Source organism: Xiphophorus hellerii, chromosome 20 (genome assembly GCF_003331165.1).
Source record: "Xiphophorus hellerii strain 12219 chromosome 20, Xiphophorus_hellerii-4.1, whole genome shotgun sequence".
In the NCBI taxonomy this organism is placed as follows: domain Eukaryota; kingdom Metazoa; phylum Chordata; class Actinopteri; order Cyprinodontiformes; family Poeciliidae; genus Xiphophorus; species Xiphophorus hellerii.
The window spans coordinates 26,370,659-26,512,400 of record NC_045691.1 but is presented as its reverse complement, the minus strand read 5'-3'; the positions used below and the strand labels follow the sequence as shown (position 1 = coordinate 26,512,400).

The window sequence follows — 141,742 nt, the reverse complement described above, 5'->3', positions numbered from 1 at the left end:
GTGACTCCTGAAATTGACAGCTGACATGCAAAGCAAGCACTTTCTGTGTCACTAAGCTCCACCTGCCTGGGCTTTGCTCACTGCTGAGGTAGACACAGCCACAAAGACTGCCTGCTGTTTTTTTTTGTTGTTGTTTTTTTTCACTGAACACAGGCTCGGTCGACCACAGGCAAGCTACGCTGAATGAGGTGAGAGACTGTGAGCAGATCATTTGGTATATTTAGTGAAAACTGGCAGCTATGAGAAGAAATTGAACTCGCTTCAGGGGCAGATTCACAGACACATGCTGTAAACTGAAAGCAAGCACAAACAAAGTGGAGGGGAAAAAAACACACTAAAGATTGAATCACAATGGTAAAGGATGACAAATGTCAAATGGTTAGGCATATAGTGACATTTTTACAGCAAAATCAGGCAACTATGTTGCCTTCAGTTGTTATAAAAATGCTGTATATATCAAATATTACTTAAAAGAAATTTGATTTCGCAATATGCCACCTTAAAATTGGGGCTCTGTCTCTTTAAGAAGCTCCTGCTCTTTCCGACACTCTGCCTTGTCATCACAACAACGCTTCTCCAGTGTTTACAAACGTTCTTAGGAGCGTAGGACCAGGCGGTAGTTCATATTTTCACCTCAGGAAACTCGCAGTTCTGGGACTCGACTGGAGACAGCAGATCCCAGAAGGAGATGTGTGGGAATGGGCGGTGCTTGGTGAGAGCAAGCATTTAGGCACGGCCGAATGGTTGGTTCAGGAATTCCTCAAACATGTGTGAAACAATCAAGGCAACAACCCAGGTACGTTTTTGATAAGGGAATAACATCATAACATGACATAAAGATCAAAAAAGTCAATTTTACACAATACTGACCCTTTAAACTTAATAATGGACAGACTGAGGAATCCGTGTTTGATGAGCTCTAGATCCTATGTAGTCAGCAGAGCCACAGATAATGTATCTAGCTTTAATATTTTAAATGGAATTTTTAAAAATGCATAACTATGTATTTTTTTTTATTGGAGTGGCACAATCCCACTAAACAAAATAGGGAAATTCCAACCTATAGTTTGATTACTGCTATGTCTGTTTCTTATTTTATGCCATTATATTCTAAAATGAATCAATTGAAAAATTATATGCCCATCAGTGAGCATCAGTGGTGGATGGAGTAACCAAAACTTGTACTACATCAACATATGCTTACTCAAGTAAAAGCTAAAATCAGCTGAGTAAGAAACCACTCAAATAAGAGTAAAAAAACATTTGGCAAAAGGCAACTCAAAATATCAATCATTTAATATTTTAAAATTACATTATCAGACAGACCAAATATAAAGTTACATGGACATTTTAGTATTGTAAAGATCAAAATGAAAATAATTAAGAACATAATTACAAAATAAAATCAGGCAAAAGAAACTTTTTTCCTGCGTATGGTGAAGTTTTTGGTTAAAACAAGCCAATTCTTCATTCAGTGACATTACGCACAGTATCCAGAAATTTTACTCAAGTAAAAATTCTTGAGAAATAAGTTACTCAAGTAAAAGTAAAAAGTACAACATTGTACTCCTAAAAGTACATTTCTTTCAAAAAGTTACTCAAGTAAATGTGACTGAATAAATGTAAATAGTTACTACTCAACTCTGCTGGGCAGGAGATACTTTTTAACCTCCGTTTCACAGCAAAAGCGAAACAAAGGTTCACCAAGTAAGTCGAATCATTACTCGACTTGCTTCCCGATGGTGACTTTTGTAAATGGAAATATCAGCGATGAAGTTCTACATACTAAAAACAACTATTGACTCTAAAAACAAAACAGATCATCTTTGACATCATGTCTGTCTCAGTCTAGACAGACCTTGCTAAAGTACCCAGAAGCCAATCTGCAGGTATATATTTGCGTTTGAATGTTTTGTACGAAGAGGCCCGTGACCCGGCAGATCCTAAACATGCTGCTCGGTGTGGAGTTTGTTCATCAAACGCCCCAGTTGCTCGTTTCTAAAGTGCCTGTCACGAAACCATGGGCTGTGGAGCCTCCAGGCACTAACCCAAGATCTGACAGAAAGAGATAGTCAGGTGGGCTATTTGTGATCTGGGGGGAGGAGAAAGCTGTAGATAAAACACACTTTACTTTAGAGATAAAACCAGAAAGGAGAGTCTCCCCCCCTCTATCCAGCCTCATCACCAACTAGATAAACCAATCACACAGGATCCATCTTTAAAACCTTTCGGTTTCCTCCAAACGTTAGCATTTATGAACCTGCAGAAGGGGAAAGGAAACGGTAAAAACCTTTTCCTTCACCACCTACCACTGTCATTCCTCCGCCATCTCTCTCTTGTTTCCTCTTCTGTGTTATTATCTCTGAGATCATTATCAGGCTGTGCGATGGGGTGGAGGGCGCCCTCCCACATGGCTCTGGTGAATGATTGGTAACAGCAGCGCACGGGAGGAGAGAGCAGTCAAGCAAAGACAAGAGGCCCAATAAAGTCCATCTAAATATAGAGAGGCACCAGGGCCTTTTTTCCCTTGTCCTTATAAAGAGCTGCTGGTGAATCCGGGTGGACTTTCCTGTTAGCTCTGCGTCGAGAGCTGATGACTCCCCCTCTTCCCCCCAAGGATTGGGAACTGCATGGAGACACACAGTGTCTTTTTTACAACTAGGCAGAGGGGCTCAGCCAGGTCTCCCTGTGGAAGATGGTAAATCATGCCTGGTGGAACATACTAAAATAGGAGAGGTCTGAGGAGATGTTCATAAAGAAATGATGGGAGAAACGAGTCGGGGAGGGGGGAGGTGGATGTTCCCGTGCAGAAGATTAGAACAAGTGGGTGCAGAAAGAAAAGAAAAAAAAACTTCAGGCTGAAAATATCTCAGAGGATGGATTTTATATTGCAGTTTAGATCAACACAATCCCCCGTGCCTGATCCAAATAATGCCCCAATTTGGCTCTGAGTCATGGCCATGTTTTCTAGAACTGCTCCCAAGACCCAGATCAGAATATGGTGGGAATTTGAGTGCTTTTTATAAGCGGGCTGGTGCAAACGAACCAGAACAAGGGTTTGTTGCAAGGAGGTTTGTCTTCGGGGAAGCAAAAGTGACTACGAGAAAAACCATTAGTCAGTTACTGAAACTGTGACGTTGATGGATAAAATGCATTTCTTAAAAAGAAAAGAAAAAAAAAAGGAAAATCCAAAAAGTGTGATTTGGGTTTTTATTTCAGCCCATCTGAGTTCATATTTTGTAGAATCATCTTTTGCTGTAGTTATAGCAGAAAGTGTTTTTACACCAAAGTGTTTTCCAAATTCGTTTTGAATCGAGCTTCAATAAACATCTATTTACCACAAACTCTTATTGGATGTAGGCTTTGGCTCACTAACACATCGGGACGCTTTGATCTAGTTGGGTTGGATATTTCAGGTTTTTTGTCCTACTGGAAGGTGAACAGCCACTTTTTTGTAACTTTTTTTCCCCAGGATTGTCCTGCATTTAGCGTCATCCACCTTTTCCGACCACCTTCTCTAAATGTGTGACATACCTATTATCAGCATCATTTATTGTACTGGTGTTGATATGAATGTTGACTTGAACCTTGCAAGACTAGAAAACTAAAAAGTAGAAATTTGGAATTTGAAATGCAGATTGGTATTTAAGTGTGCCACATTTAAACACTAAATTTACAACAAACAAGTTAACAAGTTTAATATCTTATATGTCCCTAAATGAGGCAGCAACTAATTCTGTTAGTAAATAGGTTAATAAAACCTCTTATTTTTGTACAAACTATTTTAAACTATTCCTTTTCTATCTGTAATGGTGTTGAGTTTAAATTATTTAATGTTATTCAATTTGTTTTTATCATGCTTGCTTTTTGCTCTTTGGAACCCTCTGGTGGTGTGGGGGGCCCTAAGCAACCGCTTAACTCGCAGCACCCTGGGCCGGCTCTCTTTTTTTTCCTCATTAAAACAACCTTTTTCATTTAAACATATTTATTGTCGCTGACTTTTACATTTTGCAGATCGCACATATGCTGGACATGTCCTGTTCAAACTTTTACCTTCAGAGGGCCCATAAAAAGCACCGTGTTGCAAAAACCAGCCAACACAGAGACATTATCTGTGGCATGGTGAACACTTCCTTCCTACATCTTGACTCAAGCAGCAGCTTTCCACTTAGGTTCACTAACAGTGACATACTTTTAGTGCTGCACGACAGAAAAAAAAAAAACTGTAATTGTGCACATTTTTGGCACGGCTGTGACGCTCGCCGCCACATGTGTGAATCAGAGAGGGGATCATTTTCACAGCTGTCCTCGTGTATATCAGCAGTGACAGCGAAGGTTCAGAAGTCAAAGGAGGAGACAAAAGCGTTTGCTCTGTTCCTCCAAATGCCCCCGTTCACCTGTTGCTCCCGCTCCGCCCGCCGCTGCGTTTGACCACACACCAGGACACAAGGTAAAACTACTACTATAGCCAATAAAAACTAAGCTAAAATTAATCAGTATTTAACTAATAAAAACTAGCAAACACACTCTTAAAAACTGATTAAAAGTAACTGAATTAGACAAACGAAAAGTCACAACGAAATGAAACTACACTATCATGAAAAACTGAAAACTATAACCCTACCATGACACTTTCTGAATAAAGTCGCTTTACAGTGTAAAGCGACTTTATTTTTTTAAATACATACTATGCATTTTTAGGCTGAAACTGTTCAATAATGAGTATTTTCACAGTACAGACAAATATGTTAACGGTTCTGTCCGGAGGAATGGTCCAGAACGCCCGCAAACTATCATGAGAAGCTTGTGGAAGAAAACTCTAAAGCTTTGACCCAATTCATACATTGTAAAAGATTAAATACTGGCTGACTGTAAATGTTTGAAATTCAAGGAAAGTTACAAACAAAAATACTGTGAAACATTTTCTCGCTAAGTTTTCTGACATTTAGGAAATTGAAATAGTTTGGACTATTCTGACCTAAAACAACAGAAAAAATTGTTGGTCTGATTTAACTTTGCACAGTGAGTAAAAAAAAAATATTTGTGTTTTCGACTAAGTGAATCTCTTCCTGTTGCAGTCTGAGAGTAGTCAGAATTTGTGCCAGTGGGTTATAGAAGATGGCTAAACAGGAGCAATGCGTGTGTGTGTGTGAGGGAGTGTGTCAGTTTGTGGTCATGAAACCCCCGCAGAGAGAGGAAGCTCAGCTGTCAGTGGTCGTCAGGCGCTTGTAGGGGGGGGCCTCCTCCTCCGCCCCCTGTCTCAGTTTGTGCGCCGCCCCTGCTGCAGTTAACCTCAACCCCCTTCGCCCCTCTTTCTCTTTCCTTTCCACCCCTTCCTCTGGTTCCCTGTCCAGCAGCAGCAGCAGCTTGGCCCTGTCTGAGGCAGAGGAGCTCCTCGTCACGGCAGGCGTGTTGGCCGGAGATAAGACGAGATGCCGCGGCACCAGCAACCTTTCAGAGCACGGCGAACGAGTGTCGAGACACTCGGACGCTAAAAGGCCAGCCTGTTTTCGTTCTGTGCGCGGCTCACAACGCGCTGAATGGCACCGAAGGAACAGGCTCTCGGCGTGTTCTGTGGGGGTGAAGATGTTGCCATGAAAGCGGCTGCCAGGGCAGACGTGTGGGGAGGATGTGAGGTTGGAGGCGTCGGTGACTCCTGCAGCTCTGAGACGTGCGGGGGCGTGACGTGTCATTGTTCTGCTCCTGGATGTTGGCTCGTCTGGGGGATCGCGTTACAGAGCCGGAGGCTCGACTTGGTCCAGAAGAAAAAAAATAACAATAAAAAAGATGAATGTAAAAACAAAGTTGATCCCAATTGGGTGTGCGCCAGTTGCACGGATTTCTTTAATTTTGGGAGATCGGTGGATCAGCCGATACCTGCATGCGAAGCCGATCTTATCCTCCGATCTTATCAACCTTGGTAAAGGTCTAAAATTCAACCACTGTCCTCTTCTGCTCTCCCGTTAGAGAGGTTTGATTGATAGACCGACCCACCAGGTTATGTCTGCAAGTTTGCAGTTAACACTAGTGACCCCACTGTTGCCAACTCAGTGACTTTCTTGGTATATTTAGCCACCTTTCGGACAATAAAAAAACTGGCATTGGGCAAAATAAGACTCAGCAGGTCAGGCTTTGTAAAGATCAACAATCGGCCACAGAACTGCAGTTGGTGCAGTCAAAGTCCTAAAAGTTTGAAGTTGTTGGGGGTTTTTTCCCGGCACCAAATCAAAACATAAATACACACATCTTGGAAAATGACTCCAATTAACTTTTTCACACTTTGTGCGTTACCAGGAATTTCAAAGTCCCAACCTCCAGCTCAGAGATATTTGTTTTTATATAAACCCGGCTACGTGTGCACAAGACCTCAATCTGTAGGCTACAACCAGCTCACCATGCTCTTAAAGCAGAGAGGATCTAAAGTTTACCATTTGCACCTTGACAAAGATGTTCAGACTGACATTCGCTGGGAAGACATACAGCGTGGATAGCGTGAAACGTTCAGGAGGTTTGTGATTTAAGTCCATGCGAGCCGGTGAAAGCAGTTAAACCCGCACTGCTGGCTCCAGGGTGTGATAAAGCCAGGAGTATCTCTGGATCAGAGTGAGTTTTAAAGGTTCTGGCAGACATTAAACCGACAGCAGGCCTGCAACTTCTCAGCCACCGTTCGACGACCCGGCGGGCCGCTCAAAGAGCCTCCGGGTCCAGCTGGCATTCCGACCGAGGCCGGCGATCACGAGACGAGCCGGAGGAGACACAGTCTCTCTCAGAGGGAGCCCGAGTGAGGGACGTTAGCCGGTGGGACAGTAAAAGCTGGACAGCTGTAAAAGGGTGGAGGGAGTGAAGGAAGTCAGTTCACTGGGCTTAGTGAACGTCGGCCCGTATTTGATTTCAGTCCACGCTCGGGGCAAGAAAGCCTTGCGAATGTTCTCAAATGTTCTCTTGTTACGCTGCAGCCGCAAAACAAATCCAATCAGAAGTTTCTGACCGAACGGTTCAGGTGGGAGAATCTGTTGACAACCGTCGGTCTCAGGAGCCACAAATCCGGCATCCGAGGAACGTCGTGGTGGAAGAAAGCTGTAACGTAAATTGTGGTAAGCCATGTGGAGCAGGGGCCTCATAATGATTATGAATGCACTCCAAGGGCCAATTGTGGTAAAAATGTATCAATAACACTATCTATTAAACTGCTAAAATATAAATAAATCAATAAACAGGTGTCTCTTTAACTTCTTAAAGTCAAATAACATTGGAAATTTTTCACATTGTTGTAATTAGGCAAAATAAAGATAAAAAGCGCTTTGATTTAATTAATAAAATAATATTTAAGTACACAACTTTTTCCTTTTTTTTAAGGCTCTATTTACGTCTCTCTAGAGCTCCGTTGTCAAACTGAAGGTCCAGGGGCCAAGACCGGCCCGCCATAGCTTTTTTATGTGACCCACCAGACTCCAGACAGACACATAAATAGAACATTCAAGAAAGCAGATATGTGTATTATTTTATCAAATCAAAGCAGGTTTTTTCCATATTCTTACCTCCATGTGAAAATGTTATTTAACTTGAGGATGGACTCATCGAGTACAGAGGCGCCTATTTTGGCTTTTTGAAAAAGCCAAAAGCCACCTCAAACTTAAGAACCGTTTTGTGAAACTAAAGAAGTTATTTCAAATTTTGCAGTTTCCAACAGAAATTTCCAATGTGATATTTCAAAGAGCGCTTGGAAAAACACTGCCTGGTGAGAGCATTTGATGTCCACTTAGCTAAACTTTACAGTAGAATGAAAAACGCAACTTATAGGACTTGAATATATTGGCACACCAATCACTTCTTTATGACTTTGACATTGAGGTATATTAATCCCTTTTTGCTAAAAGGGTGTTTTTGTGTTTTATGCCACTATCACGTTTGACCATTATTTTGTAAATTTAGTCTATCTGGCCTTGATCATATCATATCCATCTCCTTCCTCAGGCTTGAAGATTGAGTTGGGTTTTTTTTAGATTTGTCCCTCGTGTGCAAAGATTCTCCTGGATCCTGCATTCGGTTCAACGTTTTGCACCAAAGGGACTCGCTTCAGAGAAGGTCAAACTGTTGAACTAATTCCCCGTCATGGTAAAAGATCTGCCTGTCTTTACACATTCAACACTTTGCCTGTTTTCTTTTTAAACAGCAGAAGGCACTCCTCGCTATGCGTGAAGACACTCATCCCACGGAGACAAAAGGAAGTGTTTGGGTAGATAGACGATAGAAATCTAGCTGTTTCAGGCTCCGTAGAGTGGCCAGTTTTTCTCGCTGAACCCGCCTGATTCTTCCGAACCGACTGAGGGTTTTGGTATCTTTTCATTTAGTCAAACAGGTTTCTGTTCACAGATCTTTTTCCCTCTCTTCATCCTCATCCACATTTTTCAGGAGTGTGGCATTGCTAATAAACTGCTTTTAGCTCGTGTCGCTTTGAGTTCTTGTTCTTCATTGCTCGCAGCTGATATAATTTGATTTACCTCCTCATGTAGACCATTTTAATCACACTTCTTAAACTTTTTCATGTGTGGTTACAGTACAACACTTCTGTGATACTTCAGGAAGAAACTTGTGGATTAGATTAAAACAGGATTATGTTATAAAGCAAGATTCCTATCCTAGATTATCTCACAAGCACCTGTTCTGGCACACCTGCAGATCTACCAAGAAATGGCCGCCGGCCGTAGTAACACTGGAGGTGCTGCAGCTTACAGTGCAGGCAGGACAATTCTTAGCTGTACTCGGCACATCCTACCAAGTACTTGTGGTCTAATTTCTAGTGCAAATATCTTAGTATGCTTGAAATAAGTCAAAATCAACTTAAAGGTAACTTTTCAACGTGATAGAGGAGCTTAAGTTTTCAGTCAACAATTTCTTAAAGGGACAGTATTATGTGTTTTCCAAGCACACAGTGCCATTTTATTGCACAGTCAAGTAATTATGCTACTTCCAGTTGTTAAAAAATACTTTACACCCTGAAATTGAGAGATTGCCTCTTTAAAAACTCCTGCTCATTCTGAAAACTTTCCCTTCAGGAAGTCATCCCAACATTGCTCCTGTAGTAACCCTTAGCCAGATTTGCAGTGAGAAGTAGCTCAGCAAATGAGCAGTTCCATCAGGTGATTGCTAATTGCTGCTGGCTAGTCTGAAGGGACTGAGTGGGGAAGGCAGGAGACATGGGTGCTTTCTGTGGTTGGAAGCTCGAAACTTGGAAACTGCAGGAAGAGAAGCTTCTTCCTTTTGCACATCTGGATGTTGTGTCCACAGGAAATTAAAGGATTTCTCAAACATGCATGAAAGAATCAAGGCAACACTTCAGGTATGTTTTTGATGAGGGAAAAACATTATATCATGATGTAAAGCTCAAAAAAGAAAGTTTTTCGTAATACTGCCAGTTGGATATTAATTAAAATGTACTAGTTATAAGTGAAATAATCTGCCAGTGGAACAACACATTTTTTGCCATATCGTAAGTTAAAATGTTTTGCTCTACTTGCAGATTATTTCTCATGTAGCTAGCACTTTTTCATCAATATTTAGGAATTAGTGACTTAAAAAAAAGCTCCTATTTCTTGCTAAAATGTTGCTTTTAAGTTGGCTTTGTCCTACATCAAGTGTACTAAGACATTTGCTCTAGAAACTAGAACAAAAATACTTTGCAAGATTTTGTGTTTTTGCAGTGTGGCCTTTCTAAAAAAAAATTGCAAGAAGAAATCTTGAAAGAAAGCAAGGAAGATTTTGCTCTGCAAATTGTCACAGCACTGCAAACATGTGGAAGAACATGCTGTGGTCAGACAAAATGACAACAACAAAAAGCTTTAGGCCAACACACACGCGCAACACTTCACAGAGAGCTCCGTCAAAATAGCACGATCCAGCCCTGTTGTCAAGTATCTTTCTGTGAACAAAATGACGCAGTTTTCATTGAACATCTATGTCAATGAGAAGTGATTTTGGTCCTAGTACGTGGGAACCTTAACACTGACGTATCACAAAACTAGCTTATTTGACCTTCATTGTGATATTTTAGCGGTAATAGTCAAGGAAGCATGTTTTCTTTTCGGTATTGCAGACATAAAGAACCTCAGTAATAACATCTTTTACCCCACATACTCCTAGACATACAAAAAAGTTTTTTTCCCCCCTCATGAAATCTGTCGATAGACAGGAATATTTATATCTAATTTTCATTTGTTGCATGAGAACTTTTAAACCCATTGGGAAAAATATAAGACTTAAAAATATCTCTAAAAGTGATCAACTCTACCAACCTTGAATTGTTGGGATTAAGACATTTGCGTCTTCTCCTAGAGTTGAGGATCACCTCTCTTGGCATCTCAATGGGAGCTCCCGTCTGTAAAACACAAAGAAAACCAACATCAAAATCATCATGTTCTTCTCAGCTTGAACGATAAAATGTCTTCTTAAATTGGCTTCAAAAGTCAAACAACGCCCCTTAAGTACTTTGTGGAGTTACCCTTATGGTGCATTCACACCAAATGCGTTTTGAGCGTCTGGTTTACATTCAGTCTATGTGGAGCGTCGGATGCGTTTGACGCGTTGAGCGCGTCCAACGCTCAAAACGGTTCAAATCTCACCGCGCTAGACGCTCGAAACGCACCGCACCGGCCCTCGACGCCTCCACTTACGTAGACCAGACGCGCCTGACGCTCAAAATGTGTTTGGTGTGAACGCAGCATCACGTCATCTGCTTGGTAGTAAGAACTTGACTTTCTTCTTCTTGAAGTAGATGTCGCTTTCCACTGACCTGCAGGTTTTAGCCGATAAGTAATGTCCGCCCATTGACTGGTGTTGTGCAAAAGGAAAGAGGATGTCCCATGAGGCCGCGCGCTCTTCCCGCGTGTAATAATCATTATCGAGTTAAACTTAAAATTGTAATTTGTTTCTGACATTTAATATTCTCTAGATAGATAGGCATATGTATATGTTTATGTATAAATAGAATGAATTAGTCCATCACTAACCACACTCCATGCTAATAGGTGGCGGTAATGCTACTAAAGGTTTTTTGCCAACCGCCAATAAAAAGCAACAAGACATTTAATATCTTAAATGTCTATGATACTGATAAGTTTAAATACCTCTTTCTCAAACTGTCACATAAAATATTAAGTTTTTGCAAGAAAGATATTTTGTGAAATAATTACTTACCTTTTTCTGTTAAATAAATGTAAATAAAATCCCTTAGTTTATCACCAAAACATTTGTTAAATTTTTAAATAATTATTTCAGTACACCCTACTGAAATAATCACTTATACGATATTCTGAGATTTTATTAAGTTCATCTAACTTATAAACGCAACATTTACTAAGCCTCTGAATGAGTTTGTAGAGTGTAGACGGAAATAAATACAGGGACATTTTAGATGAACATTTGTTCAAGGCTGCAAAAGATTTGATACTGAGATTGATGTTTACTTTCCAGCAAGAAGACAACACCAAATATTACAGACCTGCAGCTGTGACCACAGGAAAAAGGTGGTTCAAAGGAGTATTTATTCTGGTGGGATTCGTGTAAATGAATGTCACACTTAGGATTTTTACATGTAAACTATTTTGAAAACCACATATCCCTTTTTCTTTCAGTTTACAGTAAAGGCTTTTTTTTTTTTTTTACTTTTAGTTCAAGGGGTACAAATACTTTCTCAAAGGATTGCATAAACAAATTTGCAGAGACGACTTTACCAGGAAGAATCCCTCCCTTAGATGAAGTCATCCTCAGAAACACCTTTTGTCTCGTGTTCTTGTCACTCTCTGCATTTATTTATGTCTGACTCTCTCCAGACCCTTCATTTTATCCGAAACGCTGGACGTGCTTCAAAAACGGCCACGTGAGTCAGAAGGTGACGGCTTTCTGGAGTCTGGTCGCCTTCCAGTGAGAGGCCGGGTATATTTAGCCTGTGGCTGGAGCTTATCTGAGGCAGCAGCAGCAGCAACACTCCCCAGGCCCGGGCAGGCCCACTGCGGGGCTGAGTCACACCGGGGTGGGGGGCGGGATCTGCAGACGGGACAAGTCAGGTGAAACGGGCTTGGTCTGAACTTTACAGGGGTTGGATTTGCATTAGGCCTGTCACGATAGCAAATTTTGCTGAGCGATTAATTGTCTCAAAAATTATTGCGATAAACGATAATATTGTTTGAAGATCTTTTTACACTGAAAATGATGTAATAATGCATGCTATTTCCTGCCAAAGATAGATACAGTTTATTTTCAAAAGAACACATAGAGAAGATGGGCACATCGACTACCTGATGCAATATTTCACACTACACGATTTTTTGCTCCTATTTTTCCCCTTACAACAATCTTAAAACGTTGGTCTTTCTAAGATTGTGTTGTGTGTTACGGTAGATCGTCGTTGCCGCTCCGATCTAAATCAGGGGTTTCCCGACTGGGAGCTTAACGCAGCCTGTTGAATGTGACAGGCAGCCAATCAGAAAGCGCGGATTCTCCTCCCAAACAGCTGACACGGCGCAACCCGAAGTCCAGCGGACATTGGAGATGATATGTGGAAACAACATTAATGTTTATTCAACATGCAAAGAATATAGAAATGACAAGAGGAGGAGTTGGAGCGAAATTGCTACCGCAGTTGATAAACCCGGTAACTTTTCAGCTGTTCTTCGTTAACGTGGCGTAAATAGGTTCTAATGATTTTCATTCAGTCAGGACTTTACGCTGACACTAGCCACATGCATTGCAGGTAGATTGTAGTAAAGCATTAATTAATGCCTGGTTTTAAAATTAGTTCACTGAACTTGTAGCCATTATTTTGTGCCCATTGTTGGACACCACACGGCAGGAACGAACCCGATCGAACCGTTATACCAAGGATTTCTGTCGGCTAATGTGTGGTCTGTCAGGTTTTGAAAATGGGCCGACAATCGGCCGACAGTTCTAAGATCGTATAGTGCGCGCTGGGCTTTACACTAAGGAAATGAGGAAGGGAGGAGTCAGTGGAGAGCACCGGAGTTGAGCTTTTTTTCCATTCAGTCTCATTAGCTGAAAGAGAAAAAGGTCGGAAGAGACGATAGTGCCGATAATTAAAATGACGTCGATAGCTTTAATTTATCGTATGATTAATCGATTTATTGTTTATCGCGACAGGCCTACGTCTATAATAAATGTTTGAAACTGATGAGAACTGATTTCCGGTACATGTAACAGAGTAACTTTAACACTTCCTATCAAAAGATAACACAACCCGTCAGGATACCACCGAAATCTTAATAAGGTTGGGTCGGAGAGTGTATCGAAGTTTAGATACATGTAGCAAACTTCTATAACGGCTGTTTTACGACCGTTATAGCTACAAACCGTAATTATGAAACAAAATCACTCTTTTTCCCTCGAACGTCTAAACACGTCTAGCAAGTAATTACGAAATCAGCACCGAATGAACTTGTAAATTTACATTTTAGCGGGGACAGTTTCCACCAGCTTCACACTACTAACATGTAAACAAGAACAGCTTTAGCGAGCGAAGAACGACCGCCATCTTTTTCCCCAAACTCTGTCTGAGGCGCAAGGGGGAAAGGGGCGGGGCTCCTCACTCTAGGTCTCCTGGTGAAACGCTGTCTATAATTTGGCTCTAACAAAACTGGAAACATCAGTCTGAGACCTGAAAGAGCGTAGGGACACCCTAGAGCAAGGCATGGAAGGAGCAGAGAGTAGAAACGGTAGAAAGGTACTCAACTTTTTCTACTACTTTTACACGACTTCACAGGCCCTCGCATACAGGTGCTGGTGCGAGGGCCTTCACAGGCCAGGGCCTTCACATGCCTTCGCATCCAGGTGGCGGTGCGAGGGCCTTCACAGGCCAGGTCATTCAAGGATCGCTGGCCTTCACAGGCCCTCGCGTCCACGTGGCGGTGCGAGGGCCTTCACAGGTCATTCAAGGATCCCTGGCCTTCACAGGCCCTCGCGTCCACGTTCGGTGCGAGGGCCTTCACAGGCCAGGTCCTTGAAGGATCCCTGGCCTTCACAGGCCCTCGCGTCCACGTTCGGTGCGAGGGCCTTCACAGGCCAGGTCCTTGAAGGATCCCTGGCCTTCACAGGCCCTCGCGTCCACGTTCGGTGCGAGGGCCTTCACAGGCCAGGTCCTTGAAGGATCCCTGGCCTTCACAGGCCCTCGCGTCCACGTTCGGTGCGAGGGCCTTCACAGGCCAGGTCCTTGAAGGATCCCAGGCCTTCACAGGCCTTACCACATTACCACGTGGTCGTCTTATTCAAGCACTTCTGAAGGAACAGCCTGCGATGTCATCGATGACATCACGTTCGTTTTGTCGGTCTGACGTCATCAGTGACAGTCAGGGACGGACGTGATGTCATCGATGACATCGCAGGCTGTTACCTCAGAAAAAATATTTTTTATACCTATGTTACATGTCTCAGCTGTATTGAAAGAGTTGTAACAATTGATGTTTGTTTTGTTTTGTCTCTTCTTCTCCTTTCTTCCGAGTGGGAAGCCTGTAAACAAGAACAGCTTTAGCGAACGAAGAACGACCGCCGTTTTCTTCCCCAAACTCTGTCTGTTTTATTACAAATTGTCAAAATCATGAAATCATGCAATCATACATTGAACATTCCTTTGTGCATTCATGTCCATGTGTCCTTCCGTTGCTCCAAAACAACCATATTCCATCTACTTCAATAAACAACATCAGCCCCCACCAGCTGTGACAGCATCCATGGGCCAAATCAAAACAATTCAACAATCGATTTAAATCTTACAGATTTACATAAAAAGAAAACTATTCCTCAAGTTCAGTGAAATTGTAAGGCTACTAATTTCTTTGAATTGTAATAACTCTGAAAAATGTAATCATATTATTAGTTCTATAATTTAATATGGGCATATTTAGAGGACTAGATCTAGCTTAAGCTATTACAGTAGAATCAATTACAGGGTAGTAGGGGAAAAGTGGTAACGTCTATATAGGCCTGTCACGATAGCAAATTTTGCTGAGCGATTAATTGTCTCAAAAATTATTGCGATAAACGATAATATTGTTTGAAGACCTTTTTACACTGAAAATGATGTAATAATGCATGCTATTTCCTGCCAAAGATAGATACAGTTTATTTTCAAAAGAACACTAAACACTTGAACTGATAAAAAAATAAACAAAACACCCAAAAACAAAAATAAAATGGATTCTCAGTCTCCATTAACAAAAAACTCACTTGGAAAAAAAAAACTAAACAACATAAAGTAAAAGTGGAAATAAATACTACATTCAACCAAAAGAGTGCAGATTATGAAGTCTGTATATTATGTTGCCCTTCAGTAATAATTAGATTTAAATAGAGAAGATGGGCACATCGACTACCTGATGCAATAATTCACACTACACGGTTTTTTGCTCCTATTTTTCCCCTTACGACAATCTTAAAACGTTGGTCTTTCTAAGATTGTGTTGTGTGTTACCGTAGATCCTCGTTGCCGCTCCGATCTAAATCAGGGATTTTCCCCGACTGGGCGCTTTAACTCAGCCTGTTGAATGTGACAGGCAGCCAATCAGAAAGCGCGGATTCTCCTCCGTGTTTTCTGAGGGGAAATTACGTCCCAAACAGCTGACACGGCGCAACCCGAAGTCCAGCGGACATTGGAGATGATATGTGGAAACAACATTAATGTTTATTCAACATGTAAAGAATATAGAAATGACAAGAGGAGGAGTTGGAGCGAAATTGCTACCGCAGTTGATAAACCCGGTAACTTTTCAGCTGTTCTTCGTTAACGTGGCGTAAATAGGTTCTAATGATTTTCATTCAGTCAGGACTTTACGCTGACACTAGCCACATGCATTGCAGGTAGATTGTAGTAAAGCATTAATTAATGCCTGGTTTTAAAATTAGTTCACTGAACTTGTAGCCATTATTTTGTGCCCATTGTTGGACACCACACGGCAGGAACGAACCCGATCGAACCGTTATACCAAGGATTTCTGTCGGCTAATGTGTGGTCTGTCAGGGTTTGAAAATGGGCCGACAATGGCTGGCAGCTCTAAGATCGTATAGTGCGCGCTGGGCTTTACACTAAGGAAATGAGGAAGGGAGGAGTCAGTGGAGAGCACCGGAGTTGAGCCCTTTTTCATTCAGTCTCATTAGCTGAAAGAGAAAAAGTTCGGAAGAGACGATAATGCCGATAATTAAAATGACGTCGATAGCTTTAATTTATCGTAGATTAATCGATTTATCGTTTATCGCGACAGGCCTAATTTGCATAAAGTAATTGATTATTTGTGCTCAACGAAAATGCCCTTTTTGTTTGACCTGAACTTTAGGAAAAAGAGGAGTATTGTGTTTAATATTAAATATTTACTCTGTGTTTAACATAAGTAGATACGCTAGTTCTATAACCTGAGATGGTGTGTTGTTTTTAACCTAGAAACCTTTGTAAAGTTAGCGTTGCTGGAGTTGCTACTATAAACGGTTCAGCGAGGCTGAAACGGTTAATCGGATAAATTGCGATTAATTCGGCATTGAAATACTCATCAACTAATTCTGTAAATGATTAATCGTTATCTAGAGGATGCAGACAAAAAAAGGCCATTTGTTGAAAAACATAGAGCAATAACTAAGCCAAAACTGTAGAAATATATATGTATATATATTTCATTTAGGATAAAAAAAACCCCTCCTAAAACGGTTTAGCTTAAGCTTCACCCACTTCTGTAAAAAAAACAACAAAAAAACAACTTTTATTAAGCTCCTTTTAATCCCAAAAAATAATCAACAGATTAGCGCTATACTGTGTCGATGTTAGGTCGAGCATGTTAGCATTTATTTTTAAATGTTTATTACTCTATTTTAAAAATAAAATTATACTTGTATATAAGTGCATTTGAAAAGATTTTTTAAAAATTATTTCTCATATCAGAAGAGAATAAGTTAATGTGGTGAAATAAAAAGAAAACCGCAGAATGTGTCAATTTTTTATCCAATTAATCGTTTGTTGCCGCCGTGGTTTACGTCAAATCAAGACACAGAACTTCTCCAGTTTGTTTCTCACCTCACAAATATCATAACGCATGTGGAAAGAACAGTCTCTTTTTTTTTTGATGCAAGTGTTTGACATCATGGAAACTAGAGGTTATCTCCAGCAGGTTGCTGTGATTAAACTGAAGCTGCCGGCTGATAAGGAGCGATGATGATGTTTCTGAGGAAGCACCGGACGTCAGAGTTACACGACAGAGCGAGATGTGTGCAGGGAGTGAGACTCGGCCGTGCCTACTTTGTATGTGCATGTTAAAGTGAAGATGAGGTGGGAGGAGAGGAAAGGAGGGAGAGAGGCTTTATGATGACCCAGCATTTAACACGGTCTGCTGGGCCTGCGTGTGACCTCGTTCGTCAAGTTGACACCCGGTTCTGTTTCTGCCCTGTGATTCACCAGAAGGGGGAAAAAAAACAACAAAAACAGCGAGAACGGAGGAACTAGAGGGTGAGGCAGGGGTGCAGATGTGCAGTAAGAAAAAAAGAAAAAGCCACAAATGAGAAGTGGGGAAAAAGTAAACAAATGTGTGTGAAAGACAAGAGAGAGAGAGGGAGAGCAAACGGAAAGCACGGGGCGAGATAGCGAGAGATAAACAGTGACAACGTGAGGAGGACGAGAGGAGGACCAGAGCCGCCTCGCTTCACTGACGTCCAGTAAACACCAGCAAGCAGCAGCAGCAGCAACGGAGACATCCATTCTGCTGAGCACCAGTGTTTGGAAAAACTGTGACATGATTCAGCGATATTTAAAATGCAGCTTGTCTTTTGGTGTTGGCATCCTGCAGCCTGTCCTCCTAACACATGTCATGGTTTCCATCAAAACCATTGTTGTGTTGTATTTTTTTCCCCCCCTTAAGTTAGTAGAGAACATGTCTTCTTCCAAACACAAACGCACCGAATCATGTCGACATCAAAACACTTTGAATATTAGAGGCGCAGCGTCACTTTTACATGTTACCTCGCATGACACTCATCATGAGGGTCTTGCGGAAATATTCAAACCCCTTGATCTATTTCTCATTTTTGTCACGCTTTGCCGCAAGCTTCCGTGTATTTCATTTTTTCATTTCAAAGTAGTGCATAACGACGAATTGGAATGGAGAATATTATGGACTTAAGACTTTTGAACGATAAAAAATCTAAAAAAAAGAAGCCGCAGTACTCGAAGCGGCGGTCCTGGGTTCGATTCCCGTTCTGAGACCATTCGCTTCCTATCTTCCTCTTCTCTCTCCAACCTATTTCCTCTCCATCTACTGTTCAATCACTGCAAAAACACAACATCTTGCCAAGTATTTTTTTTTGGGGGGGGTTGAGTTTGTAGTGCAAATATCTTAAGCTTACTAAAAATAAGACAAAACTAGCTTACAAGTAACTTCACAGCATAATATAAGAGCTTATTTCAAGTCAATAATTCCTTCATATTGTTGAAAAACCACTTGTTCCACTGGCAGATTATTTCACTTGTAACATTTTTCCCACGTCATAAGTGAATACAAATGCACATTTGAGATTTTCATTCAGAAAACATACAATTTTCCTTCCACCACACACACACTTTGTGTTGCTCTGTCAATTAAATACTTTGACAAAATATGAAAAAACTGGCAGGGTATGAATACTCTCGCAAGATGCTGTAGCAAAGCTGCCTTCATTAGCTGGACATCCTCAAAGGGAAATGTTTAGAAATCCCACTAAGTCCTCTTTTGTTTACTTAAATGTTGCTCGGCTCTTGCATGGAGTGATGTCATTTGATCCCAAAGCCAGTGTAGTCAAATATCACTAATTTACATTCATATTCAGCCCCCCTTTTTTTGCATGATGAAATATAATCCAAAGGCAATTATTGCGTCCTGGTTTGAGGAACGTGGGAAGTACAGCGATCCTCCCAGACACTACAGCCATCCTACTGCTCCGACTGGTTGTGATGTATTTGGGATTTTCTCGTTTTCAACCTTCCCACACTTCAAACGACTAAAGCCATTCAATGTTTCCTCGGAAAGCCTCATACTGTAGTCTGATTAAATCATTTCTGGGACGCACGTTCAGACATGTTCCTTTGCATGTATCCCCACCTTAAGAGAAAAATGACAAGAAATTGATTCCTTAAAACTCGATGCTTAAAGTGAAAATAAAAACAGATTCTGGTTTAAAACAACCTTGTGAACTCAAGCTCCCACTAAGGACGGGGCTTAAGCCTTAAGGGCAACATGTCTGTGTAACAAGTGGAACAATCTTAAGAGTAAATAAGCTGTTAATGAAGTTCAATCAAAAGCAAACGCATTTTAGAAAAACCTCTATTCAGTTTAAAGCTGTGTTGTAAATCATTACCAAGTAGACGAATTAAAGCTAAAGAGAGGACAAGATAATGGATGGGCTTTTTGTCTCCACTAACCTTGTCTCTGTTGTGTTCTGCGGGCTCAGAGGAGGACTCTGAAGTGACACGTTTTGTGAAGCAGCTGATGTAAGCACAAACATGTAAAAGCGCTGCTGGGAAAAACTGAGCCAGCTTAGCTTGTTTGGCAATGTGGGGGGGAAAAAAGAATGAAAGAAAAGACTTTTACATGAAGCTCCGGGCAACATGGCTTTAAATGGATAGCTTGTGGTTTTTGAAGTAGAGTTCAGTTCTTATCTGGAATAAATAGCTTTCCACATTTCCAAACTAGCTGCTCCTGGGGTCAAGAAGCTAACGGCTAGCTCGAGAAAAGGAGATCCAAGGCTATGGCCTGGCTGAACAACGTGTCACAATATGCTTAATATCAGTCAATAGATAATTATTTTCTGTTTGAAATATATCTACAAAACTGCCAAATTAATAACATAGTCCGTTCAGTCCACACCGTTTTTTTTTAATTTAATTTTTATTTTTAAGCAGGCGAGGCAGGTGGCAAAGCATAGAGCTGCTGCGGTGCGCATTAACAAGGTTGTTGCTAGGGAACCAAAGCAAACGGTTGATCCAACTAGCCTAGTTTTATCGGACATTTTCAATCCTGTTTATCACATTGTTTATGATTTATTGCCCAATCCTACCAAAGATATAAAAACGTCATGGCGGTTTTACCCAAAGGCTATTTTACAACCACCTTTACCATTTCTGACTTGGGCCATTATTTCTAAAGACATTATTTACCCCTTCTTGAATACTCAGAACAGAATATAAAAAAGTTTTCCCACGAGGTAGAAATGTAAAGAAGGGTAAATTTTAAAATAAAATTGATTTTCTTTTTTCTTTTTTTTTAATCACCTGTAATACTACCCTTCAGTGTCGGCGACCAACTAATCTGGGTTTAGAGTCTAAAAAGATTATTTATCCCCTTAACAACTTTGCTACTAGCGCTCTCCTTATTCCTTCAAAACAGAAACGTCTCAGTAAACTAGCAAGACCACGTCATGTGCCGGCCCAAGGGAACACCCAGCCTCCCTGGCAGGTGGTGGTGGTGGTGTTGTGGCTTGATAAAAAAAGGGTCTGGGCCCCCTCCCCCTGGCTGATGTGCTGCTCCTGACAGCCTTGATAACAAACACGTATAACTGCACCCTATAACCTCTGAGTTGCTGCACACCGACAGCATGCTGCGTGACAAATTCAGCTGTTATGAAATATTTGCCACCACTAAAGACACCAGCAGTTAGTGTAGAAGCTAAAAGTTATTGTAAACTTTATTAAAACTCCAGAAGATCAGCTTGCATAATGTGTAAAGCAGCAGACTGCAAGCTAGCTTAGCCTGACTAGTCAACCAGCAAATTACTTATGGTTCTGTTGCTCTAAAAAAGGTGTATATTTTTCTGTAAATATTGTTGAGCCGCACTATTTTTTTTTAAACTTATTTACATAGTCTCTATGTGACTTTTGTTTCCTTTATCATGAAAAAAAAAAGAACACACCAGAGGGCATCTTGAGTAGAAATTTTTATTCTTTATGGCTTGTTTGAAAGGATTGTAAAGAACAATCTTACTGGAAAATTAAAAAATAAGAAGAATTTCCAATGAACCCAGTCAAAGATCCACTGGTAATATGATGAAAAGAATGACGACACTTTGTGGATCTGCAGCAAACGACTGCGAGTTAAATGACGTCAGCGTCACAACTACAATCACAATAGCAAACTTTAAAATAAAATAAAGGAAAACGTTTTTTTTTTGTTTTTTTTTTTAAACTTAGTACCTCTTATAAATACCTATGTATAAATATTGAAAAATGCAGGTGACGACATCTGAATGTGCTGTACATGGAGCAACAGTCCAACCATCTCAGTACAGAAACAGAAATAAAAACACTGGTGTTTTTGCTCAGTGTCAGCGACCTCATCGATACACACAGCTCCTCACCCCCGATACTGTTTATGATTATCTACATCAAATCGAAGTTAGCTCAGTTACAAAAGGGGCTCTCTGTCCTTAAACTTGGTTTAGAGTGGAGAGGCACAGGAAAAAATTATCTGGAGATTCTCTTTGTTTTATATCCATTTATTAAGGCCCCTTGAAATCAAGCATTGGGGAGTAAAAAAAAAAAAAGCTGTGCAGTCGCTTCTCTGAGTTGAAATCTCTCCTGGTGTTCCTGCGTTGTGGAAGTCTGTTGGTGAGGCAGAGCTCTGCTGCGTTTCTCTATCGCCGTCATAGAAAAAAACAAAAAACAAATAAAAAAGACTAACATGAACGTCCCCTCAGCATCTTCAAAATGTCTGCCGTGTCCAGCCAAGACGCTCTGGACTTTGAGAAAAATAAAAAAATAAATAAAAAAACCAATATCTAGCAAGGACATGCATGACCTCTGCTGATTGAGCTACAAAACGACGCCAACATGGATAATAATGGCAAACGAATAGTGACAAAGACATTAATAATACAATAATAGAGAACAATAAAATAATATTAATTATAATAATAATAATGATAAAAAATTGAAGTGTCATGTTCTGGAAGCCCTTGGAAGCAACCACATACTGTATGCTGGTTCGGCTTCCCCTCCTGTACTCCCAGCAGTCCTCCCTCCCCTTGTACCAATGAGCAAGCAGCCCATCTTAGTCGTATAGTGCAATAATCCCGACATTGTTTTTCCTGAAACCTGCTGCTGACGACAGCGGTGGTACCCTAAAGGGGTCAGCTCTTCTGTCCTCTTCCACTTCCTGTCACCCTGCCGTCCCCCGTCGCCTCTGACTTCACTGCATCCTCTCTGGCTGGATGTGCTGCTGCGGGGCGTAGTGCAGGAAGGTCGGGGCCTGGGCGGTGGCGGAGGGCAAGGTGGGGTGCACGGTGGCTGTTGCCGTGGTGGCGGCGGCGGACGGGCCGGCGGACGCTGTGGGGCTGGTGGCGTAACCGTAGCCCAGGAAGCCGGCTGGAGAAGCGGCGTAAGGGTACTGCTGGTCGAAGGCGGCGTGGGCGTACTGGGCGTAGGCTGAGCTGTAGTCCAGGTAGGGGCTGGTGCCGACCGAGGCAGCCGACACCTGAGTGGGCAGCAGCAGGCTGGGCTGCACGAACGCTTGGGGGTAGATGTACGGCTGGGCCAACCTGCACAGAGACACGCAGAAAGGGGGGTTAGGGCCAGGCTACGAGAATTTTTGTTCCACTATGAGAATATTAGCAGAAAAAAAAAGAAAAAAGAAAAGAATTTCACAAAAAAACATCGTAAAATTGTGCGAAAAAGATTGTTTAAATGAGAAAAGAAAAGCTTACTTATCCAATTAGCTCAGTTTGTGCATTTCTTGGAAACAGTCCAATTAAAGCCAAGGAAGTCTTTGATTATTTCAAAGACTTCCTCCGGATAATAATTAGACTCTGACGTGTTAAAAGATGATGTTATACCAAAGCATAACTTCACGAGGTGTCCAACATTCCTCATTTTAATTTTTAGGACTTTATTCTGGTAATTAAAAAAATAAAATAAAATTCTTAGCCTGGCTTTAATATTTCGTTGTAGAGTTGACCTGAATTCAAAGTGCAAATAAACAGAAGAATCCAAACATGACTGTCAAAGAAGATCGTCACCCTGCATGTGCTGACATTCAACGATGGAAACACAAAGGGTGGATTGGTGGGAAAAACATATATAATTTTCCAAAACATAAATCTTCAAAAACCAAATATTTGATTAATCGATTTTTTTAAAAAAAAGAAAAAAAAAAGTATTGCCCAGCCCTAGAAACAATTAAACAAAGAGGTTAGCATCAAAGGTGACTCAATTCTCTGTGTAAACCAATGAGTTAAAAAAACAAACAACAACCACCAAACCTGTTGGGTCGGACCTCCTGCGCTGTACGAAAGGGACAAGCAGGGGGGTGGGGGGGTAAATGACAGAGGCAGCCGTTACTGGCAGCTTTTCAAGCTCAGGCATCAGCAATGTTTTAACAGCTGCTGCTCTTCACCCTCTGAACACACACACACACACACACACAGAAACGGGAGGGGGGAAAAAGAAGAAAAAAAAAAAGGGGAAGTGCTTTAAGGGAGGGCAGAAGTGACTCTTTCAGTTCTCAATCAGTTTGTAACTCTGCCTCACACACACACACAGTCTCACAGTCTCACAGGTGGTGGTGGTGGCTGGGGAGCTGATCAGGACCGGTGGCTGCTGGGTGGGAGTGGTTGGTGGATGAACAGCGTTTATCCACAGAAGAAAGAGAAATGTTTTTCAGGTGAGATTAAAATATAAAAAGCGTTCCCCACTCCTACTCCCCCCTAACAAAGCAGGTAGGGTTGACCAACGCTGCATATCAAGGAGTTGACGGATCTGGCTCTAGAGACATCTTGAACCCTTGACATTACAGACTTGGAGCAAAAACAACACGGAGAGCTAAGGTGGCAAAAAAAACCAAACAAAAAAATGTCACCCTTCAGTTGCATACAAGGAACCATCAAAGTCAACTCGGCTTCACCGTTTTGCCGCTGCAAACAGGTCCCATTAGATAAATATTGCTTATGAAAGTCACCTACGAAATCAAAGCATGCATGTACAGCGCCTTGTGAAGTTATGCTGCTTGGTGTTTCTCCACGTCGTCGCATTACGGCCAGCAACTTCAACGTATTATTGGAATTTTAGGTGGTAGACCAACACAAAGTAGTGATAATAATGATAATCAGAGAAACAGCCAGGAGGCATAAACAGCCATAATGACTCTGGAGGAGTTTCAGAGATGTATCCATTTTTGTATATGATTATAAACCAAAATGTCCATTTGTAGTCTGCCTGGGACACAGTAAGTACATACAATGTGGTGTTCTGCTCAAATGAGAAAAAAAAAACTCTTTAGAATTTATAAAATTTCTAAACCAGTCCTAGTTATTAGTTTGACACAAATAATGTGTCGACTAGGGCTGGGTGACAAATATAGAAAATATAGGAAATATAGTTCAGAGTGATGTCATCACATCCAATACCTAAGCTTGTTGGTCAAGCATGTTTTACAGCTATTTATTTGCATTTAGGTCAACTCACACATGGGGATGATTGAAAATGAAAAATGATAAATAATAATAATCTACTAAAATTTTTTTGTCATTCTTTTTTTTTTTTTTTTTAGGAAAAAAAGGCAAGAAATAAAATTGGATTTGATATGAAAGTAATCAGATTTAATTTTTACACCACATTGCCCAGCCCTGATAAGCCATATATCATTTTCTCACCACTTCAGAATGCGTCATCAGTTTGGTCCATCACATAAAACCCACTGAAGCCTGTGGCTGTAATCCAACAAGTTGTGAAAAATGCAGAGTACAAAACTCCCAAGGCACTGGATAAGGATGTACTCGCTTTACATACTTCCTGCGCACACAAACGCGCTCCGTTACCTCTGCTCACACACCAGTTACCACTGCAAACCCCCAAACCATGCCATAATAGGGAAAGAGTCACACCGCAGTCAGCATAAGCTCTTCAGTTCATATCACACAAACAGGAGAGGGAAAAAAAAAAAAAGATAAGACACTCCAGTCCATCACAGCACACTGCACTGCACTCTCAAGCCGTCACTGGCACCTTGTAGAGAGGCTGGCTGAGGGGAGGCAGGAGAGTGTGGGCAGATATTTTCCCAAACTGAGGGCATCACCTGATCCTGAACTGGTGCACTTGGTCAGCTGGCAGCAGAGGGCAACCGTGGCATAAAAATGAAATTAAAGTGATTAATTTGCACACAAATAAAAAAAAAAAGAGGCTTGGGGTCAACGTGAATCCTCGTGCAACTGAAAGGAGAGTTAGACCTTAAATGCCCATATAAAAATCTACAAAAGCAAAAAAATAAAAACGAGAAACAAGGATGTGTTAAACAGTGCATGAACATTTGAATTGTGTACTAAACAAAAGTAAATGAGAAGTGAAGGGAACATACAGGCAATGGACAATAGGGGCTTCAGAGGAAGTAAAAATCCCACCACTGGGGAGCTTCATCCACACTTCAGCCTTGGGAGACGACTGAACGTCATTGGCTGCGGGGCATGAAAGCCCTCGCGCCAACTCTAAACGACCTCAACCTTGCGTAAGACAGGATGATGGTGGACCGCTGCTCTGGTGCAGGAATAAAAGACGAGAAGAAAAAGCAGGGATTGGATCACAGCGAGTCCAGGGGGCAGCAGAGATGCCAAGCATGCTGCGTAAACAAGTAAAAAATAAAAACAAAAACGATGGGAGAGAGGCCATAGATGACAGCCGGAATATTGTTGGTAAGCTGGATTTCTGCTGACGGCTGGTCATAGCGGGGCGCTGAGTGGCAGGCCGGGACACCGGAGAGACGGGCTCGCCAGAAAACGCTGGCTGGCAAAGAGCGAGCCAGTCTACAGGCTGGAGCGTTCGTCAATGAGGGGAGAAACATAATGAGGTGCTGGGGGGAAAAAAAGGAAAATGCCTAAGAGACGTCGCACCAAGCAGCTAAATATCTCACGGATGGTCTCCAGCGCATGACTCGATGCGACGTGAAGTGTGAAACCAGGCAAGACTGAACTGGGTTGGTGTGGATGAGGTAAAGCCCACCTCTTAAAACGTCTCCCCCCGGAAGAACTGCAACGGTTCTTTGAATGGGGAGCGGCAGGGGGGGACAAAGGTGTTTTATTTGACACCTGTAGAGGCGAGTTACCATGGAAGCGCCTCATTAAACATTAAGTCAGAGGATCTTCTTCTCTCCCCCCCCCCTTTGATTCTACTTCTCAATCCCCCTCCAAGTCTCACAGAGGTGTCGGTTTTCAGAGACTCCATCGGATTCAGAAATGGAGGGAGGACTCTAATGGAAGAAGAAAAACAAAGAAAAAAAGTGGCAAGAATCCAACAGGATGGAGGGAAGGAGTCGATTCGTGACGAGAGATGAGTCGTCTACAAAGGCCGCAGCTCCGGTGACCCCGTCGGCCCACCCCTCCCTTACAGTCCACACCTTATCCACAGTAGTCTCTACATGCAGCATCAGCGCACAGCTCAAAATCCTGCTCAACACCCCGTCTTCCTCTCGCCATATGTCCACAAGCGTCGTGGGGTCGGGGGAGGGGGAGGTAGGAAAGAAAAGCCCCCCCCCCCCCCCTTGTGCAATCTGCATCCTTAGCAACGTCTCCGTGTCCAACACTCGAGCCGTGCAGAGGAACCTCGGGAGGACAGGTGTTGGGCGAGCCTTGGAACGTCTCAGGGGCGGTGGTCACAGGAGATTATGGAGGGTGGAGTTACTGAGGGTGGAGGGGAGCAGCACCTGTTGGTCACACGCCTCAGACAGAAGTCGAGCAAAACACAGGAAACATTCAGAGTTTGTCCAACCCTCTCTGGACCGGCGGGACGTTGACATGGACGGGACTTTCCTTTGTCCTCCCCCCTGAGGTTTTGGAACCTGATGGGACGTGTTCCTAGTGGGACTCCAGCTAATTTAAGCAGAGACAAAATCCTGCCAAGTTTTTTTTTTTCTCTTTTTTTCTAATTTTACTTATTTGTGGAATTCTATGAACATCTCATCCTTTTAAAGCTCTTCATCAGACGTTACTACAACCATCTCAATACAAACCAAAAAGTTTAATTTCACTGTATTCAGAAAAGGGGAGTTTAAAAATTATATAGGCTGGTTTCACATAGAAAATTGTTTATTTTAGCTAACTTTGCTAATTATAGGCTGCAGCAACAACCAAAACGAGATTTTCTCAAAAATTCTGGTTATTACCCTCTACAATAAATAAAATTAATAACTTATTGAAAGGAAGAGTTACTATCCCACACCCTCCACAAGAAGGGTAACCCGCAAAAAGGTTTTTGGTAAAGAAGCTGGTTATTGGAGGTGCTATACAAGTCCTGATCCAGCCATGTTGGTGGGAAGCAGAGAGGAAGGAGCAAAAGGGAAAATCAGAACCTGTCAGCAGTTCTGTGGAGATTCCTCGTATTAAGTCACTTTCTGAAGTGGAGAAAAAGAACCGGACTGTGACTCGGTGGTCCAAAGTCGGTTTTTCAGAGTAGATTTTACACTTCATTTGGAAACCAACTCCTCAGAGTTAGAACAAGTTGTTTTTCAGCAGTATTCTAATTTTCATTCGCTGCAAGCTGCGATCATCGAGATGAACAGAAATAAACACCTTAAATAGATCCCTCTGTTATAAATCTATATAAACTGTGTCCATTTTTCAACAAAACTACTGAAATAAGTAACATTTTTAAGGTTTCCCACTGTGTATTACAAGTCTGGCTTTACTTGTGCCCACAACAGGCTTAGCATTATTTATTTATTTTAGTTGGGTTTTTTTATTATTATTGCCTTTTTTAAAGACTTTATAGTAGGTGTTTAGGTTTCAATCTTCCAGTCTTCCAATAACGCAGAAGAAGGGGAGGGGAGGCCGCCATGTTAACTCAAAAACATGGCGGCCAGCTGGATGACTGTCCGAGCACCTCGAGCACCGGGCGTAGCAAGTTTTCTGGGGGAAACCCTGCATTATGATAAGATTACATTTTTTTAAGATGACGTTTTTCATTATGTTAGTTTGAAACTAAATTGCTAAATTTAAAATCAATTTACTCTACAACCAGAAAAATAAAAAAACAACATTTAAACTTGATACTGATAAGTAACTTATGCTCTTACTGTTTAACTTTATTTGCTAGCAGATTAAGCGACTTGGAATTTCACGCAACCACAACGACAAAGGCCAAACAACTCACTCCGATTAACTTCCTGAACTCCTGCTCTTCTAACAGAAAAGGAGGCTGTGCATGTAAAATCCAAACAGGCCTTGGGCTGCAGCTTGGAGCTTGATATCTGAGAGCTGCAGGGGGAGTCAGAAGAGTCATAACAGTGAAATGGTCGTTAGCTGCTCGGCCGACCGTGGCTTCCAGACTCTGTGGATTTTCCCGCCCCCCATTTTCCACAACGCTGATAGAACTCCCCCGTCGGTGACGGAGCTTGCTCGGGCCGGACCACGAGTCAGGAGGCCCCTTACGGAGGTTAACGAGTGAGTCACACGTTCACCTCTGGATCGCGCGTCCATTACCACGGAGATCTCTACGGCCTCCTCGCCCCAGACGGGACTCGATGTATGCTAATGGAGGGGCAGCTGGAGTTGCGTGTAGACACTGGAACTGGCGTGTGCTTTCCAGAGGCTGCGTTTTGTCAAAGAAATAGCAGCCCGGTGGCATAATAGCAGAGAGCATAACAAGCGCCCACTCCCTGCTCACTTACCCATACTGCCTCTGGATGAGTGCCGGGTGGATGGGCTGCACTCCGATGGATATGCCTGGAAGAGAGAGAGGGAGAAGAGAGGAGGATGGCTGTCAGACACACATCTGCATTTACAGAGGAGGAGCAGAGAACAATGCACAGAGGGCACTGAGACACAGAGGCACGGCCTGTTTCCAGCCTACCATGGAAGAAATATTTCAAATGTTCCAGAAAGCAAGCAAAGAAAACATATACGCCGTTTCAGAGCTGCGTGGCATTTGTCGCTTAAATCCGAGGTATGCGAGTTCCTAGATGGAGCTGCAGGCTGTGATCATGTGACCCGGCAAATTAAAAACAGCAACAGTTTGTCTGTTAGCCTGCAAAACAGCCAGTTTTTTAACAATTAGGCGTCCAGCAGCCCTGTCAGACGCTTTCTCTCCATTATACCTGCTGCTAGGGACGATGGGCATTTATCATAATGTCTATCATTTATCGGCAGAAATTTCGTACAAGATTTTTGATTTACAATAGTCACAATAAATTCTGTCTGTTTTGTTTTTCTCCAATGTTTGTTCAATGATGGAGCATCAATAAATATGAATAAATGAAGTTACTGTTTGCGTTTTAGAGATGCAAATCGCACTTTTGGATGTGATCGATGTCCCATAGAAATGGTGTGTTTTTCCAAGAGCGGTGTTTGTGTTTGTGGGGCTATCGATGCTGTGCTGTCACACCCATGTAGTTACCTAAAAAAGTAGCAACAAATAGTTCCTATTGTTACTTTGATTATCATCACAATGCTACCACAAAATACCGTGATAAAACTTTATGTCCCCCATTATGTCACCCACCCCTACCTGCTGCACTGATGGGATAAAACAAGGGTTTTCAGGTTTCATCAACAAATTTAAGGCTTTTTAAAAGTGAAACTTAAGACCTGCATCATGACAGAAATGTACAAAAGAATTTGTTTTGCGCAGAATGCCCACATCATCGTTTGGGTTGACGACAGAAGTGAGTTGGCGGCGACGATGAACTTCATCCAGCCCACCGGCGATAAATTTACACTTACTCATGATGGATGCAATAAAGCTAGCTCTCTAGCTAGCTATCAAGAGTGTGTCGGAAGCTAATTAGCGATAGCCGCATGGAATAAAAATGTCTGGGTGCGACTCAAACCTTGATAATGATATGATTTGCCTGAGAAAAGCGGCGTGGGAAAAACAAACCAGAAAATAAAAGAATAAATAGTCCTGCCACGACAAAATTTAAAACCTGTGATTAACATATTTAACGCCAACTTACTTTTTAAAATAAATTTAAGACATTTTAAGGCCTTACTTGTAGATACATAAATGTAACACTTTTTAAGGATGCATAGACACCCCGTAAAATGTCACATTGCAATAAATCATTAAAATGATTTTAAAAATTCAGTATTTCATTAAAAATTACATAAAATGTTAAAACCATTAATTTGATGTTATTGTGGTGAAATCAAATGTATTGCAGGTATTCCAGTATTTATTGACTCATTTCATTTTCCTGTGCTGCAGAACATTGTCACTTATTCTATCCATCAGTCTCAGTGTGTAGAGCTAACACTGCTAAACATGCAGATTAACGCACAGATTAGCCAATCAAATGCTAGGCTCTACTTAACAAACCACAGTGACTGTTCAGATTCAAGCTCTGTAGCACAGGACATATTTCATAATTAAATACCAGCATAATTACACATCATTTCAACCAAATGAATTTACATTTTTATGAATAATTACACATTTAATAATTTTATTGTGAATTAAAACATATGTGTTTTATCTACACAGTTATCTGTTCTACTTACTACAGTCATTATACATTTAAAAAAATGTAAAAACATAGATATTTACTGCAAAATTGTTGAATTGTGGAACTGTTAGACCTCAACACTCATCACTGTCTGCAAAGACGCAGTACTCCCCACCCCTATACTTTCTAGCTAGCCTGAGCTCTGCGCAGCCCCTCTGTATCTCACCTGTCTGCAGGCTGCGGGGCTTGGCGCCCAGGTACGCCAGGTTGACGTTGGCCTTTCTACCGTCTATGATGGGGTTGGGATCCTTGCAGGCTCTCTCTGCGGCTCCTCGGTCAGTCATCGTCACCTGGCAACCACAGACGCAACTGATAATCAATCATGGTTTAGCGTCGTAGAAAAAAACAAAACATGTGCAACAGGATTTCAACTGGTCCACTTTAAGAAAGACCAGTTAAAAAACCCCCTGATGTTTGCTTGTTCAGAAATCGGGCTAACTGCTCCGGTACCAGCAGCCTTTAGCTTGACAACCGGTGTAGAAAATTGCATTGGGTGGCTCTTCTTGAGTTTCTATACTAAAACTGGTTATTTGTGGCTGGATATGCGTCAAAAAAAGACACACTTTGTCAAAAATACAGCAGTTTCTTTCAGCCAGCTGACAGACTGTGCTTTTTCTGCCATCTCAGATTGAATTTAAATCATAGGAAAGATGTGGTTCGGATTTTAGTACTTTTGAAATGGCAACTTATTAGAAACCCCAGTGCACCCTGATCTTCTCACTTAGTTTGGGCCCGTTCATATGAAGAAAAACAGGAAACTACCCCTGAGGCAACAAATAAATAAATAAAAAATGCCCACAGCAGCAGTAGCCAGCCTATGACTGCCACTCAGACATGGGCAGAGCTGCTGAAATATGGATCTGGCCAACAAGGAGCTTATCCAATTAGGAACAAAATAAGGAGATTGGTATTAGCCCACCCCACCCCTTCCCCCCGGCTCCCTCCTGGCATTAGATGAGCCCTTCTGCCTCGATTGCCACATCCCTGCCAGTTCTCCGTCTCCTCCGCACATGATCCGACCCGATCCGAGAACACGGAGCTGAATAGTTTCGGAGGACACTCTGCATCTTTTACGGTGAGGCTTATTGGGAACAAAGCCCACTGCGGCGCCTGTGTTGTGAATACACAGGAAGGAAACAGGCTGTGTTTACAGTGACGCGCCTTGCTGCGGGGTTAGGGTGGTGCTGGGAGGTGGGGGTCCGCTAATCCACCTCTGAAGTGTGTTTAAGACAAAAAAAAAAAAAAAGAAAAGAAAAAAAAGTGCACTTAGCTTCAGGCTCCTTCTTGTTTCAAGCCAGACAGAAAAAAAAAAGCAAAAACAAAACAAAAAGGAGCAAAAACCGGTGAGGTTAAAATCCCTGGAAGCAACCCGCACCGTTTGACGAAGAGCCCGTTTAACCTGAAACGCCGGCCCACCGACAGAAAGCCGGTCGGTACCTGCTCGACTCACCGGACAGCATCCCCCTCCGACTTTCATCAGCTTACGTGTAAACAAGGAACAATTGTCTTCCAATTCCCCTTTAGAGGTACACGGAACCGTTTTCCACTCCTTCTTTGGCCCGATCAGACAGCCGAGCTGAAGCGTCTCTGCTAAGTTCTGGTAAATATTTGCATTTTTTTTTTTCCTCCCCAACTGCTGCTTCTGTTCTTTATGGTTTCATCTCCCGGGGACCAGATAAATCACCTATTAACGCAGATAAAAACCCGGTATTGCAAAGAATCTTGGATCATTTCGAGTTTTTTTTTTGTGTTGTTTTTAAAAAGAAGAAGTTGTTGAAGTTATGGAATTATAAACAAGAGTCATTTTCCCACAGTACTCCAAGAACTGGGATAACAAGGAGCAGCTAAAAATGCTAGGATGATTTCATTGGTCCAGAGAGACTAGATCAAAGAAAATGTAATCAGTTTCTAAAACTGGAACATGAAAAGTTGACATGAAAGCTGGGTAACGAAGTATGGATTTCCACAGCAGGATTTCACTGAAAAAAGAAGAAAAACAAAAAGAAGAACCCAAAACAAAAATGGTTCCCGTTTGTCAGCATTTGGCTGGATGGCATCACAAAGATCACACATCAGCCTGATCAGGTTGCATTAGTAACCATTGGCAGCCACTTTTATTAGATATTGACATAGCGATCCCGTCGAGTCCAACCTCCAGCGTTTGATTTTGATTCCTGCTTTGAGAATCAGGATCCAACGTCATTTTCAACCGTCTCCTCATGCTGTAAGTAAACGCGGTTAAACGAGTCCAGCGACATCAAGCAGTAGGAACTCACTTTGCTCCGATTGCCGTTTTGGTTCGATTGTGATGCACAACCTGTCATATTTCACTCAACTAGCCCAAAAAGGGGACCATAACCAAAACTATATGGACCGCAGAGCCACATCTATTCGGTATCCGTGGATTCACCCAGTCGCGGACTTTCCTGTGGAAATAATCTCCAAATTAGTTGCCGATAATTTGCCAAGTTGCTTATGTTTCTACTAAAAACAGGCAAAAGACACAGGTTTCGGTAGCCGAAATACATAGCCGAAGTAATACTTTGCAACTCAGCCAATCCAGGCGCCCAATTTAATTTTCTTCCTGCTGATTGGCTGAAGCGTTTCCAATGTGCACATTAATGCATATTGAGGTATATTTAGTGTTCAAACTATTAAAAGAAGACAGCTACAAGTTTTTGTAGGGCGGGTTTTGAGTATTTTGCAGATATTATATATTTTGACCCCCCTGGAGTTTCCAGGAAATTTACAATGGAAGCATACAAAATGGACTGCTCATAATTCATCAACATACCCAACTATGGAGGCAAACAAACTGGTACCACATGGACAGGGTACATATTGGAGGTAAACATGGACAAAACAGCAATGTAGTGGTACAAAATGAGGGTATAAATTGGGGGGCAATAGTTTATCGAAACTGATGGGGTCATTATTGACATGCAGAGTCAGAATGAAGAGCACTTGCAAATATTTCAGCGTTGATTAGCTATCGACATTAACCCGATTAAATCATTTAAACCGACCATGACAGGTTGTTCTATAGCAGAAAAACTACATCTGAAGAGATTTTTCTGGAAACTCTAGCATGCATGTTAATGTCCCCTTTTCAGCAGCCTGAACTGTGATGTAAATCATGTCTTCTGGTTCCTGACAATGGAAAGCCAGAGTGTGCAAGGTCAACCTCCCCAGTGCTCTGAAATAACCATATAAAGCAAGCAAAGAGTCCAGCCTCTTTCTCTCTCACACACACACACACACACACACTAAATACACACTTCCAGAGCAATAAGCTGGGGCTGCTCAGGGTTGACGGGAGGTGGGGGGGGTTATAAATGAGGAGTGGACATTAGACATATGCTGAAATATAATCTTCTTAGTTACCCATCAACTTTTGTGATCCCTCATCCTCATTAATCGAAAAGAACAGCCAACCAGGCAACAAGACAAAAACAAAGATGCTGCGCAATTATGCGTTTAAGCCTGCGACGTCTGCACGAGTGACTTCAGACTTTAAACGTGTTCTATAGCCAATGACCCAGAAAACAACTTTTTACAAACTGACAGAAACTAGGATGATAAGTTAAAAAAAAAAAAAAGCCAGGTTTGATGGAGCTAAGCAAAAACGAGTGCGTGTGTGTGTCCGTGTTGTTCATACTTACAAAGCCGTAGCCCCTGGATTTACCGGTCTGCCTGTCAGTTATCACAACGGCCTCGTCGATGTCCCCGAAAGCCTCGAAGTATTTTCGGAGCGAGGCGTCAGTCGTGTGGTACGGCAGCCCGCCGACGAAGATTTTAGTGAACGTGGTGTCTTTCTGGACCGGCGTGGGAGGCATGACTTCCAGGGATCCGTTCATGTACTGATGCAGGAGCATTGGTCAAGCCGGAGAGACGGACCGAGGCACACAGAGTAACTAGTACACTAAGCGCTCAACAGTTCCGCCGACATCAAAAAAAAAAAACAACCCCACGCTCTAAATCTCTAGTGGAGCGACGCCGTTTTGTTTTCGCTCTCTGTAGACTCTGGTAAAATTACACAAAAAAAAAAAAAAAGAAAGAAAGAAAGAAAAAAAAAAGTTGCGACAACCTGTAGGAATCCGCGCTTCACGCCGCGTGTAAGCCGTCAACAGCCAGCACACCTAGCCGGTTTGTAGTCATGACGAGAAACCGTGCTAGGAGTATTTATACCAAACGATATGACTCCACCCCCCAGCACAACTGTTGGCCAATGAGCGTGGACTCTTCATACACAACTGTTGAAGCGGGTCCTCCCATTGGCTCATCGTTTCATGGTGCTAGTTGCACCTGCTTTTGTCTCTTTAAGCACAAAGAAAAACCTGTACTGTACTGGACTGCTCTGAAACTGGAGGGGAAATACCGCCGACCTGTCGCCTAAAGCCTTCCCTACATGTAATACTTAGTAGCACAAATTTGCCTTTTGCAGATATGACGTGGTAGATGTAGTCTAGAAACATAGACATTATAAAGATGTTTACAATTTAAGCCAATAGCGATCAAAGTTATTTTAGATGTAGTTTACACCTGCAGAAATGCTTTTGCTCTTCTGTGGTAACACATTTACTCAGGATAAACGCTACCCCCTCGAAAACAAAACTTTACAAACTTTCATAACTCGGGTGAGATAACACAGAAAGAAACTAACAAAGAGTTCTTTTGAGTGCGACCATTTGCATTTGCTGTGTTCAGATTGTCTCAGTTGTGGGCAGGGGCGTAGGAATAAGTTTACAATTGGGGGGGACACATGTCGGAAATCTGAGATTCGTAAATATTCAACAGAAATATATCTTAAGTACGCTACTTAAAAAAAAGGCTATTTAATCTTTTACTTTATTCCTTTATAAATTGTGTCTTGCAAAAATAATGCATTTAAAATTTACATAATGCATTTGTTCATAAGATGTGAGCATATCACCAAACAAAATGACTGGAGTCTTTTATTAAGCAAAGGGAGATGTCTTTCAAGGGCTTCAGCCCTTGGCATATTTAGTGTCCGCATACACACTAGAAAATCAAATATTTCAGTTGGATTAAAAACAATTCAGTAGGCCACACAAGTGCAAAGTTTGATATGTTTTATTTTGTCAAACTTGCAATAATGGTCAAAAATGAATTTATATAGGTTGACTGACCATAGAACCATCTCTTTGATTAAACAAAATTCTGAGATGAAAGAGCCCTCACAGACAATGTAGTGAACAAATTATTCACACTTTTAACATTAAGTAAAAGAAGAAAAGAAAATCAATCAAAATATGCTTATTCAGTTTGTCGAACTGTATGACTAATTAAACCAAATCAAAAATGAAGAAATATTTACCAACAATAAATACACATTTAATAGACAAGCTTTTTAACTCACTGACTACAGTGTGCTTTAACTGTTGGAAAAGCAGTTAGCACAGAGATTATAGGCCACATAACCCTAGGTAGAGATCAACACCTCTGTGCTTCTGAACAATTGCACTTTACAGCCATGCATTTATAATTCGCCAAAAATGTGCCGGAAACATAAAAGGATGGCAAACACTGGCTTAGGCAAAAGAGCCAAAATGTTTTTTCCGCCTTTCATTTGCAGCCACAAATTGCTTGCAAACTGACTTCTTGTCCAGTAAATCAAGTTTATCTTTATGTACAAATTTCCAATTTTTAAATCCAGAAGTGATAAAGGCGGGTTCGGATTTTGCACCAAATGGTGTGAGTTTGTCCTGGTAAATTGCCATGCAATAAAAACACAAAATGCCATTTTTCACTGCATCATAATGTAGCCAGGGAAATTCCTTGTACCACTTTCCTTGGAAATGTAAAGTTCTGTTGGCTAGAGCTTGAGGGTCTATGAATTTTGGATGTGGCTGATTTGGCTCTGTTCTCTGTCCACTGACTTCAGAGTCTCTCAGCTGTGTGTCCCTAGTCTGAACTCCCTAGAAGGAAAAGTTACAATGTCACTCAATGCCCCTGAACTACACTTACTACAAGCAAAAGATTAAAATTTTCAACTTTTTTTGTGGACTCTCATGAAGTATCTACTCGTATGAGTTACTCTATCTTACCTGTTGCTCCACTCCTGTCTCTCCCTCACTCTGACTTCCTGCCTCTAGCCCGTTTGCACTATCCTCTCCTTTTCCTGTCTCCTTTGTGCTGTCCCTGCATTGTTGCTCCTAAACATATGAGATGGTTTCAGAAATGAGGTACAGCTCTTGAGCCTAACATGGCCAATTTTAAATCAAACAAAACATTTTATTTGTCACATTACAGACTTTACGCGCAGAGTTAATCGCAGAGGCAAATAAAATAAATCCATTAAAATCCTTTCAGAGTATTATCTTATGGACTCTGAACTAAAGTCTTTCTGACAGGGAGCTGACAGTGTGTTGAAGAATTATGGACAGGGCGCTTTGAAGCATCTGGTTCAAAAACGCATTCTAAACCTTTGGTAGAAATCCATCTATCCTTCCATTTTCTGTACACCCTTGTCCCTTAGTGGGGTCGGGAGGTTCTGGTGTGGGGTACACCCTAGACAGGTCGCCAGTCTGTCCAGACCTTTGGTAGAAATGGCGCCTTTAATTCCAGTTTGCAGTACAGAACAGAGAAAACTACAGAGTTGTCAATGTTGTGTTAATCTATTTATAGTCTAAAAAGAGGAGCCAGCAGTTTATTTGAGGAAATAAAGGTGCAGAAGTTAATTTGTTGGTTAGCCGCTGCTAAGAATTAAAATTAACTCTCCCTGTGGTTTTAACTAACGATCAGGAGCGCGGCAGGTATAATATCTGTCCATTTCGGCGAAGCAAAACCACGCAAAAAATAAAAAATCCTCGTAAAACGCACGCCCAGACCGGGCTAATTTCAACACAAGGGCAACACAGGTGTTGCCCTTGTGTTGTGTGACTGTTACTCACACTGACGTTACTCTTTTTAAAAAAGCTGAGTAAGTCCTGCTGCTGTTTCAGCCTTTTAGTTGGTGGTGGCATTGTACTGAAATGAGATATATATATATAAAAAAAAGACATTTTGGCTAGCGTAGCAAACGTCTAGAGAAAGTTAGCAGTTAAATATTGGATGAGTGATCATCCCAAGACTAAGATGATTAAACCAAAAAGATTCAGTTCCTATATATGAAAGTGAACTGACAACAAGACGTTATAAATAAGCAATATTCATAGCAGCATTCCCGACAGACCATTTTACCTCATTCGCAAGTTTCTGACTTCTGTGTCGCTGTTTCCCTCCCTTCTGAGTGCTCACTCAGCAGTTCAGAGAGGGGAGGGGGAGTACCGTGACGTAACGCGATGCTGCGCCTTCAAAATAAAAGCACGCTAGTTAAAAAAATGTCAAAATTCAATATTTTGCGGTACAATTTTTTGGGGGGGACATATCCACCTGGCTTCAATATTGGGGGGGACATGTCCCCCCCGTCCCCCCCGCTTCCTACGCCGCTGGTTGTGGGAGTTTGGATCTGGGACAGATGTAATGGTCCACTCTACTTGCAAGTCGGAAACCCAGCAAAAAAATTTTCCTCGTTGTTACGAGCTTATAAAATTGTATCTTCATTTTTCTGCGTTCAAATACTAAACGAGCATGTTCAGAGAGAGAATTTCTACTCATACCGCTTGTGCTTGTTTAATGACATGGAAATACACTGAAAACATTCATGAACTTATTTCCAGAGGTGCTAATATTCTGATAACACAGCATTCCAAAAATAAAAACAAATCAAAAACAAAACAAAACACACAAAAAAAGTTCACGCTTGTTCTAAATCTAAAGGAACAAGCAGACATTTGGACATTTGTTAAAGATAGATATCTACATTTTCTCACCATGGGTCAATAAAGGATCATTCTATTCTTGCTTTAAAGGAAACTATTTTAGAGGTTTCTTTTAAAACCACTAAAAAAAAAAAAATCTAATTACTCTGAAAATCTTTGAAATTATGGTCATGTAACCACTGTGGGAACAGGTATTTCTGCCCCAGATCATTTAATTAAAATTCCAAAATTAATGTGCATTTCTTCTTATCACCTCAGAAGTAAATCTTTTTTTTAATGTTTTTTTGATCTAGAACGGAGATCACTCTGGATATTCTGCAGTCATTTCTTCTCTTCCCCATCTTTTATCTTTTAGTTTCCTTTTCAAAGTATTCAAAATCAAATCATCTTCTGCAATTTTTTGACGTTTTCCCCTCTCCCATGAACCTTTCAATGAAAGCATGCCGTTCTCAACAGTGTCCAGGATCAACCCATCTTACTCAAACTGCACAACAATTATTTGCTTTATTTTTTAAATGGGGTCACGATGAATGACATCAGCGGCGGAAGTCCACACTATTAGTTTGAGCAAAGCATGAATGATTAATTTATACAGAATCAGCATCATAACTCCACTACGCCTCAGTAAATTGCTTGGGTATGTCTCCCATAGAGATATCCTAGTCTGTTTATAATGGTATTGGACTGCTTTTGTCTTGAACGCAAATTGCCCGTTGCAACTTCAGTAGTGTGGCACATCACAACAAACATAACGTATAGCTTAAATTCCAAAGAATCTGAAAAGTAATGCTTTTTATAACTCAGGTTAGTTGGAGCTCCATCCATTTGGTTGTTTTCTGCATGTGTAAGAGTTGTTGCATCTCCAGCTCCAGAGAGACACGTTAACCCTGCAGAACAAGCTGATTTTAAGACCTGAAGGGATTTTATTGCAGCGTCGCTGAAACGTTGCGGAACCTGATAAAGTGAAGGTTGTTCTCCGAAAGCGTAGCGGGGACGTTGAACTGTGGCGGCTTTAAACCTTTCCGCCACCGTTGCCTTGGAGGTCTGCTGCTAACTACCTAGGGTCAGTCTGACAAAGAGGTGACGCTCTAATGACCTCTATAAAATGTCACTTAACTCGCACCGCTACCTCTATGATCTGGTCCACTCTTCACACAAGGCCTTTGTAGTAGCCCCAACTACCTCATTCAGATCCTCCTGAAATCCTCGACCCATCCAGCGGAACTGGATGGGAGAGTGTCATCACACACCTTTGGTCCCATTTGTCCTGCTGAGTTAAAACTGTTGGGGAAAATACTCCACCTGCTGGTTAACTGTGAGTATAACAGGCAGGTGGGAGGGAGTAGTTAAAACATTTAGCATCCAAAACGTAAGGTGAGATCTTTAAATATTCCCTTTGTTCTGCAGCCTCCGAACACAGAACTTTACTGAGATCCTTTTGGTCACAGTTGACTGTCTTGTCGAAACACAACGTTGGAATCTACGAGGGCGCACTTATTTATTTTACATCCCAATATCTTTAATGGAACAATAACAGCAAAATTACAAGAAAATGAAAAACTTTTTGGAAGTTGGGGTGGGGGTGGGGGTGGAAACCAACAAACCTGGACACAATGAAATAGTCATTAAAAAAATATCAAGACAAATATCAAATTAAAGCCCTCTTCCCCTTCTACGAAAAACTTAAAAAGGCCAACTATCATGCAACATCGAGATGGGTTGGCCCCTCTGATTGGTCCATGCAAGGCACCAGAGAGCCACGGCATTGGTCCAGACGTCTGTCGAAAAGGAAGGAGCATGTCTCGAACGCATACACGCACACTAAAGCAGCAGGTCTTCTGCAATTCTCCACAAGAGGTGCGACTTGCCGCGGCGAATCTGGAGACAAGAAGTAGCAGTCAGTGACAGAGCAGCAAGGTTGTTTTATCGCTCGTTTATTTCTGAACAAAAGGATGAATGGCTATTCTACAGGCAAAGCGCTTACAAAATATGCTCGGTTTCTGTATTTAGGATATTTTTCATTTGTAAACTTCAATATTCCAATAAACAACATCTTTAAGTACCTCTCCTTAACATTAAATACTTCATGTTTACAGGCTAGACTCTTTATCTAAGACAGAAGGCTCCATCCTTTACATACCACCCGGTTTGAGTACAAGAGTAGCTTGTGCACACACACATTTGGAGCAAACAACATTACAATATTTAAAGTGCAAAGTGCTTTTACCAAACCGGTGGCTACAAAGAGAGGCTGAATTAAAAAAAAAAAAATCATGTCAGTTTCCTTACTGCCCACATTCATGCATGCCCTTGACAGCCCACAGTCAGAGCCACAAGAGCAATCAGGAAATGGGGCAGCCCCAGTCATTGACCACGGTCTCCACGGTAACAGACGGCGGCTGCCCTTCTCTCACCATTTCTTGTTCCGAGGCTTCAGCTCCTCAGCGGCGTTCCTCAGAAAGATGTAGTTCTTTTTCTGGGGGTTGTAGTACTCATGGCCCTAGAAGATCAGGACTCGTTTCTTTTTCTTTTTCTTTTTTTTTTAAAAGTAAAACGATAAAGAGAGGCGAAGAAGCGACCGTGCGCCTCGTACCTTTGACCAGTCGTAGCTCGAGGCGTACGCGAAGATGTTGCCGTTGTGGTTGAAGCAGCAAGCTGTGATTGGCTGGTCGAGCTGCTCAGAGGTCTTCAGCTTGGTGCGCGCGTCTTTGTCCCAGAAGCTGAAGCGTCCGTCGGAGCCCACGGTGGCCAGCGTGCCGTGGACAGGATGGAAGGAGATGGCGTTAACCTGGTCAGGAGAAACGGAAGTGCAGTAAGGTTAACGACTAACGATTATTTTAGTGATCGATTGGAATAATCGATTATTCTGACGATTAACCGGAGAAGAAAATGTGGCACTTTATACAGCTTTCTCGTTTAACCACTCAAGCCTCTTGTATACAATCTTAGAAATATATTGAAAGATACAAATAAAACGATTCAATTCTTTTTTTAATTAAGAAAAATACAATATAAGCATTCTTTTAGTGAATTTGAACTGGGTGATGCTAAAACTGGGCCATTTGAGGAGTTTGGGGAAAACGTGTCTACAGACAACAGGTTTTCTTTATATTAAATGCGAAAATATACAGATATTACATACAGTTTTGGCTTAATTACTGTTCAGAACATGTTCTTTTCAGCAAACTCATGTTAATTACCAAATTAGGCAACAATTAATTCAATAACTGATTCAAGATTAATCCAGTTATTTGTTTTGTTAAGCTAGCTAGTTGAAAACTGTACAGTCTCCCATTAAGATTTAATGAGACAGACCAACAGAGGAAAATGATGCATCATTTTTTAAAATGGTTTCCACATACAAATCTGAAAAGTGTGGCATGCATTTCTATTTAGCCCTTTGTCTTGTCGATACAGACAAGACAAAGGTTTATGACAGGTTTATGCTGTCAAATTGAAATTTCTGTTTCTTGTCCCAAATTAACAATTGGATTTAGGTCTGGACTTTGACCGGGACACTATAACACAAAAATACATGTTAATCTAAAACCATTATGCCTGGGTGTGTAGGGTTGATGCTCTGTTGGGACTTGAACCCTCAACCCAACGCTCAAGTGTCTTTGAAGTTTAACATGTTTCAGGATGCTCCTCTGATTTCCATCCATCTTCACTGTCTCTGCTGAATACAAGCAACGGCATGATGCTGCCACCACCGTATTTCACCATAGTTGGGATGTGTTCCTGGTGATGTGTAGTGCTAGTTGCTTTTGCCAAACTTGGATCAAAAAGTGGAGAATATCTGTATTCCATCCCTAACTGTTAATAGTGTTAATACAAGAAGATCAACTTACAGCATAGATGTCCTGTGGAGTGGTTGTGTTGGTTCCATTGGACCTGTGGCACTTGAAGGTGAAATTATCTTTGGCTCTAAAAAAAAGATTAGAAGATACGGTAAAGTTTTTTTTTGTTTGTTTTTTTTTTTTTTAAACTTTTTTAGGTGTGGAGCAGGAAGCTTGTATGTGGGTTGTGTGTTTTAGAAAAACTCACGGGTTTGGCGGATTGATGTAATGAATCGCCACTCTGCCCTCAATGCTTCCCAGTGCAAAGCCTGTTGGCTTGTTCTGTTTGTCCTTAAATATGGCAACACAACGGTGCTGAAAAGCAAAAAAAAAAAAAAAAACAGCCAACACTGAATTTGCATAACAATAAAACATCGCAACATTTTTAAAACCTCAAAGAGTTATAGAACAGCTCACCTGATGTTTGAGAGGAGAGTCTATTCTGCGAAACTCAGAAGGCTGGTTCTCTAACTGGTACACTATAAGGCCTCTTTCAGCTGTGGCTACCACTGCCATGGGATACACCTACGTCCAACAGGGTGAGTCAGTTCTCTCACCAGGAAGCTTTTAGAAATGACCTCATGCTGTTTATAACGGACTTACAACGTCGGCACAGTAGCATCTCTCGGGCATCTGCAGGGACATCATGGGGTTGGGGGAGCGGGTGTCCCAAAACTTTAAAGAGAAAAACGTCAATGTTTCTAAATGCGACAAAACGTCAGACGGATAGATAGATGTGTCTCAGACTTGAATTACTTTCTCTATAAATGCAACAAACGAATGTGTTCAAAGTGCTTAAAGTAGCAGGCTTTCCCACAGAGTTTTATGAGCCTGGCGGGCCACCAGGCTAAGAATTGTTTGTCTATTTGTTATAGGGGTTTTTTATACACCAGTTTCTGCAACCACTGCCGATGTTTACTGGTCTACATGCCAAGAACAAGCAAATAAAGTTGGCGGATAAAGGATCAACAAATTTTGGACACTTCAATTAGTGTCTGAAACTACTGCTTTTTTGTTTGCCTTTTTAAAGACTTTACAGTTGGTGTTTAGGTATCGCGAATAATATCTTCCAATAACACATAACTACCTAGTCATATTTTCACATTTCCTGTCAACTTTAAAACATTTTTAACTCAAAAACATGGTGGGCTGCAGGATGCCTGCCCTAGCGCTCCTACCACCGGGCTTAACAAGTTTTCTGTGGGAAACCCAGAAGAAGGCTGTCGTACTTTAAGCGTTTTATCCCAGCTGCCGGTCATGACACAGCTGTAGTTTGGGGCTTTTATCCAGTGGATTGATTTGATTGGACCGTCATGCTGGGGAGAGAAAGGAGGAGACGTGTGAGATGAAATCAAGCCGATCGCACGGCGGACCCGGCGGGATCTCGGCCAACCTGTGCAATCTGCATCGCTTGGTTGCTGTTAAGATCCCACATCTTGGCCGTCTTGTCGCATGAAGCGGTGAACACCTTACTGCCATCCTGCAGAATAAAAAAAACAAACATGACATAAGTTTTTTTTGCAATCCAGCAGCAAATATCCAACACGTGGATTCAGCGTTCGTACACTTTTCCCACATTAAAATTCGAGGACTTTACAAGCATTTTCGAGGAAAGTTTTTAAACTTTTCCAGCATCAAACTTTGGGGATAAAAACGACACAAATGAACTAAAAAAAAATAAAAAATTTTTAAAGTTTCAATTTACTATTACATCATTTATTACTGTTAATGTCTTGTGAAAATAAATATTCATCACACTGATACAATACGAGGTATGATAAATGATATTGCTGATCCAATTAAATATTTAAACAAAATATACATTAAAAGTTACAAAAAATAGATAGATAGATAGCATTTATTGTCATTGAACAGAATTCAACGAAATTTCCATTGCAGCTCCCGTGCAAAAGGTCAAATATATACAGTAAAAATAAGCAAACACACAATAATAATAATAACAATATATACAACTAAATTAACTAAAGGCACTCAACCACACCAAAGAAGTAGCAGTAGGTCCAATTATGGCAAAAATCTCCCCCCCAAAAAAATTTCTTGCCAAGTTTTCTGGTATTTAGCAAACAGAGATAATTTTGTTAATTCTAACTGACCCAAAACATGAAGAGTTTAGTCTGATTTAATTACAGACAGTGAGAAAAAGTGTCCGTCTTTTTATTACCTGTACTAAAATATCACATTTCAACTGTAAATAATGTCAAAGTTTAGGACTTTAAGCGTTAGATTTCATTTTATTACAAAACTCTGCTACTGAAATATCAAACACTTTCAATGGCTTTATACATAAACCAAGCACTTTCCAAACCTTGAAAACACCTAATTGAAATTCAAGCGTTTTAAAGGATTTCAAGCACCCTTATGAGCCGTGTGGGTTGTTTTATTTTTGTAAAATGACACCTACGTCGCTCCAGCAGACACCCAGCACCGGACCCGTGTGCATCTGTTGGGCTTTGGGGACGGTCTGTCCGTTGTCCTGCACCTCCCAACATCTCACCTGAAATCACACAGAAACAACAAAATGCGACTGCAACTGTGCGACTTTTGTCCGGGTTGTGGAAACGAAGCTGCGCTCTGCTTGTCATGCAACAGGATGGATTTGAGAGAAACACCTTCAAGTCCTGAAGCAAAACCTCTAAACCCAGAAATTGTTCGAAAAAAAATAAAGAAAGTGCTGCAAGTCTGGCTTTACGCAAGATAGTGACCCAAAGCATTCCTCCAGGTTGGTCACAAACGTTTTAACTAGTACACAAAATGTTTTGTCTAACCAACCTTTATTTAGTCACACTTGGCACAATTTCATTACTAGCATGTTTAAAAAGGATGTTTTCCATCATGCAACAAAAATGTTATTTTTAAATTTTTAACATGGAACTCCCTTTCTTCATCTTTTTAAAATGTGACTAATGCTAGAGCTTTTTGAAAGATATTGAAAATATGAATACTACTTAAATAATTTATCACAAAACAAATACGGCATCCAATGACACTACCATAATAATGAATTTGACAGCTTGTCCCAGTTAAAGTAAGGACCTATAACAGACCTTTAGAGCTCTACTGTAGCAACATTTTACAGCAGCTGCTCTCTAACAAGCACATTGGGTCACAAATCGTACACAAAATCCATCCTTGGTTTCTGTCCACATAGATTTCTACTGATTGACTCAACAACCAACTCACATCATTCGCCCAGGATCCCGCAATAAGGAAGTTTCCTGGCATGGTTGGAGGACTGAACGCCATGCAGCTGATGCTGTCATCTGGAGGCGAGGTCACTTCGACATCCTGTAAGAGAATATCCGGCCAACAGGTGAGAGAGGGATGCACGGGAGTCACGATTACTGCACTACGTCCAACGAGTTCTTTCCGTTCACCTTCATGGGATTATGGCTGTCGGTTGTCGTGCTTCCAAAAACACCAGTCCCTCCTGTTCCAAAGCTGGAAGGCGTTCCGAACAAACTCATAATGCGTTAAAGGCGCACCGAATGTACGGCTGCGGGAAAAGGCGCAGAGATGAGAAACAACCCATTATTTTTCATTTTTAACTATTTAAATTATCCATTACAGACTAAAAATATATTCGCAAAAGGCAGTACACAATCATATGTAGCGAATGTTGTCACAGATGAAACCAGAAGGTAATTTTATGACATAATATGGACTAGCTTTACAGCTAAAGTAACGGTCTTGCTAACAACATATCAAGCGCCGACTGAATATGGTTTACTCTAACACTCTTTTAAACAAATGAAATAATAAATGACCAATTATAAATAGCACTTAACAAAGATCTAAAGGTATATGAAACTAGTCTTGGTTTAATAAAGTTGAGAAATAAACGCGAATGAGCAGTTCAGACACTAATGTTAGCTCCGTCCGTCTGTAGCTGCGGGGCTAAATACATTTTTAACTTCTTCATTCATCATTTTAATATTAGCAGCTGTTTCTAGAAGCTGTATTAATAACGAAGCTCTAATGGGTTAAATTAGATCATTAGCACGAGGTCTAAATATAACAAACATACATTACAGAGCAAAGGTGTGGCGCTCACCACTGCAGTGCGTCTGTGTCGCAGTTTGATGACCTCGTTTAATTCGGCGATTCCATAGATGTTCGAAAACCAGCTGGTAGCCTCATTATCGCCACCTGCTGGATTGAAATGTGACAGATTAAAGGAATCCCTGAAAATATCCGGAAGCGTCTCCTTTAAGAGTTGAATGATTTTCCCAAACGACAGTGTTGTGATTGTCCTAATTTTTCTGTAAGCGTTTCGCATATTTCATAACTACAAACCTCAACATGTTTCAAAAGGAGTTGAAAGAGAATGAAAACCTGTCGTCTAAAAGGTTTGGTGTGTGTATAGGTATTCAGGCTCCTTCACCTTTTGAAAATAGTTCGGTGTTCTTTAAATTTGTGCTTGTGCCACTATAGGGATGGTGTGTTCACGGCCAGGATGAGTGTTAATTTTAGCTGAGAATAAACTAGATTTAAGTGACATGGCTCTGACTTTAATTTTAGGGCACCAGGGATGAGTCACATTGCGTGACCTGCATGTGTCGGTGCATCTTAACACAAATGCATATGATATTTTTCAGATTTTTATATTAAAATAATAATTTTAAAAAACATGTCAATTTCTTTCATATTTTATTATATTACACAATACTGTTTACATTTTAATGAATGCAAAATATTATTCATAGATTATGTAGAATCTGTTTTTTTTAGTCATGATACTAACTCCCTAAAGATATCAGCATATGATAAAAAAAAGGTACGAAATGTTGTGTTTATGTCACTTAAAACAACAGAAAAGTCTGCCTTACATTGTGTAGCTGTGTCTGTTTACATCCAGAGACAATTAAATGAATTTAGAGAAACAAACTGTAGTCTAAATAATTACAGCTAAGGGGATGCTGAGGTTTACAAATGTTTGTGTCCCACTTGGACGACTCGTGAGTTAATTTGAGTTTACGAGGGACGAGTCGCATTACGTGACCTGCATGTGTAAACAACTTCAGCTGCGTAATGTCTGCTGCGGCTCAAACCGTCTTTTCTGCTAATTCAGAAGCTGCTGCTCATGAAAGTCACATTTTGAAGATAACATAAAATTTTGTTTTATTTTATGGGGATTTTATTAGATGAACCAGTGCAAAGCAGTAGATAATTGTGAAAAGAAAAGAAAAAGATGGCTTTCAACTTTTTTTTATGAATATAAATATTTCAGCACCAGTTACACTGATGATTTGAATTAAAATCCATTGTTATGTCCTGTTACGACTCTGAAGTGTGTTTGTTGTTTTTCGTGCGTTCCAGTAATGAATAGTAGGTGAGTATTGGGATCAACGTTGTGGAAGTCACAGTGTTCTGCCAAGATGACAGGGTGTGTTACTTTTGCCATGACGATACCGCCTCGTTTATTCATTGTTTTGCTTTTTTGAATTTAAAGTTCATCTGTCTGCTTAAGGATGGGGGGAAAAAAAGTAAATTCTACAATAAAAATCGGCTTCAGCTGTGGTAAAATTACGGGTAAAACACTTTTGCTTTCATGTTTACATGGCATTGTTTTGGTTGATTTTATGGTTAGAAATGGTCCTGGAATCAATGAAACGTTTTAACTTAAGGAATCGCTGTTTTCACTGCAACTTCATATCATATTTATAGTTCTGCGGTTTTTGGGTTTTTTTTTTTTTTATCGTTTACTGATTTTTCCTGCCACAATTTTACAGTTTATTGGTGTGAATATACGGGTATTTGTTTTTAGGGCAGAGACCTTGAACACTGTTCCAGAGCTGCGTTGATGGCTTAGTTCAAAGCATGCGGCCTAGTCAAAGTAGAGACCTAATTCTGATTGCGTAAACCTTAAGTTTGAGAATAGTATGAAAAGTAAAAAATGGAGAAAAAAAAGAAAAGAATTGCAAACCTGGTAAAGCTCAAAATACTTGAAATAAATACACATGTACATATAATATTTTAGATTTGTACTTTAAAGTGACTTCAGAGTTCATGCCTTCTCTTTGCGCTGGTTCACCTCATAAAGCCTCACGAAAACGCAACAAAGGCAACAGGTGACATGTGACAAATGCGAAAAACTAAATTGAAGGTGTACAAATAGCAGCGGTGTTTCCTCTCATGCTTTACTTAAGCCGCAGTAAAGCTGGCCTCGCTTCTCACCTGCTCCCCTGCTCTGTGAAAGCGGAGCTGCGGCGTCTCTTTGGAAGCACATTTGCATGTCCCGTCATGCACCCAGACTACCGCTGATCACTCAGCAATTAGGGCGGGCCTCCCTTTATTGTCTCGGTTCAAAGAATTTCTGCGCCGTAAAGGGGATTAGGGGATTTGCCCCTTTTTCAATGCAGATTGTTCACAACAATTCAAACCACTTTATGATAGACAGATAGGGGGGGAGGGTTTGTGTAAGAGCTGGCCTCGGAGTCCCGAAATGCAAGAAAAGGACTTTAAATGCCGAACTACTTGATCTGGCTTTAAACCAGCAGCACCTGAAGCAGCCTCATCCAAACCAGACGGCACTCTGACCCCGAGCCTTCAACGGAATATCAAAGCTTCACACCCATTCATTTAAGATAAATGGCACTTTGTGTCTTCCATCCGCTCCTCCGTGCACTGTAAAAAAATAAGTTTTAGAGGGTACTAAATGCTGGCTATCAAAAATAATTGGTATTTTAATTTGTGAATGGAATATTTAACAGTTCAATTGTATCACAATGAGCTCATTTGTGTTTTCAAAAATAATAATAAAAATAAAAAATAATAATAAAAAATTCTTAACACACACATTTTTCTTTTTGTAATTCTTATTTTTGTCGTACCCATCCAAGCAGCAGGTGAAGAGTTTTATCATCAGTGAAACATAAATTCACTTAGCAAAGGCGCAGAACTGCCCTAACACTCGAACTGCATCATCGTTTCTGTTTGTAAGTTGGATTTATTTCGGAAATACAACAAGATTTGTCCCCGAATCGTCAGGAAAATGACCTATATGTCACCCTTGTTAGAGAAGATTTTTAAAACCTTCTTCTATTTTGGTTTCTTTTAAACAAAGCAGGGGAAAAAAAATCCAATAAGACGTTAGGAGAAGAAAATTTAGTTCAATTCACATTAGTTCACGTTTGTGAACAAAAATGGTTGAAATTTAACCCATTTATTTTGGTGTCTTTCGTCTGTTAAACGTGTGTCTTTTTTTACTGGATTAAATCTTTAGAAAACCTTGTGGAGAGTTTGTTGTTTAAATGTCGCGTGTCGCCCCTCCTCTGACGCAGCGCCGTAATAAAAATCTTTTCCCCGTGGAGCCGTCAGAGGAGCGCGCGCGGCTGTATCACGGCTGCACGCTGCCGCGCAAACGGGGAATTATGAATGAATGAATGACACACGGCGTTGATAGTGGGCGGCGTGTTGTTTTTTTTTTTTTTTAACTCTCTGCACATGTCCGAGGACCGCCTGGGGAACAGATCGCATCTCCGGCGTCTCCTTTAAGGATTAGAGCCGTGCGTAAAAGTTGGGAGAGTTTAAAAGAAACATAAACTAAAATGCTTGTGGCTCTGCTCCTGCTGTCGTGCTGGGGATCCTGCGCGTCGGCCACGCGCGTCTCCTTCTCCAACTTCTCCGTGGACAGCGAGGCGCGCTCCAGCTTCATCCACCGGAGACTGCGGAGCCAAGAGCGCAGGGAGATCCAGCGGGAGATCCTCTCCATCCTGGGCCTGCCACAGCGCCCGCGGCCGCACGCCCACACCAAGCACAACGCCGCGCCGACGTTCATGCTGGATCTGTACAACACCGTGTCCACGGAGGCAGAGCCGCGCGCTGTCTCGCGGTACAGGGCGGTTTTGCAGGGTCAGGCGTCGGCGGCGGTGAGCCAGCAGGACAGCCGCTTCCTGGACGACGCGGACACGGTGATGAGCTTCGTCAACCTCGGTGAGCGCTCACACTGATTATTATTATTATTATTACTATCGTAACAATTAAGCTGCTGCTGTGTGTGAGACATGGAAATGTTTAATCTGGAAAACATTACAGCAAGTTCATATTTAATAGCACCGCATTCCTGATGGGCTAAGTAATCCCCCCCCCAAAAGTGATTTTGAAAAAACAAGACAAAAAGCAAACAAATTTTTCCCCCAAAAATATGATTTAGGCAAAAAACAAACATTAAAAAAAATAAATAAAAATAAATCACTTCTTAGACCATTATTTTAGGACGGTGACGCTATATGACGTCATCCATAAAGAACAACAAAACGTTTCATACGTAAAGAAAGAACATCCTCTATCATTTGTCAGTGTTTACGTGCAAGATCACAATAAAACATCAAAAAAAAACAGAACAAAATAATAATTAAAAAAAAAAAAACCTTCGATGAAGCCAAATTAATGTCGGAATGTGTGGGAAAAACAAAGAAAATCCACATTTCAGTAGCTTTTTCAGCCTCCTTTAACAGCAATATTTTGGATTAATTTTTTTTTATTTTTATTTATGATCAATGGCTTTTCTTTTTTTACTTAAAAAATTCATTGGTATACAGATTAGGTCATTTCCCAGTGAGTTCCAGAGCCCAGGGCCAAATCATCAGCACTCCACCACCGTGCTTGACATTTGTGTTGGTCCTGGTGCAGGCTGTGCTCTGAGCAGCCGGGCTTCTCGTTTTTTTGGGGGGGTCTCAGCAGTTCAAAGAACATTGTTCCAGAAGTTTTGTGGTTCATTACAACGCAGCTGGGCAAACCCACAATGTTCGGCCCTTAAGTCGTTTTGGAGAGAAGACTCTTTTATTGTGGCATTCCTGCTGAAACAGCCGTTCGTCTTTCATGACTTTCTTTTTTTGGAGTTCTTTGTAATTGTACTGTCATTAAATTCAACTTTCTTAACATGCTAAGTGATGTATGAAGAGAGTTGGATACTCTGGCGATGGCCTTTCAATGCCTGGGAAGATTGTTTCAAATGTCTTGCGCTCGTAAATCATCTTTCTGTGTGAAGAATAATTGTGATCATAAAACTCGCTCCATGTTGAATTTCTCCTCTAAGACTGCTCACGCTGTTGTCTTTTGTTCTTGGTAACACACTTTTTATCTCGTGTGTTAATTCACGAGATGATCGAAAGGAGAACATTTGCACTTTTGCTGAGGTGATCACAATTGCTGATTTTCACTTGGCAGCACCCGATTCCTTTGCTCTTAAAGGGGCAGCATCATGAATTAACTAGGCACATAATGCCATATTAGAGCACAATCAAGTAACTATGTTCCCTTCAGTTGCTATAGAAATGCTGAAGGTATTAAATGTGACTCAAAAGACATCTGAATTTGTGTTTCAGTGCCTTGAAACTGGGCCTCTGTCGCTTTAAAAACTCCTGCTCTTTCTGAAATTCCGCCTTCAGGAAGTCAGCACAACATGGCTCCTCTATTAACCCTTAAATAACGTTTTTACCAACGTTTCACTGAGAAGTAGCTTGATTAAAGTGCTGACCAATTGCACAGCTCCTGCTAATTGCTGCTGGCTAGTCTGAAGGAGCTGAGTGGGGGAGATACAAACGATAGCAGCTCTGAAGGTGAGCTTGGAAACCGCAGCTCAGAGAAGGAGCTTCATCCTCGAAGGCGGTGCTACGTCCACTCAGGCGTTTGGTACATCTGAATGGTTGCCATGGGAGATTAAAGGATTTCTTAAACATGCATGAAAGAATGAAGGCAACACCGCAGGTGTGGATTTGATAAGGGGATAACATTATTACATGTCGTAAAGCTCTAAGTAATAATTTTAAAACTTAATACTGCCCCATTAAGGGACTATCAGATATTGAGGGTGTGGAAGCTGTCACGCGGTTTTGAGGCTAAATTCAAATGAATTTGGAACATGGTAGAAACCAGTTCTTATTGATTCCTGACACTGCAAACTGTATAATTAAAGGACAGTGTACTTCCTTTCAAAACATATACCTGTACATTGTTACCCGTGGGTCACTTTTGTTGCGATAAATTGTTGCCATGCTGCACACGTTGTGGCCACATGCATACATCGGATTTCTCTGCTCAACCTTACAAATTAACGTGTGACTGTGAGTTTCCTGCAGTTATCAGAGCCGCCGCTGTGCATTGTGCTCCAGCGGTTTTGATCAGTCGGGGACAGATGAAAAGTCGGGGAAACTGAAGTGGCATTGAGTTAATAAAGGGAGGAATCCAAGTTGTTTGCCTTAGAGGAGGAAAGCTCTGAAGTGTGTGTGTGTGCGTGTGTGTGTGTGTGTGGGTGAAGCAGCAGGCGGTATGGTGTTTGTGCTTGTTTTGTTACACTAGCAAACCTGCCTCGGGGCGCGGACCGGGTGGAGAGAATGAAACTAGTTTTTGCCACCCCTCTTATCAGCAGCGGGTTTCAAAATGTTCACCCTAAGTCAACGGTAAAACAATCGGACGTCGTGAGAACGTCCCATTCCGTGCAGCTATAGCGGTGAACTTTTCACTGCAGCTAACGAGATGTGGAAATATGTTTCCAAACACCAAAGGCACATTCATGCGGTTTCACATTTGGAGAGTTCTGAGGCAGGAGTGGGAGAAAAAAAGACAAAATACAGACAATTAGTGGGTGGCATTTCTTCTTTCGAGCTCACTTCGCCCAGCTGTTTTTCTCCACCGCATTTGACTGAAGGCATTGTTTCCTGGTGGCTTTGCAATCGTTTCAAGACGTCCCTCCAAACGTGACACGCCGATGCTGCCGATGATTTGAGATGGGACATAAATGGCAAACAGGCACGCTGTAAATAAACACTTCGGTGCGTGGTCGCGCTGTTATGCGGTGCCAGCAAAAGCAGTAAGTCATGAAGGCGGTAATCAGTAGGTGGGAGATCTAACAAACCAGCACCCTCCGGTTGGATTTCATAAGCGCTCTGATGATTAAAGGCCGGTTGTGACAATTGATTTGGTCTACTTTTCAAAAAAACGAAAATTAATAAAATCTCCTTAACGTGAGGTCTGTCTCATGTTGTTAGGGGACGATTAATCGAATAACCTTTCAGAATCACTCCTTGAAAATCCTAACAATTGAAGGACTGTTTAGTCATTTTAACCTATTATTTTTGGTTGAACACTTCACCCAGTGTTCTCCACATGAACCGTATGAATTTATATCTGGTGAAGATGCAGCTGACGAGTTGCAGAAGAATGGAGAAATACTTTTTGAACCAAAGCAGGAAGAAACAAGCTTAGACGATAGTAAAATGGGTCATTTTGATATTTACTTTAATTGTGCTATAAAACTTCACGCACCTACTTATTTATTACTCGATTTATGTGTGTTTTATTTAATGGTTGTCGTCGTTTTTTATGTATGAATATCAAACATCATCGTCAAAGTTTCCAGAAGGAGGCCGACGCCACTTTCACCAGGATGTTTGGAGTTCTACATCAATAAGAAATTTCACAATTCACTTCACTTATCAAATAATAACCTTTCATGAAGCGTAATTACGACCTCAGACTTTGCGACGAAATTGATTTAGTGTTAAAAAAAAAAAAAAAAAAGTCCATATAGGTTCATTATAGCCGTGCTGCTGTGTGGCCCCGCAGCGTCGGGAGCAATCTGTAGTGTCGAAATGTCTCCCAGAGGGAAGTTTGCATATCTGAGGTCTGATCTGTGCAGCTAATGGGCCCAAACGTAAACACACCAAGTCCTTACAAGCAATTATTGCTTTCATAAAATCACCCCTCGTTCCCCCTGCAGCATTTAATTGCGGTCAAACAAATGACTAGCAGGGTTCAGAATGCGGCACTCGGGGCTCCTGGCATGTGTGTGTTTTTATGTTAAGAGGAGTTTTTAGAGGACTGTGAGTCATCGTGCGGTGCCGTAAAAGAAACGTTCCCGATTTTTTTTTCTTCTTCTTCTTCTTTTTTAACGTCAGGGGCCATGAGAAGATGTAAGGATGTTCCTCTCAGATATCCGCAAACCGTCCGCGGGATCTCCGGATGATGTCATCGGTATGGATGGATGGTTGGCGCTTCAAACTAAAAGGGCGAGAGAGATCTCTACTTCTCAAGGGCGCACCTGGTTGCTAAAGAAACATCTCACCGCTTTTTTTCCTGCTTTTTATTTATTTCTTTTTTAACTATTGGGGAGGGAAAAAAAAACAAAAAAAATCTTCAGGATGGGTGGAAACCTTTGTGGTGCCACCGGTTACCGCTGTTCCGCTTTCTTCTCTCCAATCAAAAGGAAATCACTGCGCGGCGACGCATTGCGAGATGATTACGGAGGTGTGGCGGGAGCCGACCCAGGCGGTGAGGGCGCGCATGAAATTGCCGTGTGGCTTTCCGTACTTTTGGTGTTGCGCGTTCGAGGAAGCGCACTTGCTGCTGCGGTTTTCCGGGCAGAGCCCGAGCGAGGCCTTTTCTTGTGGTCAGCACATGTGTGCGATTTTAAACGGAGAGCCAAGGCGAGCCACGAATGTGTTTTTATCTTCACTCCACCCCCCATAGTGGCATTTAAGGTGTGTGTAGGCGTGTGTGTGTGTGTGTGTGTGTGTGTGTGGGGGGGGGGGGGGGGGGGGGGGGGGGGGGGGGGGGGTTGAGTTAAATAATGTTTACATTAGTCATTATTCCACTCATGGAAGTAGGATTTTTATTTTCTTTCCTGACAGAGCGCTTCCAAGCTTGCGGGAAGCGGAACACCCAGCAGAGGGACGTTTAAATAAACAAGTTTACCGCTGACTGGTTTACCATAATAAACTGCTTTTTATTATGCCTTTTATTGCCATATGCCCCCCCACAATTGAATGTATCTCATTTGGGATTTTATAGGGCAGACCTGGGGTCACCACCTTTCACAATCCAAAGCACTGTATTTGCCTCTCGGTCTGATGATATACAATTGGGTCAGAGCTGCAAAAATATGCAACTCTTCTAAAAAAAAAAATAAAAAAAAAAAATTTTAAAAAGGGTAACACCAACTTTTATACATGTGTACTACAGGAAATTTGTTTTTATTTTTTAATAAAAAAAATAAATTTTTGTTTGGGTGATTTTAGAAAAAATTTAACTTGCATAAAAAGTTAATAATAATAATAATAATAATAATAATAATAATAATAATATCCTGTGACACTCTATGGTGTATTTTGGAGACTGATGACACCAAAATGCACCACAGGAGATCACTTCTACCTGTAGCCTTCAGATTTTGATTTTGAGTCTTTAAATCTAAGTTTTCCATGGACTAATTTATAGATTCATTCGTAGATTAATGCGCATGCTTGTCCTTGTCTTATTTTTATTTAGTTTTTTAATATATATATTTAGTCATATTTAAATTGCTTACAATATCACACTTATTTATATATAATTAAAAACATTTTTTTGTCACTTGTATATGTAAAGTACTATTGTATTTATTTATATATAACACATTGGATAAAGTAGCTTGTCAATGAATAAGCAATTTCCCGTTGGGAAACAATAAAGTCTATTCTATTTTATTCTTTTTTTAAACACATTTTTCCCATAAAGAAGTCAGTCTTTGCGAACAAAATTGCAAAAAAAAGGACAAAGTTTGTAATCTAATATAACATTTTTTTTTTAAATTAATTAATTATTATTAATACTATTTATTTATTTTTACAAACATTCATGTAATTAAAACATCTTATTAGCAGATCTGTAAAGACTGGGGGGCTTTATTAGAGACGATTGATGAAACAACAGTATCATGTAGAGCGCGCAACACAGACAGGTGAGAGTCAAAGTTGTGGAGATTATTTGTGCAGAGCCAAGTTTTGCCTTAAAGGGGAAAAAATGAGAGGTAGAAAGCTTGAGTTGCATAAAAAAAACAACAAACAAAAAAGAAATTCCAGTGGCAGTTTGCAGAGAAACAGCAAATGTGGAGAGCAAGGCTCTCTGAACAGACGAGGCTTGGTGGTGGATCATCCTGAACACACCATTTAGAAGGTAAAGCATGGTGGTGGTACCATCATGCTCTGGGGAAGCTTCTGCTTGCCAGGGAATCAGGTCAAACTTGATGGGAAGACGGATGAACTTTGGGCTAATTCTCTGAAGAGAACCTGCATGTGTGAGTAGTGGCATCGTCATTTGGACGAAGTTTAAATCAGAAGCTTTCTGTCACGACTGTCTCTCTCTCTCCGTCTCCCTCTCTCTCCCTTTCTCCACCTGCCAGTTGATGGGGATCGTGACCTCCTGGTCCGGCCGCACGCGCAGGCGTTTCGGTTCGATATTTCCCGTATTCCAGAGGGCGAGGCCATCACTGCCGCAGAGTTCAGAATCTACAAGGACTTCATCCGGGAGCGTGACGGGAACGAAACCTTCCGAGTCAGTGTCTACCAAGTCCTCCAGGAGCCTCCAGACAGGTGAACATGTCCTGGTGTCACATTCTTCATTCCTGCTCAGCACATTTCATAGACGCCCCCCCTCCCTCTCTCCCCTCCCCAACGCCCTGACAGTACTAACCACAAGAGAGTTAAGCGTCTTGTTTTCCATCACTCTTTCATTAACGATTGTGTCAAAACTTTCTGCAGTTTTGGGGTCGAACAGACTGGATTTTAATCGGTTGGGTCTGACTTAAACGAGCTCCAGACTTGTTTATCGCAATTTAAAAAGAAAAATAAATAGTGCTAACACGAGGATACGTTTAATTTCTCTGAGATGGACTTCAGCATTGTGCAGGGTGGTGCTTCCATCGTGACGAGGTAGAAGTCCCTTAACTCGCTCGCGCTTAGCAAAACGAATGGAAAACATTTTCCAGGCGACCTTTAAAGTGCTATAAACGTCGGATCGGTTTGTCCGATTATCCTCAGATGGTCTAGATAAGCACCCGGGCCCCACACATGCCACTTCAGCTCACGTGAATGTCAGAGCCCAAATGCTTCTGCAGACAGACATTAGTGTTAATTACAGAAAACACAGAGACTTTCTCTGCGGCAATTTTTGGCCTCACCGTATCCAAACAGGACTGTTCTCAGGAGACCTGCAATTTCGCCGCACTCCTCGCACCACAAGTGATACCAAATATCCCTTGGACGTCACGTGTAGTTACTCCTTCGTTTTGCCGGTCTTGCTTGCTGTGTTTTGTTTGCCAGCTTCTGTTTTGCTTCTTCTTTGCCACTTTCGATATTTAAAATACCGACTTTAATTACAGCTCGACGAGCAACTCCTAAAATTACACCTTCTCGGACTAATCTAAACATCAGGCACTTAGAACACAACCGTTGCTGTAACGTTTGGATGAAAGAGGTCTTGAGCTTTTGCGTTGCTCCCCCCGCCCTCCGAATCCCAGTAAATCTGCTGTTCTGTGGAACAAGTCTTGTAAAAAGTTGCCATTTGAGCAATCATTTCTTTCATGCTGCAACAAAACAATCAGCAATTGTCTTGTGGTATTCTTCTCCGATGGAATAGACAACATATTTTTATCCTTTTCGGTTCTTTGGCGTTGACTAGGGTTTTTTTTTTTCAAAAGGGGTGATTCAGTAATGACCTTATTTTTTTCTTAAATCTATATTTTCTTTCGGTCTTTAAACAAAAACACATACAAAAGGCTAGTTAGACAACAGAAAGACTGAAATGTTATCCTCACAGGCAAAGGGTAAAAAATAATTGAAGAAAATGTTCAAACATGTAACTACTTCTATATAAAATGTTTCCGAAGTCATTCTCACACTATATTTATCTATGCCAGTGTATCAACACAAATTAGTGCCTAATTATTAATTGTAAGACAAATCATACCTGATTTTCACTTGTAAACATCTTAAAAGAAGGATTATTTTCCCTGAACTTCTTAAAAAAAAAATCCAATGCAACCAACTGTCTTCAAAAGCCACTTCATTGGGAAGCAGAATCCACAAATCCAGCTGTTCTGCAAAGGCCTCAGAGGTTTATTAGAGAACAATAATGACCACATGTCAGATTAAGGAACACAGCAGACAAGTCGGGGATTAAGTTGTGGACTAGTTTAAGTCAGGGTTGGGTTGTAAAATAGAATCCCAAACTCCGAACATTTAACGTAGCACTGTTTTGACGACTCATCTGAAAATGGAAAGACTTTGGCACAACCACAAACATACCAAGTCATGACCTTCTACCTAAACTGACAGGTGGACCAATGGGAGCATTAGTCATAGAGAAGAGGTCCAAGATCTTGGACGGTGGGGGAGCTGCAGAGATCTGAGAACGGGTTAACCTGACAACTGTTTGTCCTTAAGAAAACCGACTTTTACGGGGGAAAAGTTGAAAGAAAGCCATGAAAAGTCTCATCTACCATTTGTACCAAGTCATACAACAACAGCGGGAGTCGCATGAGTAGATTTAGATTGATTGAGACCGAAGTCCAATTTAGCATTTCCGCTATAATCTGAAGATTGATTCTCGTAGATGCTTTATTTAGCCTTTAGCTTTAGCTTAGATCTTTAGCTGATCTGCAACAAGGAATGGACAACAGTTCGATAGGCAACGTTTGTGGAGACATAGCGCCAGAGACTTGCAGCTGCAATTGTTGCAAAATGTTTTATGGTTGATGCGACTACGGTATCAACGTTCAAGAACAACATCATCTGCGTACAACATGCACATTTTGAACTTATTCTAAATTGTTCCACAGTGACATTCAGCCTTTCTGTATGGAAAGAGCCAACAGCATGAATAAGAGTAAAAAACTTCATTTCCATTAAAAAAGGGTGATCATTGTGGTGCCAGAAGGTCGGTACTTAGGTGTTTGATTTGGGTCAGTCAGTCTGACGATGGTAGTAAAATAACACCATTGTCATTCACAGACAACCCCAAACAGACCCGAAGGCAGCAGGACAAGTCACCCTGACGTCTGCAAGCAGCTCAATTGTCTTTGAAATTCCTTACAAAGACGAGAGGTCTGAGAGCTGAATCCCTGTTTATGCGAAAACCGCTTTTGGCGAGTGATCTAGCTTTTTTTTTCTTCTTAAAAATCATATATACAGCTCTTTATAGGTTTATGTTTGATTAAAATCAACATTGCTCTTTTATTCTTTGAACTACTGACAACATGTCTCTGAAATTCCAACCAAAAATTTAGCATTTATTTGAAGAAAATAAGAAATGGTCCGAATAATAAAAAAAAAAGATGCCGCACTTTCAGATCTCAAATATGCAAAGAAAACAAGTTAATATTCATTTAGAAACAACAAAACTAATGTTTTAACTCAGGAAGAGTTCAGAAATCAATATTTGGTGGAATAACCAGCAGGTTTTCAATGGGGTTCAGTGCAGTGGGCTCTTCATTTTTTCCAGAGCTGTATATTATAATCTAAACACCAAATATTTTTTTTTTATACATTTTAAAAGACAAGTTTGTTTTTGTTAAATAAAGGAGGTATCTAAACGTCACTGTCTTGCATGTTTTCTCAACCCAGGAAAGGTTTAAATCTTCAATTATCTTGGTGTATAAAATAAAATATTTTTTTCTATTCTCAGCAGTAAAAACTGGATGTGTCATCTTTTACTTGAAAATGCTTGTTGTACTTTGCCAAGTTTAAAGCCCAAGTAAGACTGAGTTTATTTTAGAGTAAAAGTCCCTGGGTTTCTAATGTGAGATTACGTTTAGATTATTCATCTGTAACCTCTTTTCTCCCTTTTTGTTGAGTGGAGTCTACCAGCTGTAAAACAAGAACGCTGTCGACGTTCTTGTCGACGTTTCCCCCCCCCAAATGTTTTCAACAGGTGGAAACGCTTCAGCGTGCAGAAACATTAATGTTATTGATTGAATATCACATCACATTTTTGCTCTTCCAGCGATGTGGCACTGCTACTTCTGGATCAGCGAGACGTTTGGGCTTCAGATGACGGATGGCTTGTGTTTGATCTGACCGCTACCAGCACCTTGTGGCAGCTCAGCCCTGAGCAGAACCTGGGACTGCACCTGGTTCTCCAGGACAACAACAGTCAGTACCAACTGTTATCCTGCACTGGCATCGCAAAGTTTGTATTTACAGAAGATACATAGAACCAGAGCTAAACATTTACAAGGAATCTGGATAAAAGCTACTTTGTTCATTTTTACACTTTTTCTTGCTTTGGCAGCTACAAGGTCTGGAAGATTAATAATAGCAGAACCATAACTGCCAGTTCTTTGTGTAAATACCAATAAACTTTGGTCGATATCACCATTAAAGCCAGTTATTGAAGTTCAAGGGTTTATAAAATAGTGTTCTTATGATCTGAGATGATCTGTGCATTTTTCACATTTACTGTAGAAGAATAATTCCCAGTTTTGTTGGAGCTTAGATATGTATTTTTGCCACATTTAGCCAGCTCTTTATACTTTAAAATAAGATTAGGTACCGTTTCTATGAAGATGATACACAGCTCTACAATACAACGTCATCAGGGGACTTTGAACCCATCCATGCACTGAAGAGACGCTTAGAACTAGTCAGTGTGTGGATGTGGATGTGCCATACCTTCCTGATGTGGAACAAAAACAAAACTGGACTTATCAGCTTTGGACCTAAAGAGGAAAGTTCAAGAGTCAGCATGCGGCTTCTGTTATTACAGCTGGAAACTAGCGATCAGCCCTGAAATCTGGGTGTAGCGATGAACTCTGACCTGAACCTTCATCGCTACACAAAGACAGTTACAAAGTCGGCCTTCTATCAGCTGAAGAACATTTATAGAATCAAAGGTCTAATATCCTGTTTAGTGGCACTGATTACTGTAACCGCACTGCCTAAACAAATCAGACAGCTGTTGTTGATCAACATGTTTGGTGCGTATTTGCTTGATGATTTTGATGATGGCTTTTGACAAATTGGCTACAATGTTTTTATGACATAAAGCACTTTGAACTGCCTTGTTGCTGACATGTGCTGTACAAATAAACTGGACTTGACTTAAATCTTGCCCTGCAAAGGCCAGAAGAGGAATCCCCGAAGAGCTGGGCTGCTGACTGGGAGTGGGCCTAAAGACAAGCAGCCCTTTCTCGTTGTGTTTTTTAAAGTCAACGAGGTGCGGTTCCGTGGCGCTCGCTCGGCCCCCGGCCAAAAAGGACGGCAGTCAAACCGCTCCAAACAACAGAAGGCGGTCCAAGAAGCACTGAGGGCAGCAGAGGCCGGAACTGGTACTTAAGACGTTAAATATTGCCAGCATGGCGCGATGGTCTCCCTGATGTTTTGTGCTAAAACTTTGGTTTTGCATGTTTCAGATGCCCTCGGATTATCAAAAGAGGGCTGTAAGAAACACGAGCTCTATGTCAGTTTCAGAGACTTAGGATGGCAGGTACAAAGCAAAGGATATCATTTTACACGCAGTTTTATTGTAGGCAGCGTCAGTTACTGTGGTTGTGGTTTTCCTCTGATCAGGACTGGATAATAGCGCCGGAGGGCTACGCTGCGTATTACTGTGAGGGCGAGTGTGCTTTCCCTCTCAACTCCGACATGAATGCCACCAATCACGCCATCGTGCAAACTCTGGTAAGTCCCAAACAGTCCCTGATCGCTGGTACTTTCACAACAGCCTCCACGTGCTCTGCAGATTAACTCGTACTTCCTCTAACCGCAGGTGCACTTCATCAACCCGGAGACAGTCCCCCAGCCCTGCTGTGCCCCAACGCAGCTCAATGGCATCTCGGTGCTGTACTTTGACGACAGCTCCAACGTCATCCTCAAGAAGTACCGCAACATGGTGGTCAGAGCCTGCGGCTGTCATTAACGGTTTTTTTAATGCCTGTTGCTCGACTTCTGCAAGTGTAAAAGAATGTCATGAGGCAGAAAGAGGAGTGGAGTGGCTGGACGCAAGAGAAGATGGACTCTCTGGTCTGCAAACGCTTGAGCCAAAGTGGTGAATCGCTATGACAAGGAGCAGCTACAGCAGACTATGTCTAAAAGGAGAAAATTTCAGACTTTTGAAGACTTTTCGAGAACAAACCAAACTTAGAGGAAGTTAACAGTTTGCAGAGATTGGATCTGAAGCATCACGTACTGGATTTGCAGTCTTCTGAATGAATCTGGGTTTCCTTGGTCAGGTGTGCGACGTTTGACAGCTGCCCACACTGCCCAGCCAAAAAATTAGTCACGCCGGATCGCCTTTAGCTTTACGGCACTCGTCGTCTGAAAACTTCCGCAGTTTGTCCAGATTTGCCTAACTTTTGTACCTCCATATTTTAGAGATGATGGGAGAGTCACACTGCTCTGCACATCCCAAAGATTCTCTGTTGAGTTAAGGTTTGACCGCACGCAACTACTCTTGCACAATTTGAACCCAATGGATCCTTGGATGATTTTTTTTTTATTTTTTAAGGGGACACGGCTGTTTAATTCTAATCCCTTGATTTTCCTTTGCGTTGTGCGTGTGGAAATGTTTTTTTACTTTTACAACTGAACATAGCCTTGAGTTGTTTTATTTTTTTAACAATTTAATTTCATGAAAAGCTTAAAGCCACAGGATGTAACTTTTACAAAAGTAAGTTTTTTCCATATTTGTTATGAAACGATCAAGCTCCTCCCAGTGCTGCCGTTGCTGTCTGAAGAGATGCACCGCTCCCAGTCAAAAACAACCAATCAGAGACAGGAGAAGGGTCTTAGTGCTGTCTATCATCCTCGTCTACGTGCTGCTAAATGTGTTAATGGCGGAGAAACAATTTACCGTTCCAGGAAAACCATTTATCCACCATCATCGATGCCCAGGTTAGCTAGCCTCAGCATTCATGGCAGGCAATGTGGTCAACCAGTCTAGAGAGAAAGGGGAAGGGTGTGAGTGGCATTCGTACATGAGTGATTGACAGCGCTAAGACCCTCCTTCGGGCTCTGATTGGCTGTTTCTGACTGAGTGGTGTATTTCTGCAGTTAGTACTGGGAACACTGGGAGAAGACAGAGGAGAAAGTTTATCACAGATTATCTGTCACAGTGTGATAACTTAAACAAATATGTAAAAACATCTTTTTCTATATGTACATACATATAAAAGCAACATACTTTAGCTTTAAGTAATCTTTTTCTATGAATGAAAACAATCGTGATAATTTTTTCCAAAAATATTTTTTACATAAAAATGATGGTTTTTCTTAATATTGATCCCAATTTTAAAAACGCATTGGACGGTTGTTGACTCCATTTCAGTAGTTCCAGCGATCATTTGCCTTTGCTTGATGCAGGCCAATAACTTGAGCTTCCTGGAGCCCATCGCCACATTTTCCATGATGCGTCTTCTTACATGGTTGTTCAAGAAATGAGATGCTACTCATCGCACTACTGAGGGTAAATAACTTGCCACCTGCTTTAAACTTACAATCCACGCTGTAATTATCCGGTGGGAGGCTCTTACCTATTTTCTTTGTTAAGTCCAGTTGATGACATGTTTTCCACCTGGCAGTGTAGATGGACAAGGTTGCAGTGATTCATCTTTATAGTGTCCATTACCTGTAAACAACAGTTGCCCTGAAGTATCAAACCAAAGCTGCAGAGGTTTAACTTTGCCTGATTAAAAAGGTCAACTGGAAACAGCGGATGCAGGCGGTGTTTTTATCTACAAGAACATTCACACATGGTCCTTTTGGGTTAGAAATGGCACAAAAACAAAAACTAAGTTAATTATGTAACTGGAACCAGCTAAATACCCTATCGGCTCAGAGAGTTGGTGTCACTTCATGTGTGTTTGTTTGCAGAACAACATGGAAAATCTACTGTTGCGCCTGGGTTCTGTGAAGTATTTATTGAACAAAAAGCTGCAGGTGGTGCCATTTCCTCAATCAGGAGCTCAAGAAATGAAGAGGGAGACAAAGCAAAGGTGGATTGAAAACCTCTCCGTGAGTTAGCTTTGCAGAGACGTGAACCAAATCAGCTCTTTGGTGAGTTATGGAAATCATTGCAAATCTTAATGAAAGGTCAAATATAAGAGAAGGGTTAGAAATTGTGAAATTGGAGTCCCTCTAGCTGGATGGATGGCTCGGTTTGAATTTTTTCTTCTTTTTACATTTCAGCAAATGGAGTTAAGATTTCAAAAACGAATATGTTAGTGGTGTCAAATCATTCAGACTGATCTCAATCTTAGGCAACAAAATAAAATAATGCTGCGAAAATATACTCTTTTGTGTGTGCAGAGAAAGACTAACGGATTAATAATAAAAGCATGGAATAGTTCAATGAATAGTAACTCTAAGATTTTGAATTAGAGATCAGATGCCGACCTGGCGACTAAAAAAAAACAAAAAAAAAAACAGCGTAAAATCTCTTTAGAGGTCTTGAATTAGGCCTCAACTTCAACATTGCTGTTTAGGTTCATGCGCAGCCATATTTTCTAATAGCGCTTACACTTAGTTAGCATAGTTGCACGCAACAAAAAATGTGGATCTGGTCGCAGCTGAAAACGTGATTTAATAATATTTATATTCTTCTGGTGCGTTCACATCAAACGTGTTTTGAGCGCCAGGCTTGTCTGGCTAACATTCAAAGTCTATGTGGAGGCACATCGGGGGCGCGTCATGGAGCGTTTTAGGCTTCTAGCATGGCGCGATTTGAACCGTTTGGCGCGTAAAGAGCGTCCAATGTGTGCGACAAATAGGCCGGCAACGGAAAACAACGGCTTGAGTGATTTTGACACGTTTGACACGGCTAACGCTAAGTGTAGAGCAAAATGTCTGCATTCAAAGTGCACACGCGTCAAACTTGAAGCGTCAGATGCATTTGGTGTGAAGTTGTAGTTTTTGTCCGTGTCAAAAAGTACACCTGCTCGTCAGTATTTATATTTTTGACGTGAATCCAGCCCTATTTATGCATGTGAATAAAAACGGATCACTTGATATTTCGTCCCACTCCTAACTCAAATGGAATTTGTTCGCTAAACTCGTCGCTGTTGCATTTTTCCATTTTATCTGTATTAGATCATAAACGCTTTCTTCATCCAGGTGTTGTCAGCTACAAAATGAAAACAAAGAGAGATAACAAGTGGGTGCAAATGCTTACAGATGAAGTCACGTGATTCACTCTTTAATTTCATCCCATTAAAAATTATTTGTGTGGTGTTGTTTTTTGTTTTTTTTACACAATTTCAACTTCAAAGAACCAGAAAAAAAAATCAAGTATCTCTGCTTGGTGCTTCCGTCGTGTCACGTCACAGCCCACACAAGTCAGAAACACAGATCCTACATTGAAGAGAGAGGTAGAACGAAGCTTTACAAGTGTTGCAGTTCAGAATCAGTCGGTTCACATGTTATTTGGCAGTAGAGGGTTGAACTTTAGATGCAGTGAAAGACCTGAGAGGCAGAAATCCCACAAAGGAGCAGATATTGTCAGAATTGCAAGAAAAAGAGTTTAAGTCGGAACAGTGCAACTCACCAAGGCAGCATCAGTTCATGCTTTGGTTCTCCGTTATCACTTAACGACATATTACATGACCTTTAACCCTGAGAGGTGAGCTCACCGTAGCTGTCCTCTTTAGCTGAGACTACTTAAAAGCCAATAAAGATGACAAGTCAAGCACAGAAGCATGATCCAGGAGGTAGAAAGACAAGACGCTGATCACAGCACAAATCCAAAGAAATCCCAGATCGACAGTGCCTTACAAGACCGTTCCCACCCCTGAAATTTTTCAGATTTTTGTCACGTTACAACCACAAGTTCCTTTTTTTTTTTAGGAGTTTGTGTGGTGGACCAAAAAGAAATGTTCATGGTTTCCATGTTTTGTTTTTGTTTTAGAAATAAAACAAATTGTAGTTGTAGTTTTTGCTACAATTACAGCTGACAGTTTTTTGGGCCATGTCTCTATCATCTGTGCAAATTCTGGATAATTATTCTTGTGAGAACAGCTAAAGCTCAGCCAGACCGTCTACGATCAGCAATTTCCAAGTGTTACCACTGGGGCCAGATTTACAAGGATGTGGGCCCCTGGGCTGGAACCAGTGTTGGTGCACCAAACCTGGCTCCAGAGGAATTTTGCTGGTGGACACAGTAAAAGGAGGATTTAATTTAAGCAATAAGACAAAACTGAGTAATTATGCTCAGATTAGCATAACCGTTAGCTCAGACGTAGCAGAAATCTAAAAATCTTTATCTCTGAAGTCAGTTTCTTTAAATGGAAAATAAATCTAAAAAAGAAAAAGTAGCAATAGTTCATATTACTTGTAACAGTAAAAAGTACAGTCAACTAAAACTACTCCTATACATTATTTTTCCCTAAAAAAGTTACTCATGTAAATGTAACCCACCTCTGACAGTAATGGAAATCACCTGCCGTTTTCTTTCCACTTTTCAGTTTTGTGCTACTTTGTATTGGTCAGTCACTAGGAAATTACTCTGAAGTTTGTGGTTTTAATGTGCCAAAGTGTAAAAAAGTTCAAAAGGTGTGAATGCTTTTGCAAGGCACAATATATCATTTGAAAACCGCGTCCCTAGTGGTTGAATTTCACGGGGCCGAACAGTGCCTCCTGCGGGACGCCTTTGTCCCCGTTCTGTGCTCCCCTGAGAGCTCCTTCGGTTCAGGTAGAACCTGGCTGCACAGCGCAGCGTTTGCCTCTGGGGAATCAAGACTGTCCTCGGGTTCTTTGGGGCCAGTTTTTGGCCCGGGGGAGTCTGACGGCAGCGGCTCGGGAGCGGAGACGGGCGTGAGGGCCAAGCAGACGTCTCCCACACTGAGCTGGCGGCACTGCAGGCCGCAAAGACGGGCCGTCTTCTGGGGGCTGCAGGACGACCAGCCCTGCCCGCGCACAAAGAAAGGGTACTCCACGTACACATCCACCAGCTCCTGAAGGGAGGACGTACACGCACACACACACACACACACACACACAAGCCAGTTACACAATAATGTGTGCAATGTTGCTCTGTTAGAGCACTAAACTTACCTGCTAGGATGTTACAGACGCAGCTACAATGATTTAACCCGAACAGCAAATTTGGTTCATGTAGCAATAAATACATTAAACTAAAACAGTTTAAATATTTTAGCTAAATTTACTTAAATTCCATCCAAATTCAACAAGAAATCCTACTTTAAGTAGAAATCCTTATAAAAATACACAATCACAAACCAGCTGTGGTCTCAGGCTGAGACACCTCAAATATCTGGACTGGTGACAGTCACATTTCTCTGCAGGGAAAAGGAAACACAAAAATGGACCTGACACCAGAATGATACTTGGGAAGCACAGTTCATGTTTGAAGTTAAAGGAACAGTACTTACGCCACCTGGTGGCAGAAAGAGGAAACTGTCAAAGATTGCCATCACACCCCCAAGCACCAAAATATTCTAATAGTAGCGCCACTTTGTTCTATTTTTACTCAAGTAAAAGTAAAAATTAGAAATTACTCAAGTGAGAGTGAAAAGGTACTGTGAAAAAAAGCTACTAAAGTACGGAGTAATTGATCAGAAAGTCTGACTTATCATTTTAAAATGACATAATTAGACACACAAAAAAGTAGTTATGTGCATATTATGGTATTTTAAAGACTGAAATGAAAAGATATATAAACAGCATCATTATAAAATACTCATTTTAAGCAGAAGAAACACTTAAAACAAAATATATATATACATTTTATGAAACCACTATTCACAGTAGGTAATGTGTGTCATTCATTTTCTTGCATTTATAAATGTCATAGTTGAGCTTACAAACTATTTATTTTCCAAACTAAAAACTTAATTTCTAAACTAAACATATAATGTTTAATCTAAATGTGTAGTTTGGTCTTACAAACTACATATTGAGCTCAAACCAAAAATATCTAGCTTGCTAAATGTTTAGGTTGCCAGCTAAATATTTAGCTAATGTTTTAATGAGTCTGCCGATAAGCGGAAGTGGACTGTTAAAACAAAAGCTGGGTTTTGAGAACTTTAAATATTTTCCTGCTGCTGGCGAGACTGAACCGCTTCAGTCGTCGCTCGGGTAATATTTTCTTCATTTCTTAAATCTTCGATTCGTTCACTCTCGACACGTCCAGCGTGTTGGCTGAAAACGTAGGACCAAACTATTGCTGTTAATTGTTTCCCATCTAACTTTACAAGCGGCGACAGCTCGTAATTAAAAGTGTAAATTTTGTGTTCAGTTTGGAGAAACCACTTGTAATTTTGGTTGTATTTAACAATGACATTTGTTCTTGTTTGAGTTGTTTTTTCCAAGCAGCAGCTGTAGTTTCAATTTGCAGTCAGTGTTGAATGTAGGTTACTATAGGATATTATAGGAGATGCTAGCGGGGTTTGGTTACTAAAATCTACATTTATTGGGAAAGTGTCCATCTGTTTCTTTTGTTGGCTAATTTTCAAAGCGTAAAAGAACTTGCGATATTTCAAATGATTCATCTTGCAACTGCGATGAAGTGAAAGAGGCTTGACGCGCCGTATAAAAGGACTATTAACAGCTATTTGTGCGGGGGCCGCCGGCCGCGGTGCATAATAATAATAGCCACAGAGTGATTTCCCCTCACCTGGGACTGCTGCTCGTGAAGCAGGATGAGGAGGCGGGAGACGGAGGAGGCGGCTGAAGGGGAGATACTCTGCACCGTGCAGCAGCTCAGGCGCAGGTCCGGGCAGGCCAGAGAGCCGAGCAGGAAGTCCTCGGTTTGCAGGTTCTCCACCCTCCTCAGCCGGCCGTCTCTGAGCTCAATCAGGGACCCGGCGACGAAGTGGGGCAGCAGCCAGGGGAAGCGGTTAGGGCCGGTGGGAGTGGACAGGGGCACCACAGGAGACCTCTGCTTGTTTTCTTTCATGGGAGTGCTTGTGCCGTTTAGGCTGTTGGGGGAAACTCTCATGAGGGATTGTCCAGATGTAATTTTTGTTGAGTTGAACAATGAACTGTGCTTCAAAGTGTTGTCCTCATGCGTGGAGTGAGGTAGGTAAGCGCCTCCTCTTTCAGCTCTGTGCAAATCATCAGTTCTTCTTTCTCCTCTCCTCGCATAGGGACCTTTGTGAGAGCCATGGGTTTTGTCTTTTAACACTTTCAGCCTCTCCCAGCCTCCGCTCCCCCTCTGGACGCCCTCGGACATCAGAGACCCCGCGCTGAGTCTAGAGACATAGTGTGGATATCCAGAGTGGAGAGCCCGTGTTCCGGATAAATGGTTCTGCAGTTGGTACTGATGGGAAAAGTCCCATCTGGGAGGCAGAGGACTGAAGTCTCTCCACTCTGCCCAGCCGTGGTGCTCTCTGAAGGCGGACGGGATGTGCTGTTTGGGCCTGGGAGGGGGTTGTACCTGCATCCAGGGTTGGTACAGGGCCGTGACCCGCCTCGGCACAGGCCGAAACAGACCCATGTGGTTCGTCTTTAAGTCGGTGTGGCTCTTGTACGGATAGGGTGCCTTGAAGTTTGTGGCGTCGCATTGCAGCAGCTGCTGCTGCTGAGGGGAGCTCACTCTTTGGTCTCTCTTCTTAAACGGGAGGCTGTCCCTGTGTGGGACCAGAGCCGGGCTTGTTGTGAAGCTCATTGCCTCACCTTGCCTGTCATTCACTCCAAGAATACATAGCCTTCTGCTGAAATAGAGCTGGTCCGGAGATCGTGTGTCAAACCCGCCATTAGTCTCTTGGCAACTGTCACACACTTGAGGTAATCTTGATCTAGGCAAAGGAGACAGATATTGATGAGTTTCATTTAGTCAAGTTTAATTAAATCCCTCCCATGAAGGCACAGGAAAGTGCAAGAGCACGTTTAGGGTTTTAAAAATGAATTATTAGTATGTAGGAAAAAAACACGGCATCAACAATGCTTTGAGAAATCACCCGCAACTGTTTTCTTCAATCTTTATGCATTTTCTATGTTGCAGCCATGATCCAAAGTATTGTAATGTTTTATGTGATAAGCCATGATTACATGAGTTTTAAAATCTTTAGATAGAAAAATCTGAAAAGTGGAAAAATCAGTCAATCACAGCTGCAAGTCCTCAAAGGTATGTCTCTACCAGCTTTGCACCATCTACGGATGGTGATTGTTCTAGTTTAGATTTGTAGTGTATGATTGAACAGTGAGAAAAAAAATCATAAGACAAAAGTTTGAACGTGTCTGCTGATCTTGCCAGCTGGGGACATCCCAACAAAGCATGCAGAAACTCAGGAAAATTGCAAAAATCCGCACATAGCTACGTCTCAGGCTCCGCAGGCCTCGGTGAGTAAACTTAAAGTTCAGGTTGGTTCTTGCAAGAAAAACAAACATAAGAATTATGAATTCCTTGGAAGCATTTCCTAGGCAAAGAATTTATCTTAATGAAAGATAACACGGCAGCACAGATTGAATTTGTAAAGTTGCATCTGAAAGAACCGAAAGACTTGTGGACTCATGTCATTACAAATCGAAAAGGTTTACTGGTGTTGAGAAACAACAACTCCAGAAATACCTCATGCTAACTGTTAGGCATGCTACTGAAAGGGTGATGATCTGGGTTTCGTTAGCTGGTTTACTAAATTAGCCACAATCTCCTTTTGTACAGAAAACAATCTGGAACTATGAGCAAATAAAATAAAATGATTCTGGATGCTTTGTCAGAAAGTCCTCCAGAAAAACACAGCAAATCTCAGAAAAAGGAACAAATGGTGAAACATGTTTGTACAAGTTCCAGTAGATTTATTATTCTTTTTAAATATGGGAGTAATTATTTCCTCCATGCTGGTTTTCTATTTTGGCTTCCTCCTCCCCCCCTACCTTCAGTAAATATTGGCAGCTTAAAATTGGCACTCGCTCACATCCTGTTGTCATTAAAGTTTTATATAATCTCCGGATATGTCAAACTTTGCAAATAAAAGAGGAGATTCTCTTTTCTCCGTCTTGTTAGGAGTGAGAGAACATTTTTTTCCCCAACAAAAAGTAACATGCAGTTAGATCACTGCCTGTAAATATCCCCTTGACGTGCGAACAATGACTTCACCATCAGCTCCAAATTACAGCTTTCCAACCACAATTTGCTGTTCTGAAAGTTTTTTTTTCTTTTGATGGACATATACCAACTCCTTTGCAAAGAAGAAGAAAAAAAGAGAAGTTACTATGGTTACAAAGTGCTCCGCAGTGTGGTTGATGAAGGAAAGAGTGCGGAGAGAACAAGGCAGAGTAAAAATGTGGGTAGTGGGTGTGAAGCTAGAGGTCAGATTAGAATGTATTTTTTCACACCCCTTGAGGTGGCGAAAGTAACATTTTCCAATAGGAAAGAAGAAGAAAAAAAAAAAAGACGACGACATAAACGTATGGTGGTAAACACACAAACCCAGGTTGCATCTGAAACACCCATAGATCCCTCTTCATCTACCGTAAGCGCTCGCACAGTGAGTCAGCTCACTTCGGTGGGATAAATATAAGAACCTTGTGGCCAGAAACACCACAGTGTGTTGCAATCAACGACTGTGTGTCGTGTTTTTAGATAAACGTGGCTAACAGCACTGGCCGTTTTTTTGTTTTTACAGCCTGTCAATGCACAAACCTCGTCTCATTAAGACCGTGTTCACCACCAGGACTGGCAGAGTGCTTTCACAAGCCTGTACACCCCTGGTGTCAAACTTCAAAAACTGCAGTATGTCATTGAGATTTCAACGTAAAGCTGTGCGCAGTGATGAAGCGACTGAAAGATGATGTATGCTTTTAAGAAGAGAAGACACGGAAAGGTGTGTAATTGTTTTTGCATTTGTTTTGTGAAGACTTCAGAGGTTCGACTGAGAACATTAGGGAACGAACAGCATCATGAAGACCAAAGAATAAACCATTCAGGTCTGGAAGAAATTAAAAGCAGAGTTAGGTTATTATATGTTATCTTGACCTTTGAATATCTCACAATGCTCTGTTCATGGAAAGAGTGTCCCTACCATTTTAAAATGTTAAGGTATTTATAAAGAATTTATTTGACCTTTATTTCTACAGGTTGGTTACAAATGTGTGCAAAACTTTGTTGATATTCCGATAATGTCCAAAAAACACAATTTCACTATTGCGATGTTTTCATTAAATAAGATGCACAATTAAAATCAGTTGTGAATAAGTTTGTTTGCGCAATGAGTTTTTAAAAATCATGCTGCGCCACCATCCTCTTATCGCTTCCTGTCTTTGTCTTTTCCGCCAGCAGTAGCATCAGGTTGTTGATCATGTGACTTGTGTGATGAAGAAAAAAAGGATTTCTGTTGCAGTTCTCCAAAATACACTATTTTGAGACAGCCAACAAAAACCTTGTCGAAAACCCTGTTTTTCGAAATCTGCGTGCTTCTAATTAAACAAATTTATTTTGTTAATCTAATTTGTGCAATTTTAAGACAAATGAAAACGCAGACATTGAGATCCAGGATCTCATTTTACAAGAGAAACCTATTTCGATAAAATATTGCAAAATAAAAAATTACAAACCCAGCAGTAATGCAAATGTTTAAGAAATCCGACTCAATTAAATAAGCTAATTGAATATAAGATAAAAGCAAGAGCAAGTTTCGTGAGAAATTTTCTGTTTGGGCCGTTCATCTTAACCAGCAGGGAGAATAAGTACAGCAACAATGAGAAAAGTAACAGAAAAAGCCCATGGTAGCTCTGGAGGAGCTGCAGAGATCCAGCGCTCAGGTGGGAGAATCCGTTGGCATGGCAACTATCAGTCATACTCTCTCTAAATCTGGCTTTTATGGACGAGTGGCGAGGACCCATCGCTAGAAAAAATAATTATAAATTCTCAATACAAACCAGGGGCTCTGCAAGAAGCTTTTAGGCCTAATGTAAAGTTTAACAGTGGACTATCACATGCATTGTGTTGTTTCTAACTTTTCTTTTTCAGCTGGTTGGAGTTGATGGGGCCAGTGATGGACAAGGCTACATATTTGGTAAACCCAGAAGACAACCTGTAGGAGGCTGCTGAACAATTAGACTGAGGTGGGAGTTTACCTTCTACCTGGACAACAAACTAACATGAAGCCAGAACAATAAATATAGTTAAGAATTTGCCTCAGGACTTGAAAATGACATCAACAGATGTTCTCCTTCCAATCTGGCTAAAATGTAGCTATTTTGCTAAACAAAAGTGGGCAAACACTGCCAAAAACACAAAATCTTACCAAGCACTTTCATCTAGTTTTTAGTGCCGATATCTTAGTGTGCGTGAAATAAGGCAAAGCTAACTTTCAGCAAGAAATAGAAGTCAATGATTCCTTAATATTGATGAAAAAGTACCAGTCCTACTGATAGATTATTTTACTTACAACACAATAAGTCAAACTTATAAAATTGTGTTATAGGTTCTACTTAATACATCTCGTCACACGTGAAGTAATCTGCCACTGGGACCAGTACTGGTGTGAGTCAGTTTTGTCTCAGTTCAATTGTTGTAATATATTTGCACTAGAAACTAGGCCAAAAATGTATTATTTCACTACAAAAGTTTTGTTTTTGTAGTGAAATATCTGTCTCTAGAAGTGCAAAGCTTGTGTAGAAACCTCATACCGACATGAAGCTGTAATTCCAGTGAAAGGTGGTTTTTACAAAATACTGAAAAACTTAATTTCAATTGAAAACCTTGTATTATTTTTTATTATTTCTGGGCTGCACAGTGCCTCAGTTGGTAGCACTGTTGCCTTGCAGCAAGAAGGTCATGCATTTGAATCCCAGCCAGGGGTCTTTCTGCATGGAGTTTGCATATTCTGTCTGTGCATGTGTGGGTTCCCTCTGGGTACTCCAACTTCATCCCACAGTCCAAAAACAGGACTGTTAGGTTAGTTAGTCTCTCTAAATCAGGGGTGGGCAACTCCAGGCCTCGAGGGCCGGTCTCCTGCAACTTTTAGATGTGTCTCTACTTCAACACACCTGAGTCAAATAATGAGGTCATTAGCAGGACTCCGGAGAACTTGACTGCACTTAGGAGGTGATTCAGCTGTTGGATTCAAGTGTGTTGGACCAGAGAGACATCTAAGAGTTGCAGGACACCGGCCCTTGAGGACCAGGATTGCCCACCCCTGCTCTAAATCGTCCTGAGCTGTGAGTGTACGTCCATGGTTGCCCACTGTGTGACTATGTTGCCCTATGATGGACTGACGATCTGTCTAGGATGTACCTTGCCTCTCGATGACTGCAAGGACAAATGGGTTTTGATAATGCATTGGATGAATTATTCCCTCCCATCCACTATCCCAATAAAACACATTTTCTTTAGTTTGTAGTTGAGGCATCACAAAATAGGAAAAAGTTCTTGGTGTATGACTACTTTTATCACAGCCCTGTAAGTTTCTGGTGTGATTCTGAATGGGGTGTGTGATGTGTGTGTGTACTTGTCTACCTATCCTATTCAGGAGCATTTCTGGGACATGTACTAACCCTCTGAAGACCGAAGGGTAGGGTTGGGCGATCTGGACTGTCACGTTTTAATACTTGTGATAAGGACAAACGTGACAGTAAGAACTACGTATCACCTTTTCTAGGTAACTATGGATTTAACTGCATGGCCATCAGTCATAACCCCACAAACACGTATACAACTCTTGAAAAACGTCCGTAATGCGTTTCATTAGAACATCAGACACATAGAGAACTGTGATTTGTATCACTGAGCTGTTCACAGTAACTGCATTTAAACAAATGTCCAAATCTATTGATATTAACATTGATAAACAGTGGAGAAAAATAGAAAAATAATCAATGTGAACAGCTTTAGGCATTTTTAATCATTAATTGGAATTTTTTGTGACAATAAATCAAAATTTATCACGATAATTGATAAACGATATGATAAATGTCCACCACTACCGATGAGGCCAAAGCTTGGTCCCAACATGGTGAATCCAATTCTTCAGGGCTAAGGGAGAGGTTAAGGTGCGAATGAAGGTTTGGCTAATCTCAGGGTTAGAAAAAAATGTCAGCGTTAGCCATAAGTGCGGTGACTAAAATGAATGCAAGTCTATACAAAGTCTTAATGTGAGTAGGAATACAAACTTGTGTGTGATGAGACTGTGTCCTCACACAGACACGTCCCTGTGTGAGCAGTCCGTCTCGCATAGACACGCTCACCGTGACAAGTATTTGTCAGCTGAACGCCTGCAGTTTGCATGTAAATTCATTCAAATTGCACTGCTGTGTGGGCTCCACACTCTCACAGTGTGATCTGCACAGGTATGGTCACATCATGACTCGAACATGCCAGTGATGTCAGGCTTCTGCAGCCTTCTGCATCCATAAGAGGAGACGCTGATCACTACAGCCTGCCTATCTAAGGGAAATGACATGTAAACACATCAGTGTTTTGTGTGTTTGCTGCCATCGTTCTGAAGCTAATCAGGACTGTGGATGAAACTATTTGCATATCGGTAGTGGCAATATTGCTCTTGGTCAGTTTAATGGTTCCTTCTATGAAGAAGGGAGATAAGGGAGTTCAGTCTCTGGTTGTGACTGTCAGACTGACTCAGGCATCTTTTCAAACACATCACAATTGTCTTAGTCAAGAAGATGATGCGTATATGAACATAATTACATGCATACATAAAAAAAAAAAAGTCAACTTACATGTTGCCTCTTCCACACACCTGTGCCTCTAGTCTTCATGCTGCATGTCCATCAGTCATCCCTTCACACACACACCTGTGTGTCCTGTGTCATGCTCACACACTGCAGGTGAGAAAGCAGAATGAGAACAGGCATCCAGACGAGCTCACCAGACACTCCTTCTCTTCTCTCTCTTTCTTTCTCTCTCTCTCTTCCCTCCTACTCACTTTTACATTTTTGCACTCCCACTCTGCTCACTCACTCAGTCCTGTTAACCTTTCTCAGACAGATTCCCCATCTCATGCTCTCTTTCTCTCTCAGTCTCTCCCGTCTGAACTTGCTCACCCTGTTGCTCTTGAACCTCTCCTCCGTTCGCAATCAACCCTTCTGTTCTTCGCCGTTGCTGCACGCTCCACGCCGTGCTGTTGTCGGGTGTATAATTAGAGATGAGAGTGTTGTGCAACTCCTCGGCTGATGGTAGGCGTATGATTGCCTGATGGCATGGGCGATGCGCCCGGTTCAGTAAGTTGCTTCAGACCGGGGTGGACACCAACATTCACGAAAAAAAAAAAGAAACAGCGTTTTCGTTCGATTGAACTCTCTTGAATCTTCGTGGCGTAGACGCAACAGGCCGTTGGAAACATTTCTTTGAGATTTGTTTTACTCATAATCACAAGATAGCATCTCTTCACATTCATGATTCAAATCTCCACTTTCACTACATAACAAAGGTGCTCTACTGGACGGAGGTCTGGTGAGGCTTTTGGAGTAGCGTGAACTCACTGTCACGTTTAAGAAACCAGACGATCTGAGTAAGCTTTGTGACATGACTCATTATCTTGTCAGAAAATGAGCAAACTGTGGTCCGAAAGTGATGGAAACGGACAGTGACAACACTCAGCTAGGCTGCGGTGCTCAGTGGGTACAACAGACCAAATCGTGCCAAGAAGATACAGTCCATACTGTCACACAAGTTTATGATGTAAAGCACCTTGTTGCTGAAATGTGTTATGCAAATAAACTTGACTTGACTACACCACCTCCACCTGTCTGACATAATGGTATCAATACTTTCATGTTGCTACACCAAATTCTGACCAAACTATCAGAATATTGAACCTGAAAAAGCCAAACTCCTTTCATCTCCGTCCTGAAGCACGGTTTAAGGCACAGAGACTTCTTCATGCCTAAATGCGTTGAGTTGGTGCAACATGATTGCGCTGCGTGTTACGAATAACCAGAAAATCTCTACCCAATGACTTTGGTGTGTGATGACATTGACCTGCCGATCGTTTCTCCTGCTGTAACTCACTTCCTGTTTTTCTCTCATTGGTGGAACTTCTGTGAATTAATATTGTTTCACGAGTGAATAAACAAGAAAGTCCTTCAGACTGCTTTTGTTGAAATCACTGAAAGGTTGACATCAAAGATTCCAACAAGCTACAGATAAAAAACCCCTGAAAGAAAGCCCTTTCATGGTGGTGCAGGAAACTCGCTGTTTGTTTTATCTCGTAGAAGAAAGAGGACATGTCTTTTGCTCCGCCAGCCTCTGTCTCAGCTATTGATTTTGCAGGGCCTCAGCAGGTGAACCCCCAGTCATGAGAAAGCCCACGCACGATTTATTATGTGGTGAAGAGGATTTCTCACTTTGACTCACACTGTGCTTCCTCTGCCCACTCTCTCTTTCTGTGCCTCTTTTCTTCAATTCTCTGGTTCTTGTCTACTGATGAACACACACACGCACACACATGGTTGATGGAGGTTCATGGCAATGGTGAGAGCTTGCATTGCATGCCTTTGCCACGATTAGCATATTCAGGCTGAACCACAGCAACCGGTGACATTTATAACCAATGTGTTTTTATTGATAGAAATCGCCAGTCACTCCCACCACTTCCCAACTGCTGCACAACAGCTTGTACTTGCAGTTTCCCTTTGCAGCTTGGCACACAGACCAAAGTGAGAGTTTCACTCGCGATTCTTTATTTCCCCCATGCTGTGGTAAGCTGTGGTAGGGACAGGTTTGTTGTTCTCATACCAGACAAAAGGAGTTTGTTTTATTTATCAATAAATACATGGCTTCTTCTAGGGATTCAGAAGGAATATATTCATAACCATCATGTCGTGTATCTTCGTACTGATTCGTGTCGCTGCTCTCTCCTGCGTTGACTCACAATCGCTATTTGTTCCTCCACGTAACTGAAACAAGACAGCGTGACAGCTTCTCATTGATCTCAGTGCTGTGTTTTGGAATAAGAAAGAAAGAAAAAAGAGATTTTCAAATATGAAGCTTTAAACTCCTGAGTGGAATTTAGTCTGGAAATAACATATTTTGTCCACTAGGTGGCGACAAGTGAGCAGTATGTTTTTGTTTTCTTTCTTTTGTTTTTACGTTTCTATCCGGGACCAAAAGTGCCACAATTTTTCACCAAGTTCTTTAAGTAAATTTGTATGTGAAAATTTTATTAATCCTGGAAATTAATAGACTGAATAAATAAACAAAACTATCATGATTATTGAAATAATGTATTTATTATAAGCTGAAACATTAATACAATTATTTACATTTGTACTGGATACATGATAAAAAAGAATATAACTCCAAAAATAATACAACTGTGAATTATTTAAGCAATTATTTAGTTAGTTCAGTTATTTCTCATTTGAATGTCTATCTTTTAACATGTGTTACTTAAAGATATAGAAAACCTTGGTCTCTTTGTTCGACATTTCATTAAAATAACTTTAAATCGCAGAAGAAGCAGGAGGACAAATTTCAGCTGTTTTGAAACTGTAACTTTTTAAAACTTTGCCATTCATTGATACTGGAACAACTCTCCCTTACTAATATCAACATAATAACATGGTTTCACCTGGTTCTAAAATTATTTATAATATAACCACAGGTGTACAAAACCATATACCACAAACAAAACTGGTTGTTGCACCCGTACGGTACTTCTTCAGACAAAAGGGAAGCTTTATTATGAAGAAGCAAACATTCAAAATAGTATGAAAGTCATGAAAGACGTTGCATTTGTAAAGAGTTCAACCTCTTAGGAGCCTAAAAATCGGGGCTTTCAACTCTAACACTGAGCTGCGATTTTTAAAATTACTCTTAAGAAGGGAAAGATATATAAATATAACAGCCGCATCCAAAACCCGATCAACGTGCTGGGTGACCAGGCCTTCCTCTAGCAAGGTTAGACAAGGCCTCTTAACTCAGTTTATGTCAGCAGCCTAACTTTGAGAAATTCATACAGTTTTAAAACCCTTGTTTGCATATGCCTGATAAAAAATACAACACGTCTGCAACTTTTCTTCAAATTGAGAAGTTCTCCTCCTGACAAAACTTGTGTAATTAACGGAGGTTTATTAGTTCACACAAATCTTTCCAGTTGTGCTGTGGGATTGAGATTAGGGCTTGGATTGTTGCACATCTGGAAACACCTTCTTCCTGACAGAGTGGCCTCATGGTGCAAATTATGAAAAGACTCTCCTACCAGCATCTTTGTATTTTGTCTAATCACTAGATGAGATTAAATATTAATATTTGTATCAGAACAGATTGATTTCATAAATAAACTAGAGTATTTTATTACTTAACAGCAGATTTGAATGTATGATAAAAGAATCTAGACAAATATCTACCAAGACACAATAACAGAATTGTAAGTCATTTTCTTCTGTTTCCTTCATAGTTAAAATATTTTCTAACATTTTTAACTTTCCCACTTTTTTTTTTTTTTTTAAAAAAAAGGGGAAACCAATAACGGTTATCAAATTGTGAAACACGATGCACTCAAGCAGATTCAATTTCAAAACACAAGCAAACAAGGAGAAGAAGAGGACAAAAAGACACAAATAGGGAGGTGAAGGAGAGGAAAGGAAAGGGGAGCAGAGAGACAAAAATAACAGAGGCATGTGTCTGTTCCTCCTTGGTATTTTCCACTCTGTTAAATAAATCCCTTCCTCCCTCCCTCCTCTCCCTGCTTTCCTTGCTCTCTTCCAGCTCCTCCTTCCTCCCAGTCATTGGTCAGCTGGTCGAATCAACAGAGCCACAAAGTTGTCCTCGCTCTCATCCAAGTGGCTCACGCTGCCCTCGGGGAGGAAGGAGAGAAGCAGAGAAGAAGGACCAGCGGGGAGGCGATCTATATCCGGATACTTTGGAGCGGCTGCAGAGAGCGGAGGAGGTGGGGGATGCGCGTCAGGATTTTGGTTCAACTCTGACTGCCTGGTAGCGTCTCCTCACCCTGTCGTCACGTCTGACTGATGGTTTTGTTTCCAACAACTTTCCCAGCATCATGAGCTCCTCCTCGGCCAACCTTCAAAGCAAACGCCTACCTTGTAAGTTTCTTTTTTAAAACTTTGGTTTGATCAGATTCAAGGCGTTAGCCAAAATGTTCCGATTATAAGCAGGGGCGGAAATTAAACATTTTCTCCACCAGCCACAGTGGCTGGTAGAGAAAATTCTTTACCGGCCACTCAGACATTTCACCAGCCACTGTATTTTTTTTGTCTTTCAACTACAAACCCCACAAGTACAAGCAAATTATAGAAAACGTATGATTTTTTCTTGACTCTCTGAAAACCAATTTACTGACAATAAGTTTACCATACAGATGTATATATACAGAATAATTTGACATAAAGCATGGACACCTTAACAGGGTTATAGTGCAATAAGTTAATTTGAAGTAATTACTAACGGCAAACTTTAACTAAACAACCCTAACATTCTTGCAGTCATATGTTGAACATTTCCACATTTTGGCAACAACTCTCCCTGATAGTATTTATTAAAGATGTGTCTAGTCATTTAAAAAAATATTTTAAAATTGTATCAATAGCTGTTTTCTAACTGTTTTATTTGTTTTCCCTTACTTATTATGTTTTCTACTGAAATTAACAATTATTACTAAAATATCTCAGAACGTGTTCATTATTAATTCCACGGGCCATCATCATCATCATCATCATCATTCTTGTGTTGCTCCAGAGTTTTTCTTACTACCTGGGGCTTAGTGTTAGCTTCCCCCTCACACACACCTGCCTTCCTGAAACATTTTCTTTATGAACATTTTCATTCCTTACCGGGCAGGAGCAGCTAACCTGAACTCTTCCTCAATCTGTCCCTGGTCACGTCTCTCTCATCATCCTCCTCCGACGATAATAAAGCCCCTGAATCGCTAATTTCCTCACCTTGTCCGCTACTGAATCTCTTCCAACGGTCAAAGTTAGTGTGGTAATTAACATATCGGTTAGTTTGACACATTTCTCTGAATGGGCTTATGCGCTTTTTAGTTTTTGTAGTAAGTTTTTCTGACCCGCCCCGTCTCATATCCGCTCATTTTCTCGGACTCCTGTTAGCAGCGACCGTTAGCTGAAATGGCTCTATTTATAACCTCAGAGGGGAGGGGCGGGCCAAGGAGGACTGAGGGATTTCATTGGATAAGCCCAATGTCCGTCAATAAAATCACCCAATGGGCTGTCGCGGTCGATAAAAATTAGATTCAATGTAATTTTTTTGTTATATTATGACAGTCTAGGGCCGCCAGACATGGACAGTAAATGCATCAGTCTGGACTCCAGACGTCTGTCCTCCCCTGGACAGAAGTTCAAACTGAATGCAACTTTTTTTTCTGTTCAAATTGTCAAACCGCCACAGTGGCGGTGCGTTGCTTAAAATTTACACGGCACTTCATACTTTTACTCACATTTGGCCGGTGGCGGGTGCTAATTTCCACCCCTGATTATAAGAAAATTGTCTGCATGTCTGCATGTTTATGTGTTTATTTATTTATTTTTACCTTTGCCAATTGAAATGGACCACAGAAAGAGGCTGCTGGGTTAAGACAACCTGATTGATTATTTTGTTAAACTAGCAAATTCTTTTTTAAATTATTGGAAATAAATAAAACAAGAAGCCCACGTTATGGCAAATATATTCCACACCCTTCTGATTTAGTACGACACGGTGAATTCTACCAAATTCACAAACGTCACAAAACAGCAATGTATCAACAGTGAAAGACAAAGACAAAGACTTTACTTTCTTTATTACTTTGACACATTTTTGACATTATGCGTGGGACAATAAGTAAAAGAGAGTAATTTTATGTACATTTTTAAATAATGCAACTAAAAACATTAATTTGTTGAAACACATTTATGAGAAACATTAAGTAGGAACACTACTTTGCATACCTATATTGACTTTATTGTTTGACAATTGTTTTGTTTAATTAGGATTACTGAACACTTGGCGCTAAAAGCCTAATGTGATGTTCAGTGAACAAACTGGTTCTCTTGTGTAAAGTAATGAACATAATCCACTTATCCATTTATATCATTCCATGGCATTATTTTACCGCCTTAGCATTTTTTCTGTCTTATCAAATTGTTGTATAGTGCAAAATGGCCGCCTAGTAAGAATGATGAGCTGCTTGTTTGTGTCCATCCCAATAATGTAGGTCACACTTCTTGACCCCAATTTTTGGTTAAACGTATCCTAACAGAGTAAAGCCAGCATTAGACACATAACAGTTTCTGTCAAAAAGGGAGTGATGGTGCTTCTCTCATATATTTACTTTGGAAATAGATCTTAAAGTCATTTACAATAGCATTGTTGTCAAGACTAAGCTCCCTTTGTGCTTCATGTTTTCATGGGAGCCGGTGTGATGGCTCAGCCGGTGTTTTAATAACTGCCTTTGCGTTGACGTTCTCTGGTAAGACGGAACAAAGAACTTCAAGTGCCAAAAAATCTGAAAGGAATGTTGACTTATCACTCTAAGTCATATTGAGTACTACCAGATGAACAGGTCATACTCTGTCAGGGACATACACACACACGCACACACCTGCACGCGCACACACACCCACACACACACACACACATTGACAGGTAAAGTTGGATTGGGATCAAAGCACAACTACAGACAAAGATCTCTTCTTCCTAATGGGATTGCGGTTGCAGATCTTGTCAGAATCGACTCGTCGCAGTCTGTTTTCAGAGACGAAGCGACCCAGATAGGGCCTGAAACTGCATTAGTCCCAAAGAGTCCAGAGATTTCACGAGACTGAAATGGATCAGGGTTCTGGCTCTGGAGAAGGCATCGCCCATCTGTTGTTGTGCCTGCTTTTCCCCGTGTATTCGGCTGTATGTCGTTTTGATTTCTGTGTGAATGAGCCGGAGAGATCCACTGTGCCGTGTTTGGAGGGAAGGAGCTTGATACTGCGCCGAGACGCGAGATGCTGCCTAATGAGCATAAAATAGAGGATGAAAACCTTTATCATAAGCTTAGCATAACTCTCCCAGATCACATTGAGGTATTTGTCGCCGTGTTTTATGCTTTTTCTGTTTAGGAGATTAAGACTTGCGCAGTAGAAGTAAAAATAAATTATTGAACAAGCTACAGAGTCTTGCAAAAGTCATGTTACAGCCACTAACTTCGATGGATTTTATTGAAATGCTGGGTGATAATTGTAAAGTAGAAGGAATGTTTATGGTTTTCAAAAAATTAAAAATTTTCTCCTGCTTCTTCATAAAACATCTGCATTATTATTATTATTATTTATTTTTTTTAACCAATTAATTGATTTAATTTGGGGGCATCAGACTACACGGGGCTTGAATACAATGCATGCCACACGTTCCAGGTTTTTTATGCTCAAATATCACATAAGACTACCATAAAATACATTAAAGGTTGTGATGTGAAACACTGCAAAAAAAAAAAAAAAATCAAGGGATATGAACAGTAACATGAGGCACTGTGAAGAAAAATGTGAAACATATTTGCACTGCTCTGTGTTTAAGTGAAGGTCTACACAGTACTGCTGAACTTACTATAAACAAAGCTATCAAAACTTAGGAAGCCACTGGGCCATATAAATCATTTTATGAAAATATAGCAGCTGCTGAAGGAGACATGACATTAGGTCTGCTGTCATTCATAATATATTTATTGCAGTTCCAATTAATCACGTATGTGGAAAACTTGCAAAATATTGCATTGAAAATGACACATTTTTTCCATGATGCTCAAGAAATTGTGTGTGCCAACAGGCGGGCCTCTTGTTCAGAATGTGACCAAGAACACAAGAACTGTTTTGTTTGATTCTTCTGGAAAATTATAATATATTTTCGAGAAATTGAAAGCAAGCTTTGAAATGAAGCTGCTTTACTTTTTCCTAATCTAGCTGGATTCTCTGTGATATTTCTCTGAAGTTGCTTCTTTAAATCTATCTGTCACAACCCCGGGCTACATCACTTAAACCACACCTGGAGTTTTGTTTTCAGGTTTCACAGTGGGAAATATTTTATTTTTAAGAAAATAAATAATAGCTGGCTTCTTCTTCCCAGCAAAGCCTAAGGATATATTTGTATGAATGATTGTTACAATAAAGATAACGTGGATCAATGCTTACATTATACCCTAATTGCTCTGCCGCAAGCAATGTCTTGTGATAATCGAGTGATTATTTAGTCAGTGCGTGTAATTCTGCTTAACAAGCGCTAATTAATGATTTAATAAATTTAACTGAGAAGTTTAAACATTGCTGTCCCGTGGAAACAGATCAGCTGCACCCATTATTCTTCTCTAGGGTGTCCACAGTAAAAAGAAAGACAAGCAAAAAATATATATATCTGATGGATTAATCCAGGTCCATCCATGATGTTTGACCATAAAGTTTAAACTTGATCACAACATTATTTTCCACTCGGGGTCATGAAAAGTGTTGCACAAGGCCTTATCAGGACATACCCTAAATTATGACTTGGTTTAATATTTGGACTCTGACGATAAATAAGGCCTCTTTTTTTTATTTATATGTGTTTTTCTTGAATGGTAAATTGTGTGATTAAATATTTTTATGTCAAAAACTTACCTAAATTTAAACTAAATACTTTAATGCAGGTGAACTCAGACACCACTACTTAGAAACAGGGCCGGTCTGAGGGTAAGCAGGGCCCCGGGCAGGATGTGACTTGAGAAAGCATCAGTCGTGGCTTTCATTGTTGCTAAGACAACAATGAATGCCATATGTTGACTATATGACAGTGACGTGAGTTAGTTGGACACGTTTATTTATTTTTTGGGACTTGGAAATTTTTTTTTTTAATTATTTGAGAAGTAGATTCTGTGAATAAATTTGAGATGGGTTTGCTTCTCTGCTTCACAAAGTTTCAATTCAGACTACAGTAAAATCTATATTTGTTGGTTAAGAGTAAGCTGAAAACGTGACCCCCACCTCAGGGACGACCTCCTCCTAACATCAGAAATAAAACTTTCATAGAAAACTTTCATACTTTTAAATTGTGAATTCATTTAAATGTAATATAATTTGTAATTTGAGGTAAAAAAAAGAAAGAAAAAGGCTTGCATTTCCTAAAGGTTTTTTTCTCCCCCAAAAATTGAGAAAAAATCTTTTAAATCAGATAGTACCAAAATAAACTGAATTCTTAAGAAACTTGACTATAAACAGCAACAAAAGAGACCTGAAGCCAGGCTCACAGTGTGGGATTATCACAGTCTCTGTGGTTGTCCAGAGTGATCAGACATGCTGACTGCTGATTCAGCACTTAAATGACCAAACACTTGCTGCTGAAGTTAATAAGTGTCAGGAAAAAAAAAAGTGAGTCACAAAACTAACAAAAGCTGCAGTGGGAGGGAAGATGACGACCTCCCAGGAGTTCTGCACTTCAGTTCTTGTTAAGTATGAAGCGACCTGGCCAGACAGCACTCTGTGAAAGACTGAACGGTCCTCTCAACTCATCACTTCCATCACCAAATCTTGTTCCTGACACAGTGACGCTTAAGGTCAAGAGCCACCACAGGCAAACCTCAGGGCTGTGGTTTCACTGCCCTGCTCTTTTGGTTTGGTCACTGCGTTACCTCACTGCAGCTGCAACATCAAAGTTTTTCATCAAAATTTGACATTTTTCAAACGACCAGCTCTTCTCTACGAAAGCCACAGCCATTTTGTGAAAGAAAAAAAGCTGAAGTTATTACAACCCCTCTACAGATTTTTATTAACGATTTGTATTTCTTCCTCGAACATTTTTACCGCAATCCTTTCATGAAACTATTTCAGTTTCTTGACAGTTCTTGCTGTAATATTTGAAATTTCAACTATGTCAGCTCAATCTTTCTGAGACAAAGACACAGTTTGCTCATCTGTTTATTAATCACTGTTACACAAGTGTTTTTTTTTCTTCTTGGCTGTTTTAGTAAATTCCAGTAAGTGGTGTTTTTCAATAACAATGTGAAACCTTCCAACTCCAATCTAAATGAAAATGAAAAAATGTCTGAGTCATTGTGATTGGTTAAACAGAACATTCCTCTCGTTCTCCTGGGTTGTGTTAAAATAACTTTGAGCTGCTTCAAAAGTACAAGGAAACGAAACAGCAGACACCAGAATATGCAACCCAGGAAAACATGATGGTGTGGGAATTTAAAAAAAGTCTTTTATACGTACATTGGTATGAAAACATTCTTGCTCCTTTACATATATCTTCTGCTACTGCTTTTTAAAAAAAATCAAACTTAAATGTTTCTGATCATAAGGCATATTTTGATGTCAGATAAAGATGGTAAAACTAAGACCTGAATAAATTTTTAAATAATTATTTTTCATGAATGGATAAAGGTACTTAAATCAACCAGTCTCAATTTTTTTTTGCGCTATTTATGCTACCATTAAAAGTTTGTGATAACTTTAACACCACTGGTTTTTGTAAACTAGCTTTAATTAAACCTCACTGGAAGGCAGCTTTATGAGATCTCTTAGCAGTCTTAATTATTTCAGCAACGCTGCATATAAAATATTTGTTCTGCAGTTCTTGCAGTAATCAGGTCTGGGTTGCAGCTTGTGAAATAGCAACTAGTTTTTCACAATAGAGTTTTTTCTTTTTTTCTGGTTTGGAATGAAACCAGGCCTGTCACGATAACAAATTTTGCTGGGCGATACATTGTCCCAGAAGTTATTATGATAAACGATAATATTGTTGTTTTGAGACCATTTTCAAGTAATATAATGGAAAATGGCATAATATTGCAAAAAAAAAAATATATTCTCAGAGATCAGTAAACTTTAAATTCCAATGAGCATTTAATAATGGAACTGGAAGACATTTTAAATGTCCAAAATAAAAAAACGGAAACAACAAATATTGTCCATCAAAAAAGGGACTAATTGAGACCAATAAACCAGAGATACTGAAGGTTTTTAAGAGAACAATTATAAATCATATAAATGGAAATAATTAAGCTCTTTTTAATATATCATGCAATTAATTGATTTATTGCTTATTGCAACAGGGCTAGACTACTGAATGATTCTGTTTCCAAAACGTATTAAAGTTAGAGAACTTCCTACTGGCTCTTCCCCACAGACCAACCATGAACTTTGTTTTAAACAAGTGGCAATTGGAGCTAAATGCAGTCACTCTGCTGTTCAGCAGTAAACATTCTGCCTAAGAGGATTTGCCAGTGCAGGAAACAAACATGGATCAGAGCTTTATCATCTGGTAAAGCCTATTGTGTTAATCAGAACTCATGACAGCCTGCTGGTGGACGTGTGGAGGGTACTGGGACAGGACAACGTCCTATAAACGGCCCTATTGTCAGTCATGGTGGGACCAAGAAGAGGCCTCCCGCTGATGATGTCAGCGCTGATGGATGGTGCTGGACACAGCTTTGTCACGGAAAACATAGCCTGAGCTAATATGACGGTGGAAAGACCCCCCCCACATATAACCAAGCATCAGCAGGGGTCGTTAATAATTCACAAACTTTGCAACCCGATTCTTGTAAAGCGGGAGTTTTTTTAGTGTTCCGGCCAAAAAATTGAGAATGAAAGTCTGACTGCTCCACTTTATTTTTAAGGAGCGAGGAAGGGAGCAGTGAAGAGGGATTTTGGTCTCAAACTGCTTTGAGGCCTGGGTCCGTATCCTGACTTCTCGCGGTAGGACAAAGGTCAAAGAGTGAGGCAATCTTTTCACCTTTGGACAGAACGCCCAGGGCATTCACGGCCAGGTTCCACCTCAGGTAGATCCCCATGTTTCAAAATCTGAAGTGTGGACCGGCTAAGAGGTCACAGAAAAGATCATTCACTCCTCCGTATATGATCTCTAAAAATGTAAGAGACTGAAAAATAACAAGAGCTGTAAAAAGCTTTGGACTATATCAGGGGTTTTCAAAGTGCTGAAAGTATGAACTACCCTCTGTTTGGCCACAGTTCATTTAGGGTTTTGGAAAAGACTTTCCCAGTGCTTTGCAGACAACTATATAGCAGTGGAGCATGTTCACATCCAACCCATGAAAAACCCCCACTTTAAATAATTGTGGTCATACTTTCATCTTTTTTATTCTTATTTTGCCTCCTTACTGACTGTAGCGCTAGTAACTAAAAATCAGTCCATTTTATCTCTGACATAGGCTGGGTGACGTTGGCTAAATGTTTGGAGTTACTTTTTCTGCATGCCCCACACTTTGAAAAGCCCTGGACTGTATCAGTAATTTGCTACAACACCATGTTACAATAAAATCAATGAAAGTCAAGCCTTTGATTTTGGAAAATGTGGAAAAAAAAAATAACTTCTGTGAAAACACTGGAGCAAAAAGTAGCATCTTTGGGTCATCAAGTTCTAAAACCCTTTTCTATCCTACCCTACCACCAGAAATGTAAACATCCAGAGTTTCCTAAACACTGTGGGACCGTAACTGGACCCATGTGCTTTTGGTCAGAGGAGATTCAGAGCGATCACCTCATACCCAAAGTTAAATATGGCTCCATTTTTGTTCACATTTTACAAAGTAGAAAGTTGCACTGGTCTTCTTCAGATGTTTTAGTGTCGCATCTTTCAGTGGTACTAGGTGCAGCGCCACCACAGGTGAGGAGGAGAACAGATTTTTCAAAGGGTTTGGATCGTTTGGCACAGTGCAGTGTGAAAGCGAACCAGACTAGCTGAAAATGTAGCAAGTGTTGCAATTTTTGTCCCCAAACGAACCCAGTTTACTAGACTAACAGGTGAAAACACCCATATTGACAACACACGTACCAATACTGGTACCATCACAAGCGCTCATATTAACTTTATTGTAACAATCCAAATTTTAAGACTGGAACTGGGTGTACCAAGAACTATAACAGAAGTCCAAATATTTTGTTTTGAATTGGCCTTTTAAATAGGCATCATTCAAGTCAAGATGACTTCAAGTCAAGTGGATGACTTGATCCACTTGGGTAGGAAAACCACTTCCCAGCTCAGACAGAACCAAAGTTGGAGTGTGGCAAGCTACTTTGTAATTAAAGTGGAGAAGAAAGCAGTGATTCCCAGAAGTTTTAATTCTTCGCCGACATTTTTCTGTTGTTCCAAAACGACGGGAAAATGTTTCCACAGAAGCGTTTGCTTCTGGCCTTGACCTTCCCTCTCTTTGTCACAGGGGAGCTTCATGTGAGCTCACATTTTCCTCCAGCTCACTGATGGGCCTAATGGGAGCCTGTGGGCGACACCGAGCCCTCCTATCTCTTCATTTAGCTCAGGGATCAATGCTTTGCTGCGGCAGCTGACGGTTCTAACCTGGTATCTCAGCGGGCGGCTCCTCACAGAAAAAAAGAAAGAGAAAACAAGGGGGAAGAGAAACATGCGGCATCCACACATTAAACAGACACAAAGAGTGACCTGATTTTTCTTTTTCATTTAAGTACGTGTACTTGAAGCTGTGCCGTGAGGAGATGACGAGATTTAGTTGAGCTCTAAATGATCAAAAAGGGATGATGGGTTTTACTTCTCAGATGCTGTGCTGAGCCCTTTCATGTGGTCAGCCTCATCATGACACAGTTTTTGTGAAAATGTGACAACAGTATAATTCAGGCTCTTCATGCTAATCCCAACAAGGGCGCACTCACGCTGCCTCTCGAAAGTATTCACACCCATTTACTTCAAACGTCTCGTTAGAACAAGCTTATGTATTTTACTTTGATATTTTTTTTTTTTGCCATAGACTTAATAAATAGTAGTAAGTGTAGCTAAGTACTGAAAAGTGTAGACTGTTTCTGATTGCAATTAAAATTCATCACCAATTTATTCAGAGGTCACAAAACAAGTAAAGAGTCGACCTGTGTGTACTCTAATCCCAGGGTTAATGAAATCGTTGATGCATTTCCATTAAAAACCTGCGCAAAACTTTGTCAATATTCCACTAATGATGATGAAAAAACAAAATGTTGTAATTACGGTTTTTCCATGTAATAAAAAACGCAATTAAAATCACATGTGAATAAATTTGTTCACAGGATAAGTCATTAAAAAACACACCGCTCCGTCATTTTCATACCACTTCCTGTCGTCTTCTTCATTTTTCCGGCAGCAGTAGCATCCAGTTGTTGGAACACACGACTCGTGTGACGCGAAAAAATTATTTCAATTGCATTACAGAAATTTCGATGCAGCCGAAAAACCACTTAGTCCTGATGCAAAAGCGTATTATTGTATAAGACAGGGAAGAGATGATGGCACGATGGAGCGAATTAAGTACAGGGTAACCTTTGAAGAAAACCTGTTAGAAGCTGCACAACACTAGAAAGTGAGATGGAGGTTTGCCTTCCAGCAGAGCTGTAATGAAATAAACCAGATCAAAGCATTATTCATGTGTTGGTCCAGTCAAAGTTCAGACCTGAATCCAACTGAGAATCTGTTTGAAAACAGCAGCTCAGACTGGTCTTGAGCCAATTTGCAAAGAAGAAAAATCACAATCTACAGATGTCACCAAAAACATACAGATGTAACTACAGCGAGTCGCGGTTCTGAAGAGCTTTGACTCAAGGGGGGATCGACTTCAAAAGCGCTCCACACTTTTCAGATACTTTTGGCAAAAAGAATAAAATAAAATCAATTACATGTAATGGGGAAAAGTTCAAGGGACATGAAGACTTTTGCTAGGTTCTCTACTTTTATCCGGTCACTCTGCCTGGAATTTTAGTGATTTTTTTTTTTTTAATCTGTCCAAATTACCCACTCTAGGAACTTGCAGTATCTTTAAGGAGAGCAGTCAGTCCCATTCAGCTACATCTCTGCCTTTGTGTTTGCATTGAAAGGGCCCTTTATTTGCCTGCTGCCTGAGCTGAAGATCTGGGTTTGTCTTTATGTGGGGAGACGGGGTGGCATGCAAACACATCCGGCCTCCTCCGTCTGCAGCAAACACTTTTCTGTCTGTTCCAGTCATTCTGCGTGTCCAGCTGGTCTTATGGACCTCTGCTTCTCAAGTCCCAGGGTGAGAGAGAGGAAGGAAAGACGAGGGGGAGAAAAACAGAGCCAGAAAAGACTGAGTGAATGAAATCTTTCACATTCTTCCTTCTTTCCACCATGAAACTAATGACTTCGTTGTGTGGAACTGATGTACAATAGACATGTAATCTCATCACCTTTTTTTTTTTTTTTTTTTTTTACTGAAGATTTGCCCACTTGAGTTCCTGGGCTACTCAGGGGTCACCAGGGTCGCCGGTGGCCAAAAAACGAACTCTTGGATGAGGAAGCAAAATCAATGTGAGGATATACGTCTGTAACTAACCTTTAGCTGCCCAGGGGCATTAGGCTTTCAGTGGAAACAATCAATGGCGTGATCAATCAGTGTTTAACTGGGTGGGAAAACACTCCAGGATAAGCAGCAGCTATATTTAAACCTGCAGCCTTAAAGAGAATCAATTTAATCCAGCTCAGGTTAGCTGCTTTCCAAAACAAAACCCTGTGTTTTCTCTCCGGCATGCTGCTCTCAGCTGGACGCAGCAAACATTTAGAGTCACATGTCAAGCAGGCCGCTTCTTATTGTGTCAGACATATCGCTTTGTCAACGCTGCACCCCTCACCTCCCGTTACAGCTCTGAGGAAAACTGTGTTTGTGATTGTGTAACAATTATAAATGTCCCTCTAGAATACTTAAGGGGGCGGTGTTATGCATTTTACAGCACAACAAAGTAGGTATGTTAACTTCACTTGTTGTATATATCAGATATAAAAAAAAAATTAAGAAAATGTCTCCTTATGAAACTCCTGCTCTTTCTGACGCTGGCAAATCATCACAGATTACAAATTTGACTACGTATGCACATTAAAATATGTATCATTGATGAGCTATTTTAAGTTTTATTTAAAAAACAAAAATCAATATTAAGATTCTCAAAAACCTTCCCAAAATATATTTTTAATCTGCCCAGAGTTAAGCTTCCTAAAATAAAGGAGAGTTATGTTTTCTCAGCATAAATATCAGGGTAAATATTTATTAAAATAATTTCAAAAGATTCAACATGTAAAATGAACATCTTAACTTTAACTTTTAGAGGAAAGAACTTAAGTCTAATACCAACCACTAACCAAAAAAAAAGACTATGTCCAGCTTAAGTCTACACACTATTGATTAATTAAAAGCAAAATAAAACATGACCATCTTAGCCCACACCTGTTAATGTCAGAGTAATAAGAGTAAATTTGTACATATTATAGTCAAATGAGCGCTCCAGCTGTAGTAGTTTGAGTTGCACTGTTTCCTACTTTACCATGTATGCTGGTGTATTGAAAAGCTTGTTGCATGGGTCTAAACGTGGACAAATTAAGGGCATTTTGAGGAACATCTTTGACGTATGCTGTACTCACACACTGCTGTTCTGAATGGTGCATGTTTTTTGGGATCGAGGGTGTGTAATTCACAGTGTTCTGCTCGGTATCCATTTGGTATCCATTTTTGGGTTGTCTTAACTCAAAATTAGGCCAATCCTAATTTTGAAAGTCAACCCATCAAAACACCGGGTTCCATTTGAACTAAAAAAAGCTGGTCTAATTCCACCTCCGTCTTCATGCAGACAATTATAACCTACTTCTTTCAACATTTATTAATGTGTATAAAATCTGACGCCACCGAGTAGGGCTGGGGGTATCAATCTAAATATCGATACCAAGGTGAGTATTGGTATCGGGTCGACACTAGCGTGATAAGATTGATACTTTTGTTTTCTCTTACATATGTCCAGTAAATCCCTCAAACTTCCTCACAGAGTTCATACCAAGAGCGAACGTTTACATTTGGAAAGAAGGATTAAATACCTCCATAATGTTTACACTCAAAATGTCTGCTTTCTTTCAAATACAATTGGTTTAATTCCCCATGTAGCACCTCACTGCTCTGTCCGCTAGTAACTGGGACAAGAACTTAAACTCACTGGTGGGGTGGCTATTTGGGTTCGTTAAGTTCTGGTAGATACCATAAGCACAGTTTTATCATTATCTATTCAGGCAGCTGAAAAAATATATTAGTGGAACTTCAAAATACACATTTATGTAAAGATATATGTCTGAACTATAAATATGGCTGAATATTGACTATTGAGGGGGAAAAGGTATTTTTATTTTGGCAGATTAGTTACACACTCAGTTATAGTAAGTGCATAGTAGAAGGTAATAAGGAAATTCAGTTATTTCTATACTGCTAAATTATTTTCTATTGTAGTTAGTAAACACTTTTCATAACACTTATAATCAACTAACTGAAGTCAAATCACCAAATTATTCATTAATTATTGTTTTTAAGTATTGGTATCAGTATCGGCGATACTAGTCCTGTATTTACTTCCTATCATATCGATACAAAAATTCCCAGTGTCGCACACCCCGACTACGCAGTGAGCGGGAATGAATATTTACATCCTTATTACGGATGTAAATAAGCAGAAAGCAGGTTCAGCTGATTGTTGTTTCCGATGACCCTGGGGTTTTTAAAATGTCCTCAGTCTTCCTTGTGAAGCTCTCTGTTTCTCTCCGTCAACAAGCTGTCAGCTCAGACAGGAGCTGCGGCGACAGGCTCCTGTCATGTCGCCGTCGCAGATGTGCGCCTGGCCGTGACTCATGGGGAGCTCTGTGCTGATGCAGCACGCCAGACAGGCCAACCTGTTGCTCTTTTAGATCAGCTTTGCTGCCTTAGCACTTCCAATGAGGGATTCTTTTTTTTTTTTTTCTTTTGCAGCACTTTTTGTGCTACTTTGACTTAATAAAGTAGCACAGAAAACCTGCGATCACAGGAGCGTCCTCATATTGACACAAGCGATGACTCATCCGGTCTAAATTGCACTCGCCGGTGCATTTTTAGGTCGCTAAGCCCTACGCTGACTAGATAAGCTTGACTTTCCTCCCAGTTTAGACATGAATCAGACGGCTGATCCAATTACTTCAATCCCTGTTTGCGGACTGGAATCGCTGCTCGGATCTCAGACACTCATCTGATGATAGCAGCTGCCAGTAAATCCACTGATTCATACATCTCAGTTCAACTATCTACCTGTCTTTATTTCAATATAAGATTAGTAATCTAAAAAGAGAGAACCTCGGTTCTCTTCAGCCTGGTCTCCACTTAAACTCTGGTTCGGGTTACAGTGATGCTGATGAGGAGGAAAATGGGATCACCCGGTTTCCTCAAACAGGATTAACTTAGCGAGAGGACTCACAGTTCGCCCTGTGAATCTTAACAGCAAGACTGAAAATGTGTGGGCGAGCAAAGTGCGGCTGTCTTTAATTTCCGTTCATGCGCTCAGTAAAGCTTTTCATACAAATGATGAATACAGGGGACTTAAAAACTCCGGCTCTTCATAGATGTATGCTTACAGAGTAGCGGAAAAAATAAAACTGCTAACATGCACATCACTTTATGCCTGGCGTTGTCATATTTACTGCTTACTTTCTACAGACACAGAAGAAGGAATATAAATCTCGTTCTAGGCTACAGCTCAATGTCGCCCTCTTCTGGCTTGCTGGGCTGCTGAGCGCTTTGAAATGAGTTTTCAGCAATGCACTGGTCAGGAGTCAAGACACAAGGATGTACTGAACAAGCAGAGAGGTCTGTTGACAGTGAGTCATTAGAAGACAATCAGGAACCTCTCATGAACTTTATACACACTAGTAGCAGACTACATTTAGTCATCTTAAAATAATGGCCTAAAATGATTTTGGAAAAGAAAAAAGAATCACAGCCTCTTTACTGCCTAAAGATAACTTAGGCAACAAAAAAAACAAAAACACTTTTAGCAAAAAATTACTTATTTTAGGAAGGTGACGATTTTCTGATGCCCATGCAATCTGTTCATATAACAAAGTATTTAGACAAGCGACAAACACCGCCCCGAGGTCAAATCAGCTCTGGAAAATGCAAATGTTTTGTGTTGCCAAAAATAGAATAAAAGTCTCAATAATCTGAAAGTGTTTTTAAGAGTCTTTGTTGAAGAAGAATAATCCAGTTCGAATTTGACAGAAGTGATTCCAGATTGTTTGTCCTTGAGCCGTGTGCCAACTTGAGAGTCGTTAGTTATTTTCTGACTCACACGCGGGCAACCAATCGTCAATTACAAGAGATGACAATACAGTACCAGATAACAGATTGGTACGGTGTAATTTGCAAAAACATGTTTTGTTTTTGTTTCCGTGCCGCTCCCTAATGGACTGCTGCCCTGGGCAGTGAGTCACATCACTCCTGTTGACATTAAACCTGTAAATGGGAAATGTGCTGCAGCAACGTCTGACTTCCTGTCCTGCTGCATCCTGCGATTCCCAGCAGAGACGGAGCATGCCCAGAGGCCTCCAGACATGGAGTCAGCGCAGCAGCTCAAGCTTAGGGAGCGACAGCGCTTCTTCGAGGAGGTCTTCCAGCACGAAGTGGACGTCTACCTGTCCTCGGCACACCTGTGCATCAGAGACTACAGGAGACGTAAGCTGGACGTTCGGTAGAGGGCTTTCTGCGTCCACGAATAAAAATGTTCTAATTGTTTTTGGTTATTTTTCTTCGGATTTTACAGCGCCCATCGGCAGCATCTCCTCCATGGAGGTGAACGTGGATCTCCTGGACCAGATGGAGCTCATCGACCTCTCTGACCCAGACCCGGTGGATGTGTTCTTCAGCTCCGTGGGGGAGGAGGGGGTGCTGTCCTCGCCGCTGCCGGGTATTAAAACTATTGAAACTGGATCGTAATGCACTCTAAAAAAATTATACCCTAATTAAATTTAGTAACATGCAATAACATATTAACAAGTAAAAATACTGAGTTTATTTGAATGCCCTCAGATTGGTTGGAACAAAACATTTGTAGTAAGTAAATGTAAGTTATGTTTTTAATTACATCTTAACCATTTAAGTTATCTTAAATGGTTAATCTACTCATCAATTGAGTAGATTAACTAAAGGTATTATGTGAACCAGATTGAAAAGCTGAGCTGAAAGTATCAAAGGGCATAATTAAATAAAATTCAAAACATTTATAGGCTTTAACTTCAAAGTTACCAATGACCTACTGAAAAATGTGTTTAACAACTGATTTTTATTACTTAATTTATTACATTTGACAGTATTTAGTGATCAATATGTCACCAAATATAGCAAAAATTTACGTTGTCCCTATAGAAAATTATATGTATTTCTAGCATCTCTATTAAAGTACTTAAGCAAAATATTTGTTGGGTCAGTGAATTATTTTGAGCTGGACTTAAGCAACATTAGAAGACATTCTCCTCCTCAATCGTTGCTGTTATTTGTATTTAAATTGACATTTGCCACAATGAGCACTTTAAATAAAAGATTTTTATCTCAGAATTCAGACTTTTTTTTCCCTCAGAAGATTGAAGCCAGAACTCCGACAAAAATGTCCGGATTCTGAGATCAGCCAGAATTTTGTGAAACTGTTAAAATTCTGAGAATGAAGTCAGAATTCTTACTTTTAAATGTCTTCAGCACTCTTCCATACAGGAGGCATGCGACACATTTCCACCTCACTAATGGTGCAACGCAGGACGTTACAACATGCCGCTAAGCACCCTGGGAAATTGTTTCCACTCCCGCCTTTTTCATGTTTCAGTTTTTAAGTGCAAACCTAAAATCCCTACTTTACTCAACAGATGGGACAAAATTAATAAAAAATTTCACATGACTTACTGCAGTAAGTTCAAAATATAGTTTTTTGACTAAGTCAGTAGACAACTAAATGCTGCTCAAATGTTTTATAATATGCCCATATAGCCGTTTTTTAAATTTTTTTTTTAGAGTGTGGCTCATACAAAACAAAAAATAAAAGCGACTTTGAACCACGAGTAACATTGCGCTTTCTACCTCCAAACATTAGCAGGCCACAGCAGCGACGAGGCGGCCATCAGGAACGGGCTGTTCCGCCACGTCCTGGAGCGTCTGGACGGCAAGTCCCGCATGTCCTCCACGTCTTCGGACTGCTCCTCGGACAGCCAGGCCGCCAACGTCAACGGAGGAGACACCCCTCTGGTCGGGTCGGACAACGAGGAGACGCCGAGCGGCGCAGCGGCGGAGAGAGGCGTGTCGCCGGAGGAAGGAGAGCAGAAAGCTCGGAGTGTGCGCTCCTACTGCGAAGAAACCTCCCGTACGAAATAACGCGGAGGCTTTAACAGAGGACGTTGTTCGAGAAAAGACTTTTTAATTGACCCTCCGTAGGTTTCCATGGTAACCCGATGTGTACTTTCTATAGCGCGGGCCACGAAGTGTAAATATGCCGATTCTGGTTAGACTGGTCTTCCTTCATGTCATTTCAGTGTGAAAAAAAATAATGATTTTTGTACAGTATTAATAAAACTCTAAAACAAGAGACGACAGAAATTCTATCGATTTTTATTTTTATTTTATTCCATTTAGAAAGCAAAGCACCGAGACGCCGCAAAGCAAACAAGGACTTGCTTAAGTTGGCATTTTACAACTTGTGTGTTGTACTGAAAATAAAGGAAGGCGGTAATGGAGCTGGTTCTGGTTTTGTAGGACTCTGTGAATGATTAATGTGAGAATGTGCTCAGCCTCAGACCGCAATTAAAAAGTATGCGCTCCAGGCAAAACTCACAAGCGCTACAGTCAGACTTCAAAAAGGCTTTTTCCACAAAAGAGCTTTCTGCAGGCCATCATGTCAGCATGTATCCACACTGACAAAAAAGAGATAACATAGGCTTAAGAGTAATTTGAAGCACTGAAAATGTGTTCATTTACATTATAAAAGGGCAGTATTATGTAAAACCAACATTTTTTTAGCTTTACATCATATTGTGCTATTAATTTATACAAAAAAGCATATCTGGAGTGTCGCCTTGATTTTTTTCATGCATGTTTGAGAAATCCTTTAATCTCCCGTGGCAACCATTCAGCTAAAATGCCTGGGTGGATCTAGCTCCGCCTTCGTGGGACGAAGCTCCTCCTCAGAGCTGCAGTTCCCAGCCCTCCCCTGCAACTCCTCCACTCAGCTCCTTCAGACTAGCCAGCAGCAATTAGCAAACACCTGGTGGAACTGCATATCAGCTGAGCTCATTATACAAGATACTTCTCAGTGCGTGGTAAAGACGTTGTCAAAAAGGTTAATAGAGGAGACATGTTCTGATGACTTTCTGAAGGTGGAGATTCAGATTTTTAAAAACACAGAGGTCCCATTTCAAGGCATTAAATTATTAAGTCAAATTTCTCTTTAGTCATATTTTATATATACTGTATAAAGCATTTGTACAACTGAAGGTAAATTTTGTCATAATAAATCTACAAGCTTCATACAGTTTATGGGGTTTAATGTAGTTCCTAGCTGAGGATAATACATGACTAATAATTTTTTTTATAGAAATAAGTTTAAATCAAAAAAGTACAGCATATTCATCCTCAAGGACGTGCACTGATAGAAACTTGGTGGTGGTAGAGCACTTGCTCTTTCTCCTCTAAAAGTGCCCTTTTGACTTTATTTAATTTTTCTACAGTGTGTAGTGTGTGGCCTAAGACAGCATTTCTGGGTGTTGAAGCTTATTTTACCAGAGCCCCATATTTTTGTAATTTAACCTGGCAGAACTCCGTTTGCTCCCAAATATGCAAGTATTTTGTTATCCAATCTGACTGAACAAAGGGAAAAGGAAGAACATATCCCTCTTCTGTCTGATTTTTACTTCCTTAAAAATGTACAAATCCATTTCCTTTTAACAGCTGTGAGTTGTTTCCATGAAACTCATCATGCTAAACGAAACACTCCGCAAATAATTTGGCCCGACGCCACAGATGTATGCGTTATGCGCCCGAAACCTGATTGTCTGCTCAGTAATGGGAGCAGATCCCCTCCCCCGTGACGTCTTTAAAGCCATAATTTAAAAAAGATTGCAGGAAGTTGGAAGAGACAGAGACAGTTGTAACCTGTGACTGTAACATTATGCGGGTGTGTGTGAAGGCTGGAGTCCAGGTTTATTGTCAACACACACACACTCTGAGCTGCAGGGACTAAACAAGCATCATGCTTCTCTTACCCCTGCTGGTATGTAGCACCTGTACTAAAGATTTCAGGCTTTACTCAAGAGGTTCTGCTTTACATAAGTTTATCTTTTGATTCTGATTTAAGTTTGAATCTTGTTTTCTTTTAGGAAACTTAGATGTTTTAAATGTTGTTAAGCAATTTTTTTTGTGTTTGTTTCTGGTTACGTTAACTAAAAAGAAATACTTCAAGCTACTCAGAGAAAATATTTCCAGTCGGCCTTTTTCTTTGTCACTTGACAGACAGAAAGCGTGTAGCAGAGCAGGAATAGTTGGCGCGTAGACGCCGGCTTTCACTGCCCTACAGGTTTGTTTGGCTCTTTATCTTTCAGATATTTTTGCTGCCTGGTCCGTCATGCACAGCGGCGCAGAGCCGCCAGAAGAGAGCCTGGATCATCGACTCTTACGAGATAGAAGAAGGGCACCCGGGGCCCTTCCCTTACGTGTTGGGCAAGGTAAAGAAGTCTTTCTTCACGTGAAAAAACAAGGTGCAAACGAATCGACAATCCTCTTCTTGAAAACACAGGATCTACCAGCAATGCAACTCAGCTATTTTCACTGCAAATACAGGGATATGCTTTAAACTTAATAACTTAAGGAAATGTTCATTCTTGTAAAAGCAGATTATAAAAAAACAAAAGTCGTGTTGCAGGTGACTATCGACCGCAAATATCAAGTACTCTTCGACCTGAAAGGCCAAGGAGTGGACAAGGACCCGAAGGGAGTCCTCAGAATCGAAGAGTCGACGGGCAGGATTCTTGTCTATCGGCCGGTGGATTTCGAGGAGTGCCAAGTGCTAAAGGTTAGTTTTTTACAGACCTTACAAAAAAAATTCCCGGACGGCCAACAACTTCTGCATTTCAGCAGGCGTCAGAATTTGCACCTCAGGGACCGTGATCCATGAACTTTTCAGTTTCTCACTCATACCAATCTGCTATATATTTTGTAGAATAAATGTGTTTTTGTTTTAGTTGGACTTAACTGGGATCTCAGAGCATATCCTGCACAAAGGGAAAAATAATGGATAATTGTTATTGCGAAATTCAAAACGATTTAGCCGAAATAAAGTAGCTTGAAGTTGTTTTTTTATTTTTATTTTTTCAAATTTTAAAATAAAAATGTGTATTGTTTTTTTATTTGCACTTTTGGATGAGAAAGTCTAATTATAACCAAACATGCATGGATCCTACAGGACCATACCTGCATACTGCAAAAAGTATGGACGCATAGAAATGTGTTGATTCATTTTGCCCTACAGTACATAGCTGGAAAGATGTCTTCATTTTTGATAATATATTTGCGCTAAGCAAAAATTGATTCTCTTTCAAGCAATAATATAACCAAAATAATAAATTTGCCCAGTTTGAATTTAAGCCTTTAGACTATTTTGGTAGCTTTGAAAGCTTTCCTTCTAATTGACTAACTTGGATAAACAAATTGATTTGTAGGTGCAAAACTGCTTGGTCTAAATGTGGTCTTGACTTAGAAATATCTGCATCTAATTGGTGGACAGAATCAGCATTTTATGAAGTCTTTTGTTTACTTTTGGTAACTTTGGTTCTTTGTGGATGTGTAGCTAAGTTTTGCAGCCAAGAAGCCGGAGGACCATTCGATTGACACTCAACTAGGAGTTGAGATTGCAATTCGAGACATCAATGACAACCCGCCACTCTTCGAGGAACCTCTGTATGAAGTCACGGTGGATGAGGCTCTTTCTCAAGGTAAAACGGTTGAGCAGGCCTCCTGTTTTTTTTGTTGTTTTTTTACTCTGTTCTAAGCCTTTTTTAAAAATCATTGATCCTCTGCAGGCTCTCATCTCCTCACCGTATTAGCCTTTGACAGAGATAAGCCAAATACCCGCAACTCAACTTTCCACTATGCCATCAAATCGGTTTCCCCAGAATCTTCGAACATCGAATTCATCCTCGAAGAAACTGGAGCGCTGTCATTTAAAGGCTGTTTTGATCACGAGGTAAGACACTCCCTTTTTCTAAATGGATAAGGAATAGTTACATTGAAAGGTAAACAATAGCACAGCTATTTCAAGTTTGCCTAGATCGTGCCTGATAAGAAAACTATTCACAAGATGTGGTATGTATCCCAGCATTGAGGGTGTGCTCACTCTGAATACTGTCTGACAATACAGAACGAAAATTACCTGGAGGGAAAACCTTTTTTCTGCTGCGTCGCTCTTTATCTTTGTCTGAGGGAGGAGCGCAGAATTCCAGAGAAAAATACCTTTTTCTTTCCTCCACACCCTTTATGCTAACAAGGGTGTCTCTTCTTACATCATAGGTGGCCAGCAAGCACACGTTGGTGATAGAGGCTATAGACCATGGTGAGGTCGTCCAGTTGTCCAGTTCAACTACAGCCATCATCTATGTGGAGGACGGTAATGACCACCTTCCAGTCATCACAGGTCGATCGGTAGGTCACCTTTTCCTTCTCCAGACTCAACACCCGGACGTTGTTATTGTGTCTTGTCTCTTGTCTTGTCTTGTCTCTATGCTGCAACTGCGAAGTAATTTCCCTGCTGGGATGAATAAAGTACTTCTATTCTATTCTATCAAACCTGCGTGGGTTTGAGACTGATCATCCTTGAGACATTCATGGGCTTTCAACCATGTTTCAACAAACGTTTAGAAGCCAACAGTGTTTAAATGTTTTCATAAAGACCTCTTACTCCTACTGGTTTCATAATTACTTTGACTTTCATTTTGGAGATGATGTTAAAACCAACTACCCTTTGGCGCCTTGCTATTGAGAAACAACTGCTTGCTGGAGGCATGGAGTGGACTCTGTTAAGTTTTCAATTTTACCCAGTTGTTGACTGTGAAGAGTGCCAAGTCACGCACGATGGCCGTTAATGTTAATTAAACGTTTGGAAGCATGGCCAACATAGACTGAACAGTTTTGTTCATTTCCTCCGCTGCCATTGCTAAAACAACAGGCAGACTACAACAGTGCAGAAAATTGGCGACCTTCTGTCGATTATTGGTCCGGTTGAAATTCTACCAGAATCAAGAGATGTTGCAAAGCCAGTGACATATACTGAGACCATAGGGACAGATGTGCGAAACCCTGAAATATTTTGTTACATTGGGATAATCTCACAATTAAAATTCTTAGAATAACCAGAGTTTAAATTTGCCTACAGTTAATTCAATTCAGTTTATTTATATTGCAACAAATGCCGTCTCAAGGCACTTAACAAAAAAAAAAATCTAAATTCAATCACACATGCATTTCAATTGATCCTAGTTATCAAACAAAGAAAAAAAATCCACAATAAGAAACCACAAATACATTTTTAACAAAATCAGTGTTGTTGTATCCAATTGCACTATTATGTTTCCAATATATGCAATTGACCCACAGATATCCATGACTTCATGTTTCGGGAATAAATCTGCATTGGACAAAAAGGCCTGTTGCTGTCTGCCATTAGGTTGGATAAGGGATCATGTTTATATTTTCAACACACAGTGAGGACTTAAAAGATTTTTAAAAAAGGAAAAAAAACATGTCCAAAGCTAAATAACTCAAAAAAAGAGTGTCATTAGGTGGGCAAAAATCTCCATGACAACCATTATTGATGCTATCCACATGTAAACTGGTGGGTTGGTAGTGATGCCATTTTTTTCTGTCCTACAAACACAGAAGAAAGCATATCGAGTTTGCTAAACGCTACAGGGACTTCAGCTGAAGTCCTGCGGTTAGGTCACACAAAGCTAATATTTCTGTTATATTATTGCACATCAGCCTTTTGCTTCAGGAAATGACACATCTACTTTACCTTCCGACACATCAAAAACAACCATTAATCATCATAAATGATGTATGTGAGAATGTGGCTGTTCTTACTTTTTTTTTTTGCCAGTTGTTTGATGATTCTTGCGTTGTGTGTGAATTGCGAGACCGTTATTTTTTGTTTTTGGGCATGTGCACCGACTGATGGCACCCTTTGAATTTCGTTGTCCTTGTGATAATGACAATAAAGATTTATCTCATCTTATCTCTTATCTTACATTTAAAACTGTTGCATGCATTATTTGGCCTCTGCCACGCCCAGACCTGTTGCCATTCCTTTGTCGATACATGTAGAATTTTCTAGACCCGCAGCTGACGTCCTCATATGCACACCTATGCAGCAAATGTTTTTCTTAAGTCAAGATGCAGCGAAAGAAAGAAAACAGTTGTGTGGACTTAGACTGAGCTTTTCGGCAAAAAACACTCTAACCCTAAGCCCAAAAGCAAGAATGAAGGTTTAGGGAAAAATACTTTTCCAATAAACATGACCAGCGCTGCACCCTACACCTGCACATTTTTTTAACCCAAACACATCAAACACACACAGTTTAGATACCTTGGCACTCAAGTCAGATAAATTCCAAGTCAGTATCTTTATGTGACGTGCTTTATGTGCTCCTGACTTTCTTAAGGTTAACATGTCTAGTTGGTTAACTTGAGACACTCCTATTTACCTCTGAATGTTTACCATCACCTTTACCTTGAATTTAAACAACAGGGCTCAGGCAAAGTGAAGGAAAACGAGTTTGGAGTCTCTCCTCTGCGCCTCCATGTGATGGACAAAGACATGACACAGAGCAAAGCCTGGAGAGCCAAATACACCATTCAAGGAGACAAGGGAGGATACTTCAAGATAGAGACAAACGCAGAGACTAATGATGGGATTTTGACTGTTGTGAAAGTAAGAAGTCTTTGTATTTGACGATGTTGCTTCTAATTTTTTGGATTTGACTCAAATGTTTTTGAAATGCAATTCAACTAAAAAGATTTTTTTTTTCAGCCATTAGACTTTGAAGATGGAGCAATGAGAGAGCTGAAGATATCGGTCGAAAATGAGGCGCCGTACTTCTCCTGCAAAGTGAAAAGGCGGCCGTCCGCGGGCCTGTGGGATGTTGATTTCACTGAAGAGCAAATCGGTGGCAAGAACATTCAGCATAACACCACAACAGTTGTCATCGAGGTAGAGGACGTGAACGACCCCCCGAAGTTTGTCGTGACCGTCAAAGAGGCCATCCTGAAGGAGGACGCGCCGATCGGAACCTGGCTGGAGACAGTGACTGCTGTGGATCGAGATGCCACTGCTTCAAGATACTTCATGTAAGGTGGCTCTTTTTGTAAATATGGGGAGCAATGGCCAACAGCTTTGAGGTTATAGAGTTTAGTGTGTTTGAACAATCTGCAAGACAATTTGTAAAACAAAACCTAGAGAGAGATGCGGAAAACTGAAGAACTATGAAGTCCAGCTTCAAAGGAAAGTTGCGTTGTGGATTCGGCTTCTTCTCTGCCTCCCATTAGACCAAGTTCAGGAACCAGGCAAAATGACAATCGTTGTGGACTTTTCCAGAATGGACAGACTGCCAGCCAGCCCCTTGCTCAACAGTCACTCAGAACTCCCCCTCGAAGGAATATTATGTATAAACGTGTCCCTAAAACCCCAGTATAAACCTTAGCTTCAAATTCAAAACCACCATCATTCAGCTCAAAGTTGTGAAGAATGTGACCTACATTCATGAACGCAGGCATTCAGAGCACTGGCCATCACTGGGAGGGAGGTAATGGTAGTGTGGTAGGTGTGCTAGGAAGCAACTGCCAGGGCGTCATTTATGTCACGATCACAACTGTTCATGTATTCGGATTGTTCTGAACATTTGCATTTTGAATTTCAATTTAGCATCTTCTTGCATTAAAGTGCGTTGCGTTTGTCAACAGCTACAAAGTGGGACACGATCCAGCAGGCTGGATGAATATCAATCCCCAAACTGGGAACATTACTACCAGAAAGATGGTGGACAGGGAATCCGTCCATGTTGTCAACGGCGTTTACACCCTGATGCTGCACGCAGTGGATAAAGGTAATCACAATTTCTATAATTCTCATTGTAGCATTAAATATCTCCATTGTGAAAGCACTATTTTCTACTTTTAACAGGTGAGCCACCAATGACAGGCACAGCTACACTGCAGATCCACCTTATTGATGTGAATGACAATGTACCAAAACTGGACGTGAACCATGTGGATGTCTGCATGTCCGACGGCCAAACTCCAACCAACATCTCAGCCAATGATCTAGACGGTGCTCCGTATGGAGGGCCTTTCAACTTTGAGCTGCTTGGGAACGTCAAAAGACGATGGAAACTGGATCCATCTTACGGTAAAACTGTGATAAAATGTAGAACAATCTCACAGCGACACAATCCAACCTCAAAGAGCTTTGCTTTTGTTCTTGTAGGTTTCACAGCTGGCCTGGTGAGGGATTCTAGTGTACCTGGTGGTCTTTACACTCTTAGAGTGAAGGTGTCAGACATGCAGGGGACTTATGGCATTTACTGGCTGAACGCCACCGTGTGCTCCTGCTCGGTGGTACGCCACTGCCGCAATCGGAACTCTGGGACGATTAGCAGCTACGGCGCTGCAGGCATCGCACTGGTTGCAGTGGCTTTATTCTTGCGTAAGAAATGAAAGCACTTATCTTTAGACCATCCTGGAAATGTGACAACTCCTGAAAAATGACTTTTATTTTATTTTTTTGCAGTGGCGCTGTTGGCTGCATTTCACATCTCCTGCAAAACAGTGTTTATCCCCGCATATGTAGACTCTGAGGTTAATGGAATCCTAGTGACTTCAAACACTGAAGCACCAGGGAGTGAGATTGAGGTTACACATGAAAAACACTCAAAAATTTGACTTATTTTAGTACAAATCTCATGAACTGTTTCTTGTTTCTTGCAAAGTTAGGGGAATTGCCACTTCATGCCCAATCTGAAAACTTGAGGTTTACGCAAGACAATCGGAAAGTAGGTAGAGAGGAAATTACTTTATTTTTTCAAGTCAGTCTATAAAGTTTGACTGATGTTTGTCTCTCACTTCCACAGGGTAGAGGAGACAGGTTCAAAAGTAACGACTCATTGAGGTACGGGACGAGAACTATATCCAGGAGCAGTAAACACTGGAGCAAGGTAATCTGCTCCTTCTGAGATTCGCATCTACACATCTCGACTTCTTGGCCAACGGCTACTTCTTCCTCATAAACACATGCTACTTGTAGTTTTGCCTTTCAAAAGTGAGATTGCGAGATTCTGTTTCTAGGTTAAAATTAATATCTCACCTGTAGTAGACGACTCTTAAAGTAACATAGATAAATGTGCGGCAAATTAGCGGTATTGTAGAGGGCCGCACTGGGTTAACGCGGTGAATGTCAAACTGTCCGACGCGTGTTTCATTATACTCCAAGTCGCTTCAGGTTGTTGTTGCAATCATCAATTTATTCCACTTGAATGTCATACTTCAGACTTTACAAGGACTGACACATACTGACCAGGCTAAACCATACGATGTGGCTAACAATAAGCGACATTACAACACGGTCAACAGAAATTATGACCACCACCGGCGCACCCGCTTCCTCATACATACAAATCAGCGCGCCAGTATGGCTCCCATTCATACCTTAGTGACAGTCACGCCCACCTCGACACACCCACCACCCAAGTGTCAAAGCCGTGTGCTCCTGCCACATCAGTAATTGCTCATTTCAATCATAAGGCTCTTACAATAGATGCATAGATCCAGAATGGTTATTTTCAGAGGCTGAAGCCAACAGTGAACACTATTTTATGAACGTTAGTGCATTCTCAATGTTTGAATTAGGTGTTTGCATATTTTTTCAGCTTTATTGTACTAAATTTCAAACAGAGATCCTGCTTTTTTTGTGGAGAGCATAACTGTTAAACCCAAAATTATTCATATCCCTGGCAGATTTAGATTCGGGTTCCTTTTTGATCAGCAGAGAACTTTCTTGTTTTTATGAAATATTTCTCAAAAAATAAAAATAGGTCTCCAATTATAAATAGCATATCACAACTTAAAACAATTATTTGTATTAAGCCAATCAAACCCTTATAATTGCTAACCAGCCTTTGCATTTTTTGTGGATATTGTTTCTTGAGCTCCATGTCTTTGATTTTGGAGAGTCTCGTTGCCATCACCCTAATGTTTAGTTCAATCTCCGGATTCAAATAAATGCTGTGGCTCAGCCAATTAAGAAGTTTCTCTTCCAGTTCGCTTAATGTAAAATAAAAATACTATAAATTCAAATCTTCCAGGGGTATGAATAGTTTTAAGCTCAACTGTAATGGCTAGATGTTACACAATATGACCAATTCAACATAAAACAATTAGCCACTGACATTAACGGCACTTAAGTTACCAGCAACTTTCAACAATAGCACATGTACATTCAACACTCAACTCCATACTGGGCAGCAGGGCCGTGCAGAGACCTTTGGAGGGGCAGGGGCTCAAAGTTAAAAAAGGGGCACATTGAACAAGATCTTAAAACACCGAACAACAACACAGCAACAACCCATGTTGATCAAGAATTTAATTGGATCCTATTATATCATTGCCATCATGCGGAGAAATGCAAAGCAAACATAGTCTATATTTTCCCCAACAGGTATAAAGTTGCTGTTTCTGCTGCTGACAGTCCTGGAGGGCTGAGCTGATCTGAGACTGTAGCTGTTAAACAGACCAGAGGAGAGAAGGTCAAAGGTTATGAAGTTATGAAATAAGCTAATTTGCTACCTTTCTACTAATTAAGCCCTAATAATATCTATTTAACCTCTAGAACAACCTGGCTGCAGACTGATTTATAGATCAAAAAAAGCTCAAAGAGGTTAACTCTATATAATAGTTTGATGTTAAACCTCTAGATCTAGAATTATAATACTGGGATATCAAGACAAATAAAACTCAGTAGCTGCTGGTAGGGGCCTCCAGACATTCAGGGGCCCCTAGAAATGGTTTAATTGTAACACAGACCATAGAGCTAAACCTGTAGCATCATTTATAGAGAATAACAATGTTATTACATTTTATTTAATGCATTCAGCAGAGAAAAAAAAGTACATTTAGGATTTAATTAGGAAGTTTACTTTGTAAAAGTTTAAAGAATCGTCTTGATAGTTTGATTGTTGTGTTACCATGGCTACAATATGGTGTAATCTTTGTGTTTGAATTGGGTTTGTTCATAAATACATCACAGCAAATAACCAATAATCAGTGATTGATTTTGAACTGGGCCAATAAACCTGGTCTCCCTCTCACAGATTCACCTGATCTGTATTTAAACATGTTAGTGATGCTGAGGTTCTTAGTAGGACGGGTTCCGGGGGGTTCTGTCTGAGGCCCCATATTACTTTGGGCCGGCCCTGAATGAAGAGCCGCTGCGATGCGCATCTCTGGAATCTACCTGGAATCCACCTGGAATCTACCTGGAATCCCCCGGTGGCCCCTATGTCAGTCCCCCGATTCTTTGGGGACATTTTGATTAATTTAATTGTGGCATGTTTGGCTTTTTGCTGCGGTTCTAATTATTGCTACAATATTTTCTCTCATGTTTATTTTCTGAACTCTAAATGGGCCGAATCTTCCTTTAACACTTGAGGTTCTGCAGTAATTTCTATTTACAGCCGCGAACCTCCAGCCCAGATCCCGTCAGCAGCGGCTTTAACCCGCCTGGTAGAAACGTAAAGGAGAAGCAGAGCGAACAGAGAGCATGTGGTACCAGGTGGTACCGGGGCTTTGAGCTGCGTCGTGGTGACAGTCGGTACCGTGTCTTATATCAGGATGTCTGATATAAAGACAGACATTCTTTATAGCAGTCGGTGGGACCGACTCAAGCTGCCTGTAGAGAACCGGGTCTTTAGCAGAATGATGAAGTTAAAGTCAGAAGTTGAAGCATTTCTGTGTTTAGAGGCAAGGCGGGTTTTGTCCCGCTATTGCAAGGACGATTATGAAAATATAAATAGAAACAGTTTTTCTAACGTTATCAGACCTACGTTTTTATTCACAAAACAAGGTAAAAAATATTCTTGGCCATAATTTGATAGAGGGCTCAGATGCGCCCCCTCCTCCTCACCATGGACCCGGAGTCTGAACAACATGGAGGCTCTGAGAGTCATTAGACTGAGGGCAGCCAGACTAGTTTATTTTGCTAAATTATATTTAGCTAAATATTATTGCTGAGGGACACAAGCAGGCCTTCTGACACACAGATAAAGAAAAAACTCAAAAAGGGCACTAGGGGCATCAAGGATAAAAGGGGCAAGGGCTCAAGCCCCCTTCCCCCCCCTCTGCAGCAGACTGCCTGCTGGGCAGGACGTCCCAACAGACGTCCAACTCACACCAGGTCACTAAAAGCAATTTTGGCAAAATAAGTTTGAGAAATACTGCACTGCGACAGACTGGCGACCTGTCCAATGTGTACCCTGCCTCTCGCCGGAAACATTCGCTGGAGATGGGCACCTGCACCCCTCCTGACCCCGCTATGGACAAGGGTGTTAGAAAATGGATGGATGGATGTTTCATACATTAAGATGGTCATCACCCCGTCTCCATCCTCCAGTTCCTGTATAAATAACACGATCCAAACACTGCAACAGTTTAAAGGTTTATCCAGTGATAGGAGTTGGATTAAAGACTATAGATTAGGCATCAACTTGTGCTTCCAGGACAAACCAATCTGACTGAAATTAGGATGCCAAGACAGATTCCAGCCAAGATACTAAGGCCTTATGACCTCTTAGCATAACCCCAAATGTAAAATTCCTGGGTCATTTCATTAAAAGAAACTTCTCACTTTTTAAGACTGAAGAACGGAACAATGCCCTGCGACAGACTGGCGACCTGTCCACAGTGTACCTCGCCCCCCCCTCAAAACGGTCACTGGAGATGAGCACCAGCACCCTTCTCAACCCCACCAGGGACAATGGCGTACAGATGATGGATGGATGGAAGGAAGAATGCAAGGCCAAGTTAAACTACCAGGCGATTTATGAAACACAACCTCTCTACCTTCAGCGGGTTAGTATCACAAAACGCTCCAAAACCTGAACATAAATTAGCCCTTACAACTTCCCTTTTTTCTTCTCACCCCCCCCACAGAAGCTCTCTTCTTTCCAGAAACCAATGGCCGAACTGCTCGATTATGAACCTCACCTCTACGCAGAGGAGGGGGAACCCAACAGTCCTGCAGATCTGGATTACCTCGACATTCCTGATGAGCATGGTTCACTTCATGAAGTCCTTGAGAATTTAGGCCCACAGTTTAGTGAACTGGCTGCCTGCGTGTTACAAATCACAACCACAGGGACTAGAACCACCTTTACACAACATAGAGTTTAATAGCGACTGTTGCACATTTCTCCACTTTTAATCTTTTACAAGGAGCAGAAAAAAAAAATCCAATGCCAAGAAAAATAGTTTCAAGACCATTCGAGTTACACATAAGTACATAGATCAATACACTAAACAGAAATGCTATCCTGATCCAGGGACAGTCAATACTGCCTGCTTCTAGTACACAGCTGCTGGATTAAAAAGAAATCGCTCCCATTTCATGTAAACAAGCCAAAGCTTAAATATTAAATTAAATTACTTAGGTGAAGTCAGAGAGATTGATTTAAAGTAGAAAACATTTACAGTAGCATTAACAAAAATGTTTTCACACCCTCCCACTGCCAATCTTGGCAAGGGTTTGCCCATCTGTGCTGCCCTCTGCTTTGCGCCCACGTCCCCTGAATCCTCTCCCCCTCAGAAAGCGACCAGGGACTCCAAATGTTTCCATGTTCAGCTTCTTCTCCTCAGCCCAGGTAGTTCTTCTATAGAGGTCACGTTGGGCGAAAATTAAAAATAAGACTAGCACAGAGCAAACTGGTACAAATGCAGAGTGCCAGATTATAGTACCTGGGTTTAGGGTCTGCTGAGAAGTTGTCAAAGAAACATTTAGCTTTGTTATAATACTTCTCTGCAAGAGTTTCCTCCTGTAGCTCATGTTTTGAGTGCTGGTCCTCCCAAGACTCCAGTTTCTCACCTGCTAGACAAAGAAAAATAAAGTCAACTTTTTTTCCCCCAGTTTTACCAATCTGACAAAGATGACCTAAACTTACCTTTCACCTCCTTTGTCAGATGATCTTTAAACTGAGCATTCGCAGTTTCAAAATCAAAATCTGCCTCAAACTCCAAAGCTGTGACTTTAGAGTTTTTCGCCAAGAGCTGGCCACGACTTCTGGTCCTGGCCCTGCGACTGCCTACGAATGCGCATCAGAACCAACTCAAATTTGACTGTTTTAAACTGGCAACAACTTCACCCTGGAAAAAAGTTTCCCCGGTTTATTTCCTTCTGTCAAAAGAAGCATCACCACATCAAGTTGGTTCTACCTGCCTGAGACTTAAAGGCTTTACTAGAGCGGTAACCATGACGTGAAGAGTGCAAAATAAAAGGATTTTTTCCCCTGTTTTTTAATGAAAACATGCTCTACAACTGCTTTGTTTTCACACCAACTCCATACCACTGCAAGGCATTTTAAATTTGATGGATTTTCATGCAACATACACACACACCTTTCAAAAATAAGTGTCATAGCTTAACCTGCAAGTATGTCAGACTTCACAGAAAGCCTTACCCAAAAACTGGCTTTCGTATATTTCCGTGATCGCTTTACGTTCACACATACAGACCTGGCATAAATGGAGCAGCTTTTTTTTGTCATGTTTTAGAATGAATTAAAGTATTTGTAAAAAGGTTTTGTAGAAATGGCTAAAAGAAAATAAAAATTAGGATGTGCCCACCTCTGAAACAGAGGAGCACATCCTAAATCTGAGGGAAGGGGAAAAAAAAAAAAAGGGCATTTCATACCTTGTTTTTGTCTCGTTTTCTGATCATCAGAACTTTGGCCTTGTACCTTTGCTGCGGCTGATTTTGATGCTTGACCTGAAGAGCAAAAAAAGGAAAAAAAAAAAAAAAAACTTTTCCAAGTTGCTTGGTGCAATGGCAGTTGTGTCCTGGCTTCAGAGTAGACATATTTATTTTTAATTAAACTAAAAACAGGGAGTTTACAAGTGATTCAAACTGGAGCCATTCAGATTTTTTTTTCTGTGATTGTCATGTGTGATGTGAATAAAATTATTGGAGTTATTATTGGTGAAAGTTTGATTCTGCTTACTGGTGGGAACATTCTCCTTCTCAACCCGCGAAGCATCTCGTGGGGGGCCCCTAGACGGACGAACAGGAATCCTGCTCTGCGGTGGGGTTGGAGCCTTTCCCCTCCTCTGTGCGGCTGTGGTCAAAGGCACGGTTTGAACCGCCTGCTCCACCATAGGTGCCCTTCTGGCTGTACAATGAAGTACTGGCACTAGGGGACCAAAAAAAAAAAAAAAAAAAAGAAATGAGTTATCTACAGGCACATAACCAAAAAAAAACTCAGCTCTAAATCTTCAAGATGGAAGGTTCTGTACTTGGGTCTAAAGCTGCATTGTACTGCTGAGCCAGCAGAGAGCCAGCAGCCAGTTGGTTAAAGGTGGGCATCATTTCTCTGCATGGACTCCAACGTGGGTGGTATCCAGAAGATGAGCCCATGGATGACTGAGTTAAAAAAAAATAAAATAATGCTAAATTGCTAAGTATAATTTCTATAGATAAAATTCAAAACTGGAAACACAGCAAGCTTACCTAAACAATTTAAGAGAAAGCTTATTAAATAGGAGTCAATTTTAAGGCTAGATAAAAGTTCATGCTGGAAGCAAAAATTGGAAGTACTTTAAAAAAAAAAAAAAAATTTCCCAGTTTTAAAGACTTTTTTTTGCTGCGTTCGTTCATGCTACAAATTAAACACGCCTCCTCCCCACCTTCTTCAAACCAGACAAAATTAGTGTCAATCAACTCACCTACGTTTGTGCAGCAAAATTTTTTTGTTCGAGCTGCTTTGGCTTTGAAAATATTAGTGAAAATTTAAAGGTCAGAATGTCAACCAGCCCCCTCACTTTCACTAAATCAAAATCGCCTTTAAACTTTCATTAATATCTTCAAAGCCAAAGCAGCACAAACAAAAAAAAATTTGCTGCACAAACATTTGACACCAGCTTCGTCTGATTTGAAGAAGGTTCCTCCCTCTTCCACATTTGGGCCACTCAGACTGCCACGTAAAAGTCAGAAGTAGATTCATATGGACAAACAGAAAAAATGCATTTCCCCACTATGTAAACATTGAACATAGCCTTAGATGTTTGGGTTAACAGTGAAGTTGGTTTGAACCATTTCACAATAGATTGTAGCACATGAAATTTACACTTTTTAAAAAACATATACATTTAAAATGACAACTGTGTACACATTAAGTATCAGAATGTGGCACTCTTGGCCTTCCATACCATTATCGAGCCTATACGGCTGCGGGCTAATTACCTAGCATACCTGAACAATGGCAGGATCTCGGGGTAGTCCGTGGTGTGGTTTTGGGGGTTCAGACACAGTAATATCTTTGATATCACTTCCTCTGAATATTATATATTCAAATATCTCATCTTTTGAAGGCACTGGTCTCTCCGTGTGCCGGTCCTCTGTACCAAAGGATTTAACTGGTTGAAGAAAGCGTACGTTTCTTTAGAATATATACCAAATAACCGACGAAAGCTGACGAAAAGAGGAGTTAAGAAGTAGTATATTAAAATATTAAATAAGCCGTATTTACACATACCTTTGGCCAAAGTAACGGTGGACCTCTCCGTGTCCACAGAAGACAGTATGCCTTCATATCGAATCTGGGCCTTTGAAATCAAACTTATCTTACTGCCAATATAAGGAGTTCCACCTCCGGCACTCATAGTTGCAGTTTTTTTTTTTAAATGAAATAAACGAAGCAGTAAACAATAAGTGAATAGCTTCAAACAGACATGAACTGCTTTATGTGCAATTACTGTGCACCTGTGCGCTTTATAGGGTCGAATCTGCTCGCAGATGAACGAGCCACCTGTGCTGAAGCCAGGGTTAGTTTGTTTAGCTCTCCAGCGTACACCGACACAGACGTTAAGAAACGATTTGCGATTTGTTTATTAAATCAACGACAGACATAGGACAACTTCTATTTGTGAACATGGTCCTTTAACGTTGACAAATAGAATGTAAGAAATTGGCAGAACTTTATTGTTTTAGACATAAATAAACAAATAGTGACACACTGTATCTATTGCAAGATTAAAAACAGACTTTTTAATACTCTGGTATATAGCCTCATATATATATATATACATACATACAGTACATACACACACACACAAATACACACATATATATATATATATATATATATATATATATATATATATATATATATATATATATAGCAGCATTAATCGGCAAAACAAATATCTAGTCAAATTTGAAACACTTAACAGCTCTAAAATGTCCTTACAACCTACATTCCCTTGATGTTTTATGAATACCCCTTGATCCCAAGAGGCATTTGCAGCAATTAAAACCTTGAACTTTCACATGCACTCACTATGTGGTGGTTATATGTGTATGTGTATATGTACAGTATACATACATCTATGTATATATACATATATATATATATATATATATGTTTGTCCATATATATGTAGATATCACTGTAAATATCAAATTTTTTTATGTTTGTATTGTATATTTCTTACGATGTTTGCAATGTGAGAAACTGTGGTGACACTATATATATTAGATACATTTATTTCAAAACACTGTTGTCTCGAGTAAACAGGATGCCAGTTAATTGTTAATTGGATTAATTGTGTCGTGATTTTATGATACATAGAAAGTATCTTTTTAGCTTTAATTACGAAACCATAGTCATCCATATTGATGAAGATTTTTATTAATTTCAAGAGTTTTCATTTACTTTTTTACTTCTGCTTAAAGTATCTAAAAAGAAGCTACATTTAAAAAGTCAGAATCTTTTTCCTGAGTCAGCGAAGTACTGCTGAGCCCAATGGAGGAGAAAAAGTTGTTCTACTACTGTACTAAGCATAGATTTGAGTTACTTCCTCCACTAAACGGTTGACTCCATCCAACTCATTGCACTAACAGGGTGTGAAATATGTCTGCAATCACTCACTAAAACAAACTTCTGTGGGAAATACACTACGTGATTTTCTCAAGAGTGTCTTGCCCCAGCTGCAAAAAGGTTCTACATTATTTTTTCAATAAATAATTGAAAACTTATGCAGCTGACAACGCTTTTTTTTCCAAGGCAGGGCTAAGTACCCAAAGGTTCAAGATCTTAAAAACGCCCCTGGATGCAGATAAAAACACATATTATAATTTACTAATAAGGGATTGTTAGATTATTATTAATGCTTTAAAACATGAATATAACAACATTTATTGTTGTGTATAAAAGTCAGCGCAGAGCGTTTAGTCTTAGCTACAAAGCTCAAGACTAAACAGTCATTTTTTAAAAGGGTGGGGCGTCTTTATACGTCTCTGTACAACCGAAACCTCATTTCGCTGCAGCCATCTTGCCCGGTGCATCCAGCGTGAATAAACTCTGAAATTTGAACATTAAGCTTGCAGCAAACCTGGGTATTTATCCACCAAAGGTCACAGGATTGAATTCTGAAAAGGATTATCTGTAGTTTAAGACAAAGTATGGTTTCTAGTATGAAAAAATTCGGTGAAAACATATCGTCCCGGTGAGATGCTATACCCTCTTCCACTTCTCCCAGAATGACAGCTGAAGCCATTGGTACCGCCTTTTAGCAGACGGAGCAGCCAATCACCGCTCAGAGAGCTCCCCGGTCTGTGGACTTTCGGCCGTTGTGCGCAGGCGCACGTCAGTTAGTAAGTACCTCACTTTTCACAAGCTCGCAGGAGTGCGAAGATGGCGGTTGGCCCCAGTCTGCTGGATGAACTCTTTTCACAGACGGGGGAGAATAAAGCGGTAGTTTGCCATCCTCCACGGTCTGTAGAGTCACAGCTGTCCTTGTTTATTAGTTTGAGTTGGCACGAGGCAGCCGTTAATTACATGGTTATAGTTCCGGGACGGGGGGGTAGCTCGAGCTAATGTCCAGCTGGGACTTGGTCAAGACGGTTGCTAAAGCAGGTACGCCGTAACTACTAATATTGTTTTCCGTACTTGTTCTCTGGGAACAAACGAGAAGCAAGCGCCGGAGTCTGCAGAGAAAAGCAACAGACGTACAGTAGTCTTCCCCCATCACATTCGAGCGTGTGTTACTCCCGGTTAAACTAGTTGAAGTGCAGAGGGGGGGTCTCCGCTTAGCGAGTTCCCAATGGTTCAGCCATGGACGCATCGACAGGGAGCACCGACACCAAAAGGGGACACGAGCCGGGAAACCCACTTGTTGTCGGTGACGGTATAAGTTTTCCCCCTAACCAACCGGGGAAAGTGGCCTCATACTCTGTGCAGACTTTTAATGGGAGCCAAACTATGAACTCTCACAATTCAGGAAGCGTTGCCCCTCTGGAGGGGGCGAAAGCGACAAGTGGCACTGGTAACAACAACAGCAGCAGCAGCAGCACTGTGATATCAGCCGCGGCTGTCAGCACCGGAGCAGTGCTGTCAAAAGGGCTGACCGGCGTCTCGTTGCCCCCCTCGTCAAACAGTGTCATTCAGACGCCGCTAATGAATTCGGACGGTGTTTCTGCTGCGAGCCAAGCAGCAGGACCCACGGTGACGCTTGTCAGGCCGCCTATGCAAACAGCCGGGTCGGGCACAACTTTGAACGGCAGCAGTACCGCGAGTCCCGCCGCGGCTGCTAATGCAACGAGTCAGACGGGCACTGGCACGCAAAATCCGCCGGTAAACAGTGGGCAGCCCGTCAGCGCAGGTTCGCACATCATTAAAGCAGAGCCGCCAACAATGATAATCCAGTCAGCACCACAGCCAGCTGCCGCCGCCCCCAGCTCCATCAGTGCTCCCAGACCTCTTGGCATGTCAGCCGCAGGTGCGCCCGGGATCACGACCCAGATGCTGGCTCCGAGGCTCCCACAGGCCTCTCCGGGACAGCCCAGTGTACACAACATCCAGATACCCCCGGGTAAGTGAGGTTGAGCTGTCTTTTAGCGTTTTATAAGTTATTGCAAGTTTAAACAGAAAACTTATTATGTAAGTTTACCAAATATATGAACTGCAACTATAACGCTTGTCTTTAAAATAAACACATGAAATAATAATAACACTATAATAATACTTTATTTGTATAAAGAAATGTTACAAAGTGCTTCACAAAATACAAAAATAAAAAAATCAGTGAAGCAGCCTGTCATAATTCACACAAAAATAAAGCATAAGATGCCTTTTTAAGTGTTTTGCTGTCGCTCTCACTCAGCTTTCTGATTCGCTTCAGGTATGGTGCTTGTGCGCAGCGAGAGTGGGCAGCTGTTGGTGATTCCTCAGCAGACTCTGGCCCAAATGCAAGCGCAGGCGCAGGGAGGCATGGCACCTCGGACCGCCACGCCAACAAATATGTCTGTGGCACAGGTACCGTTAGTGAAGGAAACTGAAGAAACTGTAAAACCTTCTAGTTGTTAGTCTGTAATTGCTTCTTTTTTTTTTAGGCTCCTGGAACCACAATCATCAGCCGACAAGTTTCTCCGGGTGCCATCATCCGACCAGGCTGTCCGCCCCCAGTATCACTCGCTGCGACCACTGCTCTTCACAGAGCGCCTATCCTGCCGGTGTGTAGATGCTCTCTACGCACAGAACTCTGCAAACGTGTTCTCTTTTAATGATATGGTGCTTTAAAATTTGATTTATATTGTGTATTATAATCCCCAGGCTCCTCTGACTGTGTTTCATTAGATGTTTAAGACTTGGAGAAACTGGACTTAATGGGGTTATTGTGAAGGCAGTTGGTCGAATTTAATGTAAAGGTTATCAACGTAAAAATGGATAAATACAAATGCAATTTAGGCTTTCATTTGTAAATAAATGTAAAATCCATTATCGGTTTCCTTCCGTTTAACGATAATGCAGTACTATGTGTTGTGAAAAATACATTATTGAAAATGACAAAAAAGGAAAATGTCAGGAAATGTGGATACTTTACTAATGTATTATGCACCGTTTAAGCAAACCTAAGCTCTTAATGTGTATTTACATAATTATGCATATTTATTATGCATTCTATCCAATAGAAATTATTGCTATGTACAATGCATGGCTCAAAACTGCTAATTTGCATTCTGCTTTTGCATTGATACAATTGCTGTGAATACATACATATTTATGTAATTATTGCATAATTACATAAATATTACGTAATGCAACACAAGGCTGCGGTGGGGTTTTCCCCAGAAACAAAATTGCGAAGAAAAAAACATGTCTGGTTTGCTCTGTGGAGCATTTTACCTGCTGTGCTGCTAACAAAATATATTTCTAACCAACTGGGACTTCAAAGTTGTGAGGTTGTCCTCTACAGGCTTTCATTCCGATAAATTTCTTAAGATACATGTTTGTTTGTTTTTGTCTCTTCCCAGAGCTCTGTAGGGGCCACAGTGCCAGGACTGGCCCCTAGAACGCTCACTCCAACACCTGGGACCACCGTTACCTCTGTAACTGTGAGCAAGGTAAGAAGTGCTCACTTCAAACACTTCTTTCAAAAGGGCTCATAGGGGCGGTAGTCCAGAGCTCCAATTTTCTTTGGGGGGGGGTAAGGAGTTGCACAAATTTTTATTTTTATTTTTTATAAATGCATGTGTTTTACAACCATTTACTGTACGTAAGAGTCATACATCAAGTGAGTTGTGATAATAATTTGGGCTTTTCTTTATGAATATAAACAGCACTCAAGTATTAGCAAATGATGAAATAATAGCATTTTTTTGTTTTTTTGGGCAACAACATGGAGCTACTGGTCAATTGACGAATTAAATCCACCATCATCATTTGGTATCATCAATTTATAAATACGACTGCCTATTAATGCACTGTAATTTTCATTAGCAAAAGAACTTTTCTTTTAGTGGATAGTGCACCAAAACGGTTTCCAGCCCAAAAGGCCCACATCCGTGTAAATCCAGTCATGCACACTGATTATTTTGTCCTGTGACGTACACCGTTGTTATTTTGAGTCTTCAGACTTGTTTAAAATGCGGATCGTCTCTGTTTGCCATAGGAGACAATGGAGAATGTAAAGAAATGCAAGAACTTCCTGTCTACACTGATCAAGCTGGCATCCAGCGGGAAACAGTCCACAGAGACTGCAGCAACTGTGAGGGAGCTGGTCAAAGACCTGCTGGTGAGTGTGCCTCATACAGTGATATTTACATTTGCAATTGTAAAAAAATCCCCCGAGACACTAACAAAGTAAGAAAGTATATTCACGTAAATGTAAACCCTTCGATTTTTGCTGTTTTCCCAGGAAGACAAGCTGGAAGCTGAAGAGTTCACCAGCAGATTGTACAAAGAGCTTAATTCCTCACCCCAACCATACCTAGTGCCTTTCCTGAAGGTGAGAACGCCCATGTATTTCTGTCACGTTCAAACCTTTCAGCCAGCAGCAGCACACTTTAAGGTTGTTACTATGCTACGGCTGCACCTTAAATAATTTGCCTACTTTTATTAATTTGGTAGAGAAGCCTTCCAGCCTTGAGGCAGCTCACCCCAGACTCGGCAGCTTTCATCCAGCAGAGTCAGCTTACTCAGCCGGCCTCAGTGGCCGTCTCCTCCACCTCAGCCATGTCCACCACGGTGGTCCTGGGCAGCCCTGGCCCCCGCCTCACGACTCCACCACCAGGCAGCAGAGCCCAACTTCAGCAAACAGTCAGTCAAGGACAGACTACGTCACTGGTAACAATGCACAGCATTAATCTCAGTGTTTCATAGCGATTACAGCGTAAAACCTGAAGAAAGTCATTCCACACTATGACACTATGATTTAATATTCAGTCATAGCCGTAAGAGTGTCGGCAAAAAAATGTCATGTTCGATCTCCTCGCCTTTCGTGCCAAAATTTGTGCTTTTGAAAATACTCAGTTGGCATAAAAAATCTTAGTTTATCATTATTAAAAGTGTAAAAATATAAAATAGCTAATGATAAAAACAAAATAGTCACATTTTTCTAGAAAAAAAGAGCCCTAAATCGTTTCAGAGCCAAAGCATTAAGTGTCTCATGTTTGTGTAAATGAAAAAAAAGCATGTAACTTCTCAAATCTTCAAGATTCTTGTATTGCAGTCCGAGCTCAAGCAAAGGGCCACATTGGTCCAACGGTCACACTTTGAACACTTTATTAACTCATTTATTAACTCATTAGCTTTATTAACTCATTATCTTCAAACACCTCCAGCTGTAAACTGTAAATGCATTTCTCCAGTGCAAGAGAAACTAATCTCTTTCTTCAATCTGAAAAAGCCAGCAGGATAATGAATAAACTTTGACCGCAGTTGACCTTTTTTTTTTTTTTTTTTTTTCAAACTCCCAGGAGTGGTTTTTGTCTCACAGGCTAAACGTCTCTGCTCCTATTTTTCCTGTCGGGATGAAAAGCTTCTGGCAGAACTTCAGATGATTTCTTTGAGGACACTGAAAACATAACTCATATTTTTAAGATATTGAAACATTATCAGTTTGAATTCCTAAAAAAAGGCTTTAGTGAGAATGGATGCTGAAACAAAAAAAACCCTACACTCGATTAAAATTATTTTATTAATATTTCCAAAAATGTCAGCTGATTTTATTCATGTGTGAGCTCTAAAATGAGTGATTTTCAACATGTAGGTCCCGACAGTCCAAATCGGCCGAATCTTAAATAAAAATGAATGCAAACTTCAAGTAGAGGAGCATCCTAATGAACCGGAGCAATGTAACTACAGCTTGCTACAGTTGATTATTTTACACTATAATAATCTGCACCGGTGTTAAATCTAGGATGCCGCCATCTAAATGTTTCCCCATTTTAGAAACATTGTTGAATGTGATATTTTCTATGTTCAACTTGTGTTTTGTGCTCGTCTTCACCGCTCGGCTTTAATGAAACCGTTTTTCCCTGAAGCCGTTCTTTCCATCGTCTCGAATCAAGCCGAGTTAAACAGGCCACACAAAAAGAAGGGGAGGGGGGGTGGAGAACAGTTAGTTTTATTGAGAGTGGTCGGTGCACTGCTGGGGGGGGGGGGAAAGAAGTGGACTACAAAAATAATGTATGGCAAATCTCTACTCATCACTCTATAAGCATCTGATGGGTCCAGAATTACAATTGTGTATTTTTTTAAATGTTATTTGTTAAGTAGTTTTGAAAGGTAAAGGTGTATAGCACATTTTCAGCAACAAGGCGATACAAAGTGCTTTACAGGAATTAAAAGGAAATACAGGCAAAATAACAAACCAAAAGAAAGAGCAAAAGAAGAAAAGGTATCTAATGTTGATCTAAAGTATGTAAACTAGGTGCTCCTGTTCAGGGTTGTTAAGTATCATCTGGTCTAATTCCATTTCTAGGTCGGAAGAACAGGAGTCTATAGAGTGGTCTAATAATGTTGATCCAAAGTATCTAAATTAGATAAACTATATACTCTTATTCAGGGTTGGTAGATAGGTATAAGTAAGTATCCTCTGGTTTTATTTCATTTTCTGGGTTGGAAGAATAGGAGTCTAAAGCGTAGTTACTGAGGTAGTTTTTCTGGATTCTAAGTTTGAAATGGGGAGGAAAAACACCACATGCTTTTGCCCTGTGCGTTGCATGGAATCAATAGCTGCCATTTAATCTGGTTATAATGTGTGAGTATTAAATCCCCCTCAGGTTCTCCAGCCTCAGCAGCAAAGAGCAATGCTGAGACCTCAGGTAACTCTACCAACCGCCCCCATGATGGCTCTGCGGAATCAAACCCCGGGTCGCATCATGGTGGGACAGCAGCAAGTGCAGCTTAAGGAGCTGCAACCAGGTGAGGCGTCACCCTGACAACGCCATTGTTTTGTTTCTGTGTCCTTCTGCGTCCACGTAGTTTATTCTGTCATTTCCCCTCCCCCTCCCCGCTACCCACATTGCAGCGGTTCAACTGAGACCCGAGGTGGCACTTGTTTCCAGGCAAGTCTCCGCCGTCGCCTTGACGCAGGCACAGAAGAACAAGCTGAAAGAAGCGGGTGGCACTTTCAAGTGAGACTCTTCATCTCTTTTTCTGCTGCTGGTACCGTGCCTTGCGAAAAGCACAGATGCCCTTTGAGCATTTTCAAAAAAGTGTCGAGTCACAACCCACAAATTATTATTTGGGATTTGGTCCTAAAACGAAAAGGCACCGACAGTCATAAGATTTGACTTCTTCAGGCATTAGAAACTCTTTTTTTTTTTAATTCATCACCCAAACTCTTTTATTGAATCAGTCTTACACAGAAGTTGGTAAGGTTTTCAAGCTGGAATACAAAGATGAACCCAAAGTGATAGAACACGACAGACCCAGCTGTTTCACGTCATAGGCCAACATGAATGACATGAAATGGGGCACATTTGTAAAGTCGAAGGAAAAATATACATGTTTCAGAATTATCTCTGTAAATGAAAATCTGAAATGTCTCTCACACATTTCTATTTAGCCTCCTTCATTACTTTTCACTCATTATTGCATTTGAAACTTTTAAATTATTGTCCAGAAACCAACAGCCGTAGGAAAAGCATGTATCGATCCTCCTTTTTTTTTGTATGTTTCATGTTTTTTTTTTTGTTTGTTTTAAAGTAAAAATAAAACGATTGTTCGTTAAAATAACCAAAAATTTTCTAATGCAGGTCTTCATTAAACATTTTTAAATTGTCTGTACATAAACAAGTTTTAGTCTATAACTGTTTTGTATTTAGCTTCATTCATCTTCCTATCAACTTTGACCGATTTGAAGAAAAACATTCCCACAGCATGATCCTGCCACCACCATGCTTAGTAAAGGGGGCTGACTTTTTGAATGCTAACCCGCATTTAATTTGCCTTCAAGGTCAAAATTATATACTACCGTATCACATTAAATCTAAATAAAATACACTACAAAGTTTCCAATCGGCATACATAACTCTGCACTCGCCGTCATAAACAGTTCTGTCTTAATATAATTTTGTGAAGAGAGATGAATGTAAAATTATTGCAGAAAAAGCAAATAAGTCTTGCCGAACAACAACGTTGACTGTCAGATACTGTAACCACAACACGTCTGCTTCTGCATCAGCAGAGATGACGACGACATCAACGACGTGGCCTCCATGGCGGGAGTGAACCTATCAGAGGAGAGTGCTAACATCCTGGCAACTAACTCCGGACTCGTCGGCGCGGTGACGCATTCCTGCAAGGACGAGGCCTTCCTCTCCTACACCTTGCTGCAGAGGAGAATGCTGCAGATCGGTGCGGCTCTAGTCCTTCCTGACCGTACGAGACCCTCCGATCGGTCAGTCTCTCACTGCACCGTTTGTTTCGTCCTCCAGGTATGAAGTATGGCGTTACGGAGCTCGGCACCGAAGTGGTGAATTACGTCTCTCACGCCACCCAGCAGCGACTTCTGAACTTACTTGAAAAAGTCTCCCATGTAGCCCAGCAGAAAAACATCAACTTCAAGGTTTGTTGATGAATTACACCAAGTCAAGCTTATTAGCATTTCATCAACAAGGCAGCTCAAAGTGTCTTATATCAGTGGTCCCCAACCCCCGGGCTGCAGACCGGTACCGGTCCGTGGACCAATTGGTACTGGGCCGCGCAAGAAATAATTAAATATTTCCGTTTTATGTATTATTTGAGTCTGGAGGAGCTTTTATTTTGAAAATCCTTTAACCAGATTCTCTCGGTTACGTCTTGCGCGCCAACATTGAGCCACAAGCAGCAAAATGAGTTAGAAACAGATCAGATGTCTTTGAAAAGTTTCTTTGCGAAGGCGAAAAGGCCCAGAGAAGAGACAGGAGAATGGATTTATCCCGGCAGGTGATTCCCACATTCCAAGCCCCCTCTGCATGATATGGTGACCGGCTCGTTAATGAGGGAACGAACCCTTCAAACTGCTTCGCTACTTAGAGACCAAGCACCCTGTGCATAAGCAACACTTCGGGTGTCATTGTCTCTCATCACTCCGAGATGGGATCGTCTCGTTGCAGAGAAACGAGCTCAGGGCTCCCATTAGTCGTTATCGTAAGTTAAATTTTCACAAAAGTAAAATGTTTGTTTTTGTGGCACATCTGTATCTTATTTTGAAGGGATATGTAAATGTTACCATAGTGACCAGAGTCAGAGCGTTAGGGCAGCGGTCAAGACTAGAGGAGAGGAGTGGAGCTTGTCAGTTTTAGTTCTGGTTCACACGACACGATTTAAGGATTATCGGCCGATTTTCCAAACCTCTGTGACCACAGAGAACTGATAAAGGTACAACAGGTTCGATCGGTTCGTGTGTCCAGCCACACAGCAGGAGCAACACACCACACACGAACCGATTAAACTCACGAACATTCAGTAAAACCCCCAACATAACATACGTGAGTTTAGAATAATCAAACACGGATGACGATGTAGAAGCAGTAGTGATAGTTTGTGGCTCATTTTAAGTGATAAAAGACGTAACAAAAAGAAAAGGCGTTTGATAAAAGACGGCGGGAGCAGCAGCTCTGTTTGCTGCACTATGATTTGGAGGTGAGTTATGTTTTTCGTAGTTAATATTTTTAACTGAATAAACATAACCACATATAATAAACATATATAAAAATGACCTTTACATATAGTAATAAACATTTACACACCGCCTCCGATGTCCACCGGACTCTCAGTTGCCATGTCAACTGTATGGTATTCCCCTCCGTTCTTACGTCACCACACTTTCTGACTTTCTATCATAATATAGAACCAATTATGAAACATAACCATTACATTTTGTCAGATGCCATCATCAAAATCACCATTACACATAAAAAATGTTGATCAGTGTTCCATTTACCATTAATCAAAAGTAACTTTAAACAGGTGGTTTTTTGGCCTTGATTTAAAGGAACTCAGTTTGTTCAACATTAGTGGGGCATAGAAGCTTAATGCTGCATCTCCACCAGATTTCTTAAAGGGACAGCTTCTTTGAGCTTCCCCTTTAAGACAGCTCTTCAAAAACATACTGGGAGTGTTGCCTTCATTCTTTCATGCTTGTTAGAGAAATCCTTTAATCTCCCATGGCAACCATTTAGTTGTACAAAGCGCCTGGATGGACCTAGCCGTCCCTCCTCAGAGACGCTGGTTCCGAGCTGCCGCTTCACAGATCAGCCCTCCCCTGTGACTTTCTCACTCAGCTCCTTCAGACTAGTCAGCAGCAATTAGCAAACACCTGTTGGAACTGCTGAGCTCATTACATAAGCTCCTTCTCAGTGCAACGCTGATAAAAAGGTTGTTAAAGGGTTAAAAGAGGCTGTTGACCATGTTGTGGTCAACTGTTGACCATGTTGGAGCCATGTTGTGATGACTTCCTGAAGGAGGAGTTTCAGAAAGAGCAGGATCTTCTTAAAGAGAAGGAGGCCCAATTTCAAGGTGTTAAATTAAGTCTTTTTTTTTCTTTTACATGACTGAAGGCAGCACAGTTACTTGATTGTGCCATAAATGGAAAAAAAACATAATACGGCTTTAAAATGATTACCAGTAAGTTCAACATTGACTTCTTCTGATGTAGCATTGTATCGATGCCGTCTTTTAGCAGGAGGACGACAGCTACGAGCAGAGCAGTGACGTTCGGACTCAGCTGAAGTTCTTTGAGCAGCTCGACCAGCTGGAGAAGCAGCGGAAGGAAGAGCAGGAGAGGGAGATCCTGCTGAAGGCAGCTAAGGTACGCCATCATGAATCTATCGCTTTCCTTCATTAACACACGTGTGCCTTTTGTTGCCTATTACAGTTTTGTGTTCACCATAAACAGCTGTCTTACATGTTTTGCCTACATCCGACATTTTAGTCACTCAACAGCTTTTCAGTTGACTCGAGAGCGCCGTACGGTTTGACCCCAGGGTCAGCTGGGATTGATTTATGACTCGCCAGCAGCGAGCCCGCTGTCAGCAAGCGTCCTAATTGGTATTTGGGTTGAATTTCTAACATCAGATTTAACCACATGACATTAAATAGGTAATGATCCATAGATTTTAGTTTGTTGAAGCCAGAATGTGTAAAAGCTCGCTGACGCTATAAGAGTAAGCTTGAAGAAAACAAACCCTCTCTGTGTTTCAAAGTTTACATTTGAAGACTTCTGGTTGTTGCTGTTTTGTTAAGAACGACTTCAACTGTCCAGGGTTTCTGTGGGGACTTAAAGTCTGAAACTGAGTCAGAGCCCTTAGTTTTAGGGCTTTAGGACTTTACGTTCGAAGTCGTAAATCCCTGCTCTTGATTACTGGCTTATTGTAGTTTGTTGGTGAATTTAAATCCCAACATGCTACTTTTGTTAACCAATAGGAGCTCCTTTGTCATGAGGAATGTGTGCATTTAATAAGGTTTAGCTTGGTCACAGGGTTTTAAATTGTTGGTTATATTCATGGTCAGTAACAGCTTTGAAGCTTACTGTACATGAACATATCCCACTGTATTATTGAAACATTAATTTATTTAGGTAAAAAGTGAAACCTGTATTATATCTATTCGTTATTCAAACAGTGATGTGTTTGAACTGGTTTTTTTTCTATTAATTTTGATGATTGTTGCTTACAGCTAATGAAAATCCAGTTTCACAGAAAATTAAAAAGGACCAAATAAAAAGAATTTCTAATAGAGATTCATAGGGATGCGACTAACAATTATTTTAGTAATCAATTATTCTGACGATTAATCTGATTTTAAAAAATTAAAATGGGCCCATGCTACAGATTTTTTATTTTACACTAGAAATACATTAAAGGATGCCAATAAACAAATAGTTCCGTTTTTCAATAAGAACATAAACATTTTATTGCCTAAAATGAAAATGAGGTTTACTAAATGATTCCTTTAGTAAATTTGAACCGGATGATGCTAAAGCTTTACCACTTGAGGTATAACTATTAATCGAATACTAAATTAGTTGACGATTATTGATTAATTGGTTCAGCCCTACAGGTATATCCATATACTGCAGTCTAAAGTTCAGCTCATAGTTATCTGTACACCTGGCCTATTTTGTTTTTACATGACTGTCATAATACTCAGAGAGTTGTTTCTGATAGAAATCGAGGCAGCCATCTCTCAAAAGGGAATTTAACAATGTAAAAAGGACTATCAATCTAAAAATATATAAATTTTGTGTTTTTTTTGTGTTTTTTTTTTAACATTTTGATAAAACAAACATAATTTCAAATACTATGAAAAGTCTTGTCTGTAATCAGGACAATCTTTCTGATAATCTCTAATTTGTTGGTATTTACAGTATTAATTTGTGGCGATACGCTCTAACTTTTTTATTGTTGTTGTTGAAAGGCCTCTTTGCCATAACCCTAATCTCCACAAATTCTCAATCATGCTTAAGTCGATCAAAGTGACTTCAGAAATGAAACCTGTTATTGCCATCATTTAGCACATACTGTATGTCTGCTTGTTTGTCGTGTTACATTTCTGTCTTTACCATAAACAGTCGACTTAACACATGTTCTGCCTACAACTGTGACTCCGCTGAGGTTAGATTTAACAAGTGGTTTTAAGTGGTGCAACACGTCAAACTCTTGATTATTTAATAAGAGCTTTTAATTGACACCACTTGCCTTTTATTTATCTTGTGCAAAAATAAGTGGATTTTTTTTGCCTGTTTTTTAAAAAAATTTTTTTTTAGTTATTGCACGGTTACATAAGCAGTGTCTTACTCTTTATGCTTCGCTGTTGACATCAAACTGCAATCGAAGTGCCTTAAATAAGCAACTGGACTTTGGATAAACGACTCTTCTTCGTGTCGGCCTTTCAGTCCCGCGCGCGGCAAGAGGATCCGGAGCAGCTGCGTCTGAAACAGAAGGCGAAAGAGGTACGAGTTGAGGCGGAGCACGGTCTGCAGGTCTCTCTGTCACGTTTACGACTGATTCAGTTTAAGGTGAGTGTGTGTGTGGGTGTGTGTGTGTGTGTGTTGTCCAGATGCAGCAGCAGGAGCTGGCTCAGATGAGACAGAGGGAGGCCAACCTGACTGCTTTGGCAGCCATTGGCCCCAGGAAGAAGAAGAAGAACCTGGACTCTCCATCCTCATCTGCTTCAGCTGAGGTAACAATGAAGACGATAATTAATGTTTGCACGATTTATGCCTGTGCACCTGCAGCAGCCGTGGCCGGATGCATTAGGTTTCTGGGTCATCTCTCTCTCTGTCTGTCTGTTTTTTTTTTTTTCCAACCTGTCCTGTTTTTATTACCGCAACATCAGGGAAAAACACAAAAGGATTAGTTGGAAAATACTCTGTAATTGCATGTTTTGGTTGTTATTTGACAGCACAACTCAGCCATAATTTATCTTTTCACACAGTGCCTCGCAACAAATATTTAGAGCATCTAAACTTTTTCTCAAAGTCAAAAGCTTTTATGCTTTTAAAAATATCTACTAAACAAAAAGTGTCACATAATTGACATTGATGATTGTAAAAATGATGCATGGCTTTCGGTTGCAAGTCTTTTGAGGTATGTTTCCTTTAGTCTTTAAAATCTGGAGCCTTTTAGAGGACTTTGTATGCGTTTTTTAAAAAACAGACGTCTTTTTGCCCGTAATTCAAAATGACCAGATTTATGGATTGGACAAATGCAGCTCCTCCAGAGTTATATTGGCCCATCTGACTTCTTCTCTGATTAATATTTCCCTTGCCCAGACTTGTCAGTTTAGGTGGACAATCAAGTTTTGATACATTTGTGAACTTAAAAAATCATTTCGCCTACCATTTACAATTATGTCCAATTTTGTGTTGGCCTATCATAATTCTGTCACGATAGCAAATTTTGCTGGACCATAAATTATGCCAGAAAGTGTCACGATAAACAATAACATTGTCATTTTGAGAACATTTTCAACTAATATAATAATAATACTGACATACTAATGCAAGGACACCATCTCAAAAATCAAGAACATTCGAAAAAATATTAATCATTCCTCTTGGACAGGGAAAACAAAAGAGCCAAGTAGAATTTTTATATGGAAAAAAAGTGCAAACTAAATACTTCATAGTGGATGTCAAATGTTTCCAGTGTTTTTCAAAATGGCGGCTTTTCAACAATATTAAAAGGGAAGTGTCTTTTTAAAGATTATTGTCCAAGTTGAAATGATCAAGCTCATTTTTAATTTAGCGTGTGATGAATTGATTTATTGCTTGTCGTGACAAGATCACCCCATCACAAACTAAAATAAAAAAAAAAAAATCACACTGAAGTTTGAGGTTGTAATGTGATTAAAACGTTTAAAAAAAGAGATATGAATACTTTAGCAAGGCACTGGTATCAACAGATCCTTCCTGGGAGTCACTGAGTGTATTTATAGCGGCAGTTTGAAACATTCTTTTTGTTAATGGTTACAAATGTTAGCGGCGAGAGTCGAGCCTGCTTCCCGGTGGCTGTGTTGGGGATAGAAAGCTGAATTTGTCAGCAGCTGTCACCGGCAGTTCTCACCAACTGCTCTGCGTCTCGAGCAGAGAAACGTGCAGAGTGTCGCCTCTCATTAGGTCAAGCAGAGTTCTGTTCTCACTGCAACCGTCGGCTGATTCCTGTAAACACACGTCGCATTATAACAAGTTCGATTAAAGTACGTCTAATGAAATGACACATTCATTTTAGACTTTCATCCTTTATTCTCCCTGTTCTTGTGAAGGAAAACTTTTTTTCAATCTTTTTTTGGAGGAAACTGTTCACTGGCCTTTGAGAATTTGCCCTTTCTGCTGCTTTTAGTGCAGCTTAAAGTTACAGCTAACGCTTTATGGCATACTTGGCAATATTCACATTGACTTTTCACCTCGCACTAAAAGGCGTTTAAACATACCTTTTTTTAAATTACCTTCTATCTCCTTTAAATGGTTTTACTTCTGCTTTGCCAACATAATCGTTCGTTTTGATTGAGCTAACGGTCTTTATGAGCTCCCTCGCTCATCGCTGATCAGTGTAATCTGCTTGTCTTTGGACCGTGGGTGGAATCTGGAAGAGAAGTGTGCTCAGAAGAACATGCAGGCTCAAACCCAGGGAAAGCTCCGGCCATATGGTGCTTTCTGTCCAAACACTCAGTTTGCTCTCTGATGCTCAATTGTACTGAGTAAAAGCTGGAAAAAGCAGAGTATCAGGAAAAAAGTTCAACTTTTTTTGTCACTCATTTTAGAAAGTGGGACTCATGTATTACATGGATCTGTTACACATAGAGTAAAACATTTTATGCCTTTTTTTTCATGTAATTTTGATGATTATGGCTAACTGATGATGAGAATCTAAGAAGCAATAGCTGTGTTTCCATTACAAATGTGCGCAAAACTTTGTCAATATTCTGCTAATGTAACAAAAAACGCTGTTGTCTTCTCAGTCTTTTCCGTCAGTAGTAACAACCTGTTGTTTGCGTGACTCGTGTGATGCCAAAAAAGTGTTTGCAGGACTGGAGTTTGACACCTGTGCCTTAGATAATTCCAAAGTCTTGGAAAAGTATTCATACTGTTTGAACTTTTCCACATTTTGTCACTTTACAATCCTATGAGACCTAAATACAGGTTTCTTGGTCGATATAAAAATTCCTAAATGAAGAATTAACACCAAAATTGTGCATCAGTCCAAACCAAACAACATCCACAGTAAAACTTTTTGGTGGCAGCATCATTTTCAGGGGACAAAATAAGCTGTTATACAAACCAGGGTGTCTACTCATCCTTAAAAAGTCTTAAATTGATGTATCTAAAATGAAGGCCTTAAAATCTCTTAGAAAAACGTAATATGGTCTTTAATATACTAGTCACGTGTCTTAAATTGTGTCTTAGCAGCAGGATTAAATCTCAGGCAAAAGTTTGAGTTAGGCTCAGACATCTTCTTTGCTTCACTGTTGAGGCTACTGGTAACTCACAGCTAATGTACACTTGCTAGCTAGCTAGCTTTTTGCATCCGTTATGGGTAAGTGGAAATTTACCACCAAATGGACGATGTTCGTACATTTCTGTTGAGATACAGGCCTTGCGATACAGTCTTAAAAAGTCTTAAATTTGAGTCGGCAGAAACCCTGCAAGTTGTACACCGACTGCTTTACATTGCATCAAAGTGTCATATTTTAAATGTTATCCAATGAAAAGACATAAGGTATGTACAAAAATGTAGTGGGTGTACTCACTTTTGTAGCACACTTTTTCCATTCACTGCACAGTTATGCACTAGTACGTTTGTAGTTGTCACTACACTAGTGTCACTAGTACATCACTAAACGCGGAGACGTTGTCATGCGCCGTCAGGATCAACTCACCGTTTCCTTCTTCCTTAACTTTTCCACATCTTTCAGGGATCCGGAACAGGCTCGTCTCTACCCGGCACCGCTGGTTCCTCCGGCTCCAGACTCACTCGGCAGCGCATCACGCGTGTCAATCTCAGGGACCTGCTCTTCTGCCTGGAGAACGAGAGATTTACCAGTCACTCTCATTTCCTCTACAAGGGCTTTCTCAAATAGCCTTGATGTTAGAGAGAGAGAGAGAGAGAGAGTAGAACTAGAGGGGAAAGAGGGAGCGACGTGAGTTGAGAGACCAAAACGCTCCCACTTGAAAATGACTCCTTTGGGTAAAAAGGAGAGGAGATGATCTATTTGGTGAATTTAAAGGTTCTTTAGGTTCACCTGCTATCATAAAATACAATCGTAGCCATACTGGAAGGCCTCTCTACCTCTCTCCTCAAGCGATGCCTCTTTTCCTTCAGAGCAGTCGTTCACTAATGCCCCTTTATCTGCCCTGTTAAAACCTCCTTTTCTTTCAAGATGGTGCAAAAGTAAAACGTGTTTTATGAAGGTTTTATTTTGTGTGAACAAAAGACATAATGTACAACTGTGCACTGTATCATAGTTTGGTTTATTTTCTGAATATTCGTATGCAAGCTAGGCTTTAAAGCTATGAAAATCACTTGTGTTAGACAACCGGTTTGTTTATGTTTTTCCTTTGTTTCTTGAATGATGATCTCGTTCTAGTTTTTGTTGATTTTTAGTTTGAACTCCAAACTGTGTAACCTGCTGAGTTGCCTTCCTAACTTTGAATAAGCCATACAACCAATTCTCACACAATTAACCCTGCTGTAAGCTCACTCTGTTCATCTCCATTACCTTGCGGCATATTTAAAATTTACGTCGTATTTATTTACTAAAAATTAAAGTTTAAATTAATGTTTAGCTATTTATTTATTATGTGACGCTTCAAGTGTCTCCTATTGCTTAAAGCTGAAAAAATAAAATAAAATAAAAAGTACATCCACAACAGGATATGTTTGAAATGACATTTTAGATTTCAGATGCTTAGAGTTGGGTGTTCTTTATGTTAATCTATCCTTTCGATTTAAACTTACAATTTCCAATACTAATAGTTTTTCAGGCTTCTAACCTTTGTTGCTATACCAAACTTCTTCTTCTTCTTCTTCTTCTCCTCCTGCAATCTATTTCTGTTGCCTCCCAACACACATTTTTACTCCTGTTGCAAGCTGACAGCGGTAATGTCACATTACTGCTTTGTTGTGCTACTGGACAGCCCTTTAGGTCTTTAGCGTGTTTGTCTTAAGAAACTAGAGTTTCTTCTTGTATATTTGTAAATGTTTCATCTAAAGTTTTACATACGGTTTTGTATAGAATTTAAAATTTACGCCTACTGCATCAAGAAAATCTAAATTTCTCTATTGAAAAGTTTGAATAAAGGATGATTTTACATATTCCATGTATTGATGATTTTTGCTTTGCTTTTCACCAGGGGGCAGCATCTAAGTATGTGCTGCATGTCTACACGGACTTATGGTGTATTTAATAGCATGAGAATCAGCACTAGCAAGCTACCGGACGGAGATAGTAGCTTTTCATAGGTTTACATGTTGGTTTGTGAACGCTTATGCCATTCTACTCGCAGCATTGCAGTTGTTAAGAGCACACTTGTAAGACAATACACTATTTATCTGTTTATTTCAGTTTTACGAGGTTTCTATAGAATAATGCAAAGGAAGTAAATCCATATCCATCTGTCTAGCAAGAAAGTGATGCAGTCAACTTCACGTCTTGTGAGGACAAAACACACCCATTTGACAAATTCCCATCAGACAGGTCTTTTTTCTTTTTTTTTTTTGCCAAGTAAATAATTACTTTTCTTTTCTCAACAAAAAAACAGTTGCAGTACACAGTTCCAGATACACATACCAATCCATAAATGGAAATGCATTTGTGCTTTAAGTAAGGCAGGGCTCCAAAGGCTCTTCTTGTGTCAAAGAAGTACGTCATAAAATTACTTTTCTGCTTTAAATACAATTTGAAAGTGCACACGTAAAAAAATTTTGATGCACTTTTTTTTTTTGGTCTGTATGCTTTTCTGAACGACGATTTGTATGGTCTTGCTGTTAATATGCAATTTTTCTTCTTCCCACAATCCAAATCCATTTACACTAGCTGTGAAGTTGGAATTCACTTAGGGCTTGTTGAGCTGTGATTTTTGTCTCCTCCAGGTCTGTGACTCTGCTGTGATGCACCAGGGTGAGCTAAGCAGAGCCCAAAGTTCACTCCTGCCTTCAGGAATGCCATGTAATGTTCTTCCCACAAACAGTCCGAAAATATTCATCTCACCTACATTTTCGTCAGCTACGGGTCTGCTCAGCAAAAACAAGAGAAAGGACAACTCCTGCAGTGATTTATGAATAAAAGCAGAGAATCGCTCAGCCTAATCGATAGATATGGCATGACATATGAACTTCAAGTCTCCTGCTGTTTTATTGGACGCCTCAGCTGTCTTACTCTGGCTGTGCGCGCCTCCCTCCTCATCATCAATCTTGAACCTGATGTCTCTTTCTGCGCCCCTCTTCGCCAGAGAAGCATGACTCATCTGAATTAAAGATGGACTCTGGACTCGCCATCGCTCACCGCCTTCAGGTGGCTTTGCCACATGCGGAGATTCTCTAAATGATTCTCTTGCTAACCAGTATGTGGACAAACAACTCTTGAAATAGTATGGGTTTGCAATTTTACAAGACAATCCTGGGTGTGTTTTTTTTTTTTTTTTTTTTTTTGGTGGATCAGTAGGAGATGTTACAAGCAGTGCTGCCCTCCAAAGCTTGCTTAAAACAAATAGGCTTTTACTGACATCTTTGCTTGGACGTAACCTTGCAAAGTGTTTTATAACTGCGAAATGAGCACTAATACGTGTAAATTTTCTATACAGCTACATTACAAACAAGCTGAGTGAAAACTATGTAAAGCCTTTAAAGGGATAGTTTGACTTCTTTTTAAAGTTTTTTTTTGTAAAGTCGTGATTAGATGAAGACAGTATACCTGCAGTAGACAGCGGTGTTATTAACGTCTTTAGTTTAAAAAATAAAGAAAAAACCCGAATGACCTTGAGGAAGGCCACAAGTTGAAACATCTTGCATATGAAGTTGTTTATTAGTAATTCAAGTCTTTCCCTCACCAGATCTTTGACCCTCTCCGTGTACCGTGGGGTCACTGTGAGGTTATGCCAAAAACCATTTGGATCTCTCGGTCAGGAAAACAGAAATAAACTAATAATCTTGGGCTAATTAAGACTATTGTGCATCCAGTCTTGGCTATATCAATTCTGAAGGCAGCTACCGATCTGATTAATGGTAGGCCGGCGCTGGCAAATGGGAACAGACTATTTTTGGGTTAGCATTGAAGAGGCTAACAGCTGGTAGGCCTAAACTGGTCACTGGCTGGATTGGACTTTTTTTTTTCTTTTTAAGAAAGCTTTATCAAGAAAAATGGTTGCCATACAATATCCGTAATATCATATAAAAGTTTAAAATTAGAGTTTTACAAAGTGTTGGAAATTCAACCTGTCCAAGGTTCTGGACTGACAAGCAAACAGCATTTGTCCAATGGTAGAATTTCTCTCTTCTCTGGAAAACAAGCTTAGATAAAACGTAATTTTACTGCAGGCAACGGGCGACAAACCGTCCATTTATAGATTTCCTGTGGTTTCCAGTTCTAAAGGCATTTTGTTCACTCTCTTAACTCCTGAGCAAACTGTTGACTGTGGACTTTAGGAAACACAGTGGACTAACACCAGGACATGATGGCACTCCAGATAATAACTGACTGGAGAATCGTCACATTGGACTTCAAGCAACATGACTTCTGCACTTTTCCAAAGAAAATTCAAACTTTACTTTCATCTGCAAACTTTGGACCACTGAACAGGTTTCAAAGCTCTCCTCCTCCTTAGGCCAGGAAAGCTGAATCTCATGGTGCCACTGGTTTAGGAGTGGCTTCACATAAGGTCACTTTTTTGCCAAAGGGGATTTTGGCAAAAAAAAAAAAATCTCTCTTTATAATTATACATAATTTTGTTGGTTGTTGTGTAAAATCCAAATGAAATACATTGACGTTTGGGTTTGTCACATGACAAAATGTAAAACAAAAAAAAGTATATTAAATCAGAATATTTTTGCATTAACTTTATTCAGAAAAACCTTCCTTAAAGAGTATTTATTAAAGTTGGCTAAACAGGCACTTTCTCTGTAATGACATTTTTTTCTTTGTAATCCTAGAAAATATTCTTGACTCATCTCAGTTGGCCGTACTGCTGTCCTTCCTTGAAGCAGGTGCTCTTTTTTTTCTGACCCTGGACAGGTGGCTGGACGGCCGTCAGCGTTCACATGCGATCTAAGAGCAACCGGCGCCTCAGAGTCACAAGAAAAGTTCTGCTCGTAAAAAAAAAAAACATTTGTGAAATCTCGCCGCTCGCTGAATTCAGTAATTAATTCAAATGCTTGTGACTACTTGAGGATCGATTGTGGCTCCGTGTGTTCTTCCCACATCACTGGCCTACTACACGTTTACTTCTTCCTGGCAGGTCATGGAGGTCACCCCAACTCCCACTGCAGTGTAGATACTCTCACAAACACTTTCAGTCTGCAGCCCACATTCTCAGTGTTGCTTCAATTTAAGGTTTTTTATTTTATTTTATTTGGGATTGGTCTAAACTTTCAGCAGTTGGAATTTTACACCGTAATACTCTGGAAAAACTTCAAAATACCTTCAGTTCTAGTTTTATGAGTAGACTTTTACTTACAAGGACCTGATGTTGGGGAAACGGTACAGACAATGATAACTGTAATAAGGATATGGCTGCCAGCCAGCTACCGCGCTTGGCTCAGAATTCCTCCAACGGGACCATGCAACACCTGATTCGTTGCGAGTGTGCATATTTTTAGATGAACGCGAGGAGAAATAACTCAGTTCAACGGCATTAGATTTGTGCAAATTAGCAAATGATACTGAAAAGATAAAAATGAGCTTTGGGGCGCAGGAGCTGCATAATGCTGCGAGCGTAGCTTGCACTGAACCGCTGCAAACACAAGGCTGGGATTTCACAGCACACAGCGCTGGAAACAAAGATACATTTGATTTATAAATTGTACAGCGGCTCCATGGTGGCACAGTTGTGAGCACGGTTGCTTCGCAGCAAGAAGTTGTGTTTTTTTTGTTTGTTTTTTTTAGTTAAAAGTAGAGTTTGCATGTTTTTCCCGTGCAGGCGTGGGTTTTCTCCAGGTACTCCGGCTTGTTTTCACAGACCGTAAACATGCATGTTGTGCTAACTGCTAATAATATCCTTAACTGCATGTGTTGCAGTTGTGCGTTTTGAGATTCTGTGCTGAACTGCGACGGACCGGTGAGCTGCCTACGGAGTGCCCTGCCTGTACGCCGTGATTTCTTGATTCCTGCAACCCTCAAAAGATTAAACATGGATGGATGGAAACACTTCCTTGCAAAAGTTCAAGCCCTTCTTGAACTTTTCCAGTTGTGTGATGTTGCAACCAAAATCTAAAATGGTTTTCGATGTGGTTTTATGTGACGGACCAACGCAAAGGGTGACACAGTTACAAAACGGAAGAAAAAGGATACGCAGTTTTCAAGAATTTGTTAAAATGAAATCATTTTAGAACCATGTGGGACTGCAATTAACGTTGAATATCTTTTGGGCCTCCTTGCTCATCTGGAGGCAGAAATAATGGCCCATTTTTCTTTGTAAATTTGCTTAAACCTTGTCTGATTGGTTGGAGGGTGTCACCGTTTCTCAAGTCTTGCCTCAAATTCTCAGTTGACTTTAGGTTTGGAGTTTGACTAAGCCATTCTAAAACACAAATATACTATGACCTAAACCACTGGATTGTATCTCTGGCAGTGTGAACAGGCTTGCTGTCCTGCTGGAGGATGAACCCCCCCCTCTGCCTTCCTCTCTTTCTCAGCCTCTATCAGATTTACTCCCAGCATCGCCCTCGCTTGGCTCCGTCCATCTTCCCTGTCGCCATGTTTCAAGGTGGGGATGGTGTGTTCACAGAGATTTGCAGTGTTGGTTACAGGCAACACATAAAGACCCGATTTGAAGCAGAGCACCACTTCTCCACACATCTGCTTCGTCCCCCTACAGGCTTCAGGCAAACTTTCCTTTAAAGCGTTTTATTTTTTTTAAAGGCCAGATTTTTGGTGCGCACACTTAATGTGTAGTCGTGCTGCCAACAGATTATCTCGCCTGAGCTGAGGATCTCCGCAGCTCCTCCAGTGTGTCGCTGGCTACATTTACGATTCCTGCTCTCCATGCATCCCCTCGGTACCTTTTCTTTTTCTTCTTCTACTGTTATTTTTTTTTCTCAGCCAACAATCTCAAACGCCTATTCTCTCGGGCCTTCACAGAACAGCTGTATTTATACTGAGGTTAAATTGCACAGAGATGGACTTTATTTAGTAATTAGGTCATCCATGTGAACTAATAAAAGCTGCTACGACGTTTGATTTCCCTTTGGGAATAATGAAGTGTTACTGAATCGAATTGAATTAAACTGAGCAGTGACTTCTAAAGATGATCGCATGACTTTTATTTAGAGTTGTTATGTCTACTTGTAAAAAAAAAAAAAGTTAAAGTAGGGCCCCACGGAGCAATCATCACAGTGAGCAATTGAGACGCAGCGCAGACAACCAGCAATGCTTTAGGGCATGTTTCCACATTCATCAAAATTTCAGCTCCTTGTTATATTTTTTGGGGGGACCTTAAGGACTGTCTAGGATTATGAAGTTCAAAGGGGCGGTGTCATGTAAAATTGACCTTTTTTTTTTTTTTAAAGCTTTACATCATGTGATTATCAAAAACATACCTGGAGTGTTGCTTTGATTCTTTCATGTATGTTTGAGAAATCCTTTATTGTCCCGCGGCAAAACCATTCTGGGTGCAGAAACGGCCATTTTGACAAAACTCCGCCTCCAGAGCTGCAGTTTTCAAGCTTCTGAGCTTCTGCATGACATAGCAACCCTCCGCCACGGCGGCCCCAATCAGCTCCTTCAGACTAGCCAGCAGCAATTAGCAAAAACCTAGTGGAACTGCACATCTTCTTAGTAGCTGCATTCCAATTACAAATATGAGCAATACTTTGTCAATATTCCGCTAATGTCGGGAAAAAACCCCCAACACTATTTGGAGATTGAAGGTGTTCTGGTTAAATAAGAAACTGAATTAAATTCACACAGAAATAAGTTGGTTAATAAATTAGTTATTAAAAATACAAGCTGCTCTGTTATCTTCTTCGTCTTCGTCAGTATTGACCTCAGGTTGTTGGTCACATGACTTTTGTGATGCACAATTCCATTTCTGTTTTGAGAAATGTGCTCATTTCGATACAGCTGGAAAACCACCTCATCCTAACGCAGAAACAATGATACGGTCAACGGAAAGGCACTAGTGAAAAGCGGTAAAGACGTTAAACACTTGATAGAGGAATGTGGCGATGGCGGCAAGAGCCTCTTAAAGAGACAGGCTCCCAATTTTGAGGCATTAAATTGAGAAGTCAAATTTCTTTTAAGTCATAGTTGATATTGTTACGGCAGCAGTGGGTCTTCTTCCTAGTAGAGGTCTGGAGACAGGCCTTCTGCAGGTGTTATGTTTTGCCCTGATTGGTGCTCTGCTGCTTTGAAGCTGCCATGCATGCAGCCGACAGGAGGCCTTTTCCTTCTCCCTCCTCAGAACTCCATTTGGTTTGGTTTGTATCTTACGGTTGGGTTTTGTTAGGTTTGTTTTGCATTTGCTTTACTTCTGGTTAGCCATAGGTTTTGCATTCATCTATTTCGGTTTCTTATTTCAGGTAGTCCTTTTTCAGGTTTCGTTTCTTTAGTATAATTTAATAAACTCAATTTTCATTTAATCAGAAAATCCTTGTGTGGTCTCCTTTAATGTTACCCCACCAAACCAGCCTGGTGGACGTAACAATATATACGACATTTTTATAACAACTGAAGGTATTGCAGTTCCTTGATTGTGCTATAAAGGATACTATGTCTGGAAAATACATAATACTGTCCCTCTAACACTCTATTGCTTTAACAAATAGAGGGATAGAATTGTTTTTTTTATTTTACAATAAAATATTTCTCACATTTTTTATGCATATTAAATAGCTTAAAGCAATCCAGCACCATCAGCTGTAGCTCATGTATTCTATTATTTGTTTTAAAAACATTTTTTAGATTTACTTTGACATTATCATAAACTATAGAAATCAGATGACTGGTTTGAGATAAGCTTGAGTCTACAATTCCTGCTTTCCAACAGATCAGTGGAAGGCTGTCTGAAGCTCACCACTTCACATAGAGCACATATAAAATTTAATGCAACCGCGGTCAGAAAACTGCGACGTGAACAAATCGACCGCTGAGAAAAGCTGCGCATTTTAATGTTGGCGAATGACAAATTACATCCACGTCGCTGTGAAAACCAGCATGTCTGCTTCCAGTGGTTTCTGTTGAAGTTTTTTTTAATTGATGAACTTAAACGCTTTATCAAATAAGTCATATTAAAAAACAAGACGAAGACAAAAAAACAAAAAACAGTTTTCAAATCATGATCATGATTTCATATATTGGGGGGGGGGAATCTGATTGCTATGAGAAACGCCTATCAATCCCCTGCTTAAATTAATTAAAAGTAATTAACCCAATTTTTGGAAACCTGAATTTAATTTTTCATTTGTGTCACCCTGACCAATCCCCCCCCCAAAACACATCAAATATGGCTGATTTTCTTAAAAGCTATTTTGCAAAAAAAAAAAAGTTGTTCAAAGCAATGCAAATGACACAACTAGTTATGTTTCACTTCTTCTTCATTTCTAACCAAGTCGGTTTGGATACCTTGCTTTGCTTAATGAATAAAACCAGTATTTTAATACTGCATTTGATTATTTACTTAGATTATTGTTGATAATGTCGTAGATAATTTGAAACAACCAAAGCGGGAAAGGACAGATGAGATTCATCGACATGAATCTCAGGTTTAGTCCTCAAGTTAAATAAAACTTTCATGACAGACATACACATAGAAAGTGCTGCTTTAAATATGTATTTGATGCATTCAGAGGCAGCTGGAAGCAAATTGGTGACGGCAAAAAACCAAATTGATGAAAAGGATCATTTATCGCCAGCAGGGGGCGCTGAAGCATTGCTTCATTTTCTAACTGATTTGGATCGAAGGCTCTGGTTTTCGGATAGATTCAGGCGTGGCTTCAAATCTGAAAACCTGTGGATCCGCATAAACTGACCTCGACCTCCACTTCACCTCCAGTCTGAATGAATTGTAAAAAAAAAAAAACAACAAAAAAATGGAAGAGAGAGAGAGCTGGATGCTGAACTCCAAAAATAATCACCAATCAAATGTAGCTTTAGGTTCGATTCCTGTGTGGGTCACTGCAGAAAATAAGAAGCAAACTAATTAGCGAGCACCATTAGTGTCTAAAAGCTTTGAGACATTGGTACTGATGTATAACATGCTCAAGTGAGACATTTCTTCTTTATAATTGGTAGGAGCCTGCCACCGTGTGTATTGCAGGCTTGGTGAGTTCACATAGTGGCAGATAACTGCTAATGAGCAAGAAAGCATGAAGCATTTAGAGTCAGAAGACAACAAAAAGTCAGATCTAAGTGAAACTCAAATGGCTCTGAAAGAGATTTTAAAAAAAGAAGTAAATTGCACAAAAGTATAGAGCAACAAATAACAACACTTAAGAAACAGCAACTTTCTTCTATGTGCAATATGCCCGAGACACTTCAGCTGGCTCCTCTGTCAGACAAGCTTAAGCTTATGAGTGTTGCCTCAACACGCTGCGCAACAGAAGAGCCGCATCTCAGTAAATTAGACTTCCACGAAAAACTATTGATTTCAATAATTCAAATAAAAACCGGCATTCACATTTCCAATGTTCATTTCTGTTCATTTGATTGTCATAGCTAACAGGTATAATACAAAATCAATATTTGTTCATAAAAGTAGATTAGCACACGTCATTAAAAAAAAGGATTTGCTTTGTCCATGCTGAGGATCTGCACAATCACAGGGGAAAAAAGTTGGCTTGATAGTCGTCCAACAGTCACCGACAACCTCCACAACTGACATGTTAATGGGAAGTTCAGTGGAAGGAAAAAGTGTTGCAAAACAGCAACAAGGATCAATGGAACCTTGAGGGGATTGTGAGGTAAATGTGCGAGTTTGAGCGCGGACTGCTTCAACAGCCACCACACACACACGCACCTGCAGGCGGTAGGCCGCAGCTGCCGCATTGCTCGTGTTAAACCGGAGAAAGTCTGAGAGGAACATGGTGTACAGAAACACCTTAATTTTGAGTTTATTGTTTTCAGTGTAGCTGAAAAAAACTGGACAAGTACGCCCATGCAGGATTAGAAGTGAATGTAAGATTCGCTGAGGAGGTTTTAGTGTCGGGTTTTGTGTGGATAATGCATCATTATTCCCCACCTACAGAACGAAATCTCCACGGAGAAAACTTTTGTACTAACAAGACAAACGCGCGGCTGCAGAGCGTCTGAAAGAGTCTCTAAAATAGAAGCGGTACCGCGGTGCAGCTGTTTCCCCTGAATGCAGGGGGGAAAAGTGGAGGTACACTTGCCATCTCTCAGGCCCGGCGTACATAGCGCCGCATTGTGAGTTCGGAGACAACCGTTCCTGTAACCCTATTGTGACTGGCAA

At 40.7% G+C, this 141,742-nt stretch overlaps 8 protein-coding genes and 1 long non-coding RNA gene across 21 annotated transcripts; 5 read left to right on the top strand and 4 right to left on the bottom strand.

The window, feature by feature from the left end:
- Nucleotides 1-6,989: 6,989 nt before the first annotated feature.
- Nucleotides 6,990-8,451, top strand: LOC116710031 (uncharacterized). The gene is made up of 3 exons (XR_004337024.1): nt 6,990-7,094; nt 8,004-8,085; nt 8,177-8,451. It is a non-coding gene; the product is annotated as an uncharacterized LOC116710031 (long non-coding RNA).
- Nucleotides 8,452-20,931: 12,480 nt separating this feature from the next.
- LOC116710295 (RNA-binding protein 38-like) lies at nt 20,932-37,935 on the bottom strand. 4 transcript variants are annotated; one of them, XM_032549279.1, is made up of 6 exons: nt 37,692-37,935; nt 37,403-37,478; nt 34,151-36,664; nt 30,655-30,778; nt 28,656-28,710; nt 20,932-22,545 (listed from the first exon to the last, which is right to left on the bottom strand). In XM_032549279.1, the coding sequence occupies exons 3-6, from the start codon at nt 34,361-34,363 to the stop codon at nt 22,197-22,199; spliced, it is 741 nt and encodes a 246-aa protein (XP_032405170.1). In that variant the 5' UTR covers nt 34,364-36,664; nt 37,403-37,478; nt 37,692-37,935; the 3' UTR covers nt 20,932-22,196. The 4 variants fall into 4 exon arrangements, with proteins under 4 accessions (XP_032405170.1, XP_032405169.1, XP_032405166.1 ...); XM_032549278.1 differs by having other exon boundaries at nt 37,403-37,935; XM_032549275.1 differs by having other exon boundaries at nt 34,151-37,478.
- Nucleotides 37,936-39,766: 1,831 nt separating this feature from the next.
- Nucleotides 39,767-46,291, bottom strand: rae1 (ribonucleic acid export 1). 4 transcript variants are annotated; one of them, XM_032549273.1, is made up of 13 exons: nt 46,153-46,248; nt 45,507-45,625; nt 45,313-45,417; nt 44,534-44,626; nt 43,505-43,591; nt 43,341-43,427; nt 42,715-42,786; nt 42,529-42,636; nt 42,320-42,426; nt 42,124-42,199; nt 40,866-41,060; nt 40,687-40,772; nt 39,767-40,150 (listed from the first exon to the last, which is right to left on the bottom strand). In XM_032549273.1, coding segments are annotated over exons 2-13 (1,107 nt in total). In that variant the 5' UTR covers nt 45,597-45,625; nt 46,153-46,248; the 3' UTR covers nt 39,767-40,149. The 4 variants fall into 4 exon arrangements, with proteins under 4 accessions (XP_032405164.1, XP_032405162.1, XP_032405161.1 ...); XM_032549271.1 differs by lacking the exon at nt 39,767-40,150 and having other exon boundaries at nt 40,683-40,772; nt 46,184-46,291; XM_032549270.1 differs by lacking the exon at nt 39,767-40,150 and having other exon boundaries at nt 40,683-40,772.
- A 3,166-nt stretch (nt 46,292-49,457) lies between these two features.
- LOC116710865 (bone morphogenetic protein 7-like) lies at nt 49,458-65,164 on the top strand. Of its 3 annotated transcripts, none has more exons than XM_032550145.1 (8): nt 49,458-50,064; nt 56,291-56,480; nt 58,899-58,991; nt 59,890-60,038; nt 61,007-61,213; nt 61,298-61,371; nt 61,455-61,565; nt 61,654-65,164. In XM_032550145.1, the coding sequence occupies exons 1-8, from the start codon at nt 49,680-49,682 to the stop codon at nt 61,801-61,803; spliced, it is 1,359 nt and encodes a 452-aa protein (XP_032406036.1). In that variant the 5' UTR covers nt 49,458-49,679; the 3' UTR covers nt 61,804-65,164. The 3 variants fall into 3 exon arrangements, with proteins under 3 accessions (XP_032406036.1, XP_032406037.1, XP_032406038.1); XM_032550147.1 differs by lacking the exon at nt 49,458-50,064 and adding an exon at nt 51,609-54,105; XM_032550146.1 differs by lacking the exon at nt 58,899-58,991 and having other exon boundaries at nt 49,467-50,064.
- Nucleotides 65,165-65,710: 546 nt separating this feature from the next.
- LOC116710867 (ataxin-1-like) lies at nt 65,711-75,988 on the bottom strand. Of its 2 annotated transcripts, XM_032550148.1 has the most exons (4): nt 75,843-75,988; nt 75,519-75,620; nt 68,512-69,634; nt 65,711-66,829 (listed from the first exon to the last, which is right to left on the bottom strand). In XM_032550148.1, the coding sequence occupies exons 3-4, from the start codon at nt 69,502-69,504 to the stop codon at nt 66,491-66,493; spliced, it is 1,332 nt and encodes a 443-aa protein (XP_032406039.1). In that variant the 5' UTR covers nt 69,505-69,634; nt 75,519-75,620; nt 75,843-75,988; the 3' UTR covers nt 65,711-66,490. The 2 variants fall into 2 exon arrangements, with proteins under 2 accessions (XP_032406039.1, XP_032406040.1); XM_032550149.1 differs by lacking the exon at nt 75,843-75,988 and having other exon boundaries at nt 65,711-66,826; nt 75,519-75,778.
- A 3,490-nt stretch (nt 75,989-79,478) lies between these two features.
- Nucleotides 79,479-97,147, top strand: LOC116711245 (dysbindin-like). Its single transcript, XM_032550655.1, has 5 exons — nt 79,479-79,690; nt 79,798-79,844; nt 95,096-95,248; nt 95,337-95,480; nt 96,654-97,147. The coding sequence occupies exons 2-5, from the start codon at nt 79,802-79,804 to the stop codon at nt 96,929-96,931; spliced, it is 618 nt and encodes a 205-aa protein (XP_032406546.1). The 5' UTR covers nt 79,479-79,690; nt 79,798-79,801; the 3' UTR covers nt 96,932-97,147.
- Nucleotides 97,148-98,691: 1,544 nt separating this feature from the next.
- Nucleotides 98,692-111,828, top strand: cdh27 (cadherin 27). The gene is made up of 16 exons (XM_032550428.1): nt 98,692-98,822; nt 99,151-99,273; nt 99,471-99,620; nt 100,395-100,539; nt 100,627-100,790; nt 101,114-101,245; nt 103,347-103,529; nt 103,629-103,945; nt 104,558-104,700; nt 104,778-105,002; nt 105,081-105,299; nt 105,384-105,505; nt 105,583-105,645; nt 105,724-105,807; nt 109,499-109,714; nt 109,796-111,828. Exons 1-16 carry the CDS (start codon nt 98,802-98,804, stop codon nt 110,033-110,035), a joined length of 2,547 nt encoding a protein of 848 aa, XP_032406319.1. The 5' UTR covers nt 98,692-98,801; the 3' UTR covers nt 110,036-111,828.
- Nucleotides 110,011-113,723, bottom strand: LOC116711056 (protein LSM14 homolog B-like). Its single transcript, XM_032550429.1, has 8 exons — nt 113,386-113,723; nt 113,103-113,266; nt 112,148-112,274; nt 111,856-112,044; nt 111,549-111,623; nt 110,800-110,940; nt 110,597-110,726; nt 110,011-110,511 (listed from the first exon to the last, which is right to left on the bottom strand). The coding sequence occupies exons 1-8, from the start codon at nt 113,510-113,512 to the stop codon at nt 110,355-110,357; spliced, it is 1,110 nt and encodes a 369-aa protein (XP_032406320.1). The 5' UTR covers nt 113,513-113,723; the 3' UTR covers nt 110,011-110,354.
- A 1,036-nt stretch (nt 113,724-114,759) lies between these two features.
- Nucleotides 114,760-132,440, top strand: LOC116710842 (transcription initiation factor TFIID subunit 4-like). 4 transcript variants are annotated; one of them, XM_032550101.1, is made up of 15 exons: nt 114,760-116,722; nt 117,032-117,165; nt 117,243-117,362; nt 118,164-118,253; nt 118,802-118,924; nt 119,048-119,137; nt 119,260-119,475; nt 121,416-121,557; nt 121,664-121,769; nt 122,822-122,994; nt 123,075-123,205; nt 125,306-125,431; nt 127,517-127,573; nt 127,681-127,803; nt 131,038-132,440. In XM_032550101.1, exons 1-15 carry the CDS (start codon nt 115,966-115,968, stop codon nt 131,200-131,202), a joined length of 2,553 nt encoding a protein of 850 aa, XP_032405992.1. In that variant the 5' UTR covers nt 114,760-115,965; the 3' UTR covers nt 131,203-132,440. The 4 variants fall into 4 exon arrangements, with proteins under 4 accessions (XP_032405992.1, XP_032405993.1, XP_032405990.1 ...); XM_032550102.1 differs by having other exon boundaries at nt 114,768-116,722; nt 122,825-122,994; XM_032550099.1 differs by having other exon boundaries at nt 114,775-116,722; nt 125,303-125,431.
- The last annotated feature ends 9,302 nt before the right edge of the window (nt 132,441-141,742 follow it).

Coding starts and splice junctions, on each gene's coding strand:
- LOC116710295 (XM_032549274.1), bottom strand. CDS start 34,363: ATGCTCCTGCATCAGTACATGAACGGATCCCTGGAAGTCATGCCTCCC. Junction 30,779..34,150: donor AATCCAGGGGCTACGGCTTT/GTAAGTATGAAC, acceptor TGTGGTTGCCAG/GTGACGATGACTGACCGAGG. Junction 22,546..28,655: donor CTCATCCAGAGGCAGTATGG/GTAAGTGAGCAG, acceptor GTCTCTGTGCAG/GTTGGCCCAGCCGTACATCT.
- rae1 (XM_032549271.1), bottom strand. CDS start 45,596: ATGAGTTTGTTCGGAACGCCTTCCAGCTTTGGAACAGGAGGGACTGGT. Junction 42,427..42,528: donor ACTCTCCTCTCAAACATCAG/GTGAGCTGTTCT, acceptor TTTGCTTTTCAG/CACCGTTGTGTTGCCATATT. Junction 41,061..42,123: donor CTCCACAGGACATCTATGCT/GTAAGTTGATCT, acceptor TCTCCTGACCAG/GTTAACGCCATCTCCTTCCA.
- LOC116710865 (XM_032550145.1), top strand. CDS start 49,680: ATGCTTGTGGCTCTGCTCCTGCTGTCGTGCTGGGGATCCTGCGCGTCG. Junction 58,992..59,889: donor ATTCCTTACAAAGACGAGAG/GTCTGAGAGCTG, acceptor TTGCTCTTCCAG/CGATGTGGCACTGCTACTTC. Junction 61,214..61,297: donor GGCAGCAGAGGCCGGAACTG/GTACTTAAGACG, acceptor TGCATGTTTCAG/ATGCCCTCGGATTATCAAAA.
- LOC116710867 (XM_032550148.1), bottom strand. CDS start 69,504: ATGAGCTTCACAACAAGCCCGGCTCTGGTCCCACACAGGGACAGCCTC. Junction 66,830..68,511: donor TTCACGAGCAGCAGTCCCAG/GTGAGGGGAAAT, acceptor TCCTCCCTTCAG/GAGCTGGTGGATGTGTACGT.
- LOC116711245 (XM_032550655.1), top strand. CDS start 79,802: ATGAGCTCCTCCTCGGCCAACCTTCAAAGCAAACGCCTACCTT. Junction 79,845..95,095: donor TCAAAGCAAACGCCTACCTT/GTAAGTTTCTTT, acceptor TGCGATTCCCAG/CAGAGACGGAGCATGCCCAG. Junction 95,481..96,653: donor GCTGTCCTCGCCGCTGCCGG/GTATTAAAACTA, acceptor TCCAAACATTAG/CAGGCCACAGCAGCGACGAG.
- cdh27 (XM_032550428.1), top strand. CDS start 98,802: ATGCTTCTCTTACCCCTGCTG. Junction 99,274..99,470: donor TCCCTTACGTGTTGGGCAAG/GTAAAGAAGTCT, acceptor GTCGTGTTGCAG/GTGACTATCGACCGCAAATA. Junction 103,530..103,628: donor GGATTTTGACTGTTGTGAAA/GTAAGAAGTCTT, acceptor TTTTTTTTTCAG/CCATTAGACTTTGAAGATGG.
- LOC116711056 (XM_032550429.1), bottom strand. CDS start 113,512: ATGAGTGCCGGAGGTGGAACTCCTTATATTGGCAGTAAGATAAGTTTG. Junction 112,045..112,147: donor CAATGCAGCTTTAGACCCAA/GTACAGAACCTT, acceptor TTGGTCCCCTAG/TGCCAGTACTTCATTGTACA. Junction 110,512..110,596: donor TCAGCAGACCCTAAACCCAG/GTACTATAATCT, acceptor TGACCTCTATAG/AAGAACTACCTGGGCTGAGG.
- LOC116710842 (XM_032550099.1), top strand. CDS start 115,966: ATGGACGCATCGACAGGGAGCACCGACACCAAAAGGGGACACGAGCCG. Junction 117,363..118,163: donor ACAGAGCGCCTATCCTGCCG/GTGTGTAGATGC, acceptor GTCTCTTCCCAG/AGCTCTGTAGGGGCCACAGT. Junction 121,558..121,663: donor GCTTAAGGAGCTGCAACCAG/GTGAGGCGTCAC, acceptor CCCACATTGCAG/CGGTTCAACTGAGACCCGAG.